Raw genomic sequence first — 144,179 nt, forward strand, 5'->3', positions numbered from 1 at the left:
CCATTTTCGAACTCCTTAAACACTAATACATGACTCACATCTCTCATAATCAATTTAAGGTGGATTATGTTTGTCGTAATAAGAAGAAGCATTTGTTCCTATTCAAAGTCGACTTCAATAAAGCTTTCAACCTTGTTTCTTTGTTCTCAGTCAAATGAACATCAGTGAAACGTGGATTAAGTGGGCTAAACCTTGTATGTGTTATAGCTCTCTCTCATTTATCGCTAACGAATGCCCAACGACAGACTTCAAAGAAAATAAAGGGCTTCGACAAGGGGATCCCTTCTCACCCTTTCTTTTTATCATTGGAGTCAAAGGCCTAGCAACTTTATTGAGTAAGGCAGTTACACGTGGAATGTACCAACCGTTCTCTATATCAAAAAAATCTTAAATTTGATGTTCAATAATTTTTAGACGACACCATTATTCTAGGCCACTCTTGTTAGGAAAATATCTGGACGTTGAAAGTTATTCTTTGGGGATTTGAAATGGCTTGCGGTTTAAGAATCAATTTTCACCAAATCAGGATCTTCTGGTTCAATACTAATGCATAATTTTTTAAATTAACCTCTAATTTTATTGCTTGCTCTGTTTCTTATTTGCCTTTCAAAATCTTGGGCATTCCTATCGGCATTAACCCCAGGAGGCGCAATTCGTGGATCCCGATTTTAGAAAAATGAAGGGGCGTCAATCAAGTTAAAAACTAAATTTCATTTCCTTGTGTGTTCGAGTTGTGCTTCTTAACGCGGTCCTCACCTATATTCCTCTTTGTCTTTTTCTCATTCTATAAAGCTCCTAAAACTGTGATTCAAGAAATCATTAGAATCCAGTCGATTTTCTTTTGGAAAAGTGAATAATCAAAGAGAATAATTAATTGGGTATCATAGGAGGAGATTTGAAAACTGATATCAGAGGGAGGTTTGGGCCTTCAAATTGCAAAATTTTAAAAAATGGTATTCTCAATAAGTGGATTTGGAATATTGTTACCAAAAAGGACCCCCCTTGGTCTCAACTTCTTTCGTTCAAGTATGGAGATATTAAAGGTCTATTGCTCGACAAGGAAATACCGTTTGGCTATAAAAAATGTCTATTTGGTGGCATGACTTGAGACTCATGGTGGCCTCTAATGGTTTGTTAAAAGGTTGGTTTCTCTAGTGCATATCTTGTAAGCTTGGTAAAGAGTCGAAAACTATTTTTTTGAAGTTCAATTGGATCGGTTCTCAAACACTTATAGAGACGTTTCCAATTATGTTTTATTAGTTTTATGATCAAAATATGCTGGTGAGTAATGTAGTTGTTTAGTCTTGCGATAATTGGAGCTGGAATTTTGTGGTTGACCCGACTCTGCTATCTGCAGAAGCAACTTATGAATTAAAGAGATGGAATCAATTCTTCACCATATCTCCCTTGATTAAGTGGTAGCAGATTCAGTGTCTTGTGGCAAGATCCAACAAGTTTTTTGGTTAAATCTGCATACTCTACTCTTTCATCTATTTCATTTCCTCATCCTCTCATCAATTAAATCCAAACTTCGACGTTACAATTCATTTGGAGAACATACATGCCTTCAAACATTTAGTTTTTTGTTTGGAGACTCCTTTAGGAAGGCTCCCTTCAAGAGATGAATTGGCTAGAAGAAATATCCCATTTCCAGTCCATGTTCTCGTTTGTTCCCTTTGCCTTAGACAACCAGGACCAATTGCTCACTTTTCCACGTTTTGTCTGGTTGCTAAGTATATTTGGGAGAACATTTTTTAGTGACTCGAATTGGAACAAGGGCCACCTCGTTTCGATTTATCGTCTTGTTTAGTAGTTTTTGAAAAGGTGGTGGCTCATCTTTTGTTGGGAGTAGCTTATGCCTTTTGGTTGGTTAGAAATAAAACTCTATACAAAGGAGCAAATGCCATTATTGTCTTAGCAAAGAAACTTGTTGGAGATTGGCTAAGAGTTAGACAAGTAAGGTATTTTTTTTTTTTGTGTTGTCAAGTGGAATAAAAACCCATATACTATTAAAAATTAAACTAAATATTATATGATATCATTGGTTGTAGTTTTTTTTAGGGCAAATAGTTTAGTGGCTGAAATTCAACAAAGTGGGAGGTAGTGGATTCAAACTCACGTCCTTACACCTAATGTCTCTGCACAACTATCATATGAGTTATGCTACTTGATTACAATTATTATAAATCAACTATCATATTAAACATTTTAAAAATCAATGAATGCTAATGTAGATATTCAATTATGTTGTTTTTAAATACATAGGAAAGGTAATGCTATTATTATAAATAAAAGATTTAAAAAAGAAAAATCTTTTTTAACAAAAATAATATTCATTCGTAAACAAAATTAATACAGTATTATTCATACAAAATTAATACAATAATATATTTAAAAACAAATTATATTATATAGCGACACTTTTTCTTCTCGAGGCTCAATGAAATTTGTGCGCCGGAAAAAAAAAAAAGACAATTCTACTAAACATTTTGTTAATTTTGTTTGATTAAGTATCATGACATATAAATGTTAAAAAAATAGCCATATTCTATATTATAAAAAAATTTACTAAATATAAATTTAAAGTTGTCATGATGACAAACAAAAACTACAACCTCATATTTATGTGACAATCTCATATAGTTTCTCAACTTAATTTTTTTTATATTTTATAAAATTCTATATTTATTTTAAATGTAAATTTTAAATTAAAAACTATCAAATAAATAAATATGTTATTAATTTTTTAGAATTAATATTTCAATAAATATTCTCCAAAGAATTTACAACTTTTATAACTCTTATTATTATTATTATATATTATTAACTCTTAAACTATTTTTTTTAATTTTATAAATTAATAGTCACTTTAATTAATTAAAATTAAATATTTGACTAAATAATTTTAATTATAAATTTAGTTATACATTAATATAAATATTTTTCATAAAAAAATTCTTATATTTTCTCATAAATGTTTTTTAAATTACATTTAATTAATTATGCTATATCTTATATTTTTTAGAAAAATATTTAACGACATAATAAATATAACATAAAATATTTAAAATAATATATTTTAAAATAGTATATTTTAAAATAATAATTTATAATTAAAATTAGACTCTACAAAAAAATCCATCGTTAAAAATATACACTTTTTTAAACTATTAAACTGTTGATTCTATCTTTCCCAAACCCTAATTCCCAAAATCCTTCAAACTCAATCACCATCACCTCCTTCACCGGCCGTCACACACAGTGGCCGCGAAACCGAATTCAGATTTGTCACCGCCGCTGCATCTCCAATATTCTGTAAGTTCTTTTTCCTTTTTCTCAAGGCCGTCATTTATAAAAACATGTTTAGTATACAAATGTTGTAGTTTAGGATTCATAATGAATTAGTATAAAAGTGTTGTAGTTTAGGATTCATAATGAATTATAAATAAGTGGTACTTGTTTTCTATGACTTAATATTATAAATAAGTGGTACTTGTTTTCTATGATAAATAAGTGGTACTTGTTTTCTATGATAAATAAGTGTTGTAGGTTAGAATAAAAGCATGCAGGAGTATATGTAAGTGGACATGAGTATAGATGATCAACTCCTGTCTTATTTTTCTGTTTTATGCAATTATGTGTGCTGTGCTAAAATTAAGAGATAACGGGTTATTTTCGTTTGGCTCTACAGCCGTTGTAATGAGCAAAATATATGTTTGTGAACAATGATTTCCATAATTTCTTTTTGTTTTTAACTCTGTTTAGTCTTCTTTTTTTTTTTTGTGGTGGGGAGTAATTGAGTTTGGTTTATGCATTTAATTTATGCTCATGTTGCTGTTGTTGAGTCAGCCGGTGAAGGAAATTTTTTAGTGTTGTGAACATATTAATTTATACACGAATGTTGCTCTTGTTATAGTTAATTGTCGTTTGAAACAGTTTATTTGATTAATAGTAGCAGTATTCTTTAAAATCCCCCCACCATCTATGTGCTTACTCTGTTCTTAGTTTTGAGATTTGAGTCACATTTTCCCATTTCATATGACATGTAGCTGTTTTCTTTTACATTGATAACCAGAGAAGGTTTATGTTTAAACTTTACTACTAGTTCTGTGCAATGTTATCATCAATGGCTTACCCTACTAATAGTAGGAGATTACATAAGTGCACTTTTTTGTACAGTTTGTTTAATTGATGTAGATATATATGAGATTTCTAAACTTGAATTGTGAATCTGTTGCAGCCCTGATGGCACCAAGGAGGCCTATGTAAGGTTGACTTCTGATTACGATACATTGGATTTAGCAAACAAGACCTTGTGTTTCAATTTTGACTGGAGTATTATTAATGATTGGAATGAGTACTTTGATGTATAGATGATGTGCGAGAGAAAACCTTTATAGAGTAAGAGAATATGGTGGAGAATATTGAGATTTAGGTGAAAGGCATTGTTCTCAAACCTGAAATTGTGATTTGTGAACTTAAAGTTGCTACAAGGTAATGATCCATATATATGTTTTAATTTGGTTTGGTTTATTATCCATGCACACCCCTACTGCAACCTCTGTTCCCTTTTTCTGTTAGTTTTCATCATGTAAAAACTTGTTCATCATCTCTAATCGAGTTTGCTTAGGTTATTCATGCTAATTGCATCTCTAATATTCTTATAAATGTTATATTATTGCACCATGTCTGACTCTAACCCCAACGTATACAGGCTCAGAACATGGATGATCTCCGTGTAGTGACTTGTGGATCCTGTAACTTTGTGGGAGAACCTTTCGAATCAGATGGCTTCTTCTTCTGCATTAGCTGCGGAGAACAAAATCACGATGCTTTTGACAATGGTGCCGAAGAGGAAGAAGCCGTTGGTGGTATCTACCAGGCCAGTCACCAACGCCGAGCACCTGCTCATTCCGAAGCAATTGATGTTCTACCAATCTCACATTATAACCCATTATCCCAATCCACCTTACTTTCCAGCCTTCGGTTAACTGATCCCCCGGTTAAAGTAAAACAAGAGAATGTTGACCTACCTCAGTCTTCGTTTAATCCCTCAACTCCTGCCGATTTTGGAGGCTCGAATGTTCCAAGCTCCGAAGATTACCACAATGAGATAAGGTATCGGTATGTGTTCGGGTTACAGATTATGGTTGAGCTTCAATGTGAAGCTCTGGTGAAGGAGTTTAAGGTTACACCTTTGATATGTGGCTTGGTTGGACCTATTTGGTTGAGATTTATCGCCAAGACTGGTGTTTTCGATGAAGACTGGGCTAATAAAGTACTTGATGACTCTGAGACGCAGAAAGAAGGTAATAATATGAAGTTTTGTATTGCCGAGTATATTTTGGGATTTACACTACAATACGTGTATCCCTTGTTTTTGTGTGAATAAATCAATTTCTCAATGTGTTTTTAATAATATTCTTGTTTTGGATTGATGGAACATGATTTTCCAATTGTTTATTTTGCTTATTTGCTTGCAACATATGTGGCGATATGGTCTTGTTCATTAGAGGTTTTTATTGCATTGTACATGTGAGGTTTTTATTTTATTGCATTGTTTTTGGATCTGATTAGGGGCAACTTACGCTGGTGTTTATTAAGTAAGCTTGGATTTGTGCCCTTATTTATGGTAAGAACAATATGATGAGAGGATGAACTTGAAATTTGCCCTGATTTTTCTTGTTAATCAAATGTCTAATGTAGTTTTTTTTTTAACGCACCTAGAAGATGTCTGACTTATTTTCAAGTGCAGATTGTAATTTGTAAATTTCTTGCTTTCTTGTTCTCAGGAGAACCAGAAGATTATAACACACGTGGTAAATACAGATCAGAACCTCACAATATGTATGGTCAGCGAGCTGTGTTTATATGGTTTAGGTCTTTAAAGAATAGGATTCCACTAGTTAGCACCATTGTTGTTTCATATTTGGCATGTCATATTGCCAGGGAAGCCATCATGCCATCAGACATAATTAAGTGGGCACGTGAAGGGAGGCTTCCATATTTATCTGCTTTTGTTGAAATTGAAAAGCGTATGAAACATCCATCAATTGCATGTCCTATCAGTTCAAGTTATATGTTCAGGCCAAAGCGAGCTCTTTCTGTTTATAAACTAGAGTCACATGCCTCGTCAATTGCCCAATTTATAGGCTTGGAGTTACCTCCTGTTAACTTTTATGCATTAGCTTATCGTTATCTTGAAAAGCTATCTCTTCCTGTTGAAAAGATTCTTCCATATGCATGTCGCATTTATGAATGGTCGATGCCTCCAGATTTGTGGCTATCGTTATCCAAGGATTATTTTAGACTACCTACTCATGTTTGTGTTGTCTCGGTTCTGGTTGTAGCAATTAGGATTTTGTATAACATTAATGGTTATGGAGACTGGGAGAAAAGTTTATCTCATAATGGTAGTGCCAAAGATTCAGCCAAAAATCCAGCAGAACATCGAAAACACGATTTGGATTGTGCTGGGCTTCTCCAACACCTTCACGCAACTTATAATGGGATTGCAGACAGCAGTGGTAAAGTTGTTTACTTGCAGTATTATCTTGTTGAACCTATATTATGTGAACTTATATTCTCTTTCTTCCTATTTTCGACAAGTGACAATATTCAACTAACTATATAACATAACATCCTTGTTTTTTTTTATAGAGTATTCTAAGGACTTACTTGCATATCTCAAATACTGTAAGGATGTTGTGTTTGCGGGAGTAGAACCATCCTGTGAAGAAAAAAATATGATCGAAAAACTATGGGAACACTATCAGAATGAAGAGGTAATTTAAGATTTGAATGAATTATTCCATAGGCATGCATAGACATTTATAATTATAATATCTTGGAATTACTTGCAATTCTTTCTAGTCTTTCTTGGGGTGTGTCAATGAAGCAGTTGGTTTGTTGTAGGGTGAGTTAGATTCAAACCGTGTAGGTTGAAAATTTTCTTTCCATCATCTTTGATAATTATGTTCAGCACTTTTAAATTTTTTACTTAGGTCTATCTCCTATATATATTATGTCTAGTTTATGGGTGTTCCTTTTTTTGCTGGCTAGCTACATTATGAAAGTTGCTTGGCAAAATAAATTTACATTGATGTTATATATATTTTTCTTTCAGAATACTGAATCATCACAATCTGGAAAGCAAGACAGTTCTTCTTTTAATGGCTCGGGGTTGAGAAATGAAGGATGTGTCAAAGAGACACCTAAAAATGAAAAGAGAAGAGAATGTTTCAACGAACCCTCTCATGACAATGGCGGTTGCGTTGCAGATGACTTTCCGGGAAGTTCAAGTGATGATAATTCCTCCAAGAGTTTGCCGGATGGAGAAGCCTTTATTAAACAGTTGAAAATAGACATGGAGGAAAACCGATTTTGTTACATGCCACCCAATGTCAAGCCGAAAAAACTTGATTATGTTCACTATGTTCGAAAGAAGGATAAAGGTGCCCTGTCCTATGTTGCTCATGCTGATTATTACATTTTGCTTCGGGCATTTGCTAGAGTTGCATATGATAATGACATTCGGATTTTGCATATTGGTGTCTTGAGTCTTGAAAGAAGACTTGCTTGGCTAGAGAAAAAGATTGGTCAATGCTTGCATTTGAAACCTCCTAATATTTCTTGTCAATATTGTACTCTTAGGCCAACTGAAAAATCAGATGATGAGTCTGAACACAAAACTTGAACATTTGAAAATAAATGTTGTGCTTTTTAACATTTCATTGTCTTTTAATAGGTACAAAATAGTATATACATGTTTTTTGTTTTGGTGCTTATTTTTTCTCTCTTTTTGGGAAACTATTAGTCTCACATGCATAGAATTAGGGGTGCTCGCGGTGCGGTTTGGGCGGTTTTGACGAAAAAAATCATCCGAACCGCAAGAGAAAAAATAGTGCGGTTTGGTTTGGTTCGGTTGGCTTTTAAAAAAAATTCGAACCAAACCAAACTAATGCGGTTTGGTTCGGCTCGGTTGGTTCGGTTTTTTACAAATATTTTATTGTGCCATACATACACATTTAGATGAAAATATAATTTTGTATTTAGACATTCATACACTATCAAATAACAACAAAATTCGTCATATTTTGACAGCAATTTAAATTAGACAAAAGTGGAATATTAAACATAAAATAATAGCATAAAATAATATAAAAATTATTATAATGAAACAAAAAATTGAAGAGACGAAAGATTAGTGAAGGTGAAAAAGAAAAAAAAATGTTGAGAGATTAGATAAGAAGATGTGCGATAAAAATGAAACTGAAATACAGAACATTTACATAAAAATGAGAAGTTGAAAAAGAAAGAATATAAGAGAGTACAAAGACTATAGAAGAAGAGAGAAGATGTATATGGCAAAGAAGTTGCGATAATGTTATTAGAGATTTGAGAAGATCAGGACTGAAATTATATGTGTAAGAATGAGAAAATTGTTCGTAAACATAAGGCTAATGTATAATAGGTTTAAGTTTGGGTTGGATGTGAGTTAAGTAAATTTTAGGTTGTAACATAATGCGGTTTGATTCGGTTTAGTTCGGTTTACAAAATACAAACAGCAAATCGAACCGAACCATGCGGTTTTGTTAAAAAATGACCCAAACTAATCCGAATCAAATGCGGTTTTTTGCGGTTTCGGTTTGGTTTGGTTTGGTTTGCGGTTTTCTATTGGGTTGGTTTGGTTTTGAGCACCCCTATATAGAATAGAATACAGGTTAATCTCTAGAATTACTAATTGTTTTTCATTTATATATTAATATATTAACTGCGCGGTTGCATGCAAATTTTTATTATATTATAATTTGATAAAATTAATTTTATAGAATTAATTTTGTTTTAATTTTAAAGAATAAAATGTTAATTAAATCTGATTTTTAAATTTTATGAGTACAATTATTTTCTCTTTTATGTAAAAAGCGGTTACTATTCAAAGAAATATTTAATAAAATGTGGTAAGTTGCCTCCCCAATTATCATATTCAACAAACCTCAATGCTAACCTTTGCAATTTCACTGATCAGCCATTTACTCTCTATATCCTAGTTGGAAAATCTTCTATTGTATCCAACCCGCTTCAGGAGATTATGTCATATGTCTTTGGTGCAACTGCAAGTTCAAAGCAGCTTTATCAAGGTTGCATTATTCCAATATCTGAGAGAGGTAATATTGAGACCCCCTATGCTTTTCGGTTCACAAGTTTTCTTTCAAGCTACACTACAAAAAACAGGGAAATTGTGGCGGTTAACTAAGTGCTATAACGGCCGTTTAAACCGCCTAAATTACGAAAATGGCATTTTATAAAAACGTCGTAATTTTGGGGATAAGTGCTACGAGAACTTTTCTACCTGTAGCCTTTCCAAAGCACAAAAAGTTCCTGCAAATAGCTTATATCTGCTTGATGATATTTTTAAGGATAGGAAATATTTGCATTCAATAACCTGAAATAGCAACCAGCACACTCTTCACTAACTGTTGTCTACCTGCATAACTAAGCAAATTTGTTGTCCAATGATTTATTTTAGCTACCATCTTGTCTAATAATGGTTGGCATTAGCTAATAATAAGCTTTATACTTGACAGAGACGCACCAAGATATTTGAAAGGTAGCTTACCTTCAACAAATCATGTGGTCTTTAAGATCATCTGTTGGTCCTAATAATTTGTCTCTCCAAAGTAAATTATAAGAAACAGTGCTTCCTGCAATCATGATCCATTGAATGAATTTAGTAGGAAAATTTTATCTCTTTCAAAATCTTCTCCAAATCTATCCACTCACAATATCATAAGCTTTTTTGACATCAAGTTGTAAACTATACCTAGGAGATACATGTTTTCTATTATATCCTTTACGCAACTCATGTGCCATTATAATATTGTCATGAATGGTTTTACCTGGGAGGAAGGTTGTTTGGCTATCATCCACCACTACATTGATACTTTGCTAAGTCTAGTAGTGAGGATTTTAGAGATGATCTTATAGAGGGTAGTGCAGCAAGTAAAAGACTTCTAATGATTTCCTCAGTTCAGTATTTGACATATTTGCAATACTCAGACTTGAGAATGTCCCCTACCAGTAGATTTTGGGCTTGCTCCAAGTTATTCCTACTCTCCTGAAGTTTCCTCACACCTTCAGTCATGCATCTGTTCATTTTATTCAATTCAGGTTTGAGCTTTTGAAGCTTCCTCTAAACCTTGTACATAGGCTTACCGGTTTCTTCTTGTCTCCAAATATTGGCAATGAGATCCATATAATTAGAGACAGATGAACACGCGAGTAATTTTCTTCTTGGTCATTTACTACAACCAGTAATTTTCCCTTGGTTCATCTGTTGTTTCATTATTACTTTTGCTTCCATACCACTCCCCGAGTTTGGTGCTGGTGTGAACACGCGAACCCTCGTCGGTGGGGTCATCGCCACCTTTTTCTTCGGCTGACCTCGATTACAGAGAGTGTTGAGAGTCTAAGTCTTAGATATTGTTGTCAAAGAGCCGCCGGAAAATGCCTCAAACGGAAATGGCTTCGATCGAAAATCGCACCGGAAATCGCTTTTGTTATTATTATATTCTAAAATAATACTTTGATATTTAAGTTTGATACAAGCATAAAATAGAGATAAAATATAATTCTTTAATAAGTGTATATCTAGTCTCAATATTATTCAAGATTCAACCATGGTATTACATAACTCTTTTTATTCCGTCACTGGCACCGTGTGCTTGCAAGCAAGCAGTCTATTGACTCATCCTTGACAACAATGTAAAACTTGAGTAATTTACATGGCACTGATGGCATGAGTAATTATGGATTCTCCATAGCCACTTTGATCTGATTGAAGGCATTTGGTTGCTTGGTTCCCTATAGTATTTCTTCTAATTCTTTCATCAATTTTCTTGTTGTGCAGCAGAAAATCTAAGAAATAACAATATGTTAGCTAAATGCACATTTGGTTTGATTTACCTACATTATTGAGTCCAAACAATCTATTCATATATCTCAAAGACACAAAGACAAGGTGAATGTTCAATTCACACATACACCATTTTTTTTAAACGTGATTTTGCATCAATAACAACTTCAACTATTGGCACTACAATTGAGAAACAGAGTAAAATACCAAATTGTTCAAGTTTAGTGAGTTTTAGTTGAATCTAATATCTTCACGATCCTCATAACCTAAATAGACTTGGAAAGATTTAACTCACATTTATTTATTACTATCTTTTTCATCTTCTAACCTTCCTTTACCTGAAAGACAAATTCTCCTAATCTTAAATTTAGCTTATTGTCAATTTTAGATAACAAATTATTCATTTTTAATGTTAATTGACTTACCATCTAAAATACTAATAAAAAAGAAGAAAAAATTGAATATCAAAGTTTCAAATGAATTGAGTTCAAAGGAGGACATTAAGATAACTTAAAGTTCTGTTTTAAATTATATTGGGCGTATGTATATTTCATTTAGTTCTATTATTTAAGGTAATAAAAAACAACTGGAATTTACCACTTCAACTAGTTAGACCAAAAACCAGAGCAGTGCCAATGCAAGTGATTTTGAACCTTATTCAATAATATGAACATGATTACATTAGGATAACAGATGCAAACATACAAACATAACATTTGCATCTAGCAAAGATGATTACTTGTAAATATGCATAATAACAAAATTATTGAAGCATTGCCATAAAACACTCACACACTCCCCATCAAAAACATAACACCAATAAATAAACACATAAATTCCAAAATAAAATCACTAGGTCCAGAAACTTGCTGCTCAAAAATTCCAATTGTTCACACAAGACACAAAATAAAAGCATAAACACAAAAGAAATAACCCTGCCACCGGCGATCTAGAACCCAGTTCTGAGAACAAGAGCTTCGAGATGATGGTGCAGACTTCACACTTAATCTAAAAAACAAATTAACTAGACAAAAACTAAAAGTACTACGAACAGACCATTTATAATCATGACAGTAAAACACCCCAGTTCATTTCTTCTTTATCTTATTAGCTGCTCCGGTGGGTTCCTTCTTCTCCACAGCCTTGATGACCCCAACAGCCACAGTTTGGCGCATGTCTCTGACAGCAAAACGGCCAAGTGGTGGATATTGCGAGAAAGTCTCGACCACCATGGGCTTGGTTGGAACCATCTTAATAATACCAGCATCACCATTCTTTAAGAACTTGGGCTCTTTCTCAATCTCTTTGCCAGAACGTCGGTCAATCTTGGTAACCAGCTCAGCAAACTTGACAGCAATGTGGGAGGTGTGGCAGTCAAGAACAGGGGCATATCCATTTCCAATCTGACCAGGGTGATTCATGATGATCACTTGAGATGTAAAATTGGCGGCCTCCTTAGCTGGGTCATCCTTGGAGTTTGAGGCAACGTACCCACGCTTGAGATCCTTTACAGCAACATTCTTAACATTAAATCCGACATTGTCACCAGGAAGGGCTTCTGCGAGAGCTTCATGGTGCATCTCCACAGACTTGACTTCAGTTTGCAGTCCAGTTGGCCCAAAAGTGACCACCATTCCAGGTTTTATAGTACCGGTTTCAACACGTCCCACGGGCACAGTTCCAATTCCTCCAATCTTGTAGACATCCTGAAGAGGTAATCGAAGGGGTTTGTCTGATGGCCTCTTAGGCTCGTTGACATTGTCAAGGGCCTCAAGAAGGGTTGGACCCTTGTACCAGTCAAGATTTGTAGAACGCTCAATCATGTTATCTCCCTCAAAACCAGAGATGGGAACAAAAGGGATTTTGTCTGGGTTGTAGCCAACCTTCTTCAAATAGGATGCAACTTCCTTGACAATTTCATCGTACCTACCCTTGGAGTACTTGGGCGTAGTGGCATCCATCTGTCCAAGATAGCAACATATGAGTACTACTCACATGAAATAATTATAAATTACAAAAAAAAAAAAAACAATACAAGATGCATCTTAAAAAGGATACAATACAAGAATCAAATCAAATACCTTATTGCAGCAACAAATCATTTGCTTGACACCAAGAGTGAAAGCGAGGAGAGCGTGCTCACGGGTCTGTCCATCCTTTGAAATACCAGCCTCAAAACCACCAGTAGTGGAATCAATGATGAGAACAGCACAATCAGCTTGAGATGTCCCGGTGATCATATTCTTAATGAAATCCCTATGGCCGGGAGCATCAATGACAGTGCAGTAGTACTTAGTAGTCTCAAACTTCCACAAAGCAATATCAATAGTGATACCTCTTTCCCTTTCAGCCTTGAGCTTGTCAAGCACCCAAGCATACTTGAATGAACGCTTGTTCATCTCAGCAGCTTCTTTCTCAAACCTCTCAATCACACGCTTGTCAATTCCACCAAGCTTGTAGATCAAGTGACCGGTAGTAGTTGATTTCCCAGAGTCGACATGGCCAATGACCACAATGTTAATATGAACCTTCTCTTTTCCCATTTGTCCTACTTAAAACAACAAAAAAGATCTGCCAATTCAACAAAGAAAACAATAAGTATGATCCCAGTAATAAATAAAGAAAAAAAGCACTACTATCAACAGCACAATGACCAATAGATCTAGCATAACAAAGAAAACAATACTAAGGTATGATTCCCAGTTCCAAAAAACGGAAAAGAAAAGTAAATTAAGAAAGAAAAAAAACAGTACTATCAACAACACACCGACCAAACGGTTCAGGATTTCAACAAAGAAAACAATACAAAACCCTATATTGTGTCATAGAATAACAAACCAAGATATTCACAAATTCAAGCTAGATTTCAATAGAATAACAAACCACAAGAAACAAAAAACAAACCAACATCTACATATCATATGCAACCACATATCTAACACAATATACTATGAATCCGACGAGATAGGTATGACAATACAAAACCCTATATGAAAAGTACTTGTTAACAAATAGAATAACAAATCAAGAAAACAATACATAAGTATGATCCCAATACAAAACCCTAGATGAAAACTACTTATTCACAAATTCCCAATTCAACAAAGAAAACAATACATAAGTATGATCCCAATACAAAACCCTAAATAAAAACTAGTTGTTAACAAATTACAGATAGATTTCAATAGAATAACAAATCAGCAGTAACAAAAACAAATCAACATCTAATTATCATATGGAATCAATGACATGTGTTATACGTAATGAATAAACAATGAAACGACGAGAGATAAGAAACGAAAGAGAAGAAGGTTACCGAATGAAGAGAATGCTACACAATGCAAGGAAGAAGAGAATGAGAGCAGAGGGGAGCGTTAGGGTTTTAGAAAGAAGGGTTTGAGGGTTTATAAACTACTCAAATTGTAACGTATATCAGGGTTCAAATCAAATCGAATCAAGTTTTTTAACAACGAAAAAACGGCTAAATATATTTAAATTCATAAATTTTATGATTTTTTTAATTAATAATAGTGATTTTTTAACCGACTATTTGATTTTTTTTTTTTTTTTAAGTTAGATTGATAATTGACAATTATCATTAATAATGTTAAACGTTAATTGATTTTTTTTCCAACTTAGTATGATATTTCGTATAATAACGGATTATCAATGTTAATCTATAATAAAAAAAATCATGATTTTATAAAATTAAAAACATACTAATTTTTTTATACAAAATTAAATATTTGATTTGATTGACTTTCGAGCATCTTAACATATTTAAAATAAAATAAACAATATTGTGTCAAAGAATTACTGTATTAGAAGTGTTTATTAGAATCATCATGTAAATCAATAAATTATATTTTGACTTCTCTGTTTTTTTTTTTTTGAGAGAGTATATTTTGAGTCGTCTATCTAACCTCATTCACATAATTAATTATTGTATTTTAAATTCAAATAATTATATTCTACATCATATGTTTAAGCACAAAATGATAACATGTCTATTTTGAAATAGAATATATGATTTTATTTTTATTTTTAAAAGTGTGTTTGGATGAAATAATTAAAAAGGTTTAAAATTTTAAAATTTTAAATAATTCAAATAATTTAACTGTAACTCATTTGTTTTCAAATTCTTTTGTTTGAAATGTTCTGATTAATATTTCTAGTTTTGATGATAACATTATATATGAATTTCAGGAAAAGTCTAAAAGAGTATGCACTAAATCATCATTCAGAAGCTCTGACCCAGAAGATCTGGATGGCTTCATCAGAACATGGTCTGGAAGACATCAGAAGATGATCTTGAGAAAATCAAAACATGATCTGGAAGGCATCAGAAGATGGCAATCAGAAGCAAGGCTCTGGAGATCTGATGGTATCACGCTACAAAGAACTTCCAAAGTCTGATGACTAGAGTTGCATCTGCACCAACGCTGAAGACTCTGATATACAAACGTCATTCTAATAGTCTGAGTCCAGAAGCAAGTACAAGATGAAAAGGATACAACGTTAAATCTGTCTGACTGACAAAAGGAACGTTAGAAGCTACAAAAGGCAAAGTCAGCAAGAGCAGTTGAAGGATGACTCGAGGTTGTTGACAAAAGAGTGAAACATTAAATTCAGCAGTGTATTATTCACGCAAAGCATTAAATGCTACTCAACAGTCACATTTCTCACTGCCTATAGAAGAGAAGTTCTGATGCTGAAGCAAAAACAACACTTGCTCTAAGTAACCTTACGCTGCCAAATTAACTCAAAACGTTATCACACAAAAACAACAAAGAAACTTCATCTTCAACCTCACAACTTGTAATATCTTAGTGAGTGTTAGAGCTTAATCTTGAGAGAAAAATCACTCGGTGATTATAGCTTATTAAGAAGCACATTATACTCTTGTATTATTGTTTACTTTTGTAAAAGGAAATTCCTAGAGTGATCAAGTTATGACCTGTATACTCTAGAAGACTTAGAAGTTGTCTAAGTGAAAAACCATTGTAATCAAGGTTGATTAGTGGATTAAATCCTCGGTTGAGGTAAATCACTCTTTAAGGGGTGAACTAAAATAGTTTGGTTAACAACGAACCAGGATAAAAATATCTGTGCGATTATTTTTTATCTGCCATTTTTAGAAACAACCCTTATTCAATCTTCCCCTTTCTAAGTGTTTTTCACTCCTTCATGAATAGACTACAATTTTTTTTTTTAATTTTTTGGACCATTTTTAATAAATTTAAAATTTGGAAAATAGATATTGTTTTTCATTTTTTTTTAAATTTAAAGAAGCAATTTGTAAATTTTGAAAATTAACAACGGTCAATTTGCAATTAAAAAAATGAGGATCAATTTTTTATCTTCTTAAAGAAAAATTAGATAACATTCAGTATTTTGTATCTTCTTACAAAAAAAAAATTAGATAACTTATTTTACTATTTCTTAGCATCATAAAATAATAGATGATAACATCAACTAGTAAATATTTTAGTAAATATTTTACAAAATACTAACAACAACAAGCTAAACTTACATGATATAAAATCGTATTAACATCAAAATAACCAAATAGTGAAATATCCAAAATTAGTTAAAATCATAATTCAATAAAATAGTAAATATTTCAGAGAATAAAATTGCAACAACTAAGTTATTATTCATCAAAATCATTTAAATTGTTGAAATAAATATTTGATTAGTGGGTTTTTGGGTTAGGTTTGGTTTTAGCTGAAATTGAAATCCAATATTTTTAAAGGGTTTTTAAACCCATATCCACGCAATTACCCGACCTAACCCACTTTTATGGATTTTTTAGGTGGGTTTGACCGGATTTTGTAGGTTGACCTAACTCATGTACACCCCTAATCTTGATGGCCTACTTTGCAAATATGAAAATTCCTTGTCATGTTGGTCAACAAAGGGGCCATATACATATAATCTTTACAATACAAGGGTGAAATCAATTTTTGTATAGGGGTAAATCAAATGTCGCTCACTTTGCAGGGGGTAACATATATGTAACCCAAAATTAAAAGACTAATGAGATTAAATATTTTTAGCAATGATTTATTCGAACTTATATAGTTGCATAAGTTTTGTAAGACTATTTATTTTATAGAATGTTAAAGGCCAAATTAGGTTTATATTCAATAGTTTTTTTGTGGCCCTTTTCACTTGGTTTTATTGAATTTTTATGGCAAAACCCTGGCTTAAGCTTGACTTTTAGCTTATTCTTGTAAATATCTTGTAGTTTGATCAATTTCAATTTATTTTGCAAGTTTTCTTGCATGATTGAAGCTTTGGGCACTCAAAGGCAAAATAACAAGCTTCAAGATGCATTTTAAATGGATTTGTGCAAGTGGAAGCTCGCTTAGCGCCCTTTTTATGGGCTGCGCGAGGATTGTGGCAGTTTAACTTAAATATATTTATACCCGCGCTAAGCGCGCCCTGACAGGGCTTAGCGCAGCCTACTTTTTCAAACCCCTATAAATAAAGTTATTCTGAATATTTTGGGGTTAAACACTTATTTTTTGATAAAAAACACTTGAGAAAACTAGAGGTACTTAAAATAAACAACTTGGAGCATCAATCTTCAATTTTCAACATTGATGTTTGTGAATCTTTCTCATTTTCTTGTCAAGCAAGCTAAACTTTTTGGCATTAAGATTAGATATAATCAATTTTAAGTTGTATGAATTTCTTTTAATTTGTTGTGTGTGAACATATTGATAATCAATATAGATGATAATATTTGCTTTTATTGAATATTTGTGATTTAAAAGATTGTGAGATACATCTTTTATGTCTTGATCATATTTTATTATCTATCAAAGAGCAAGTCTAAACATGGAAGTGGAGTTTGATATTTTCCTTGTATTAGTTCATAAATGTTATTCGTGTTGTTTAATAGGTTGAGATATCGTCGATTAAACAATACGGTAAAAATTGCAATACCGTCTCAGACACGAGCAATATAGATGAGTGATATGTGGTTATATTGATTATAAATGAAGTTCACATGCTTGATTAATCGAATACATGCAAAATAGGTTTATGAAATCTAGTTTTGATATGCCTTTAAAACATTAATCTTTCTACACTTTACTCATTGCTACAAAATTTTATGAATGTTACTTTCATTAAACCAAAATCAATCGATACCCTCACTTAAAATATTGTAAACTATAAAGCAACGATAATATCACTTAAATCCATGTGGATACGATAAAACAAATACATACCGAATAATATTTTCAATAAAATGGCGCCGTTGTCGGGGATACCGCAACAAATCATGGCTAATGAGATCAAAATGATTGCTTCAAGCGCTCATCATTTAGGTAACTATACTCCGACCACCCTAGCATTTCCAGGGCTAATCATGGGATTATGTAGGCAGGCTGGTGTGTCACTTCCCCACATAGTGCTTGAGACTATTGGGGGCGAGTTGAATAACCTATACATCGAGATATATTGCGTACTAAGGAAATAGAGGGTCAGAGGTCCTCAAGCTCCTCCTTCATGTTCATGCACGATTCTACGCAGCAGCTCCAACTTCAGATTCGTGACCCAACAGGTGCTTACAATATTGATACTCGTGCTGTTTTCCTGAATCATGCTAATTGGCCTGAGGGCAGGCTGATCATCCGGAGGGTGTATGTGGTGATGGTGACAATGGAGAGACTATTTTCGAAGTGACGGAATCTAGTGATGATGATTAGATGATGATTTGAGTTGATGAATTATTTTTATGTTTTTATATTAATATCTTTTTATGGTTGTATTTTTTGAACTTATGTGGATGTTTATTTTGTACTTTCGTCATTTAGTCCATTCTTTTAAGGATGAGAATTTGGTAATAAAATTTTAAAATTTTGGACATATTTTGGTACACCATAAATTGGTGGTTTATATATTTAATGCATATCAGCTTTATTTTATTTAAGTTGTTAATATTAATAATTTTAGTAGTATAATGTGATTTCAAATTTTGTTTAAAACATTTATTTGTTCTAAGTTGAGTAACTTAAAGGAACAATAGTTGGCTCCCATAAGTTGATAGGGAAGCATGCAATTTGTATGGTAATGATATAAGTTGAAAAGATGTACGAAAAGCAAGGTACATGTTTTAATCGCTTTCTATAACTTAACACGACTATGTAACCTGTAATATGTGCAAATAACTTGTCATGCATTCTGTTGCAATTTTTTAAACTCTTGAATCACTTTAGTTCATAGCTTAAATGTGGGGAAACTTTCCACTATTTACCACATGTAGGAGACCTCAAATGTTATTTTATCGCGGTCTTATTATGTTTAATGAGGCACTTTGTTGAATTGTGTGAAAGCATGAAAAGGATCAGGCCAAAATTGTGAAATTGAGAAAAACCACTTGGCCAAAAATAAACAACCTACCCTATAAGTTAGCGAGAATCCGTTAACCACTTTGAGTCGTTTTGTTAAAATTTATATCGGTTGATGAAATGCAAAACTTGTGTCCATCACCAATTTTTGAATGGATCTTGATGTGGTTCTTGAGTTTAGATCACACATACTTATTTATAAAATAGCTCTCTTGCGTTGAGAAAGTTTTTGAAGGATTACAACTTCCTGATAATGGTCAGCCGATGAACAATATAGTCGGTCCTCCTGAATACAAACTATTAATAATGATTAATTTGGTGCACATAAAAGTTAACTTTTACAATACAAAAAAAAACATTTCTAAATCTTCATAGAATTATGGAGAAACTAGTAAGGATGACAATGGGTACAGTTGGATGCGGATTTTACACTACTTAAACTCGTACTCGAAATAGCGAATGACACTCAAACTCAATCAACTTGAATTTTCACCCGTTGACTCTGGTTCAGATGGGTTCCGCTGATTTACGTTTGCTTGCCATCCACAAAAACTAGTGTTAAATATATTGTGTTAGAGAGGTGCAAGAAGGATACCATGGGTCTATCGAGTAACAATCTTTGATGTTTGCACTATTCCTTCTCTCTTTCTCTCTCATTTTTTTTCCTTTCATTCGTTTTAGTTAATAACTAGTAAGAGACCCGTGCTTCCGCACGGGTAATTTAATTATGATATTGTGTAAATAACTAAAAAATATAATAATTTAGAATCTTCAAATAATAATTTTGAAATAAATAAAAAAAACAAAAAAATATTTGTTAATGTGGTATTACATGAATGAATCTTAATGTCATAACACTTAGATAGTATCAAATACAAATGTAAAATATTAGATATAAATACAAAATTTGAAATGATTTACTTTTTTAAAAATGAACAGTAATCATATAGATTTGGTTATATTAAATAATCATACACAAAGAAGAAAATATATAATTGTGAGATGGAGAAAAAATTAATATTTAAAAATAAAGATTTTGTCTCTTAAATTAAAATAATGATTGATTAAACTAAAATAAATATTGTCTTGTTAGTGACTCGTGAGATAAATACATTTTTAATGTTATTAAAATTAAAAAAATACATTATACTATCATGCAATAGATATGGTATAAAATTTAAATACAAATAAATTTGAAATGAATTACTTAATTATTAAATAATTATATAAAGAAAAAAATGACTCATGAGACAGAAAGAGAATAAAAAAAAATTTAACATTTAAGAAAATAAATAAAATATGTATTCTGTTGATAGTGACCCGTAAATTACAACCTAATAACATGTAAATTTATTTGATATTGTATAAAATATATTTAGAAACATGTAAATTTAAAATGAATGATTTAATTATAAATGAATAATAATCATAAAAATTCAACTATATTTAATAACCATATAAAAAAAACACGAGTTGAAAAAAATGAAATTTAACAAATACAAATGTAAAATTTTATATATAATTGTAAAATTTCAAATGATTAACTTATTTGTAAAATTTTATATATTAATTTTTATTTATTGCAAATAATATGATTGATAAGGATGTTATGAAGGGAAAGATGAAAAAATTAAATTGGACCATTGAGAGACTAACAATTGATTTCTAGTTATTAAAAAGTAAAAAAAATGGTATGTTATATTGTTAGTTACATAATTGTCCTTTTTTGTTTGTAAATGATTTGGAGTGAATGTGCAATTTAGTCTGTTTGGTCAATCTAATAATAATAGTAAGCTAGTAAGATACCCGTGTCCCGCACATGTAAACTTATTTGATACCGTATAAAAGATACCTAGACGTACATGTAAATTTGAAATGAACTATTTAATTGTATAATGAACAATAATTAGTGGTATTAAATACGATACAAAAAAGAAGAAAAAACATGTGAGATGGAAAAAAAATTGACATTTGAAAAAAGATCCCGTAAAATAAACAATAATCATATAAACTCAAATAAAATAGATTTTGTCCTAGGGGTGGAAATAGGCTGGGCCGAGCTAGGCTTTGCCAAGCCTAGGCCTGGCCTGTCAAAAAAAATTGAAGCCTAAGCCTGGCCTGTGGCCTGTCGTAGGCTTATTTTTAGGCCTGAGCCTGACCTTTTCGAAGGCCTAGTTAGCCTATTAGCCAACATAAAAGCCTATTTGTTTTGACATACTAACTAAAATAATGTTTGAATAGACTAACTAACTAAAATACCAAGAGACTAAAAATTTATTTGCATTGACTTATTTTAACTTACCTATTAGCATAAGTTCTGAGAGATTATTTGTTTAAGATAACTTGTGAAAACAATGTTCATTAGGTATTTTCATCTTATTTTCACAAGTTATTTAAGATAATCAAGTTTTATTTATGTATTTTAATTCAAAGTACAAAACATAACTGTTCTGGACTGGGCCAAGGTTAGGCCCAATATAGTTTTCGGCCCAGTAAACCTCAGAGGCCCACGTTCCTCCATGACCCTCCTACGCACCTAGGATGCCCACCTTAGACGTGCTCGGCTGCCCCATATCCCCGGAGCATATGGCACCCGGCATGCTCGGCACTAACATTCCCGCGAACACCTTCGTTGCCGAGGACCCTGCTCCGCGCAGGGCTCCTTCATATCCAATCCTCCGAACAACACGGATTCCACGTGGCTCCTAAAAGACCGCGTCTCCCTTGAACTTCGGAGCGGTTAACCAGGACAGAGGGCATGCACGCACCTCCGATATTTCCGCTCAGGAAACCTGGCAGTCTCCTAGTTGGGCTTGGGAATCCAACCCAATAGCGAGATCATGGCCCAGCGCTGGGGGCTATAAATACCCTCTTTAACTAGAGGGTCAGGGATTCACTTCTTTCTAACCTTTAACTAGTACTTGCACTCCTTTGCGCGTCTTCTTACTTTGGCATCGGAGTACCTAGCAGGTACACCCCCCTCCTCCTTCCTAGAAGACCTAGTCCGAGCAGCCTACGACGATTCTTCTGGTCAGGTACGATCAGTGGCGCCGTCTGTGGGAATCTTGCTTCCCTGTCTTTAACAAAACAAAGATCAAAGCTAATCCTTTTCCAATCGTCATGGCTGACAACAACAACAACATCCCAAGTGTTGATCCCTTCCTCCTGCAACAACTGATCGAGGAGTCCACCCGCGAGGCAGCAAATCGTCGCCGGTAGGGAGGAAATCGGCATACCCCCGCCGGGCAAAGGAGGCCCGGGCATGAGACCTCACCACCTAGGAGGCAGCAGATCCATAGCATCCAGCAGCTGCAGGGCCTCCAACAGGTTCAGAATGTTGACCACGTTCCTCCCGAGGGACACGTTCAAAATGGGGGTGACGAGCAGATCCGAATACACAATGGGCCAGAACGTGCCCAGAATGTGAATGAGACCGACCCCAGAAACGGGCAGGCTGCTTCCTCATTCACCCACACCTCCGAAAGGCGGAGAGCCCGTCATGGAGAAGAAGAGGAGCCGCTCAACATTCCCGAGGACGCTGACCCCATCACCGTCCGCCTGCTCAAAGAAATACAATTGACAAACAGCCTCCTCCGAATTCAGGACGACCGAATTCACGAGCTGGAAAGACAGCGACGACGTCGCTCCCCTCCGAGGAAGCACTACAGGTCACGCTCCTATTCCTCCTCGCGCTCACCGCCAAGGAGGTACCGCCGGCGTTCCCCATCCTCTTCAAGGTCTCCACCAAGAAGATATCGCCGCCGGAGGACACGTTCCCGCTCTCCGCCAAGAAAGAGCAAGAAGAACCAGAGGCCAGAAGCCACTGAAGCGAGAAGCCCCTCCCCCGAACAGGATCATCGGGGCCCTTCCAAAGCTGCACCGAAACCTGGCGAACGTCCCCCTCGGGACAACCGTACTAGTCCGGACGATAACCAAGGAAAACCCCGGCGAAACAGGCACTACACTTCACCGGGACCAAGCGACGAAGAGGACTTCCGCAGCCCTTTGTCCGGCAGTATCCGGAGAGCCCACCTCCCTCGAGGGATGGAAAAACCGCCAGTATTGGACCAATACGACGGGACCACTGACCCCGACGACCATATTCGGAGCATCGAAGCGGTCATGGACTATCACGTCGTCAGAGGCTCGATCAAGTGCCGCATCTTCCCGACCACCCTCAGGAAGGGAGCGATGAATTGGTACAGGAACCTCCCTCCGAACTCCATCCATTCCTGGACCGAGCTCAAAGAACTCTTCTTGAGCCACTTCACAGCCTCCCGACGACAACCAAAATCGGAAGCCAATCTCGAGGCCGTGATACAAGGGCCCAACGAACCTCTTCGGGATTACCTCGAAAGGTTCAACAAGGAGGTCGTCCAAGTGCAGACGGCCGACTACATGAAGAGATACCTCTTGGAGCGAGGACTACTCCCCGGTAGTGACTTCAAGAAGGCCATTAAGATTGAGAAGGTGCACTCGATGAATGCCCTCCTCCGCAAAGCAAAGGCATTCATCGACTTTGAAGAAGGCGAGGCAGCCGCGATCAAAGCCTCGAGGGGCAGTGATGTTGCTCGCAGCTCAAACCTCGAGGATCCAGGATCACGCCGAGGATAGGACAAAAGGAGGGACGACAGGTCCCGAAATGCCAAAGAGCGCCGAGGACCGGCAGGACGGTTCAACGACTACACTCCTTTGAACGCCTCGCGGGAGAAAATCCTGGCCGACTGCCAGAACACCGAGTTCAAGAACTCCAGCATCAGGCCCCCGAAGTCGAATCCTATAAGACCGGGGACAGACAAGTCCAAATACTGCAAATACCACAAGAGTCACGGGCATCTGACCGACGAATGCATACATCTCAAAGATGCCATAGAGACCCTGATCAAAGAGGGACGCCTATCAAAGTACACGAAGAAGGGAGAACCCTCCCGAAGAGACGTCCCTCGGAACTCTGACGAGGGGAACTCACCAGACAGCAGACCGCTTCAAGTCGCGCTGCCCGTAACCCGACCGGAGGACTTCATCCCTTCAGTCGGCGTGACGACTGCCTTCAGTACCTGGGAGCATTTCCCAACAGCAATGGTCATCTCCAACGGCGGTGACCCCGGCTCCCTCACCATCAGCTCGGTAAAGAGAAAATTCGATGAGCTGATCAGCGCCAACTCGGATGTCGCCCCAACTCTGCGGAAGTTTAGAGGGAAATCGGACCAGATCACTTTCTACTTGGAAGAGCTGCCGGGCGGCGCCCCGAACGCCACAATTCCTTTACTGGTCCGAGCCAGAATGGCGAATTTCGACGTCCGACGAGTCCTGGTCGACGAAGGCAGCTCGGTCGACATCATGTATTCTCACCTGTTCCGGACACTCCAGCTGGACGACTCGCACCTCACTCCCTATGTGGGTTCCGATCTCCAAGGCTTCAACGGTGCTACCACCAAGCCGTGGGGATACGTCGAACTGATCGTCACTTTCGGAGAAGAGGAGGCATCCAGGCAGGTCAAGACAAGATTCTTGGTAATCGACTGCAAGACTCTCTACAACTGTATCATCGGACGTCCTACTCTGGCCGAGCTCACTGCCGTCCCCTCCACCGTGCACCTCAAAATGAAGTTTTACACAAAGCGAGGACGAGTGGTCACCATCAACGCAGACATCGAAGCAGCCAGAAGGATTTTCGACGCCTCCGTGAAGGGGTTGCAGCTGATTGCCCCTCCATCAGATCCAAACAAAAAGCCGAGGGTCGAAGACAGTCACCCTCAAGAAGATCAACATCCACCGAACGTCAGCTCCATCGACTTAGACGCTCGGTTTACTGACGAAGAGCTGAAGAATGCCGAAGAAAGAAGGCCGAATGCAACTCACCCCGTCAGGCCCATCCCAGACGGAGACTTCGACCTCATCCCGCTGGGCGACAACCCCGACAAAGCGGTAAAGATCGGCAAGGACATCCCAGATCTTCCGAGGAAGCAGCTCGTGGCATGTCTTCAAGCCAACGCCGACTTGTTCGCCTGGAGTGCAGCGGAAATGCCCGAACTCGACCCTGAGGTCGCCTGCCACCACCTCTCCATCGACCCAGCCGTAAAGGCAGTAGTTTAACGTAGGCGTCGGCAGTCTCCCGAGAAAGCGGAGGCTGCCGAGAAAGCTGTAAAAGACCTCCTAGAGGCAAATTTTATTTCCGAGGCCAAGTATTCAACTTGGCTCTCAAACGTTGTACTTGTCAAAAAATCTAATGGAAAATGGAGAATGTGCGTTGATTATACCGATGTTAACCGGGCATGCCCCAAAGATGCTTATCCTTTACCTAATATTGATAGACTGGTCGACAACTCGGCCGGCTATAAATTGTTATCATTTATGGATGCTTATTCAGGTTACAACCAAATTCCCATGGCGAGATGCGACAAGCAATGCACGGCCTTCATGACCGAGTCGGGCAACTATTACTATAACGTAATGCCGTTCGGACTCAAGAATGCCGGAGCTACGTACCAGCGGATGATGAACAAAGTTTTCCGGGGAGAGATCGGCGACACCCTCGAGGTTTATATGGACGACATGATCGTCAAATCTCGGGAAGACGCCGACCACACAACGCACCTTGAACGAGTGTTCAAGCAAGCCCGAGCCTGCAAGATGCGTTTCAACCCTGAGAAATGCACCTTCGGCGTACGGGCAGGCAAGTTCCTCGGTTTCTATCTGACCGAGCGAGGAATAGAAGCCAATCCCGATAAATGCCGAGCATTCTCAGAACTCCCTACCCCCGTCAATAAAAAATCTATCCAAGTACTAAACGGAATGCTCACGGCACTATCCCGCTTCGTCGCGAGATCCGCCCAGCATGCCCTCCCATTCTTTAAGTTACTTCGGAAAGAAGCAACCTTTGAATGGTCCGAGGAATGCGAGCAAGCGCTGTCCCACCTCAAACAAGTTCTCTCCAGGCCGCCCGTCCTCTCCCGACCAGATAGCGACGAGATCTTATATCTCTACCTGGCCGTCTCAAACGAGGCAGCCAGCGCGGCCTTGATCCGAGAAGCTGAAGACGAGCAGAAACCGGTATACTTCACGAGCAAAGCTCTACAAGGACCCGAGGTGCGGTATCAACAAATAGAGAAGGTCGCACTGGCTCTAATGACAGCTGCTAGGAGGCTGAGATATTACTTCCTCGCCCATACCATCGACGTCCGGACAGACCAACCCATCAAACAACTTCTCAGTCGACCAGACATGGCCAGGAGAATGCTAAGATGGTCCCTCGAGCTGTCCGAATTCGACATACAATACGAGGGCAGGAAGGCACTAAAAGCCCAAGCGCTCGCTGATTTCGTGGCCGAGATGACCTCTATTTCCAGCTGTCCGACCCCCACCGAAAACAAATGGACCATCTACGTGGACGGCGCTTCGAGCACCTCAGGAACTGGAGCCGGCATTATCCTAGAGAATGACGAGGGGCTCATCATCGAAGTATCCTTGGTCTTATCTTTTACCACGTCGAACAACCAGGCCGAGTACGAAGCTCTCCTAGCAGGCTTACGTCTTGCCGAGGATGTAGGAGCTCGAGAGGTCATGATTTACACCGACTCCCAGCTCGTTGCTTCCCAAGTCAGCGGCGATTACCAAGCAAAAAACGACACACTGGCCGAGTATCTCACCCTCGTCAGAGAAAAAATGAAAAAATTCTCAAAGGCAGACGTCGAGCACATTCCCCGGGAGCATAACTCACGCGCCGACATATTATCCAAACTTGCGAGTACGAGGAAGAAAGGCGGAAACAAGTCGGTAATTCAAGAAATCCTACCAAGACCGAGCATCAGCAAAAATGCGCAAGCTCTGCAAGTGTTCGTTATCGGGGACGACCATTGCTGGATGACCCCGGTATATACTTCCTCACCAAGGACGAACTACCCGCCGACGCGAAGGAAGCTTCAACTATCAAGAGACGAGCCTGCTCATACACGGTCATCGAGAACAAACTATACCGACGAGGCTTCTCCATCCCTCTCCTTAAATGTGTCGACACATCGCAAGCATCTGAGATACTCCAAGAGCTCCACGAGGGGATCAATGGCCAGCATCTCGGCGGCCGATCACTAGCGAGGAAAGCCCTCAGGGCCGGCTACTATTGGCCAACCATGCAACAAGACGCCAAAGAACATGTCCGTAAATGCGACAAATGCCAGCGTCACGCCGACATGCACTTGGCTCCCCCCAACGAACTAAAATCTCTATCATCACCTTGGCCTTTCTCCACCTGGGGAATGGACCTCCTCGGACCATTCCCGGTCGGCTCATACCAAAATAAATATCTCGTAGTCGCCGTCGACTACTTCACGAAATGGATAGAAGCCGAGGCGCTCGCCAAGATCACGTCTCAAAACGTGCTCCGTTTCTACAAGCGAAACATACTGGCCCGGTTCGGGGTACCTCAGGCCATAGTCACCGACAATGGCACCCAGTTTACCGACAAAAAGTTCCAAGAGTTTGTGGCCAAGCTCGGCACGAAGCAACACTTCACCTCAGTCGAGCATCCTCAGACGAACGGGCAAGCCGAGGCAGCCAACCGAGTCATCCTCCAAGGACTAAAGAGAAGACTCGGCGAAGCCAAAAAAGCTTGGGTCGAAGAACTACATAGTGTACTTTGGGCATATAGGACAACCTCCCACTCGAGCACGGGCGAAACTCCCTTTAGGCTAACCTACGACACCGAAGCCGTGATCCCCGTGGAAATCCGAGAACCTTCTCGGCGCACCGAATCACCCCTCGAAGAGGAGCTCAACGACGAAGCCATGAGGGAAGAGCTCGACATGGTCGAGGAGATCCGCACAGGATCTTCCCTCCGAGAAGCAAAATTAAAACAACAGATAGCTCTCCGCTACAACACCAAAGTTATCAAGCGCGAATTCGAAGTCGGCGCCCTAGTGCTCCGCAGAAATATGAAGGATTCGCGCGAGGGTAAACTAGCCCCAAACTGGGAAGGCCCGTACCGAGTTTACGATAAAACCGAGAACGGCGCCTACTACCTCGAGGATCTCCTCGGAGTAAAACTTGCTCGGCCTTGGAACGCTGAAAAACTCAGACGTTATTACAGTTAGACCTAACCTAACACCCCCGGACACCCGTATCCAACACGGGTGCTAGCCGGGCAGGGACCCGCGTCATCGGTACGAACGCGAGGACTCCACGACAGCAACGGTCGAATTTCCCTGCAAAACGGGAGGACCGACCACACGGAAGACTCTACACCTAGACCCTCCGTGGAAGTACCTGCACGGCAGAACCCCAGCTCGCGATGGGATCGTTCACGCCGCGAGAACTTGGCCCCAATCACGGTCTCGTACTCGCTACCAGCGCACACCCGCTCTGCGCACCCGGACCGTACTCAACACGCCCGGGCAATCAATCTAGGCCGAGCATAGTCCATAAAAACCAATAATATCACAAGTATAGAGGTAACTCTCCGGCGTATCCGAGCATAAGCCATCAGTTACCAAAAACAAAATAACGGAGTACGTCCCCGGCGTAGTCCATAAAATCGAAAAATATTCTAAGTATGGAGGAAACACCTCGTCTTACGAGCACAACAGAAAAGTTATCAAGATACGAGCATACAACGATAACACTTTGAAGGTGCAGATAAACAGATATAAGCAAGCAAGATTATAAAACATTAAAATTGCCGACCAAATTGGTCGACGATGTCCAAAGGTTACAATCAAAATGTCGGGCGCGCAGGCCCCCAAAGTAATCCGGGCATTACCCAACAAAATATAAAATGGCACGCAGGCCGAAGAAGACAGGCACGCAGGCCTAAGGACACACTATCTACTCTTCACTCCCAGGAGACTCGGGCACTAACACGCCGTCCACAATCTTCGAAGAAAGCCCAATATTATCCTCCTTCAGGTCAGGGTTCAGAAGTTTCAGCTGACGAACTGCACGGTCGAAGCCGACTTCGGCCATGTCAGCGAGGCTTATTTTCAGGCTATCTATCCTCTCCACGAACTCCGCCCTAGACTGCAGAGCAGCCACGTCCGGCGACTCGTCAGCCGAGGGAGCCCACTCAAGCTGAAGGTCGGCAAGCTTTTTCTTCTCCGCCGCAATCTCCCCGTCCTTCTGCTTCAGAACCGCATCGATCTTTTTCTTCAACTCCTTGCGATCAGTCTCCATGGTCTTCACCCTGTCCTCGGCAGCCTTCTTTGCCGCCTCCGCCTCCTTCAGGGCCTCGGTCGAGCCCGAGCCACCATTAGCTAACATTTGGGCCATCCCTAAAACCCTCATCACGGCGGCACTGTCGCACGCCAGCTGTTTCTGAAAGGACGGAGGGTCCATCTCACCGATCCGACGAGCTTCATCCGGAGAGGTAACCAGGGGGAACTTCTCAAAATAACCTCCATCCTTGTAGCAAGGAGGCAATACAAAGGCACGCTCGGGACCTAGGCTCGACGGCTCATGGCGTCCCCCCTCGGTAGGACGAGATCTCTTGGAAGCCCTCTCGTCCAAGTTCACCCGAGGAGAGCCTGCCGAGGCCGAGTTCTCTGCAGTACCGGTTCCCCGATTCTTCTTCTTCTGATTCCTCTTTGCGTCCAGAGCCATCTTCAGGACCGTGTCCTCCTTCTCCGGCATGGCATCTGCAAAGAAAAAAATAAAACAAGTTAGCAAAAACACTAGACAGAAGAGGAAAAGCAGGGCGAAGGGAAACGACCTAACAACGCCCGAGTCTCCTCGGGAGTCCGGCAAGACAACAAAGCCTTAGTGTTAATAGGCCGCTGCTCCACAACCGGCACACCATTCTCGTCCAACACGGGATTCCCATTCTTCGTCACCCACTGGGACATAGTAAAGCTGTCTACGTATTTGCAGAGGACCGAATATGACTCTGTGTCCTGCTCGTCCAGATCCCCATCTTCCCAAACGTAATGTTTCGGGGGAGACGAGAAGTGACCTTTCCACCAGAAAAACGGGAATCTCGTGCAGAATTCCCTTGCTACCTGTCCGTCCTCGCCCCTCACTATCTCCCCGTCGGCATCACGAAGGACCACGGAATCCGACACCTCATAGTAAGCCGTCGGGCTGAGCGGACGGACAACAAAGTACCGGTCCTTGAAGCCTTTTACAAAGTCAGTGTACATCCCGAAGAGTTTCCGCTCGGCATTTCTGAACGAGACCCAGCTATATCGCCCGTCTGCCGCTTGCCTTTGGACACGAAAACACCGGCCAAACAATGCGGTCGTGGCGCCAATACCCAAATAGTTACAGACAATCTCGAATGCTCGCATAAAAGCAAAAGCATTCGGATGCAATTGGGACGGCGCCAAACCTAGAAACGCCATCATCGATTTCTGAAAATCGGAGAAGGGCAATCGTAAGCCGAGCTCCTTGAACACATATTCGTACATCGCAAAGCCGTCCCCGTTGAACCGAGAGCATATGCGCTCGTCTTGAGACGGGCAAGTCACTTGGTAATTCGGAGCTTCACCCTCTCCCAAAACCTCAATTTCTTTGAAGGCCCCGTCTAGAGACTCGGTGTATCAGGAAGTGACCGTTAGGGCTTCGTCGGCTATCCAGTCGAGCGCAACCGTGCATTCGTAAATGAACAGGGGCATTGGGGAAACCCCTCCCTCGGCGTCAGAACCCGGAGAATCAGCATGGTCATTGTCGACTAGAGAAGGCGCGTTTTGATCCTCGATGATCTCAACATCGGAGCTAGTGGCCGTCGAGTCGTCCGACTCGCTACTCCATGAATCAGATTCCGAGCTGGACTCCGAGCTGGCGCTCGAATCAGATCCACCTGCACGCAGAAGGGAGAAAGTGAATTCGACAGTTCATCAAATCCACCCTTCCACCGCAATGCAAGCGAAAGGGTAGAGCAGGAGCGGCGGAGCCCCCGGCTAAACCCCCATCGAGGAAAGACGCTCGTCAGCCGAGGACTCACGAAATGACGTGACACGACTACGAAAAATCGTATCTAAACCGGCACGACGGTCTAACGCCAACATCATCTGGTCCACCGACCCACGCTAACCCCCGGGCATCGCCTGGATAACCCGAGGAGGAAGCAACGACTGCTCGTCGGACCCAACCTACGTTGATGACGAAGACCGCGAAAATAAAGCACACAAACCCTAAGGAAACGAATAAAGCAACGAAGAGGGAAGCGAACTTACGTGAAGACATGATGACGATGACCGTATGAGCTTCTCGGTAGACGAACAATATGTTGAACAATCTGGAAGAGTATCTTCCGAGGAACGCCTGTCTGATGCCGAGCAGGTAAACAGAGAGAGGAAAACTTCCAAATGAGAGAATTCGCCCCCTTTTATAGGGAAAGGGCTCGGAAGGCGAAGCGTCACCTCTCCTGACAGGCGCCGCCTCCTAGACCCTAGGCCATCATTACCTATGCCACGTCAGCGTGTGTCGCCCACGCGCGACGTTTCGCCCCCTCCACAGGCTGTTCCTCCAAGCACATCTGGTTGACGAGGAGCCATCTCACCGAGCATCTCCGAGGTCACGGGTCCGAGCATAAAGCAAAGTCACAGCTTCTTGACCAGAAAACTCCGACTTGGGGGGCTCCTGTTCTGGACTGGGCCAAGGTTAGGCCCAATATAGTTTTCGGCCCAGTAAACCTCAGAGACCCACGTTCCTCCATGACCCTCCTACGCACCTAGGATGCCCACCTTAGACGTGCTCGGCTGCCCCATATCCCCGGAGCATATGGCACCCGGCATGCTCGGCACTAACATTCCCGCGAACACCTTCGTTGCCGAGGACCCTGCTCCGCGCAGGGCTCCTTCATATCCAATCCTCCGAACAACACGGATTCCACGTGGCTCCTAAAAGACCGCGTCTCCCTTGAACTTCGGAGCGGTTAACCAGGACAGAGGGCATGCACGCACCTCCGATATTTCCGCTCAGGAAACCTGGCAGTCTCCTAGTTGGGCTTGGGAATCCAACCCAATAGCGAGATCATGGCCCAGCGCTGGGGGCTATAAATACCCTCTTTAACTAGAGGGTCAAGTATTCACTTCTTTCTAACCTTTAGCTAGTACTTGCACTCCTTTGCGCGTCTTCTTACTTTGGCATCGGAGTACCTTGCAGGTACACCCCCCTCCTCCTTCCTATAAGACCCAGTCCGAGCAGCCTACGACGATTCTTCTGGTCAGGTACGATCAATAACATAACGATGATAAAAAAATTATTCATATTTATTTAAATAGGCCGGCCTGATAGGCTTAAAAGGCTTTTTTTTGGGCCTGAGGCCTAGCCTTTTTAACTAAATTGGCTTATTAAAAAGCCTAGGCCTTTTCTATTTATAAAAAATGTGTGGCCTGGCCTGAGCCTTTATAGGCCAGCTTGTAGGCCCCTGTTATCGGCCTGACCTATTTCCACCCTAGTCCTGATAGTAACCAGTGACATCGAATATTTTATTTAACTCTTACAAATAACATTACTAATTTAAGTATGTAAATTTAAATTATACTTAACAAAAAATTGAAATATTTTTAAATTATACTTAACAAAAAATTGAAATATTTAAAAATAGAATATGTAAGTTAAGTGAAATTAGGTTGACATTCTGTAAAATTAAATAATGCAATTTATATACTTTTTCAGGATTAATTTCATTTTATAATTATAATGTTTTTACTATTATTGTTACGTTACAGTAATTCAGACCAAAATATTTTCAAGAGTCTAGTTAGTATAATAAAGTTGGTTAGTGTTAACATATTTTTTTTATTCTAACTATGGGTTAGAAAAGATACATTTGTGAAGAGATGGTGGAAGTGATTGTTGCAGGATGATATTGACAGGACACTCTAAATTTTGCAGGAACTGAGAAAAAAATAGTATTTGAACAATGGTTTGTATACTTTAGTGTTGTCTCTTTACATGTTCATTTTAACTTAGTCCGCCTATTTGGTAAACAATGATGTATGTGATTATTTTAATAAAAATTGATAGACATTAAGACACAACTTCCAAAAAATATATGGATTTTATTCCTGTAAACCAAATTTTGAAGTGTTGTGTGCCATAGTTTTTTTTTTTAAATAAAGCTAAAATGAATTGAGCACTGCAAGAAGTGCTAACAGTACAAATCAAACAGCAGATTAAACACTGCAATCCAAACACCATATACATCAAAACTGAACTAACATCAAAAGAAATAGAAGCAACAAACTAAAAAAAAATTGGTTGGATGCCAAACCACTACTGCCACCTACTCAAAACTTGGGATAGATAATCCACTAATCAGCAATAGACAACCTGAAGAACACAATAAAACAATGAAAACTTAAAGAATTCCAAAACACTAATATCAAGCAAACGCGCCTCAAGACAAGAACTCTGCACCGTATACCTGTCAAGTGATGGAAAATGAATAAGTATTTTGCGGTAAAAAATTGTTGAGAAATATTTGAGTGTATTTTCCTCTTTACTTTTATTCAATATTTTTCTACTTCAGTTAATAGAAAAACCTGTGTGATCTAAGGACTTTCATGGTTTCCCCTAATAAGTGTTATCCGATCTAGATACCTCACTTGTTGTATGTCACTGATTAGTTGCAAAATTAATGAACAAAATGAAAAAAAGCACAGATAATGGTTAAACGGAATGAGTGAGTGAAGATCAAAACTTCAAATTCAAATAGAATAAATGAACAAATAGGTTGTTGTTTATTTTGATAGCTAGTTGAAGAATAAAACTGAAAAATCGAAGAAAAAAAGCCGAATGGAGCAACATACCTTGATTTAGACCATAAACAAAGGTGAGTGAAGAGAGAGACGAAGCAGAAAATTTTGGAGATGTAGAAAAGTGAAAATGGAGGAGAGAGAGAGACTCATAAATGAAAAAGTGGAAAGGAAAGGGATATTGAAGTTGGTTTTGAAATTTGAAATTTGAAATGTGAAAATGAAAAATTGATATCATGTAATAGAAAAGGAGAGAGATAGAAAAAATGGAGTAATGTGTCTTTCCATTTAGACCAATAAAAATGCAACACTTGGTGAAAGAAATCAGAAAAGATGAAAAAGTGAAGGGCTATTTTGTTAATTACTAAAATTTATATCGGTTGATGAAATGCAAAACTTGTGTCCATCACCAATTTTTGAATGGATCTTGATGTGGTTCTTGAGTTTAGATCACACATACTTATTTATAAAATAGCTCTCTTGCGTTGAGAAAGTTTTGGAAGGATTACAACTTCCTGATAATGGTCAGCCGATGAACAATATAGTTGGTCCTCCTGAATACAAACTATTAATAATGATTAATTTGGTGCACATAAAAGTTAACTTTTACAATACAAAAAAAAAACATTTCTAAATCTTCATAGAATTATGGAGAAACTAGTAGGGATGACAATGGGTACAGTTGGATGCGGATTTTTCACTACTTAAACTCGTACCCGAAATAGCGAATGACACTCAAACTCAATCAACTTGAATTTTCACCCGTTGACTCTGGTTCAGATGGGTTCCGCTGATTTACGTTTGCTTGTCATCCACAAAAACTAGTGTTAAATATATTGTGTTAGAGAGGTGCAAGAAGGATACCACGGGTCTATCGAGTAACAATCTTTGATGTTTGCACTATTCCTTCTCTCTTTCTCTCTCCTTATTTTTTTCCTTTCAATTGTTTTAGTTAATAAAAACAAAATAATGAAAATAATAAGCCAACACCAACAAAGCTCACTTCTTCTCTCTTTCTCTATCTAACCCCAACAAACAAACCTCACTCTTCCTCTCTCTAGGGTTTCCCCACGAACTCCATCGTAGCGCTCATTCTCCACCTTCTCGATCACGAATTCTCCAATTCCTCCATTTCATACTCGATTCCCTCTCACAGGTTCGTGAAATCGCGACTTTTCCACGCTCTTACTTTTCCTCAATTTGAATTTTTCGTTTCGATTCTTCATACGCGACGCGAAGTTCGAGTAGGATTTGATTACGCGACTGAAAGAGTGATTTTCGTTCTTCATTATTCACGTGCATCAAAAAAATGATTAGCGTTTTGGTATTTAGGAATCAACTATTTTATTGTGTAGCTCGTTTGTTAGAATTGATTGAACTTGTTTGAATTATGCAGACACGAAAGGATTGTTGTTATGTGATAGGAGGTGAACTAGTGTTTTTTCGGATTTTTATTGTGGCGCTTGCGTGAGTGAATGTTTTTCAATGCTTGATGATAGTTGCTATGGATTTGAATGCGTCTCCGGTACCGGAGGAGGAAGATGAAGATGTTTATGAAGAGAAGATACATCACGTTCAAGAGTATAGTGCACCTGATGACCATGTAGAAAGTGGAGCTGCTATAGCACGCCGGGTACTATTTCTCGTTTCCTTTTTCCTGGTTCTTTTCTGGTGTCAGTCTGTTTGGATAAACAGCTTATTTGCAGCTTATGGCACAAGTGCTTATTAAAATAAGTGCTTATTAATAAGATTATATAAGCTATTTTTATGACAAAAGAAAAAATTAATTTAAATTGTTTTTATATATGATATAAGTTGTTATCATTAGCTATCTTGAAGAATTTATAAAAGTAAGTTCAAAAAATTTTATGAAAAATGATATAAAATATTTTGATTAAGTCTCCCAAACAGTGACTCAAAAACTTATGGCTGTAGAGAAGCTAAAATAAGCCCATCCAAACATGCCCCAAATGTTGGCCACAGTTATGGGTTTCTTGTTTCTCGTTATTTAGTTATGACTTGTGAGGTTGGGACTTCCACAGTTAAACGAGTGGATGTGACATTATGGAATTATAGTTTTTTAAGAGTTGTAGTGGGTAAAGGAATTGAATCCACATTTTATGCCTTAAAAACCATGTTAGCCCATGCAATTGAAGCTTTGCGGCTTTGTCTATAAACAATAATCCATTTTGAGACTTTCTTAGGAATTGATAGCACACGTTGGTGATGTATTGTAGTTCAACACCTATCTAATTCTCTAACTTGTTATTTTAATGAGTGGATGGCTTAAGTTGTTTTGAATATTTCATTTCTATGCAAGTAGCAACAAAAGAAAAATGCATGATGTATAATTAATGTTGAATTCTATCCAAGTTTTAGTGTTGACTGTTAAATTGAATGTGTCAAGCAATTTTGATTTTTGACTTTTGAAATGATGATTCTTTTTGGCTAACAAATATATATGGAGTTTCATTAGTAATTAGAGTTTCAATCTGTATATTGCCCTTGTCTTTTCATTAACACAAGTCCTACATTGTTGTTTCTTTTTTTAGGAGCGTGAGGAAAGAAAGAGACGCTTGAAAAGGGAACGTCCAGATGATAGACCTGTGAATCGATCACAATCACCTCGATATGATCAACAATTTCATACAAAAAACCCTAAATCATATGATACAAGTAGGCTTCCTCCGGGTAAGTGTTTCTTTCCATGGTATCCTTGTTGCCAATGATAGTCAACAATGTGATAGGAATATGATAGTCAACAATTTGAAGTGGATTTGTTATGTGTTGATGAAACTTCATATGATATTATGAAAATGTGAATAATATTGTTAACGGGTAACTAACTTATGCTATTTGAGTTCTTTCATTAGAATAGTATCTGAAATATTTGAACTTTACAAGGGAGCACCAGCTAACTGAAATTAGCCTTCAAACTACCATGTTATCCTCCTTTAAACCTAGGAAACATGGAGATAAGAGTAGAGTTAATGGTTATGTGATTAGAAACACTAGATCCAAAAATCCATGATTAGTCAGATTAGCCTTCAATATTCTCTGTCCCCCTCATAGCTGTAACCTCCATGATTAGTCAGAATAGAGACGAATGTGGAGGAATCTGGTTAGGACAAAGTTCATATCAGAAGAACAACCTCTTAAGAACTGTTAATGAGATTGTTTACATCAGGGACATCTGAGTTTATCACTATGGTTTTTATGAAGGCCATGAGGCACAAAAGCCATCTAAACGATATACTTGGTCTCTTTAATGGTGATTTTTGTTCAATTCAAGTATGTGGGCACATCATGATATGTCATTTGAAGAGTGACAAGATTGTAGAAAGAGTCATACTATCTCTGTGCACATCATTGGAATACACTTGTGGAACTTTCTTCGAATATCATAACGTGTTTTAAACCAACAGAAGTGGACAACAACTTGGGTTCAATAGATTGCCAAAGCAATGAGACCAGTTGGCACTCTACACTTGATCATTTCCCTTTACCCTCAGTAGGAATGTCCTCAGCTTTCTTGATTAAGTGATTAGAGTCCCTGACCTAGCAATCACATATCAATGGAATGTAGGATAGTGCACAAACTTCACACGCAGTAGAAGCTTTCCACGTGTGACTGAGAGTGAATTGGGTTTGGGCGACAAGATCTCTAGGCACAGGAGTGGCACTGCCTGAAGCGTTTCAAGGTTTCACGCCGGTGTGGGTCATGACTCGAGAGTAGATGGTGCATGAAAATTTTAAAATGGTGGTTGGTCAGACAAGTCATGACCAATCACCATTTTAAGGCTCTAAATAGCACGTTAACTGATTTGGTTAACTTGACAGAATCTGCCTCAAGACGCAGTCTTATAGCTATATTAGGGATTTATATAGCAGGTTGACTTATTTATGCTTGATCAACCAAGTAATAGCTAGTTGATTCTCTCGAAGACTTTTTTAGATCCAAGGTTTTATTAATTGTATGACAAAGTTAGGGTCTTGGTTTATTTTTCTATGTTTCAGCTACCTTGAGTTTGACGGGGAATATTAGAGTATTAACACTTTGCCTTCGTTTCTTTGAAGCCTCTGCCATGCGCTGATTCAATTGGTATTGGGTCAGCTAGCGATTGTTCAGTTGGTAGTCTCTGTTGGCTAATAGATTTATTTATGCATTTCAGATTCAAAGCTGTTATAATTTACTTGCTATGTTTGAGATTATTGGAATACATTTGTCATTTGGTCACATATTACTATTGCTGTACACGTGAATGAAAAAACTTACGTATTACTTTATTCTTTTCATACAGGTTGGTTAGATTGCCCTGCATCTGGCCAGGAAATTTGTTGTATGATACCTTCTAAAGTCCCTCTTGGTGAATCTTTCAATGACTGCATTTTTCCTGGTAAAAGATACTCATTTAAACAAGTGATACATCAACAGAGAGTTTTAGGGAGGAAAGTAAGTAGGCCTAATCCTAAAAATGTAAAATTTTATTTAGATGTTTGTTTATCTGTTTCTTATTTCCTATGCTTCTTTGTGGTTGATTTTTTCTTAGGTTTGATTTTTAGAGTAGGAGAAATGAAAATAAATTTTTAAACTTCTACCCATATTATATAAAAAAGAGCTATATATCTAGTTTACATAATTGCAATCTTTGCTACTTGTCTTTAGAAGTATAATGTAGAGAGACTGAATGTTCTATATCCTACAAAAAAACTTGTATACATAAAATTTATTGCTTTTTACATTTTATTCTCTTGATTTGCAGCTTGGTTTGGTGATTGATTTGACAAACACCTCTCGATACTATCCAGTGACAGATTTAAAAAAAGAGGGTATCAAGCATGTTAAGGTTTGTAGTAGTCATATTTAATTCACCATCTCAATATTTTACAACTTCCTTTAAAACATGACATCTCTTTCTTGTTAATATATTTGAAGATCATTGTTTTTGTTTAGATTCAATGCAGGGGGCGTGGTTCTGTACCTGATAATTTATCTGTGAATCAGTTTGTCTATGAGGTTTGTTTTTCTTTGATACTATTTAGCCATGCATAATTCTCCCTCCGTTCCACAATGAGTGACCCATTTGTGAAAAAAGGTTGTCCCAAAATAAATGACCCTTTTCTCTTTACAAGGCATTATTATTTTTTCCAACTGTACCCTGTAATTACTACTATTTTCAACACCACCAATACTTAATAAGGGATGCTTTATTAAAAGCATTCTTCTCACTCTTTCATTTGTACATTTTACTCTATTATGTGCGTAATTGTCTACTAGGTCACTCGTTGTGGGACGAAGGGAGTAATTTTGAAGAATTTGGTTTCTATTTCTGTTTCTTAGCATTCATAGGATAATTTAATTTTGAGGATAATAGATCCTTCTTTAAAATCCTAAAGAAAAAACCATTGTAAATAAGAAAACATCAAGGAAGCAATACTCTGCTCTATGCCAAATAGAAACCAAATCCAAATGTCTCTCAAATAATCTAGTCTGCCAAATTGCTCTCTTCAAAGGCGCAAGGGTTACCGTGATTATTAATTTTTAACAATATTATTACTTTTATTTTCAGGTTATACAATTTTTGTCACGCCAAAAGCAGTCAAAGAAGTATATACTTGTTCACTGTACACACGGGCATAACCGTACCGGATACATGATTATCCACTATCTAATGCGTGCTATGTCAATGTCTGTTACACAGGTCAGTTTTGGAGTCACCTTGTTATAGTAGCTCTCTTAATCACGCTTTTGGCCTGTTTAAGGCATTCTTCTAATTCAATTAATAGACCTTTTTTCTCAATTTGTAGGCAATTAAAATTTTTTCTGAAGCGCGCCCTCCAGGAATCTATAAACCTGATTATATTGATGCATTGTACACATTTTATCATGAAAAAAAACCCGAGATGGTAGTTTGTCCTCCTACTCCAGAATGGAAAAGGTCTTCTGAACTTGATCTCAATGGTGAAGCAGTTCCAGACGATGATGATGATGGAGTACCAGGCCCTGATTTGCAGGTGTGGATAATATTATTAGTGAATTTTGATATTTTTGCCACTTCTATTTTCTAAAGGAATTTAGTGTAAATCCTATTTTTTATTTACGTCTATCTTAGGAGAACATTGAGACTGGCACTCAGATGACGAATGATGATGTTTTAGGAGATGAGATACCCAGTGATCAGCAAGATGCATTTCGACAGTTCTGTTATCAAACACTTAGATTGGGTGTTGGGGTAAGTCTTCTTATTTTCATGCATAGGTTTACTCTTAAGATTTGAGAACTTGTTTTTAAAATTATGAATTATAAATTTTAATTATGCCATTGCATATTTCCGTTTTTTTCCACTAATATTATATTACAGCAAAGGAATTGATGGTGTATATTCTACTAGTTTTTACAACCATTTTATCCGATCCTTTTGTTTGTTACATTACACTATCATACCTTTCATTTGTGATGCTTGGACTTGTCGTTTTATGTTTTCAAAATCAAGAATTCTTTTAGTATCTTTCTTTTGAGAGGTTTTCCTCTTCCTACTATTTGGAGTAACATGGTACTCATAACCTGATTACTTGATTTTTTTCATGTGTTTATAGTTTTCTGTTTCCCATTTTTAGTAAATTTGGTTATGTGACTGTTGAATAATTTACTCATTATAAGCCTGGATACTAATTGTTTTTATGTTTATTGCATTCTATTTTATTTTATAAAATCAATCAATTTGTGGAGTGCCTTTATGTATTCTCCCCAAAAAGGAGCACTAAATCATTGGAATAAAATATAAACATACTCTGAAAATAGAGTACTTTCAACAGTGACATATATTGCGATGGACTTTTTTCATGTTGAATTTTAGATCTGCGTGAGACGTTTTACCATGTGTGATTTGTGGAAAATCTGTACGCATAACTCTTTCTAATTTCACGATGCTTCATTTGTACTGTAAATATATTGACTTAGATGCAGGGCTGGAGTTTTTATTGGCCATTATTTATTTAGATTGTTAATCAAATAAACCAGATTCAGTACAGTCTTTTGTAATTCTGTATTCTAAATTACTTTTATGGAAATACCATTGGCTTTTTTAAAAGCTGTTCACAGATCACACCTTTCTTTTCCCTATTTCTTTTTATGATTCACGTGCTTTATGGACCTCTAATGCTTGTCATTGCCAGTTCACTAACTTCTAGTATGCAGGCCAGAGGACATACACAGTTTCCAGGTTCACACCCAGTTTCTCTCAACAGGTTCTATTTATTTGAGCCATTAAAACTTTTAATCTATTATATTAATTTAATTAATCGTACGTTTAACACGGGGCTGCTATTTCTTTTGCCACCACACGCATTGCATTGTGTTGTATCTTTTAATGGTAAATGTTAGTACTATGTTGGGGATTACCCTCTCTCTCTCTCTCTCTCTCTCTCTCTCTCTCGCTCCACTCTTTAATTCCTCCACCCTAACCACTACGCCAACCTTATTGTTCCCTTGTGTTATTGTTATGCATTGACTCAAACAATTGTGCTTTGTAATGTGTTGGTTATGTGCATTTTCTTATTGTCAATCTTATTTAGCTTAATATTTTATCTACAACAAGGCTAGATTTTTATCATTAACTTACTTCTAATCCCTATCTTGTAGTTGCATGTAACAAATATGAGATAAGGGAACAATTTTTTAGACACCTCCCTGCGGTTACAGGGAATTCAGGCATCATCCCAATATGATCTTTTTTTCACATTCTGTACGATCTTTGTAGTTGCAACTACAAACCATTTCACCTAGGCCTTGTCCTTGGATGATCAGATTCTAATTGCATGCCTAGAATCAGTAGTCATTTTACAAAACATCCTTTGCAACACCTTTTGAAAGGGGTGTGGGGGCAGGGTTTGTCTAGGAGAGAGGGGGTGCAGTTACTGTCAAACAATCATATGACTCCCTTCAAATGAATCAGGTTCAGAGTCTGGATTTGAACTTGTAGCGCATTTTTATTTTTTTCATAATTGTAGTAAGATTTCCTCATATTTAAAAGTTAACTAATACAAAAGTTTTTGCCCATGTGTTCTTTTAACACATCACGTTTTTTTTACCTCCACTAGTTACATAAAATGGGAAGTATTAAGTTTAGAAATTAATTGTTATGCTGCGATAGTGTGAAGAATCTTATACTTTCAGTCCATTACAACTATTCATGGGCATGACTTTAAAGATAATTATGATAAAAGCCAGATATTAAATTATTGATTTTACTTATTATTGCACATTTGCTGTTTTGTAAGTATACTGTTATGGTGTTTTCAAAACATTGTCCCTAATTAATTCGACATTTTTGTCAGTGTATCTATGTTAAATTTTGTTATGTTGGTATGCAGGGATAATTTGCAGTTATTACGACAGCGTTATTATTATGCAACATGGAAAGCTGATGGTACACGGTATATGATGTTAATAACAATGGATGGGTGTTACTTGATTGATAGAAGTTTTAATTGTCGAAGGGTCCAAATGAGGTTTCCTTGCAGGAGTTTGAATGATGTATGTATGCTGCTTTATTAAACATAAGTAGATTTTGCAACATATGTAAATTTTAAATACCATTATCAGCCATAATTATGATAGTTACTTTACATTATCTAGTGATCTGGTGGTTAGTTAATGATTAGCTCGCAGTAAACTCTTTGCCTCTATATAGTCTACTACGTATTATGAGCAATGCAGTTCCAAAATACTATTTTCACATTGTTGATGACTTTTACTGCTGTAAAGTCTGACATTTTTCTTTCTCACCATGCCTCTATTCTTGCAAGTCCTTGCTACATTTTGCAGTTTTCAGCTCTGTTTATGTTAACCTTGAATTTTTGTACCTAGCCAAATCACCCCAGCCATCCCTGGGAAAACACGATTCTTTCTCCAGAAAGTTCTCTAGCCATTTTTGGACTGAATGTTTTTCCAATTTATTAAGTAAAGCATATGTAATAGTAATAGTTTGTTAAGAACAGCTGTAACCAACTCCAAGTTGGTAAGTTCTCTAGAAACTGCATATATCTTTTACAAACTGTTACACATGCTTTATTTAAATTTATATTCCCATATAGAATCCATCCTATTAGATAAAAGCTTTGTCTGGCGTGGTAGTGTTATATACAGCATGTGTAATTTTGATGATGTACTGTAGTTATGATGAGTAATGTAAATTAGCTAGGGATAAGGCTGTAAGTTAGTTACTTTGGCTCATAATAAGCTTCTTGATTGTAATCATACTATAATATGAAATCAGTGTGCAGCTTAGAGAGACAAATTGTATTATTATGTTATAAATTTGCCAAGACTGAGAATTTGTTATTTTTTGTTTCCAAGGGTTTGGGTGAGAAGACCCACCATTTCACATTACTTGACGGTGAAATGGTTATTGATACTTTGCCAGATTCAAATAAGCAGGAGAGAAGATACCTTATATATGATCTTATGGCAATCAACCATGTTTCAATAATAGAGGTTCGGTTTAGAAGTTATTCTGCAAAATAATGCTGTGTATACTTGGTAGCTGTGTATACTAATTAATTTTCGTATCAAACTTGGTGCAGCGACCCTTCTGTGAAAGATGGAAGATGCTTGAGAAAGAAGTGATTGAACCTAGGAATCATGAACGACAACATATATACCAGAGCAGAAATCCTTACTATAGATATGATCTGGAACCATTCAGGGCATGCATCTTGAACCTTAAATTGATCACAGAATACATGAAGCCTCGTTTTTTCTCTTTTTGCTAACTGTTGGTATTTTTGAAATGTTTAGGTGAGGAGGAAAGATTTTTGGTTGCTTTCTACTGTCACAAAGCTTTTAAAGGAATTCATCAAAAGACTCTCACATGAGGCAGACGGTCTCATATTTCAGGTGGGTTGTAAATGGTGATCGATGATCAGTGGTCACTTTCAAGTGTACTAGACACTAGAATGAGGCTTTCTTTTATGTGCCAAGCTAGCAAGTCACACAGTTATTGTTGTTTTAATCCTTGCTTGTTGTTCCCTTTTTGGGGATCATATCTTTTGAATTTGTTGATTGCCTCCTAAAATGGGATCTACGCAGCAATCATAGAGATTAAATCTTTGTGGCTCAATATTGATACGAGTCTGGTCAAGGATTTGGAAGGAAAAGAACCAATTTACATAGACTGCCTCTGCTTCCTGCTTTATTCCTTTTACTTCCAAATCCTTGTTAACTTGTAATGTTATTCTTTTCCTTTTGTTTTGGATTCATGAAGTTTGTTACTGATTATATTACTTACCAGGGTTGGGACGATCCTTATGTACCACGTACTCATGAAGGACTCTTAAAGTGGAAATACGCTAATTTAAATTCAGTTGACTTTCTGTTTGAGGTTATCATCACCTTCTTTTCAATTGTGTTGGGAATTCTGATATTACTTAGTCAGTTGTTTGATATTGACGCTGCTATTAATTTGTAGCTGTTTCTCTTGGCAGGTCGAAGGTGAGCGGGAACTACTTTTTGTGAATGAGCGGGGAAAGAAGAAACTCATGGATGGGAATAAGGTTGCTTTCCCAGGTCAGATGAAGTTCATTTTATTTTTTATCTGCCCAACTTTGTTTTTAAGTCCACAGTTAATACTGGTTTGTTTCGTTTTAGTTTAAATTGCTTTCTGATAACGATAAATATGCAGATGGTTCGGAGCCCTCACTTTATTCGGGAAAGATAATCGAGTGTACTTGGGATTTTGATAACCTGGAATGGATATTCTTGCGAATTAGGACAGATAAATCAACTCCAAATGAGTTTAATACTTACAGAAAGGTCCAATACTAACTCCCATCTTTTAATCACTCACATCTCTCTTAATTTGTACTTTGTTTCAACCATTTACTTAAATTTATTACAGGTGATGCGGAGCATAAAAGACAACATCACAGAAGAAGACTTGTTGAATGAAATAAACGAGATAATTCGCCTTCCCATGTATGCGGATAGGATCAAAACTGATAGTAAAGCAAATCAGCATCAGCATGGTAATGCTGCAAAGCGAAGGTGATTCGCTGCGACATATTTCAGTGGATGGAGAATGAGATGATATTTGTAGTGTAGGAGATGAGGTGAAAACATAATGATATGTACCTTTTGGTGTATGCTTCTGGTATTTATTTGTCCAGATCAATAGGGTTAGGTTTAGGATATTATTGTATATTATCAATTTTATTTTTATTTAGTGATTACAAATTTATTCAAATGGTAGCTGTTGTTTTTGTTAGAATCAACTTCCATTACATTGTTTAGAATTATCACAGCATGTGAATATTAATTTAACTAGTGGTAGCAAGTCTTCCATTCTCCTAGCTACTTTTTTCTTTTAATTTTTTTATTTTGGAAATTGTGATTTTTTATTAATCAAAGTGGTATTGCTGGGCATTTTACTACCAATTTTGGGGTGATTCGAACTCAGGATTATGAAATCACAAAGCTAAGTTTTCATGGATGATCTAAAGATGTTTGTGTAACTTAAAGTTATTTAATTCTTGTGTTTTTGAATTTGAGTGCTCCTTCATATTTTGAGAAAAAATGTAGTGCTATTTAAGTTTAATTTTTCTAACAGGTCTTTTTAAGTCTTAACATGTATGTTGTCCTTCATTGAAAAGAAGCGGGGTTTACCGCATGCTTGAAAAATCATAGTTACGCTTTTGGATTTATGAGAAGTCCACACCCCAACCCTTCAACACTTCCTAAGTGAGTTATCCTAATTTCACTCTAATTTTGTTATAAATTAGATCACAAGTGTATTTTTGTAAAAAAATATATGGAAGTAAACTTTTAGACATGAGACTATATTAAACTGTTCGAAAGACCACTACTACTCACTATTGATAATATACTAGCTTTTTGGAATCAATATTTTTTTTTTTTTTAAGGAGATAGTTTATATGATTGAATTAGACATGACATTGATGATGATCCTATCTTTTTGACTGCTTGCTGGTATACTCGTAAAAAAAGGGACAATTTTGAGTTCAATAAAGTCACACCAGATTAGTTAGTAGGAGAGTGAGGATGTTTCACGAAAAATCGATATCTGTATCATTATCAGCTTCATGTTTTGTTAGATAATCAACACAAGCATTTTCCTCCCAAAGATTGAAATAATTGAACTCGTCATTTCTTAAAGAGAAACTCTTTAATATTGTGAAGAATTGCGGCATAATGATGCTAAACATTAGCAGGCTGTGAGATAAGTTTAATAGCAGAGTTGTAAACCATGATATAGCGTCATCAGTTCAGCATTTAGGATATTTGAATAACCAATATTACATACAAAACCGTGGACCCAAGCACCATCGACATTTCAAATTAATCCATCAAAATCTGAGAAGCCGAGATTACCGAGGCTACTGCTATCAACTTTCAAAATCATATTAGTATCTTTGTGTGCATTCCACGTGCTAGTTCTCGTTAGATGACATAGATTATGTTTGAGAAAATATTTAACTAACAAATTAGCATAATTCATTGTAATGAGTTTTAAAGTATATGATTTATGAAGATATCACTCATTTCATTGTATACTCGTAAAAAAAGGACAATTTTGAGTTCAATTAGCATCGTCCCCTTTCTTTTGATACTGCTTTGAAACTATAAATCCACGCAACAACACCATCTTCATTGAACCCACTGTTAATTTTTCTCTATGTGCACATATCCAAATATTCATTTATTTCTTTCCAAGTCCATAAAATTTAAAACTAGAAAAAGGGGGTGAAGACCCTAAAATCTTAACACTAAAAAACAATAATATTTCTTTGATGCATGAACACAAACATTGACTTCTCTAAAACAGTTTCTCTAGCCTTTTATTGATGCATGAACACAACATTACATTGAAAGCCTCACATCTTAACACCAAAAGACCTCAACATTTCATTGATGCATGAACACAACGTAACACTGAAATTTTCTAAAATCATAACACCATTTGAAAGTTCATTTCTACAAAAACACCATATAACATTTAAAACCCTAAAATCGGGAACAAATCACAAATAACTAATACTAACAGTATGCAACAAAGGTTCTTTGATGTCGTATGCACCTTCAATTTCGCTTTCAATCGTTGTCTCTTTCACTCATTTCAACCTTCAATTACGATTTCACTTTCAAAACTTCTTCAAACATTGTCGCCTTCAAAGCTTCACAAAATGAATTTATCATATAGAATACAATTTTAACTTTAGTTAACGTGCAAATCAACTTATTTTTCTCCACCTTAACACCTAACTTCCAAATCAACGTCATATGACAATCTAATTTAACTTTGACTAACAAATCTAACAGAAAAGATAAACGTGACACATTATGAATTGAATAAAGATCAAATTAATTTTTTTAAAAGAGAAGAGAGTAAAATGGATCCGAGATGACGATATTTTTTTTTATTAAGACGAATAAAAAAATTCAATAATAAAATACTTTTCTTTCCTTGTATAATGTAAAAAAAAAAAGGACAATTTTGATTTTTGAGTCCAATTGGCGTCGTCCCCTTTCTTTTGATACTCATTTGAAACTGTAAATCCACACAACACCACCATCTTCACTGAACCCACTCTATCCACAGATCCAAGAGTCAATAACAAAACCTAGCTAGGGTTTTTCACTCCATCATAGAATGCCGAATTGATCTTCCAAACCAATCCTCAATTCCTCGATTCACTCTACCCAATCCCAATTTAATTCACATGAAGCTTCTTCTTTTTCTTCTTCTACTCTGCACCTTCTCGTTCGTGTTCTCCGAGGTTTCCAAGAAGAATACGTTCCGGGAACGTGAAGCCTCCGATGATGCCCTTGGTTACCCTGAAATGTATACTTTTATTTCATTCATTTAGGTTTTGATATATATTTTTTTTGATGCTGGTTTGATTGATTTTTGTTATGTGGTTTAGAGACGAGGATGCTTTGGTGAATTCGAAATGTCCTGTGAATTTAGAGCTTAGATGGCAAACCGAAGTTAGTTCCAGCATCTATGCAAACCCCTTGATTGCTGATATTAACAGGTAATGCACTAATGTATGTGTGTGTGTGAGAGAGATTTTTGTGCTGTTCATTCCTTTGCTTGGTGATGTAATTTAATGGTTTTGAATTGATTTGCATGAATGTGTATGTGCTGTGCTGGACCTATTTTGATAGTTAAGGTTTTATCTTTGTTTTGAAACATGTCATAGAGACTTAACAAAGTTTTACGTTGGCTATCGACGGGCTAACACAACTCTCTTCTTTTATCTGGGCTTGAGACGGGCTATGTATAGCAAAACTAACATAGGCTGGGTTAAACGATTTGAATTGAAGCATGGTTCTGGATAGAACATTATGGCGAAAGTTGATCCATGTAGCCGACTCCAATTAGTGGGGAAAGGTTTGGTTCTTGTTGTATCTTTGGTTCGAAATAATGAGTGTTTTAGAAATTAAGATATAATTGAGTTTTGTTTTCCAAGCCTTGGAATATTGATTCTATTGGTATTAAAAAAACGAGAATTTGTAAAACAATTGATAATAAAGTTAAGGGTGTATTGATATTTGATGATACAGATGTACGTTGATTAAATGGTTTTTTGATTTGTGTGCTTAACCTTGGGTAGTTCTTGCTTTCTGGTGTCATTAAACTAAATGTCTGCAATTTTGTTTTGGCAGTGATGGGAAGCTTGAAATAGTGGTTCCCTCGTTTGTACACTATCTTGAAGTTCTAGAAGGTACCGACGGGGACAAAATGCCAGGTAAAATGATTATCAAATTTTGTTGTTTCATTTTTTGGGATAAGATACGTGTATGAACTGTAAGATACATGTTTCTTCTCCAAATGATATTTATAGTGCTTTTATTGCCGTTAAATTTTGGATGATTATAGTATAGGGGTAGGCTTAAGAGTAGTTGAAGGGGTTTAGACTTGGAGAGTATTCAGCTGGCCATAAGAGAAGGAATTGGAATTTAGAAGATAGTTAAGATGAATGCTATGTTACAATCTGGTGTTTTATGTCCAGAGAGAAGCAAATGACTTAAAAATGATCCCTTGTCCCAAATGTAGCCTATTCTTATTTGCACCGCTTTTGTAAACTATTGTAATGGCTCTTGCTTATTAAGCTATACTTGAGCTACATAGTGTTTCACACATGGGTAATAACCTAGCATTGGTGCCCTTATATTGTTGATTCATGTATGTGATTTGACTAAGTTTTAGGTTGGTTTCTGATTGCTTAAATACAACTCTTCTCTCTTACTGGGTTAGATATTAGTCATGTAAAGTTTGGCATAAAAGTATGATATAACCACATAAGGAGAGTTGCTCCCTGTACTGTTAGGATGTGTGGTGTATATAAAGCGTTACATTTTGATGTATATAACGAAGAGTAAAGAATTAGAGACAGGGCATCATGTCAATAGAGAGAGTTAGGGCTTCTGGACTTTGGGAGGTGTAGACCCTGGACGTTCTGCAAACTGTACTGTTATAAGGGAACTTTTCCGCTACATCTTTTTAATTAAAATACCATTTTCTATTATTTGGTTTAAGAGCTCTGATATTGGAGATTCGGGTCATGGATATCGACAAATTCAGAAGCCGCCATTCGTATTCAACAAGAATGAAGGATCCCATTCTTAACATTCCTGGATAGTTGAATGAGTTTGGAAGTTTTAGAAGAGATTTCAATGAGCAATGTCTAAGAATCCCAATCTTTGAGAAGAATACACTCTTATCTATAATTCTGTATGGAAGCCTAAAGAATGACAGTATATTATATTGTTATGAATGGATGGTCTGAAAGGATTTATGTAAATGGGTTTTTAAGATTTACCTAATCATTGCAAATACTTATGAATTATGATCACTACCTGTCCTTATTGTGATATCACTCGTTTGATTTGACTTTATTCAAAATATTATTCTGCTTGGTTTTTCAGGCTGGCCTGCTTTCCATCAATCAACGGTGCATTCTAGTCCACTTCTATATGACATAGACAAAGATGGGGTGAGAGAAATTGCTTTGGCAACCTACAATGGTGAAGTGCTATTTTTCAGGTGTGTTTTATGTATAGTTTCCGAATTTTTCTTCCATTTACAAATTATCCGTTGCTATGATGTGCTTTTATTAAGGTTGTAATAATAATTTTTCATTTTTAGGGTTTCTGGTTATATCATGTCAGAAAAGCTTGAGGTCCCACGTAGGAAAGTGCTTAAAAATTGGTATGTGGGTTTGAATGCTGATCCAGCGGACCGCACCCATCCAGATGTTCACGATGAGCAACTTGTCCAAGAAGCCACTATTGCAAAACCAATGTCCGGTAAGTTTCTTATGCTCTTCTTAGATAATTGTTGGATATAGACATAGCTTAAAGATCCTTAAATATGTGAACTGTATTTTTATCTAATCTAATTTTATCTTTGGGGTGATAATTCTTCTTGTAGAAACAAATGGAAGCAAACACGAAGTCAATTCCTCAGCTGCCACATCAACAGAAAGTCACCCTGACACAAAAACTGTGTCTAATCCCGAGCCTGAAAAGAAACTAAATGGAGGCCAATCAGAGGAGAGTATTAAGATGCCAACAATTGCTGATAATTCAAATGTGAATGCTGGTTCTGTGGAGACTGTCAGTGCAGAAAATTCAACAGTAAATGCTGGTTCTGTGGAGACTGTCAGTGCAGATAATTCAACTGTAAATGCTGGTTCTGTGGAGACTGTCAGTGCAGATAATTCAACTGTAAATGCTGGTTCTGTGGAGACTGTCAGTGCAGATAATAAAACCAGCACTGGGAGGCGTCTGCTGGAAGATAACAATGTAAAAGGAGCTGAACAAAGTGATTCTGAATCCAAAGGTAAGGAAGGCGTTGCTGCAACTGTGGAAAATGAGGAAGGACTGGAAGCAGATGCTGATTCGTCTTTCGAATTATTCCGTAATAGTGATGAGTTGGCCGATGAGTACAGCTATGATTATGATGATTATGTTGATGAATCGCTGTGGGGTGATGAAGAATGGACTGAAGTGAAACATGAGAAATTAGAGGATTACGTGAATGTTGACTCGCACATCTTGTGCACTCCTGTTAGTTCCCCCTACACCTTTTTTATTTATTAATACACAGTTTACTAATTCTGCATTTGTTGAAGTACTGGAGAGAGTATATACAAAAGTTTGGCTTTTCATTGTAATTTTTTTCTTGGCTTTGTCAGGTCATTGCAGATATTGACAATGATGGTGTAATGGAAATGGTTGTTGGTGTTTCTTATTTCTTTGACCACGAGTGAGTCTATCCTTACACTTTGTTTTTAAATTTTCGTTTATGTTGTTTTTATTTGCTTTCTTAATCATAACAATTCTGTGATTGGAACTCATAGTTATGTGAATATAACGGAAGCTGACTAGCTGTGCCGCCTGTGCGTCTTTTCTGTTGTCATTTAATCAGTATGTGCTTCATGGTTTACCTTTTTTATTTTAGGAAAGTGAACCATCATCTGATGGGATGAAACTCAGAAGAGAGATTGTATTTGTGAGTGTAGATAATACAGTAAAAATAAGTTCAGAAGCTCAAACTTTTTAAATGATGTCACCTACGTTCATTATTTTTCTTTTGTCATTATCAAAAACTTAAAACTTCACGTTTGTATATAAAATTAAATTTAGTGGACACAATAGCTGTACATTTTAATGGACCTTCAACCTATATGCCTACATACATCTATGAATAATGAGTTAGACTTCGGTTGTTAGGTGGGTAAGATGGTGAACAATGAAAATACCAAGGTTGTCAAGATCGGGAGGGGATAGTAAGATCGTAAAACATAAGATTGTAAAACATAAGATCGTAACTAAGATCTTACCCAATTATTTTTGTAAGATCGGTAGGGGTAGTATTTTATTTAAAATAAATTCATTCAATCATCTTTGTACTTTGAATTTGGCTGAGTTTTTGTTAAGCCTGTTTTTGAAACGTTTTTATTGCATTGGTTTTTTTTCTTCGTTTCTGTCATCAAATTCCTGGCAATCAGTGCAATATGATTTTTGACATTGATTGATTTTCTTATATTGGTATAGTCGATACTTAACAAATGAATACTTGTTTATTTAGTGGTCTGGTGGTAATTAGCAATGTTTAAGCTGACAGGTATTATGACAACCAGGAGCATAAGAAAGAACTGGGTGACATTGACATTGGGAAATATGTTGCCGGTGGTATTGTTGTTTTTGATCTGGATACAAAACAAGTTAAGTGGACTGCAGAGCTTGATATGAGTACGGATACAGCAAACTTCCGAGCATTCATATATTCTTCTCCTACTGTTGTAGATTTGGATGGTGATGGGTATCTAGACATTCTTGTTGGAACTTCTTATGGCCTATTCTATGTGTTAGATCATCATGGTAATGCTTGGAGCCTGCTTCTCTACTACCCTCTTGTATTTAAAATGTTTTTTTTTATATGCTTCTACGCTGTCTTCATTGATTTTCTCTGGGACTTTGGTTTATTATTGATTTCCTAGTTGTCAATCCCAGATAACCACTCCCCAAAAATGGTATAGCAGGATGGTTGCTATATCAAAGAGTCAAACTATGTAAATACTCTTAAAAATTTAAAACGGAATTAAAGACATTTGAGACGTACGAAGCACATGCGCAAATGCTAGATATGGCACATACACACCAATTTACTTATGTTATATGACATCGACCCAGATATATAAGCATCATTTATAAAATAAATTAAACTGAGATCAAGATGACCACCAAAAAGGAAATGAAGGTAAAGATCATATCAGATAAAATAAAAGATCACAAAAGGGGGAAACTAGAAAGGGGGAATTGGAAAGAAAGATGAAGTATGGAGAAGAGAAAAACATGTCCATGCAGGAAGACGGGAATTTTTATAATGCCTAACTAAAATATTATTGTATCAAGTGTAGCATCTCTTCTTATTAGTTTAATATCTCTTCTTATTAGGATAGTATTTGATATGTGGGCCAATGGTTCTTATGATACTAAATTTATTTCTTGAGGGAGAGAATCCACCGCAGTAGCTTGCTATTGTGTCTCTAACGTGTTGCTTTTGCATTGTACTATAGCAATTGCCAGACGCACCCCACCCAGAAATACTATTGTATTACTTCTAATTATTTAAGAAAAAAATATATGTAGGAGTGCCTGTTCTCAATGTAGTTGTATCCCAAGTGTCGGAGGTGTGTCCAACGAAAGACCATTTTAGCGGTCTTGTTCGGGAATTGGTGTTCGATGCGTGCATGATATGCCTAAACTGAGGAGTGTCTATGCTTTATTGTTCGTAATTATAAGTCTGTTTAATATCAATCCCCATCAACCTATCAGCAAATGCAATTATAAACAGAAATGGAATAACGGAAGAAAGAAATGTAATGTAATTTAATAGAAAAAACTGAACACATTAGGTAAAAATTAGAAGAATTTGAGCTGTGAAGTGTAAGTTAAAAAGAGAGATCAAAACATAGGACAAGAAGAGAACATTGAAGTGAAGCAAATAGAAAGACTAGGACAAAGACCCTGTAAGCAATGGGTTGGCATTCAGAGAATGCCAGTGTTGGCTCGTAAGTGGTAACGGTTATGATGCCAGCCAGCATTGGGTTGCCAGGTAAGGCAACATAGTTTGAAACACTGACAACTTCTTTACGTGAATAACTGAAGAAGGGTTTCAATTTCAAACCTATTGTTTCTGAAGCAAAACATTGCAAGAGAATTCAGAGATTCTCCCCCCAAATGGAAATTGGTTCAAAAACTTAAATTGTTGGGAAATCTGGCTTTTCAGCCACTGTTTGCCATAGTTGCTACGGTTGCAGCATTTTTCCATTATAGCAGCTGCATCTTTTACTATGAGATAGAGAGAGGGAGGAGGAGGAGAGAGAAAGAGAGAGCATGATGAGTGTATTGTGGAAGTCACGGGGCTGAGTGTTGAGGTGGTTCCAATGTCAGAGGGGAGACTCTTATTGTGGAGTATCATTTACCTTTCTTCATCTTACAAGGAGATTCATCTTCATCCATTACAATTTACTGTTTTAATTTATTTTGTACAGAGGATTCTTTCACAAGTTTCCTTATTATCAATCCAAACTAGAAGTGTTTCTTTTCTGTGATCCTATTAGAATTTTATTTTTGCTTCTTTCTGCTTTGTTTTATTGCAGTTTCTTGACAGTAAAGTTTTGCACTATAAGGGTGGACATGTTTTGGCTCTGAAATCTTAATTTTGGGATTTTTTATTAGCATAATTAGTGGTTGCCAAATATGATTCAATTTCATGGGTGGCGCTTGCTATTATTTTAGCATTGTCCTCATTTATTAGTTGAACGGAAGCTTTGGATTCATAGTGTGCGTTTGTGTATATATTTTCCTTGGTTTATCAAATGCTAATAGTTTTTTTTTTTTAAATTTATTTCTCAAATAGGTAAAATTAGAGAAAAGTTCCCTCTTGAAATGGCCGAGATTCAAGGAGGTGTTGTTGCAGCTGATGTTAATGATGATGGGAAAATTGAACTAGTTACGGCTGATACACATGGAAATGTTGTTGTATGGACCCCCAAAGGAGATTTGATATGGGAAAAGCATCTGAAGAGTCTTATTCCACATGTAATGTACTATCTCAATCTTCCTTAGCGTGTCAATGAATAAAGCATGATTGCATGCCTTTTGTGCTGTCTTGCTGATTATTGATCGTGGGGTGGACAACGTATGTATTTAATATCATTTTAAATTTGGTTTGGTTTGATGGATGGGATATCTTAGAATTTGGGGTAGACTTAACTCAATAGTACAAATCGACTTGTAAGATGAGAGGTCCCTTTCATTTATGAACACCTTTTCAAGCCAAATTACATCAAAGTGATATTCTCCACACGCCTTCCCTTACGCCCAGGAGTTGACGTCTATAGTGTAACCCGAGTGACCCTGATTGCGAGTGGCCTCTGAATTTAGGAGACTCTAATATCATCTTGGAATTTGACTTGAACCTAATTCAGCCGTACAAAATCGGTTTGTAAGATGAAGGAAGCCTTTTACTTATAAACACACTTTCAAGCCTTGTCACATCCAATGTGTTGCTCTCAACTAAGATAATTGTAGGATGGGCAGAGAAGTATGAGACTATAATGTATACTAGTGAAAAGGAAGAATATGTGACTTTTAGATTAAAAAGTGAAGAGTAATGAAAGTAAGCTAGGACTTGCGTAATTTTAGCTTTATGTTTCTCATGTGCCATCAGATTTCTGAAAGAAAAAAAAATTACCCTTTTGCATGGTCAATCATTTCCGATCATGGTCTCGATACATTCCTTTCGGCTGTCGGTTTAAGTTTTACATTTTTAATTCTGTTCCCAAATTGTTAAGACTTGGACTCCTCTGTTTCTGATGATAGAATGCTTACGTGAAATATCGCTCTATATAACACATTAAACTGTTTACTTCATATAATTTAAGAGAAAATGAGGAAGTAATTGTAACAGTGGAGGAAGTAATATATTTAGTAAGTATGGATGTATTAGCCATTTTTACGATTCAAGAGAAAACGAGGGTATAAACTGTAATATAAGCTATTTTTATAATCTATCTTTAGACGTTTATAAACATGAATTGAGAATTGTTAGCAAACATTTATGTGTACGCAATTGCTCATGTTATGAGATAAACCCAAATAAGATCTCTCAAATGCTCTACTACACCTACTACAATAACTTTTGCTATGTGGGTTTAGGGATTCTACAAACTAAGGGCTTTTTAATATGGAACTCAGTAGCTTCAACTTTGAGTCTTTTGCAAATATTAGGAAAAGTTTAGTAAAGCAATACTGTTATAAATAAGAGACTATAATTTGAGAGGATTTGATTAGAGGACCGGGATTGAATTATTGCACTGTGGGACCACCGGATTTGTCAGTCAAGTTTCAGTATGTGATTAGTTTGCAAAAATGTTACAATTCTTAACAAATTGTTTGTGCAACTTGTACTAACTATTCCTTTGTACCGCTGCTCCGAATGCATAGCTTGTACAACATATCCTCTGATAAGCAGCCATTCAGCTGTTTTCCTCTTTAAAAATTGACTTGTCAACTTCATCTAAATAATTTTCCACAGGCTCCAACTATTGGTGATATCGACGGGGATGGCCATACTGAGCTTGTTGTGCCAACACTATCTGGGAAGATTCATGTTCTTGATGGAAGGGATGGATCATCTATTGGACGGTATCCGTTTATAACTCACGGAAGAGTGATGAATCAAGTTCTTCTAGTTGATTTAAGTAAACAAAAGGAAAAGAAGAAGGGGTTGACTATTGTTACTGCTTCGTTTGATGGTTATTTATACCTCATTGATGGACCTACAGGCTGTGCTGATGTTGTTGACATTGGTGAAACTTCGTAAGAAATTCTCTAATATCTAACAGTGTTGTTTCTCACTCTCATGCCTCTTTCCATCCAATCTTCTAGAAGTTATATGAACGTATCAGTTTTTATGCAGATATAGCATGGTTTTGGCAGACAATGTCGATGGTGGGGATGATCTTGATCTGATTGTCTCAACAATGAATGGCAATGTCTTCTGCTTCTCAACTCCCTCTCCTCACCATCCCCTCAAGGTAGGGTATTTTTCAGAGTCAGTTTAAATCATTTAAACTTCCGTCTTTTGCTTAATTGCTTTATACCATGTCTTAGGCATGGAGATTGCCTAACCAAGGAAGAAATAATGTTGCAACTCGATACGGTCGTCAAGGCATTTACATTACTCATCCTTCTAGGGCATTCCGTGATGAGGAAGGCAAGAGCTTTTGGGTGGAAATTGAAATTGTAGATAATTACAGATACCCATCTGGTCATCAAGGACCATACTATGTCACTGTAAGTTCTCAACCAAATTGCTTTAGATAACTTATTCTCCTATCTAGCACTCGGTTTATGATTTTTTTCCTTTCCTTTTTCATGCTGTGAACTCATCAGACAACCTTGCTTGTCCCTGGTAATTATCAAGGAGATAGAACAATAAAGCAGAACCAGACCTATTCTCAACCTGGTAAACATCGAATTAAGCTGCCAACTGTGGGAGTAAGGACCACAGGAACAGTTTTGGTTGAGATGGTTGACAAAAACGGACTATATTTCTCCGACGAATTCTCACTTACATTCCATATGCACTACTATAAATTGTTGAAGTGGCTTCTTGTTCTTCCAATGCTTGGGATGTTTGGCGTGCTTGTCATCCTTCGTCCACAAGGTGCAGTGCCATTGCCATCATTTTCAAGGAACAATGACTAATAGCGATCATTTTGTTTCGTGCTCTAGGCATCTCTGAGCTCTGAAAAATGTGAATTTTACATCAAATTGAGTTACACCTGGGTGCTGCAGTGAGTTTTGATCACGGAATCAAAGTGGATATTTTATAAGAAGAATTTGTTCAAGCTTAACAGATAGTTAAGGGTTTGCAACACAGTGAATGAGATCATGATGATGGGATTTTTCCCTTAATGTGTAGTGTAATCAGATACTGAAATGTAGAACTGGACTAGTGTTTTTGGCATTTTTATAACAGAATAGATATTTATAATAATATATAGCTTTCTCTGATTTATTTCCAGTTTTCCAAGTTTTGGTACAACTTTTCCATGTGAAAATGATCAAAACAGGAACATGAGACATTTTGGGTAGTCTTATGAAAGTTTTTTTAAAGGAATTATTAAAGTTTTTTTAAAAGGAATTATGAAAGTTTGTAAGATCATTAAAAGTTGCAACAAATAAGAAAACAAGACCTTAAACGAATGAAATTTCAAAAATCAACAAATTCATACTGAGATAATCTAGAGGTAATGTAGCATTGGGAAGAAGGTTTTAGATTGCGCAGATAAAAACATCACAAGATTGTAAATTTAGAAAACTTCACAAGATTGTAAATTTAGAAAACTTCTTCTAAAGTATAGAATTAGTAGGGGTGGCAAAATGGATGGATTGGATGGATTTGGATTGGATTGTTAATGGATGGATCAAAACGATCCATTAATCCATTAACAATCCACTAAACTTTCTTTTGAAAAATCCAATCCATCCACCAAGGGATATAATCCATCCAATCCATCCATTAAGTATTTCTAATGGATGGATATCCATCCATCCGTAAAATTAACATCGATATTTTTTTTAAAAAATTTCAATTAATTTTACGAAAACAATTTTTTTATGAAACTTTTTTTAAAATTTTTAAATTATAAATATTTATATCTGTATCTAATTCTAATCAACCAACGTCTTAATTAACTTTACTTTTTAATTAACTTTCTAATTTTAACCAACTAACTTCTCCATAAACTATTCTATTGAAAAGAAAATAAAAATTCAATGCATATACCAGTTTGTTACTTCTCCATAAACTATTCTATTAAAGAGAAAATTAAAATTCAATGCATATACCAGTTAAACAAATTTAACGTGAATGTTTAATTAAATAAATTCAATGTGTAACAATTAAGCAATTTTAATGCTAATACTAATATAGACAAAATCATTTAAGTATCAGCATCATTAATTTTGTTTAGGAGAAAACAAACCATCCTATGCATATTAAATTAAATCTACATGGTACCGTAGTATACTATAGTATGTAAATAAAAAAAAAAACAAATTGTTGAATATTTATGTCCTGATCCGTTCATTTTTTTAACATTAACATACAGGAAAGAAAAACAAATGGCTGTGAATATTGTGAGAAACAAAAATGTTAAGGAATTGTTTAATTTTAGATTTTTCATGTTTTTTTTAGTAAAAAGTTAATTTAATAAATAATAAACTAAAATCCAATGGATTTATAAAATGAGATGGATGGATTAAATCCATCCATGAAGTTTTATGGATGAATTGGACTAATCCATTAAATTTGCTTTTTGTTTAATGGATGGATTGGATGGATAAATTATTGGATGGATTGGATGGATATTCTCTTAATGGATTTTATTGCCATCCCTAAGAATTAGTGCGATTCATAAGCATGCCACATACTGTTGAATGTACTAAAAAAATATTATCAAATACATTATAGTACTTTGAATGTGTGTCTATACTTCATATCACTAGTATGATTTTTGTATACATCATTACATAGCTTATTCATCAAAGATTGGTATCTGAATACAAAGAATAATCTCCACAGGTAGCTCCCAATGAATGTATTTATTTGCACTTTCATGTACCAAACTGCACATATATTGCCCCTACAAGAACAAAATAGAACCAGTCTTAGAAAATCATGAACAAAAATTAGTACTGTATAAATAAATTAATAAAATCCCAACTAAAATCAAAGGTAAAAAGTTATAGAAAACTTACAAAAAAATAAAAATTCAGTAGAGTTGCAACACAGGTCTCTTTCCTAGTCTTTTCATCTCTCTATCCATTTTCCCAGTAATCATAAACCAAAACAGTTTAAAATCACAAGAAAGAGATCAAAAGGGGTACCCAACAGTCACAGGAAAACACCCTTCAATGAACAAATGACTATACATAGAAAATCCATAAGCAGACAAAGGAACAAGACACAAGAACCTCCAAGTGAAGATTATTGAACATATAAACAAGATTATGCTCAAAAGTGTGCCTATGAAGTGCCATTTCCTTGTTGATGGCTTTGAATGATGGTTCATGTAAAACATCCAGAAATCTTCTTTGCTCTTGATATTCATGGTGACCCAGATTTTGAAATGGTGAAAAGATTGTTTGATTGAGTTGAAACCGTTTCTGGGTGTTGTTGAAATTGCTAATCGGAATCAAAGTTTGAATCTTGAAGGGGTTGAAGAATGAAGATACTGTTGAAGTGTGTGTTTCTTGAAGGTGAAGTTGTTGAGAATTATTATGAGATAATAAAAACATGAATTTATATTCAATGAATTAACAAACAAGTTATCTATTTACATTAAAAAAAAAGAATTATTGGTTGAAATTTCAAATTATAATAAATTTATTTATTAGGGAAAAATATCTGGTGATTTTAAATATTAATAGATTTAACTAATATACATTTTATTGATGGAAAATAATTTTTATCTAATTTAAAACATGATATTATGATGTGATTTAATTAAATATTGTACTTAATAGTTTTTATTAGATAAATGCTGCAAAAAGAAAAAGGCTTAATTGCAATTTTGGTCTCTCTATTATTAATTTTTTTGGGTTTTGGTCCCCCTATTTTAAAATCTGGAATTTTAGTCTCTTTGTCTTCGTTTTTTGAGGATTTTGGCCCCCTATAAATCCGAAGATAATTTTTAATGAAATGAAACTCAAATTAATGACATTTTCAACATAAATCTTAAATAAAAATAGCTTTTTCGAACAAATTATTGCTGAACTGGCACTGACACATCATCAATAAGAGCGTCATTTCATTTAAAATTGCCTTCGAATTTGCAAGGGGACCAAAATCCTCAAAAAACAAAAATATAGGGACTAAAATTCCGAATTTTAAAATAGAGGGACCAAAATCGAAAAAATTGAATAATAGAGGGACCAAAATTGCAATTAAGCCAAAAAAATCTAAATAAACGTAAAATTTATTACTTTTTCTTAAAATAAAGTGAAAAATACTTTAAAAATTAGAATATGTTAAAATTTATAAAACTTAATTTAATTGACCAATGTTGTTAAGTTGGACAAGCTTATAATTTTGTATGTAAGTCTTACTAATGAATATCACTTGATTTAGATAAAATAATGTGTTAGAGGGTTTGTTCACATTTCACAACATTGTGCTATTAAAATTGTAAATGAGTTAAATTATCTAAGTTGATAGTTGTGCATAAACATTTAATTGTAATTTTAAATTTGTGACATTTTATTTGTTAAGGGATAAAATTTTAACCATTAAACTATTAAATACAAAAAATTCATTGTGATTAATTCATCAATTTGTTTTAACATAACTAATAACTTTCTTAATTACTTCCTTCTTTTCTTTTTCTAAGAATTCATTGCATATGTCAATGGTATTATAAAAAATGTTAGTATAATTAAAAGATTAAAAATGATCACAATTTCCGAATCTTAGACCACAGAATTTGAAAAATGGTTCAAAAGAATTGGCACATAAAATTTAGTCATGGTTGGGGGAAAGAAAATCATTGTATAAATTTCGATAATCAATTATAACTTTACTCTGAAGTCTGAACAATAATAAACACATATTTTTTTTAATTCACATCGAGTGAATTAAAACTCACGCTTATTTATGATAATTCTGATGTCTCATTCTCTAAACTTATTAAAGTGTCTTGTTAGTATATATTTTTAGTCTTTAGGCTCTCATTAGCACCATGTAGTAATTTAAATTTAACAAAGTTTTTATCTCAAAGGGTGTTTATAGTTGGAATCAAAGTTATAAGTCTTGAATTTGTGGATATACTTTTTGAATGAATATCATTGAGTGAAGTGTTGAGACTTTGAGATGATAAAGTAGTATATTATTTTTCTTTCAAAAAGAAGAAAAGAAATTACTTTTCTAATTATCAACAACAAATTATCCATTTGTCAAAAAAGAAAAAGAAAACAAATTATCTTTTAAAATTTTAATAAAAATATAAAATTATTATTTGGTTTTAAAGAAGAAATTAACCATATTTAGTGTTTGTTTGTTTCCATGGTGTATATTCATAGAAAACAACTTCTATCTTAATGCTCCAATTTATAACTTTACAAATGTTACATTAAACACTTTGTTTGAATATGTATAACTAAATTTATCTAGTTTTATTCTATTTATTGTTGTTGTTATTTCTAAAATACTTTTCTGTTAATCATTTTTTTTTCTTCTTAAAATCAATTTTTACCAATCACACTTTCACAAGTACACATATATGATATAACAACATTAACTGTACTTAAATTAAATTTCAAAATAAGTGTAAGGTTTATTAATTTTGTTATTATCAATATAACAACATTAACTATAATTATTTAGCAACAAATGAGTTGATAAATCATAGATGCTTTTGTGAATCATTTTTTCAATACTTCCAACCGAAAGAGAAATGTGAATTTGGTACTCTTATGAATCACCCTCATCCTAGACAAAATTAATGGTAAAATTAGGTTTTCTAGATTTACAATTTGGTAATGTTTTTCTTTTCACAAATTTGAAACCTTCCCAAAGTTACATAGTATAGATAGATACAATTGGAGTAATGATTAATCCACTTTAAAGACATCCCTAATTTGCCCAGTTTTGTTGATTCAAAAGTGTGACATACTTATGAATGTACTCATTAGACCTTACCATGTTTGAATAACCGACATAATCATAAATATTTCGACACTGATAATAATTTTTGAAAAATGAAAAAACTGAATGTAACTACTAACCATATGTGTTGGTATCGTCCCAAAGTCGAACACCGACACCTATCAAATACTGGACACACATTCAATGACAAGTGTCGGTGCTATATATAGGATAATACATTTACAAATAATTTCCTTCAGAAACTGAAACTTCTAATCTGATAAAAAAAAATATAAGACAGACTTGAGTTCTTTTCTTCCTCATTGTTGATCATCACTATCTTTCTGATTATTATCTTTATTTTGTTCATAAATGAATTGAGAAAACAAAGCCACAAGAATAGCACCAAGAACTGCAACTCTTTTCCAATCAGTACTACTTAAAGATGAGAAATTAATAGAACCAACTATTCCATAACTCAAAAGTCCAATGAAGAATAAAGAAACATTTTTCATTGTTTTTCTTCCATTTTTCTCTTTTGTTTCATCTTTCATTTTTTCCAATTCTTCTTTAGCTTTTGCTTTATCAACATTGGACCCTTTCTGTCCTAAGCTCTTAAAGAACATTCCCTCATTTCTGTCAACTTCCATTTGACCTTCAATTTCCATTACTTTGCTTTCACTCTCCTCAATCTCTTGTTTGTTTAGTTCATTAAATTCCTCAAATGCTAGCATCTGACTTTCTATGTTTGCCGTTATCTGTAGAATTATTAAGTTAACTATGAAACATCGACACAAACACGAATATCATCTGACACAATACTATCACACATGTGTTGACACTGATACGACACAAATATGTTATTAACTTAACTGTAAAACATTGACACAGACACATATACCAAATACGATACTAACAAAAATATGTTGACACATATACAAATGTAAAAAAGGATAGTAAAACAAATATATTATTAAGTTAACTATAAAACATTGACACAAACACGAATAAGAGACGCAATACTAAAACATTGACACAAACACGAATAAGAGACGCAATACTAACACAGATATGTTGACACTAATATGGATGTCACACACATTAGTAACACAAATATGGTATTAAGTTAACTATTAAACATTACAAACACGAATATCAGACACGATACAAACACAAATATGTTGCCATTGATACAAATATCATACTCGATACTAACACAAATATGTTACTGCTAACACAAACATGTTATTAAGTTAACTATAAAACATTGACTCAAACACGAATATCAGACATAATACTAACATAGTCATAGATATGTAGACACTGATACAAATATCAGATACGATACTAACACACATATGTTAAATCTTAAAATGGTAAACAAATTGAAAAGTAAAAAGTGGAAAGTGCATACATACTCTATCACTAGCTTCATCCAATCCTTGAAGAGCATCTTCACCAATCTTATCAATCTCTGCCTTAGCTTCTTCACCAAACTGTGTCAAATAATCAGATCTCTCATCCAAAAAATCAGTAAGACGAACTTTTTGTGTCTGAATCATTGCAATTTGAGCCAATAACTCTTGACTTTGAACATCACCTTCAGGCTTTGAATTACTATCAGATTCATCATTGGAGTTGTTGGTGGTGCTGCAGAGACACAGAAACACAGAACTTCTTCTTGTTGTGCTGTAAGGGTGGTGCAGAGTAGTAAAAGTGGAGGTGTTGGTAGAAAGATAGAAAGAAGGGAGAAATATGGTTTTGAGAGCAATCATCTTCTTGTGGAGAGAAATATGGGTCTTATGTTTCTTTGTATATATTATCCATTGTATAATTATATTTCTTTTTTAATTTAAATAATCAAATATTTAAGAAATATTAAAATAAATGTATTGTTCATTGTATAATTATATTTTTTGGACTTAAATATATTTTTGCTTAAGTCATTATAAAAATATGTCCATAATAAAATTGATCTTGGTAATAGTTAGGATTTTTATTTTTTTTCTTTTAAAAGAAACATTAAAATAAATAATACAAAAATAAATTTTAACATAAATATATTTTACAGTGGTTAAAACAAAAGAAAATTAAAAAAAATGAAAAAGTTGAAAATTTGCAAGAAATAAATAAAAAATGTCAAAAACAGAAAGAAAGACATGATATATAGAGATTAAAATATATTTAAATTTATACTTTTAGAGCTAAATGTTGTGATGAGTTAAATAAAACATGATAGATTTATAGAGATTAAAATTATATTTAAATTTATAGTTTTAGAGTTAAATGTTGGGGTGACAAAATAGGTTTGGTCGGCGGAAAAAATCTGTTTTGTCTATATTTTTTGTGGGGTAGAACAAGGTTTTAGGCCTGTTCTCTTTAATGTGTTTGTCCTGTTCCATTTTTTTCGGGCTTTTGTGGGCATAAACTTTTTTATATAATTTTGTGCTTTTAGTCTAAAAAGTTCAACCGCGGACCTTTCCCGCCCCGTCCTCATTTTTTGCAGGGTCAGACAAAATTTTAGATCCGCACTTTTAAATATGTCTGTCTATTCCATATTGTTTTTTTATGGACTTTTAAAGAACAAGTCTAAATGAGGCGGACATGTCCGTTTGTCACCCTCATCTTAAATATTGTGACGAGTTAAATGTGATTTAAAATTTTATGTTAGTGAAGAAGATGTACTGTAAAACTCTGTGCTAACTCAATTATGAGAAACTCTCTTCTAACACTAGATATGTTCTTCATTTTTAAATTTATAGAATATATTCTTTTTAAGCTTATTCACCATACAAATTTTGTCCCTTTTTAAACTACATATTTTATAGTATTATTTTATTTTTTAAAATCAATGTGCAGAGGCAACACAAGAGTGCATTGGCTGATATCTAATGTGACAAATATGCATTGGCTGATATTGAGATTTTGTTACAAAGTAGTGGATGAAGTTTAATGGATTTTCCTAGAATGCATCTACCAGATATGTCATTATTTCTTGAATCTCAAAACAGATTATTAGAAGACGAATTAAATTTCGACAGAGAAAATTTAAAAGATGAACATGTTCGATTGATGTTGAAAATAACTGAAGAACAAAGAAGAGTTTACGACAAGATAATGAACATGTAAATGAAAAAAAGTCGGGTTTATTTTTTCTTTATGGCTTTGGTGGAATAGGAAAATCATTTATTTGGAGGGTCATGTCTGCAGCACTAAGATCAAAAGATGATATTGTTCTACAGTCACTTCTGGTAAAATTGTTGCATTATTAATATCTGGTGGAAGAACTACACATTCTCCAGGTTTTGTATCCCTATAAATATTTGATGAGTGTTCAGCATGTGTCCATAAACTGAAATCTCCATTGGCCAATTTAATAGCAAAGACAAAGCTAATCATATGGGATGAAACTTCAATGATGCACAAATATTGCTTTGAAGTTGTTGATAGAACTTTTAGAGACATTATTCGGTCTTATGATTAAGCTGATATGAACTCCATTTGGTGGTAAAGTAGTGATGCTCGGTGGTGATTTTATATAAATTCTCCCTGTTATACTATAAGGAACCAAGCTGGAAGTTGTGCATGCTACAATAAAATCATCATAGTAATATTAGAGATAAGGTCTCTATACCTAGATTGTCCTTGACACCGTCCGAGATTAGATTTCGTTTCGAATTTCAATGAAGACATCAAACATGATAGTAACACAAATATGTTGACACTGGTTCAGATGTCCGACATCAAACATGATAGTAACACAAATATATTATTAAGTTAACTATAAAATACACTGACATGAATATGAGACATGATCCTAACACAGACATGTTGACACTAATATAGATGTTGCACACGATACTAACACAAATATCTTATTAAGTTTTAGATACGGATATCAGACACGATACTAACTATATGTTAACACTAACAAAAAAATTGAAAAGTAAAAAGTGAAAAGTGCATACATACTCTATCACTAGCTTCATCCAATCCTTGAAGAGCATCTTCACCAATCTTATCAATCTCAGCCTTAGCTTCTTCACCAAACTGTGTCAAATATTCAGATCTCTCATCCAAAAAATCCGAAAGACGAACTTTTTGTGTCTGAATCATTGCAATTTGAGCCAATAACTCTTGGCTTTGAACATCACCTTCAGGCTTTGAATTACTATCAGATTCATCATTGGAGTTGTTGGTGGTGCTGCAGAGACACAGAAACACAGAACTTCTTCTTGTTGTGCTGTGAGGGTGGTGCAGAGTAGTAAAAGTGGAGGTGTTGGTAGAAAGATAGAAAGAAGGAAGAAATATGGTTTTGAGAGCAATCATCTTCTTGTGGAGAGAAATATGGGTCTTATGTTTCTTTGTATATATTATCCATTGTATAATTATATTTCTTTTTTAATTTAAATATTCAAATATTTAAGAAATGTTTTTGTATTGTTCGTTATATAATTACTATATTTTTTTGGACTTCAATATATTTTTGCTTAAGTCATTATAAAAATATGTCCATAATAAAATTGATCTTGGTAATAGGTAGAATTTTTTTTTCTTTTAAAAGAAACATTAAAATAAATAATACAAAAATAAATTTTAACATAAATATATTTTACAGTGGTTAAAACAAAAGAAAATTAAAAAAATGAAAAAGTTGAAAATTTGCAAGAAATAAATAAAAAATGTCAAAAACAGAAAGAAAGACATGATATATAGAGATTAAAATATATTTAAATTTATACTTTTAGAGCTTAATGTTGTGATGAGTTAAATAAAGCATGATAGATTTACAGAGATTAAAATTATATTTAAATTTATAGTTTTAGAGTTAAATGTTGGGGTGACAAAATAGGTTTGGTCGGCGGAAAAAATCTGTTTTGTCTATATTTTTTGTGGGGTAGAACAAGGTTTTAGGCCTGTTCTCTTTAATGTGTTTGTCCTGTTCCATTTTTTTCGGGCTTTTGTGGGCATAAACTTTTTTATATAATTTTGTGCTTTTAGTCTAAAAAGTTCAACCGCGGACCTTTCCCGCCCCGTCCTCATTTTTTGCAGGGTCAGACAAAATTTTAGATCCGCACTTTTAAATATGTCTGTCTATTCCATATTGTTTTTTTATGGACTTTTAAAGAACAAGTCTAAATGAGGCGGACATGTCCGTTTGTCACCCTCATCTTAAATATTGTGACGAGTTAAATGTGATTTAAAATTTTATGTTAGTGAAGAAGATGTACTGTAAAACTCTGTGCTAACTCAATTATGAGAAACTCTCTTCTAACACTAGATATGTTCTTCATTTTTAAATTTATAGAATATATTCTTTTTAAGCTTATTCACCATACAAATTTTGTCCCTTTTTAAACTACATATTTTATAGTATTATTTTATTTTTTAAAATCAATGTGCAGAGGCAACACAAGAGTGCATTGGCTGATATCTAATGTGACAAATATGCATTGGCTGATATTGAGATTTTGTTACAAAGTAGTGGATGAAGTTTAATGGATTTTCCTAGAATGCATCTACCAGATATGTCATTATTTCTTGAATCTCAAAACAGATTATTAGAAGACGAATTAAATTTCGACAGAGAAAATTTAAAAGATGAACATGTTCGATTGATGTTGAAAATAACTGAAGAACAAAGAAGAGTTTACGACAAGATAATGAACATGTAAATGAAAAAAAGTCGGGTTTATTTTTTCTTTATGGCTTTGGTGGAATAGGAAAATCATTTATTTGGAGGGTCATGTCTGCAGCACTAAGATCAAAAGATGATATTGTTCTACAGTCACTTCTGGTAAAATTGTTGCATTATTAATATCTGGTGGAAGAACTACACATTCTCCAGGTTTTGTATCCCTATAAATATTTGATGAGTGTTCAGCATGTGTCCATAAACTGAAATCTCCATTGGCCAATTTAATAGCAAAGACAAAGCTAATCATATGGGATGAAACTTCAATGATGCACAAATATTGCTTTGAAGTTGTTGATAGAACTTTTAGAGACATTATTCGGTCTTATGATTAAGCTGATATGAACTCCATTTGGTGGTAAAGTAGTGATGCTCGGTGGTGATTTTATATAAATTCTCCCTGTTATACTATAAGGAACCAAGCTGGAAGTTGTGCATGCTACAATAAAATCATCATAGTAATATTAGAGATAAGGTCTCTATACCTAGATTGTCCTTGACACGGTCCGAGATTAGATTTCGTTTCGAATTTCAATGAAGACAATTTCCATTAACTGCTTCTTTTGCAATGACAATTAATAAGAGTAAATGTCAATCACTAATTGAACCAAACCATTGAAGTGACTCTTGAAATTATCACATATAATTGATCGTGTGAAAAAATAGAAAAGAGGGGTGTACTCGGTGATCTTAAATTCTCGTGATGCTGTATTGCTGATAAAGTAAACATTTCCAACACGTCATATGATGCTCATTCTGGTTTTTAGTGTTTTGGTATGAAAAATGTGAAAAATGATGTTATATATAATAGTTGGAGGATATTATGGACCACATAAATCATATCTGCTTGTATTGCATTGTGAATGATGTGTACCAAAAATATATTTCCGGTTTCCGTGTGGGCATTTTCGAAATTCCATAGAGTATTTTTTACCCTTTATGATAGAATAGGAAATTCCCAACTTTAAATCTAGACTGTCCATTTTTTGTCACGTGTCACACATCCGATGAATGAATAGAAAAACTTTTGGAATCAGTTACTGAACGGATCTGAACTGATAAGAAAGTCAACAACACAAGAGCAATAGGTTCTGTCAAAAACTTGCATTAAACAATAACTGAAAAGTAGTTACAAATCCATTGATCAATCTCTTCTTTCACTTCAATGTCTTCCCCAACAAGTTCCTTTTCTGATGAAGAGACTTCATCCAGAAGAAGAAGAAAGTACGACGTGTTCTTGAGTTTCAGAGGCAAAGATACTCGTGCATCCTTCACTTCACATCTCTATGCTTCTCTTCAAAACGCCGGATTCATCGTCTTCATGGACGATCAATCGCTTCAAAGAGGAAAATTCATCTCGACATCGTTACTGCAAGGAATTAAAGATTCTAGTATTGCCGTCGTTGTATTTTCCAAAAACTATGCAGGTTCCCAATGGTGTATGCGAGAGTTGGTGGAAATTATGGAGTATCGATGTGAGGCGGTACTGCCTGTATTCTACCATGTAGATCCCTCGGAAGTTCGGAATCAGACTGGTGATGTTGGAAAAGTGTTTCGAAATCTTTTGAACAATCACGATGAAAACGAGTATGAGGCTATCGACTGGAAAAATGCTCTTGTTAAGTTAGGTCGCATTGCAGGGTTTGTAGTCTCGAATTACAGGTCATTTAACAATTATTTGCTGTTTTCAAACTCTTCAATTATTATGTTTATAATATTCTTCTAGTCGTATACAAAAGTCTTTTAGTCAGAGACACCACACATTCGACACCGATAATAATTTAAAAAATTAAACGTATTCACATGTGTCAGAAGACCTGTAGATCCAGTGGTTAGTAGAGTAGATCAGATGGAGAGGAATTAAATAGCTAGAGGTAGTGGAAGATCCATGCATACATCTTTGAGTTTTGACCTTTTGATGTTGTGCACATGAAAGAATCATTCCCTGTTTGCTTAATATGTAGTAACATATAGTTGACATCATAAGTTTTTATTTGCTAGACAACTCTTACAGAACTCATTGCCTGTTTTTGTAACCAATTCAACTTCCACAGACACATAGCACATGTAAATATGCATAATAGATAAATATGCAACTTTTCGTTGGTTCATTTTTTCTAGGAACGAAGGTGAGGATATCAAGGACATTGTTGAAAAAGTTACACATTTACTTGACAAGACAGACTTGTTTGTTGCTGATCATCCAGTGGGAGTCGAATCTCGAGTGCTAGATATGATTCAACTACTAGACACCCCATTTTCAAATGATGTTCTGCTATTAGGGATGTGGGGTATGGGAGGCATTGGTAAAACAACTATTGCAAAACCCATTTACAATAAAGTTGGCCACAATTTTGAAGCTAGGTGCTTCCTTGCAAATATTAGGGAAGTTTGGGAGCAAGATTTTGGACCAATGTATTTACAAGAACGTATTTTGTATGATATCTTCAAAGAAACTACAACCAAGATACAAAACATTGAATCAGGAAAATCTGCATTAAGGGAAAGACTATGTAATAAAAGAATACTTCTTGTACTTGACGACGTGAATAAATTGGACCAACTCAAAGCTTTGTGTGGAAGTCGTAAATGGTTTGGTCCAGGGAGTAGAATAATCGTCACAACTAGAGATAAGCAAATAATTAGAGGGAATCGAGTTAACCAAGTATACATAATGAAAGAAATGGATGAAAGTGAGTCAATTGAGCTTTTTAGTTGGCATGCATTCAAAAAAGTGAGTCCTAGAGAAAATTTTGCTGAAATTTCTAGAAATGTTGTCAAATATTGTGGGGGATTGCCACTAGCCCTGGAAGTCCTTGGGTCCTATTTGTTTGATAGAGGGGTAACAGAGTGGGAGTGTGTATTGGAGAAACTCAAGAGAATTCCCAATGATCAAGTACATAAGAAGTTGAAAATAAGCTACGACGGTTTAAATGATGATACCGAGAGGGATATATTCCTTGACATAGCTTTTTTCTTTATTGGGATGGACAAAAATGATGTTATGCATATATTAAATGGTTGCGGACTTTTTGCAGAAATTGGAATAAGTGTTCTCGTTGAGCGAAGTCTTGTAAGAGTGGATGGTAAAAACAAACTTGAAATGCATGATTTGATACGAGATATGGGAAGAGAAATCATCCGTGAGATATCACCGAAGAAACTTGAGAAGCGTAGCAGGTTATGGTTTCACGAGGATGTTGTGGATGTATGGTCAGAACAGACTGTAAGAACTTCATATACTTTTTCTTTTATTCTGGATTTAAAATATCTAAAGCGTAAAAGATGTGAAAGAAACATATATTAATGAGCTAGCTGCCAGTATTCATCTATTATGTTGATTATCATAAAAACTTTGAATATGAGTTTTGTTGGCTTCCCAATTCCTAGTAAAAATTATTGGTTTCATGGTTTTCATCCCAATTTTTTATTTCTCCAATATTTTTTTGGTTTGTTATATTTCACAGGGAACTCAAGCTGTTGAGGGGCTAGTTTTGAAGTTGACACCTAATGCAAAATGTTTTAGTACCAAATCATTTGAGAACATGAAGAAACTTAGATTGCTTCAACTCGCTGGTGTACAACTTGATGGAGATTTTCAATATCTTTCAAGAAACTTGAGATGGTTGTGTTGGAACGGATTTCCTTTTACATGCATACCTAGAAATTTTTATCAGAGAAACTTAGTTTCCATTGAGTTAGAAAATAGCAATATCAAATTTTTGAAGAAAGAGATGCAGGTATTAACTTTTCAGTTTAACTTTTTTGTATTTTATAAACTTATTTTTTATACCTTATCCAAAGTTTAGTGCTATAAGATCCTCAAATTAACTATGAAGTGGTTGTGATCATAAAACTGCTTTTATAATTTGGCATTTCAAATTTGGACGATGGTGCGAAGATTTACAACAAGTGTAAATCAACCCGAATTTTTTAGGAGACTACCCTGTCAAATGAGTTCTATTCATATATTTAGTGTATTTTTTCATGCAGGGGTTGGAGAATCTAAAAATTCTCAATCTTAGTCATTCTCACTATCTGACAGAGACTCCGGACTTTTCCAACATGCCTAATCTTGAAAAGCTAATACTCAAAGATTGTCCAAGGTTGCCTGAGGTTTCCGATACCATTGGACATCTTCACAAAGTACTTCTGATAAATTTGAAAGACTATATTAGCCTTTCTAACCTTCCAAGAACCATCTATACGTTGAAATCGCTAAAAACTCTTATTCTTTCTGGGTGTTTAATGATTGACAAATTGGAAGAGGATTTGGAACAAATGGAATCTTTATCCACTCTGATTGCACATAACACCGCAATAACAAAAGTGCCGTTTTCAATAGCCAGGTCAAAAAACATTGGATATATTTCTTTGTGTGGCTATAAAGGATACTCGCGTGAAGTGATTCCTTCTATCATTCGGTCTTGGATGTCACCAACAAATAACCTCTCATCCTTACTTCAAACACCTGCTAGCATGTCATCTCTTGTTTCTTTAGATGCGTCAAGAAGTAGTTCCCATAGTCTATCATCTATTTCTGAGGTCCTTACAAAGGTTCTAAGTCTTTTGGTAGAGTGCGGCTCAGAACTTCAACTTTCACGAGATGCAATTTTAGATGCTTTAAGTGCAACTAATTCTAAGGAATCGGAATCATCTGCAACTACATCACAAGTATCAGCGGTGAAGACTTCTACATTAATCGAATGTTGTGGTCAAGTGCACATTTCTACAACAAAAAAATCCACGAAGTCTCTTCTAATTCGAATGGGAACAAATTGCCAAACAACCAATATTCTGAAAGAAAGCATCTTACAGGTCTCTCTCTTTCTCTCTCTCTCTCTCTCTCTCTCTCTCCCTCCCTTGCATGTATCTATTGTTATAATTTTATATCGACAATATTAAAAGAGAGAGTTTCCTATAAAATTCTGAGGCTATTTTCCCTTTTTACAGAATATGGCGGTCAACGCGTGTGGTGGTTGCTTTCTCCCTGGTGATAGTTATCCGGATTGGTTAACTTTCAATTCCGAAGGTTCTTCTGTAATTTTTATAGTACCGCAAGTGAAAGGGCGCAACTTGAAGACAATGATGTGCTTTGTCTATTCTTCAAGCTCAGATAACATAACATCGGATGGCCTTAAGAATGTGTTGGTGATAAATCACACGAAGACCACCATTCAGCTCTATAAGAGAGAGGCGTTTGCCACCTTTGAAAATGAGGAGTGGCAGAGAGTGGTATCAAATATGGAACCTGGTGACAAAATGGAGATTGTTGTTGTTTTTGACAACGGTTTCATTGTGACGAAGACAACAATTTATCTCATATATGACAAATCAATAGGCAAACAAATGGAGCGATGTTGTGCACTAGATAAGGATGTTCTTGTTGGTAGTGGTGATGAAAATGAATGCGCTGCCAAGACGGTTTCTCTTCTAGTAGAGCCTACAGATGATTTTAAACAAAAACATAAAAGAAGAAAACTTAATTGAAATTGTTAGTTGCTAGTTGCTAGCTGAATCCATTATTATGTTAAACAGAAATCAGATGTGCGTGGATAACCTAATTAAACACTAATCTTGAATAACATTTTCTGTTTAAGTCAAACATCGATATTTCACTGTTATTCTTTCCACGAAAAATTGCTAGCAAAACTCTTTCTATCACTCTCTTTTGAACACTCTTATAAGCATGTTTCATCATTCCATTTCTATGAATGTGTTCTAGCACCTATGTTCACAGTATAATGATTTGGAGACCTGAAAGAAAAATTGAGATTGAATGGCTAAGTGTATGAGGAAAACCATAAACGTATCGTAATAAAATCTTCAGAATCAATCTTCTGAGAATCTAGAAGCAATTATACGGATCATAAGAAAATAAATTCAGTAGTTTTCAGCGTCACGATGAAAATGAAGTGGACGATAATAATGTGCATGCTAAGACTCTTTGGGAGCTTGATGGATCTGTGTCCAACTATCAGTAAAGTTTAATAAAAAAACACGAGCACACACCGTGTGTATGGATCAATTTAAGACCATAACGCTAGGTTTTAACTATGGCTGCAGTCATAACTCGCAATTATGTCTGATCTTTGATATTGAGGAATGTTATGGATAAATGATATTGATGCGACACAACTCTGAGTGTTATCCACTATCGGAAACTATAATTCATCAATCTCCACAACCAGCAATACCACGCTTCAGTCAAGTTTTCTTCTTTTTTGTTCTTGTTTAAAATCATCTGCGCACTCTACTTGAGGAGAGATCCTTTTGGCAGTGCATTCATTTTCATCACCACTACTAACAAGAACATTCTTATCTAATGCATGACATCGCTCCAATTTTTCGCCTATTAGTTCATTATATATGAGATAAACTGCAGTCTTCATCACAAAGAAATTCTTCTCAAAAACAACAGCAATCTCCACTTTGTCACCAGCTTCCATAGTTGATACTAGTCTCTGCCACTCCTCGTTTTCAAAGGACGATAACGCCTCTGTCTTATAGAGTTGAATGGCGGTCTTTGTGTAATTTATCACCAACACATTTTTAAGGCCATATGATGTAACATTGTCTGGGCTTGAAGAATGGACAATGCACATCACTGACTTCAAATTATGATCTTCCACTTGAGGGACTTCAAAAGTTACCGAAGAACCTTCGGAATTGAAAGTTAACCAATCTGGGTAGTTATCACCGGGGAGCAAAAAACTACCACACCCTTCGACAGACAAATTCTATAAATAGTGAAGACAGACTCAAAATTTGATTGAACAATATATTAATATCATCTTATCAATTATTTAATAAATAAGTGCATACAAGAGAGTGAAACCTGTAAGATCCTCTTCTTTAGAAGATTGGTGATTATGCAACTCATTCCCATTTGAATTAAAAGAGATTTCATGGAAGTTTTTGTTGTTGAAACTTGCACTTGACTGCGACATTCAATTAATGAAAAAGTCTTTACATCTAGTACTTGTGATGTAGTTGCAGTTGATTCCAATTCCTTAGAACTTGTTGCACTTAAAGCATTCAAAATTATTGCTGCATCTTGTGATAGTTGAAGATCCGATTCACACTCCAGCCAAAGACTTTGAAGCTTAGGAAGGACTCTGGAAATAGATGATAGATTGTTGGAAATACTATTTGATGCATTTATTGAAACAAGGGATGACATGGCATTGGGTGAGAGATTATTTGTCGGTGACATCCAAGACCAAATGATAGAAGGAAACACGTCGCGGGAGAATCCTTTGTATCCACACAAAGAAATATATCCAATGTTTTTTGACCTTACAACGGAAAAGGGCACTTTTGTTATAGTAGTGTTATCTGCAATCAGAGCGGTTAGAGATTCCATTTGTTCCAAGTCCTCTTCCAACTTGTTAATCTTTAAACATCCAGATAGAATGAGAGTTTTCAGAGATTTCAACGTATAGATGTTTCTTGGAAGGTTACAAAGACGAATACAGTCTTTCAAATTTATCAGAAGAACTTTCTTGAGATGTCCAATGCTATGAGAAACCTCAGACACCCTTGGACAATCTTTGAGTATTAGTTTTTCAAGATTAGGTAAGTTTGAAAAGTCGGGGGTCTGAGTCAGATAATGTGAATGACTAAGATTGAGAATTTTCAGCTTCTCCATCCTCTGCAAGAACATAAATGTTATAGAGAATTTACGGATAAAGCATTAAAAGATAAACATGAGCAATAACAATGTGAGTTAGTTCTTTATCTTTTTTCTAACTTATAGTGAAAACCATATACAAAAAATTGAACTCAATGAATACCTGCATCTCTTTCCACACAAGTTTGATATTGCTGTTTTCTAACTCAATGGAAACTAAATTTCCTTGGTAGAAATTCGAAGGTATGCATGATAAAGGAAATACATTCCAGCGCAACCATCTCAAATTTCTTGAAAGATATTTAAAATCTCCATCAAGTTGTGCACCAGAAAGTTGAAGCAATCTGAGTTCTTCCATGTCTTTAAATGCTTTGGTACTAAAACGTTTTGTACTATGACCTGGCAGCTTCAAAGCCAGTCCCTCAACAGCTTTTCTTCCCTATGAGATATGATGAACCAATAAGTAAAAATGCTATGGAGCAAAAAAGTAAAACAAAAAGATACAAGGCAGATAAAAACTTGTGATTAAACCAATCATTTGTTACTAAGCATAAGAAGTTCTTACATTATGTTTTGACAAAACATAAAGCACATCCTCATGAAACCACAACCTACTACGCTTCTCAGGCCTCTTTGGTGATTTCTTACGAATGATTTCTCTTGCCATATCCCGCAGTAAATCATGCATGCCAAGTTTGTTCTTATCATCAACAGTTACAAGGCTTCGCTCGACAAGAATGCGTACACCAATTTTTGCGAAAAATTCACAACCATTTAATATATGTATAACATCATTTCGATCCATCCCAATAAAGAAGCAGGCGATGCCAAGGAATATTTCTTTCTCTGTATGATCATTTAAACCATCATAGCTTATTTTTAACTTTTTATGTACTTGATCATTGGGAATTCTTTTGAGTTTCTCCAATACCCAAATCCACTCAGATACTTCTCTATCAAACAAATAAGACCCAAGGACTTCCAGAGCTAGCGGCAACCCCCCAGAATACTTAACTACATATTTGGAAATTTCATAAAAATCTTCTTTGGGACTCGTTTGCTTGAATGCATGCCAACTAAAAAGCTCAAGAGATTCACTTTCATCCATTTCTTTCATTGTGTATATTTTGTTAACTCTATCCCCTCTAAGTATATGTTTATCTCTGGTTGTGATGATTATTCTACTCCCTGGAGCAAACCATTTACAACTTCCACACAAAGCATATACTTGGTCTAGTTCATTCACATCATCAAGTACCAGTAATACTCTTTTTCCACATAATCTTCTCTTTAGTATAGATTGTCCTGATCCAATGTTTTGTATCTTCGTTGTTTCTTTGAAAATATCGTACATAAGTTGTTCCTGTAAAGATATTTGTCCACGAACTTGCTCCCAAACCTCCCTAATATTTGCAAGAAAGCTCCTACCTTCAAAATCACGGCCAATTTTATTGTAAATGGCTTTTGCAATGGTGGTTTTACCGATTCCACCCATCCCCCATATCCCTAGTAGTTTAACATCATTTGATTGTTGAGTTTCTAAAAGTTGGATCATATCTTGCACTCGAGATTCAACTCCAACCGGATTATCAACAACGAACAAGTCTGGTATGTCAAGTATGTGTGTAACATTTTTAACAATCTCCTTGATAACCTCATTTTCATTCCTATAGAAAAAACAGAAATGATTCATTTACATATATTGCAAACTCAATTGTTTTTTTGTTAAAGAATGATTTATCTAATGCTTAATATTCACTTTTTATATACTAACTTAAACGTATTGTATCCTAGATTTTTCAATAACCGATGTCTCTCTGTATCGGATATGTGTCGTATCTCATGCCGTATCGTGTCCGTGCTATGCAGTCAAATAGTCAACAAAGCTTTAAAATCCAAAGAAGGATTTACCTATAATTTTGGACAACAAATCCTGCAATGCCACCGGCCTCACGAAGCGCATTTCTCCAACTTTGCTTCATGTATTCGTCCAATTCAAAAGTACTCTTTCCAAACTCACCGGTTTGACGGCGAACTTCCGACGGATCTACACCGTAGAACACAGGCACTACCACCTGATCAACATTTCTCTTGCACTCCATTATTCTAACCAACTCTTGAAGACACCATCGCGAACCAGCGTAGTTTTCCGAGAACACAATAACAGAAACTCTAGAACCGTAAATCCCTCGAAGTAGTGCGGATGAGATGCGATCTCCTCTTTGAATCAATTGATCGTCCTTGAAAACGTTAATTCCGGCATTTTGAAGAGACGCAGAGAGATGCGAAGTGAATGATGCACGAGTGTCTTCGCCTCTGAAACTCAAGAACACGTCGTGATTTCTGAATATGTTAGAATTATATTCACGATCATCATCCCAATGACGAGTGGTATAGTTGGAGAATTTCATACCATCAAGATCAGCATCCCAATCAACGTTCCAGAAATTTTCAGAGGAAGACATGGATGATTTGTGATTTCATAAACTGAAGGAAGAAATTGTTGTTAGTTTTCAGTAGTAGTAGATAGCGAGGCTTTTGGAATGTATCGATCTTTGGATTTGGAATACTCTTCGGTTGCTTTGTATAGACTTCAGCAAATATTCTTATCTTAAGTTACACTCACCTTTTCAAAATCAAAATGACAGTAACACTCCCTCCCTCTGGTTTTAAAATAGAGAAAAGGTAACATGTGGCTCAAGGCACTAGTTAATGAGATATTTATGGAAATATTTTATTGGAACGCGTGCATTCAATGTATTGAAATTTTAAATTTGACTTTATTATATTTAATTATATTTTACTTTTTCTAATTATAGTATCCTTAACATGTGTCCTAAGGGCACATGTTAGCATGACCCTTTAAAATATAGGAGTATTACACTAATTTTCTCTTTAAATTTATATATTATTAAAGACATTTTTATTAATAAATTAAAAAATTGTATAATTAAATATCATCTATACCTAAATGGTTAAATATATTTGTGTTCTTCCTAAATATTTTATATTTCACTTTAAGTCCCTTAATTTTTTTTTTATAGAATTGTTTTCTTAAAAATTTGGCTTAATACATTTTTTTATCCCTTAACTTAATTTAAGGTTTCACTTTGCTCCTTTATTTAATAAACGTTACGTTTTAGTATTCCGTTAGCCAATTTAGTCCATTCCTTTAACTTTAAATATATTAGGTGAGACAATATTGTTGAGTATCCACCATAGATTTTTTTTTGGGAGCAAATAAGAATAATTTTATTCCAAAAAAATCGTTTAGTACATAAGCCGATCAAATGATTCAGGCATCCAAAAGACTACAAAAATACTATAAACTCAAACAAGTCAACTAATTTTCAAGGATGTTGCAATAGGCTGTCAATTTCGCGTTTCCACTAATCCCCCACCTGATGTTTTGGATAATAACTTGGCTAGTTAAATCCATAGTGGTGCCAACATTGAAAATCTTCTAGTTTCTAACAGTCCAAGTTGAGTACACCATTTCTGCAATGGCAATCTACAACACTCTACTATGGTTGTTCTTTCCGCTCACATTTTGACTTATCCATAACAACTCCAAGTGCCAACCATGCGGTATATGCTCTATAGTGGTCATGCATTCAAAAAATAGGCGTTGACAACTTTCATAACCTCCACAATAAGTGCATTTTCCATCTGTATTAATTCCAATCTTTGTCAAACGATCCTTTGTCATCAAACGGTTCCAACAAGCCAGCCAAAGAATAAAAATTGCCCTAGGTCGAGCTCCATTTCCAAAGAATATTTTTCTCCAGTGGACAATAGGTTTGACCCCTGCAGACTTTTATACATTCTCCTGGTGTGATACTTCTGGTGCAGGGTAGCTTCTCTCCGAGCCTCTATCATCCTCAGCTCCACTCCAAACTTGAACATAGATTTCAAAGTCCAAGAGCATTGTTGGGGAGGAATATAGCTAGTATAGTCCTTGCCTTTGAAGTAGTATATGGATCCATCTTATCCATAACTTGTCTGATTTAGCACATAGATTCCACAACATTTTGTCTATAGTCGCCCTGTTCCACAAAGTTAGGTTGATCATGTTTCTACCTCCAGCAAAAACAAGATCACACATGCTGTCCCAAGAAACTAGAGCTTTCCTTGACAAAAATCACACAATTAGAAATTGATGGTCTACTAAATAAAATAATGAACTATCAACAAAGTATAATCTTGATATAATTTCATCTTCTCCCCCTACTCCTTCATCATCACATTTATCCACATTCATCTTAAATCTGGAAAAATTAAAATTAAACCCCAAAAAATTTAATTCATTTTCCATCTAATAATTAAATCCATAATATTTGTAGAGACATATCCAATTTAACTCAAACCGATCCACTATTGTGTTTGCTATTACGATTTCAAGATAAGTCATGTTGAGATCTACGTTTGGTTCAATTATGTTTTGGTAAGTTTTGCTCATTATTTTTCTTCATTTTGTTATATTATTGCTCACAAACAATCCTAATATTCTTTTCCTACTTTTAGTTCAATTATTTTTTGTTCAGATCTGCGTTTTGTTCTATAATACTTTTAGGTCACAGTTCAAGATATGTTGGAATGTGATTTGGGTTCGTATTTGAATTAGAGTTTCTATGTTTATAGGGAGATGTAGAGGGGGATGAATCTTGTAATGGTATGATTGATGAGGGTGTCAAATGGTCCGATTGTGGCAATGAAAAATGTGTGGATAATTTGAGGGTGAACGTGACTGATGAGTGTGAACGTCAAACTTATCCAATTTAACTCAACGATGATTTTAGCGATGATTTTTATTTAACGATAGTTTTAACCGGAGGAACCAAAAGTGTGGATTTTTTTTTTTAAGAAAATCATTTTTCAATTTTTTTTATAAGAACCTAAAATTAAATTGAATTAATTTATTATATGAATGAAAAACATATTTAATCCTATTAAAAATCAGATAATATTATAAAGTACATGATTTTTGCAATAAATTAGATAATATTATAAATTAGATAATGTATATTTTAAAAGAGGTTAATGCAATTTTCCTTAAAATAAATCATCCAAAATACTAAAGTAATATTATAAAGTACATGATTTTTACCATACATGCCCTTATTCTCAAAATTAATTATGAAAAAAGACTCTTGATTTAATTGTGTGATGGGTTACTACATGCAAGAAGAGCTCAATCAATTTAAAATAAATGATGTAAAGCTAATGACCATAAATAAAGTAAAGCTAATGGCAAAGAGATACAACGAGGCTGAAGGGATTAACTATGAGGAGACACATGCTCCTATAGACCGTCTCGAAACGATTAGACTCCTTTTGGCATTCACATGCTCTGTTGACTTTAAACTGTATTAGATGGACTTTAAGTCCATATTCCTTAGCGACTTTATAAACGAAGAAGTATATGTATTTCAACCATCTAATTTTAAAGACCGTGAGAATCTCAGCTTTATTTTCAAACTAAAACGAGCACTATATGATCTCAAACAAGCCCCTAAAGCTTGGTATAAGTGCCTTAGTGAATTCTTAATTAAGAAAAAGATGTTCCACATGACATTTACTCCCACTCAACACCAACCTAAAATGAATCCTCATCAACATGTGTTCTCAACAAATAATTCCTCTTAATTGCTCAGATTCTTGAGTCCGCCTCAATGATTTTTACATCAACAATCATCGCTTCAAAGTTGATAACAAAGATTTGAGGAGAAATAATTTCGCGTTAGCCAATGGTCTATGAATAATGACCTAATCAATAAAGGAATTCCAATCACTAATGACCAGATGTATGTTAGCCTACTACATGCTTCATACACATGCATACCATTCTTTCATCTAAAACGTTGATATGCATCCAACCATTCTTTGTGCTCCGTGCTGGGAAAAATGGAGACAAATATATATGTCCCCTCTATATATGTGGGACTAAGGGTGTGTTTGATTTGCAAAAGAGTATGTACTGGACATAATAGTACAATACAAACTTTTAAAGTATTGGACAACTTTTTTGTCTTGTACGATGTTTGATGAACAATAGACAAAACAAATAAAATAAAGTAAAATTTACTACGATACTCTTTATAAATGTAAATATTAATAAAGGATGAGAGAGAGAGAGAGAGAGAGAGAGAAGGGGAGAATATTTTTAGTAGAAAATATAAGTGCATATTTGTATTTTAAATAACTTGTGCTATGAACAAAATTGTATTTTTGCATTGTAAATATTAATAAAGGAAGATAAGAGAAAAAGATATTTTTAATAAAAAATAAAATATATTTTTCGTATTTTAAATAACATGTATTAGAGACAAAATGACATTTTTATATTCTTATATAGTAAAAAGTAATAGAGGAGAGAGATTATATTTTTAGCAATAAAAGAAGAAGAATATTTTCTTAATTTAAATAACTTTAGAGGACAAATATATATATGTGTCCTCTATATATATGTGACTAAGGGTGTGTTTCATCTATAACGAGTGAGAGACAAAAATTTCAATAATTTTGGCTAGTCCTTAATCTTGATTTTTGTCTTGTCTGTGATCATTTTTAAAATTTAACACAGAATAACTAGAGTTGTTATGTGCTATTCTTAATTTTTTAGCCAATCAAACGCAACCCACTTTGATATCTTTTCACTCATACTTGAAAATTCCACCTTATTACTTACTACAATTGAGACCACCTCCAGGGACTTGTTCCTTTTCCAGTTCGCCAGCTATAACAAATTGCATTGAAAAACTGTGCCGTTGGAGTTTGTCAAGCTGGTGAACGTTGCAATACAATGCAACAATACTATTGAATAAAAAATAATAAAAACACATAGCCGTTGCTCAACGACACTTTCTCTTCTTTTTTTTTTCCTTTAATAATTTATTTGCCTATAAATATAATGAAATTAAAAATTGTAGATTCAAATTTGCTAGTCTCTCTCTCTCTCTCTCTCTCACACACACACACACACACAATTTTATCTTATTAGCCTTCAAATTATCATATATTTTATCCAAATTTTCATCTTCTTACTTCAAATTATTATTGTTAAGGTCAAATGGATCCAAACCAATATAATTTTCAACAATATATGTTCCATCTCATGCAAAATTACCAAAATCTTATTCCTCAAAATTCTCAATTTTTCTCACCGCCAACAAACTCTAACATATTTTACCGTCACCAAACAACCCAAATATGTATTTTAGACCTCAAATAAATACTCATGGGATGATTTTTTTTCTCGTCGTGAACCAGAAACACCGAATGAGTTTATGTCTGAACGTCAAGTTTCACAATTTTCAACTCAAGTTGGTATTGAAAATATTACAAGTGAAAAAGAAAAAATGTGTTCCGTTGAAAAAAACCTCAAGAGATATTCAAAAGGGAAGAAGATACACTTCTTATGCAATTATGGCTCAATGTTTCAAAGGATGCTATTGTTGGAGTTGATCAAAAAGCTAACAGTTTTTGGTTAAGAATCACTGATAATTATAACCAATATCTTGGGCAGTCGCGAGAAAAGCTACAAGGCCAATTAAAATGCAGATGGCATCGAATAAATGACCTTGTTCAAAATTTTGTTGGATGTTACACATAAGTTGTTCATGAAAAAAAAGAAGCACATCAGAAAAAGATATCTTGGCTAATGCCCATATTTTTTTCTTCAAGATGAAGGTGTAGCATTCAATCTTGAGTGTGCTGGGCGGTTGTTAAAAGATGAACCTAAATGGATGGGAGCATCGACTGGAAATTCTTTAAAATGAACAAAGAATTCTGCTAGTGGGGCACACTCGTCAAGTTATGAGTATAACTCATCATCATCAATGGAGTGTCCAATGGGGCAAAAAGCGGCAAAAAGGAAGGGTAAGGCAAAAGGAAAATGCAAATGCATCTGAATCTCCTTCTAATGTTGTGCAAGATACATGAAATAAAAGAGTAGCAACAATGGAAAGACTAGCTCAATGTAAGGAGGAATGGATGGAGTTTAAAGCAATGCAACACATCATGAAAGACACTTATATGATGAATGATAGTCAACGTGATATTCATGAAAAATATTGTAAAAAGTTGAAAGAAAAATATGGATATTAGTTAATATGAAAAGTTACTATTATGTAGTAATTGTTATGTATCAGTACCTATGTGAAATGGTCATTAGTACTGCTTTAATTTATAATAAATGTTATGTTGTTATTCAAATTAGCCGTTAGTCAAATTAGTCGTTATTCAAACTAGTCGTTAGTCAAACTAGTTGTTAGTAAAACTAGCCATTATATATAATCTTACTCTTCTCATTCTTCTCTCACTCTTTCACTTTGATGGATTCAGACAACTCAAATGATCTCAACAATATCTTTTGAGATTTGATTGAAGAAGAGTTCATGGACAACGCAGATGAGGAACTACTAATGTCAATGCTCGAGAAGGAAATACGTGGTCCGGCGCGAGCATGGCACATGGAAACTCTCAAGCATACCATATATGCTTGCATCATATTGCACAACATGATTGTTGAAAATACGAGCGACACACATATGAAGGTGATTTTGATCACTCTTATTTATTTTATTGTTTTTAATTATACTAGCGGGATACCCGTGCTATCGCACGGGGCCGTTTGGGTTTCTTATTACGTGGATAAGATACATCTTATGAAGTTAACCCGTTTATATTTAGACAATAGCCATATTAATTGGATGAACATCTGTAAAAAATTTAAACATGCAGTATGTTAAATAAAATACAGCAATAAAACATATATACGTATATATTGTTTATCATTATAAGTTGAACGTGTATAAATTTCGTCATTAAAAACAATGCATTTAAGAATAACTTGAATTGAAAAATAAATAAAAAAGACCTTTTAATACTTGTAAAAAAGGTTATGGGATATTAGCAATATATTGGATTGATTATTTTATAACACCTATATATTTTATATAGATTACAAAGTTATCATATATGGATTTGGTAATTCAAAACAATGCATATGATAATAATAATAATATATGTATTTATATATATATATATATATATATATATATATATATATATATATATATATATATATATATATATATATATATATATATATTGGTCTATAATTCAATATATGGCATTGTTAGGAAATATAATCATAACTGTTCTAAAAGGCCCATCTTTTGAAGGCCCAATGTAAAATAATGCAAACATTTAGTATACCAAAGAAAAGAAAAAATAATGGACTTAATAGAAGAAACCCTGTAGTAGAAGGAACATAATAGGTCTGCAGAGAAGTAATTGCAGCTTTGGAAGTTACAAAAAATAAATAATAGTTGCATTTGTTATTGGAAACGTTTTGAGGTACTCTCATCTGTCCATTCTAATTTTTTTCTTTTCGTTTCATAATCCTTCTCTGTAGCTTCTCACTACCTATCTCTTGTTTCTTTGTTACTATGTTAGACCCGATGAAGACGACATCGAGTAGTCAGCGAGTTGTATCAGCATTGACCAAAGGGGAAGAGAGACCCACGATGAATCGACGAAGAAATGGTTGTCATGGTTGGATCTCAGACGACTCCGTTTCATGCAACAGGTAATTAGAACTTAAACTTGGTTGTTTTATGAATACGATGTATCCATTCTTAAAGAAAAAAAATTGGTAATTTATCTATTTGTATGTATTAGGGTATTTTTATTTTGTTATATGTGATTTGGGTTGATTAGGGTTGTAATTAAAATGGCACAAATATTACAGATTTCATAACTGGAGGTTAAAGTTTGGAATCGTTGTTAGAGTAATCGAACGAAAAACAATGTGGATGCTATTGGGTTGTATTTCTGTTGATATAATTTCAGTCCCACTTTAATTACAAATGTTGCATTTTTATTTTTTAGTATCTGTTTAATGGATATGTTGATACCTGTAATCGATGGGTCTTTTGTTGATCTCATATCATGTGTTTTATAGTATCTTAGTACACGTCTGTCTTTTTTTAGTGAGGAAGCTGCCATGGATGTAATTAAAGAACTTGCTAATGAGGTTGGAGAATCTTGTGGAAAAAGGAAATCTGCAAAAAAACTGTTAGGTTTGTAGAAGCTCAGGAAACACCAAATTTAGTTCGACCAGTGAACAACAAAAATATTGTTATGAATGTAGTGAAGGTCGAAGAAGTTGATTGTGACTTTGGTGGCAGACAGGAAGCTCGCACAATTGAAGGTATCATGAAGCATTCATCGACTGTCGCTGCGAAAAGAGCTGGGAACAAAGAAACTGGTAGAAAGATGAGTACTAACAGGAATGGATCGGGAAGTTCAGATCCTGAAAAAGTTGTAGGGAATGGAGGTAAGAAAGGGCCGGTGAAAAATGGGAGGAAGCCATACAATCCATTTAAAGTTAAGGTGGCAACGAATAGGGGGAAGAAAACATATTGTTGGGAAATTGCAATTACAAATGGAAAAACTAAGAGAGGAAATGTTCAAGTAATCTAAACATGCTATCGCATTTTGTCTTGTAATTGGTTTGGTGTTCTCAATTAGTTTTAATACAATCAATGTATGAGTCAAAACTGAACAGAATTATTTATGTATTGTTGCAGCATTTCCCTAAAGAGGTATCACAGTATTGCTTGCGTAGGAATCTAAAGGAGATTACAATTAGAGATATCGATTTACATCAAGAATTCAAATGTACAATCAATACTGCTAATCGTAAGGGAGTGCCAAGTCCAAATGAAAAGTACATGACAAAGGGATGGTACGATTTCGCGAAGACCAAAGGATTTAAAAGGGGAGACACTCTGATATGTGAGATGCCTCGCTTTACTCCGTTTTTGTACGTTGCTTTGAAAGATAAATGATGGGAAAGGAGCAGTGTTGAAGTTGAAACGTCTTGATGCAATCATCAATTAGGATGCAAGTCTGTTTCTGTTTTTTGGAAAGCTGTTTTATATTTTAATTTGTCAAGTAATTTTATTAATGCTGTTTGCTGAGACATTTTTGGATGTTAGTTTGTCATGTAAGAAATTAAGAACAATTTGTGTCTTGATGTGGAATGTTTATTGGTTTCTGGATTTAAGAACAAATGGTCTATGATGACAATGTTTTATTAATATTACTGGTTTTTGTTTATTTGATGTTATATATAACTGTTGTTGACTGTATTTTTCAAGTATTTATTGATATATCACAATAGAATAATCATTTTGATAGGTTTATATATATTTCAAGAATACTTATATTTGTACAAAAACATTAAACGTATTTAAAATTACATATGAAATACTTATGATGTTTTATATTCAACTAATATTAATTATTTAAATAAACAAAAATTAGTAAATTTGATTATTATATACTGAATATCATATAAATATATGAGAAAATGAGTAAGTTCTATAGCTACAACTTAACAAACCATGTTTCTTTATGTTTGTTTAATATGAAATACAGGCCCATAACTATTTACAGGCCCAATTGTTATATTGTATCTAAGTGTATATATAGGCAGATTTCTAATAGGACAGCCAAAACACCAAATACTTTATTATCATTCTAACTTTGAAGATGGTGAAATGGGGGGTCCCCTTTGTTCCTTCTCCTACCCGCAGGTAAGTGGTTTTTTCATGCTAAAATAAGCTGGCTTTGGAAAAGGTAGCTTAAAAGTTCCATTTTTATTTATGCATGCATGGATTCAGACAACTCAAATGATCTCGACAATATCTTTTGAGATTTGAGATCTGAGTATTTATAATTTATTAATAATTTGTGTAAATTTTAAAAAAAAAATTAACTCATTAAATAAAAAATAACACAAAAACATATAAAATCATTTAGTTTATTAATAAATTAATCATATACAAATTATCCAAGGTAAATCATATTATAATTTTAAAAAGAATTATAAATATATTGATATAAATAATTTTGATATAGGTTGCATTTGTAATTTAGAATATAAGTTATGGCGTATCACAAACCGTTAGTAATTACAAACAGACTAACTTCGACCGTTTAATCTTATTAGTCCGCTAATATTAAAATAATAAAAAATTAAGATTGCATAACTTAAAACCCGTTTGCACATTTAAAAAAATACAATTATGTGTAGTTTCAATTTGCATAATCTTAATATTAATTTATAATATTAAATCCTCTTTTAGTTATAAACTAAAATTCATTATAAACTAAAACCAGTATAAATATGGATTTATTCAATAAGATTGAGTGAGGTATAAAACTAAATTAAATTATTTTTTAATAAAAAATAGTTATAAAGAATAAAAATCCCTAACATACGTATAGTAGTATTACGATTTTTAAATAATGTATAATTATTTCTAGTGATTCTAAAATCAATAATAATTCCTTATACTTTCTAAAAATATAATGTTAAATATAACTACATTTATAAAGATAACAAAAATAATGATGATTGTAATGGTAATCTTCAATAAAATAGTACAAAATAATTAATTTATCATCATAAATTTAAAATTTAATGTATTTTTATGTAAGGATTTGTATCTTTTACTCTAGTCTATGTTTTGGATTTGTATCAATTACACAATAATTATAAGCATTATCCGAATCATTTTTTAATGGGACTAAATGATAATAAATTTTCTTCGGATGCGCTCATAAAATGAACAGAAAAAATAATTGTCTCATTAAGTCAAAATAAATTTTATAAAACAAAATAAAAATAAATTATATTAATTAATTAACATTCAAATTTTATATCATCATTCTATGTTTAAAAATCTAATTTAATAAAATAAATTCCATTATATATAAAAATAAAACAAAATTCCAATCCAAAAACCCCTTTTTCAAATAAGAAAACAACTTAAAATACGTTTTCCATTTTTGTAGAGGGAATTGATTAATTTATCATTTTTTTTAAAATATTTAAGTCATAATAAAATATATTAATGAAGTATAATAAACAGAAATTGAAAATTTTATAGTAAATGGTAAAAGAAATAAATAATACATATTTATAATTTGAAGACTGAGCTAATGTTAAAATGTATAACCAAAAATCAATTTGCACATTTTGATAATGAATTAATTAATTTATTAAGACCACCACCCTAAACATTCCAATTCTTGATATTTCTATGAATATCTAAATCTTCCATAAACATTCACAATAAATATGCATGTACTCTAATTACACATACACTTTCTTTCTTAACCAATCAAACAATTAAATTCAATCAACTAAATAAACACTCTGACTTATAAAAACACAATTAACATGTGTCCATTTATAAAAATATTTGTAATTTATTATCCTTTATAAAAGTATTTGTATCAATAGTTGAATTTTTCCTATTTTCAATCTGACTGTTCAAGGTACATAAATTTTTCTAATCATCATTTTTTTCTTCATGATTACCATTTAATTACATTTTATTTTTTATTTAATTATAATGATAGAAATAAAATTTAATTTTTCATTAGTTATTTTTACATTATAGTATTTAATTTTTCAATTATTTATTTTTAATTTATTATAAAATGGTTTTTTAAATCTAAATTATAAAATCAAAATAGAATATTTAATATTAAAGGTTATTTCAATTTATTATTAAAAATAATACAAAAAATTTACAATTTATAATAAAACTAAAATTACAGAAAAATAAAATACATTAATAGTACATTTATTATAATTAATTATAATTAATTATAATTAATTAAATATAAAGATTAAAACAAAAGTGGAAAAGAAGATGAAAATTGATTAAGGAAGATCAATGTACAATTTCAAAAACATTATTAATTAAATTAAAAATATTAAAATATTGTAATGAATTGGTATAGGTGGTTTATAAAGTAAAATATTGTAACTGCGTTTTCTTCTCGTTCATGTCCACCCCTGACAGTATGATTTGCTTCTTTTTTATAGCCATATGAAGAGATTAACATCATTTTATTGGGAACATAGAGTATAGCCGTAACATCATTTTATTGGAAACATAGAGTATAACTGTCAATATTATAACTATGATACATGAAATGATTAAAATATTAAAAACATTCAAATGAATTTGAATTCAACATGTAAATTAAACTAATTGGAAACATACCCCATTATTGCATTTAGTTTAGAAGAATGTGATAAACAACCACAATATTAATGACACGCCTAAATAAAATATTAAGATAATTTAAATTCAAATAATTAAGTTATAAAGATAATCAAGAGATAATCAAGTATGGAGATTAAATTTAATTAGTGATGTAAATTTGGTGGTAATCTATTTTATTATATTAATTAAAAATAGATTTTATTAAAAGTCGACTTTTTTGGTCTTCTCCATATCCTTCCATATAAAAAAGTAATTATTTTTTTACGTGTATCAAGAATTCCTCCATATCATTCAATTAATAAATAAAATAAAAAATTAATCTAAATAATTAATAAAAAGAAAATTATTTTTTAAATAAAATATTTCCTTTTTTAGAAAGTGTAAAACATCAGAATTGATGGGAGCATGACACTTGTCAAAATTGCCCAAAAACTCATTTTGCTTTATTATTATAAATGATTACACCATTAAAATAAAAATGAAAATCAATCCCTATTTCAAAATGAGAAAAAAAATTTTAAATAACTAGGTTTGATAAAAAAAATACGAAAAAAACCATGTTTTCGGGGTATTTACCAAACAGTCTAGGTTTGGGATATCAGAATACTGAATGCGCCAAATGAAATGGCGTATAGGTGTAAATTTTGGGTGCATGCGCCAAATGAAATGGCATGCCCTAAAATCCCAAAGGTTTGCGCCAAATGGAATGGCGCATAAGTCTAGGGTTTTGCCCTAGAAGCCAAACCATTTGGCGCCTTAGTTCAAGGCCTTTTTTTTTATTTTTTTTTTCATTTTTTTTAATTCATTTTACTGGAATATATTAAATTTAAAATATTTTTTTTTATTTTATTTGTTATGATATTTACAGAAATAAATTTGAAAAATATTTTTTTCGCCTTAAAAATGTAATGCAGAAAACGAATATCAAAATTGTAACATCGATTACAATATAATTTAAAAACTAAACATCGATTACAATATAATTTAAAAACTAAACATCGGTTACAATTAATTTCAGAAACGATACCAAAGATTAATGAAAAATACAACAAAATGATCAATGACGTCCATCACCAAGATAGCCATCCGTTCCGCAACCTGGTCTTGTAATGACACGTTTACCGCGATCGTTGATTCCGCCGCGAATATTGACACCGCCTCTTGCCCTAGCTCTACCCCCACCCCTTCCCCTTTGTGCTTCTTGTTGGGTTTGTGTCACGGGGGCTGGTACTGGGATGTCGCGTGGATCGCTGTCTATGAATTCGTCGACGCCCCCATAATTATCCGGAAAACCGCTGTTGTAAAGTCGGCTACCCATTCCCTCAAATGTGTTTATTCGTGGTGGTGGAGTGGGGTGGGAAAAGACTTCCGGTTCATAGCATCCCGCAACACTAGAACTACCTTGGTTAAAGCCGAATTGGTTTGTAGGTGTTGCGTAGCCGGAGGGGGCGCCACGGTAAGAGGATTCACCATGAGGACCATCGTCGGGACTAAGATGAAGGCTAGATGAACCGGGAGTTAGGTTTTGGCCGAATCCCCTTGAGGACCCAGCAAATGTTGTAAATCCGAATGGTTGTGAGTGGGTCTGATATTGGTCCGAGGAAGGATGGCGGTCTTCATACCCTTGTAATGGTTGAGATTGGGATTGAAACATATTTGATTGGCGGATGTTGCGTGCGGAACGGGAAGGAGTACTGAAAATATTTTGTTGTTGTTGCTGGAGTTGTTGTTGTTCCTGGAGTTGTTGTTGTTGTTGCTGTTGTAGGTGCTGTTGTTGGCATTGTTGTAGGCGTTGTTGTTGTCGTTGCTGTTGTCGTTGTTGTTGCCGGAGTTGTTGTTGTTGTTCGTGTTGTTGTTGTTGTTGTTGTTCCTCTTCCGGTTGTTGTTGTTGTGGCAAGATGTAGTTCTGTGCACGGGGATCAATTAAATAGAACGGAGCTGCAAGAAACAAGTTAGGGGATGTGGCTGTACGATACCAACTCATGTATTCAGGAGAAGGTTTCATTTCATGGTCACTAACGGGGAAGTTTAGGACATACTGGCGACGGTTCTTCCACATCTGGCGCTGATCGGGTGCAAAATCCTTCCAGTGTTGGTGTGTCCATTGATGGTTAACTCTTTTTAGGTGCCACACTCCCAAGTCAACAGGAGGGTCGGGTATCCGTTGACGCATCCCAAACTGAAGCATCACCCGGTCACTTTGATGCATTTCTATTATGTTGTACCGGATTAAGCAACACTTTGTCGTCCAAATTTCTGCATCCTGAGCTCTAGGCTCATACTCGCACTCGAGATATGGTCGCCATATGAACTGCATGCATGAGAGTTATACGTTACTGCCGGAAAAATTATTTATGGAAAATACTTTAAAAAAAAAAAGAAGAAAAGAATTAGAGATAATACCTGATGTTGTCCAAGGTGATCAATTAGCATGCGGTACATTGTGATATTTGACCGCGGATTAAGTGTGAAGTCCATTTTTTTCACACAATATCTACAACGAAAATATAATGATTTAGTTAGAATGGAGTAGAATGTGTAAGGAGAAAATGGTATACTAAAAACTTACCTCAAGGCATACGGAAAGTCCCAACTTCCGTTGTTAACCGGGGCCAGTATGGGCATCCTCCACCACCCCCACACCTGCACCAACAGGGCGCATCCATAGAATGTGCAGGACTCAGCAACCGCGTTTTTGCATAGTGACTGGTACACGGTAGCCAGAACCGCAGACCCCCAGCTGTACAGACCAACTCTACTAAAATCCATTAGCAAACGAAGATACATAAAGTTAACCGTGTTACCAGTGCTATCTGGGAACAAAACGTTTCCAATAAGCAACAGTACGTAACACCTAGTTTTCTGCAGTATGGTCTCTTGGGGAGACGCATCATTCAAGTGAAAATTTTTATAATAATCCTTTAACCTCTTGAGGTTAACACCTTGCCCCCTAGCACCAACGGCTCCTTCTATCAAGTCTATCCCAATTGCCTCATGGCATAAGCAATTCGCCTGCATAACACAACCATTAATTGCCTTACCATCAACAGGAAGGCCAAGTAGCATATGAACGTCTTCAAGGGTGATGGTGCACTCCCCTGTTGGAAGATGGAAGGTGTGTGTCTCTGGCCTCCAGCGTTCTAGCAAAGCAAGAACAAACTTGTGGTCAATAGAAGACTCGGCGATCCTGCTAATCGGACCGAAACCAGCAACGTTCAGGTATGGTATAATGCGGTCGTCCGGAGCGATGGTAGCGTGACTACGAGTGCGAAAACGTTGAACGTTCTGAAAAGAGTAAGCATGCCCAAAAAAATCAGTTAGTTTATCAGGGACAGTTGCATGATTTTAAAGTAATACTAATACACTTACGTAGGTAGCGATGTTCTGGGGGGGTTCCTCTGTGTGTTTCGCCCATGGTTAGGAGAGACATGGTTGAAGGCTGAAAATTCGTAAGTTGATTGCAAAAGGATTGTTCTAAGAGTAGATGAGTGATTATGGTGATGTATCTCCAGAATTCCAAGTGCTTTATATATTGATGAGGAAAAAAACGGTAACATCATGCATGCTTGACATGTCAACACAGCCATAAGTGTTTGGTGTTGCTTCTGCAGAATGTGTTGGCATGCATGCAGTCAAACTTTCGGTGACAAGGCATGGTGGGATGCATGCAGCTCAGGTCTAGGTGACAGCTCGGGTAGCATGCATGCAGGAGTAGGAGGAATCCTGGCAGGAATCTGATCAGGAATCTTATCAGAAATTTTTGCAGTCGCATGCTTGTTAACAGTAACTCCATGCTGGTTTACAGTAACTCCTGGAATCGTTTCAGCACTTGCAGGTGGGGACCATGTGGGGCCAGGTGGTGGTCCACACCAACAAGGGATGCGCCAAATCAAATGGCATTTTTTTTTTTAAAATCCTTCTAATGCGCCATTTCATTTGGCGACTTACTGAGGAGAAAAAGCACTAATGCGCCAAATCAAATGGCGCATTAGAAGGAAACTTTTTTTTTTTCAAAATTAGGGTTTTCGTATCACAATTAGGGTTTTGGTTATCTTACCTACGTGGTCTTCCTAGAAGAAACCCTAATGAGGAAATGAGGCTACGGCAAGACGTCTATGCCTCTATAAATTAGGGTTTCTTGCGCACTGGTACCCACACTGAAAAATGAGAACTCGAATTAGGCCAGATGGGTCGCACCGGACTTCTGAGCCTCCACCTCCTGTTAGGCGTCTGAATTACCAACCGGACGTTCGTAGAAGGAACGGATACGTTATCTTCTCGGCAGTCAAACCTCCCATGCAAGTGATGTTTTGGAATATCCAAACCATGGATCAGCTTAAGAGAAACATCCTCAGGTTTTTGGACGGAGAGTTCAGTCCAGGCGAACAAATCCGATCTATCAAGAGACTTCGAACAAGGGGAGGTGTTTTTCTCGAAAGGCAGCGTTGGTGGGAGACTATGGAAGACGACATCCAATGCACTCTAATGATGGAGGACAGAGAAGACATTGTTTTAACCGTTGTTATATCTTAGGCGCTACAGTTTCTATATCATTTCAGTAACTTCGGTACCGTTCAATTAAATGCTCTTAGCATATCTGTACCTTTCAATTAAATGTTGTTAACATATTTCAATGAAATGATATTTTATTGTTACAAAGTTTCCAATTATTATTTAAGTTATTAATAATTAACAATAAAATTTCCCTCTGCCTTGCACCCGCTATAAATAGAAGTGTGCGTGTGGAGTTGAAGCACTAACTCTTCTTTCAATCATAGTGTAAACACTTAAAAATGAACTCTGTTTGGGCTGTGGTCTTCTTTGAGGAAGGTAGTCACATGCGGGTTTGCCTTAACCCTCACTGGAATTTCCAGAGAATTGTTAGAGCCATCAACACTGGGTTTCGTCAACTAGATGGTCCAACCAGAAAAGTTAAACAGCTAGATTACCGATGTCCATACATTACGTTGACGGATAATAACCCTGAAGGCACGTACATGTATTATTGGGATCGTGTGAAAGACGATGTGGACGTGGATCTAATGTTTTGGACACACAGTGGAGAAGTTAACCGAGGCGTTGAAGATCCCCTTGTTATTGCAGTGACACTTGAGTAGTTTAGATTAACTGTTGTTTTATTTGTTGCAAAGAGTGAGCGTGTACTACCAGTTGTTCTGTGTTCTTTTCTCTTCTTTTCTATTCTGCAACTTAACATCGTGATTTACCGATGGTTTTGTGTTGTCAACGCAGGGTCATTGAATTAAAATAAATGTGGTTGTTGTGTTAGTTGTTTTCGTCTGGAAAATATTTACCCTAGCGGACGTGTACAATAATTAACATACATATATATGGTAATTATTAACTATATTTATAATTAGTAATATATATTATTAAAATACATATAATTATTAATTACAATATTTATATTTATTAAATAAAATATATATACGTAATTATTAGTTATATATAAACAGACCTAGATCAGTGTGTCTGTCTTTTGTGATCAATTCGGAATCTGGTGGCAGACATAGATCAGTGTGTCTGTCTTGTATAATCAATTCGGAATCTGGTGGCAGACATAGATCAGTGTGTCTGTCTTGTATAATCAATTCGGAATCTGGTGGCAGACCTAGATCAGTGTGTCTGTCTTTTACAATCAATACGGAATCCTGTTGCAGACCTAGATCAGTGTGCCTGTCTTTTATAATCAATTCGGAAGATAGTGGCAGACCTATACTAGTGGGTCTGTAAGAACCACCATATATTAACATAAATATATATATATATATATATATATATATATATATATATATATATATATATATATATATATATATTTATATATGCATAAATAAAGATATATATATATATATATATATATATATATAATAAAGATATATATATATATATAAATAAATATTTATATATGCATAAATAAAGATATATATATATATATAAATAAATATATATGCATAAATAAAGATATATATATATATATATATATATATATATATATATATATATATATATATATATAAATAAATATATATAAATAAATATTTATATATGCATAAATAAAGATATATATATATATATATATATATATATATATATATATATATATATATATATATATATATATATTTATATATGCATAAATAAAGATATATATATATATATATTTATATATATATATATATATATATATATATATTTATTTATATATATATATATATATATATATATAAATAATTATTGCAGAACTAGCTGCCAGCTAGGGTTGCATGCATGCTCTGCCTAGGGGAATCGTTACAGGAATCTTATCAGGAATCCTTTCAGACGCGTGATGGGGTACATGACATAGATCAGCGTGTCTATGTGTTGAGATAATGCAAGGACATAAGAAGCACAATTTATAAGACATTCAATATATACTAAACATTACAACTCACAACAACAATTTTACCTAATCTGACTTGAGCTTACAACACCCACACACTTCCCCCTCCAAAAATGACTTCATCAACCCAGTATCTTGTCCATGCCCATCTAAACGGTGAGACCTACTCTCATGAGATAGCCGGTTTTGTGATGAGAAACACTCAGGTTGTACCATTGTTGTTGAGCAAAAGAGCAACATTTTCGTACTTCATTCAGCGACTATACTCTAAGATTGCAATGGGTCCTATTGCAAGCGTTTTTTACCAATGTCCCAATTTCAATGAAGACAACACCGTCAAGTTTTACGAGATGGAAATTGCCAATGACGAAGACTTGCAAGATATGTTTACCACCCACGAATACTCTGGGTTGGATTCCATCGAGCTGTACGTTACTCTTCAGGTTGAGACACAAGAAACTAATGTTGTCCAGTCACAAGTTATTGACCCACCAGTCAACGAGCAAGACGAGGTTGACGTCATTGACGAGGAAGAAGACGATCTGGAAACTGAATTTGACGACATGGTCAACGAGGAATCCGACGACGAGCAGCAAACGTTGGTGCCTCCAGCTCATGCGTACGCACCTCCAGCACATATGAGTAACTTGAACCTCCAAGGTGACGAACCATCATCTGACATCTTCTTCACACCCTACATCCAAAATGACGAAGAATTAAAGGAAGGAGACAAGTTTCCTTCTAAGGAGGCATGTCTGAAAAGAATAAAAAAATGGCACATGGCGAACAACGTTGATTTTGAAGTACACCGTTCAAACCTGGAACGGTATGTAATCACTTGTAAAAATCCAGAGTGCGGGTTCAGACTGTTGGCCTCTTATAGGAAGAGAAGTAATGCATGGAAAATAGGGTCGATTACGCAGAAACACACGTGTGTCAACCCTAACAATTCCCAGGATCATACAAAACTCAGTGCCGATCTTATATGTCAGGAGATCTTGCCTCTCATAAGCTCTGATCCGTCTCTGAAGGTTAAAAATATAATATCACACATCGTTACAACCTTCAACTACACTCCATCTTACAGAAAGGCGTGGGTTGCAAAAACAAAGGCAATTGAGACAGTCTACGGCAACTGGGAGGAGTCATACAAAATTCTTCCCCGATACCTCAATGCGCTACATAGTTACGCACCTGGCACTGTTACTATTCTAGAGACACTGCCCGCGCATGCCCCGGATGGAAACCCTGTCCAAGGAAACAGAATATTCCATCGGCTTTTTTGGGCGTTCAAACCTTGCGTCCGAGGTTTTGCACACTGTAAACCCATACTTCAAATTGATGGGACATGGTTATACGGCAAATACAAAGGAACCATGCTGATGGCGGTTGCACAAGACGGGAACAGCAACATATTTCCAGTGGCATTTGCTATCGTCGAAGGTGAAACAGCGGCGGCTTGGAGTTTCTTTCTAAGGAACCTCCGAGAACATGTTGCTCCCCAGCCTGACATATGTTTAATCTCTGATAGGCACGCTTCCATAGAGAGTGCTTACAATAATCCAGCGAACGGATGGCATAACCCCCCTTCAAAACACGTCTACTGTATTCGCCACATCGCCCAAAACTTCATGCGGGAGATCAAGGACAGACATCTAAGAAAGGCCCTAGTCAATGCTGGTTATGCATTGACCCAACCCACATTCCAGCATTATCGGAGTGAGATTGTAATGACAAATCCAGAGGCAGGTACTTGGGTAGATAATCTTTCCAGGGACAAATGGACAAGGGCTTACGACAATGGCGTGCGATGGGGCCATATGACAACCAATCTCGTGGAATCCATGAATGGCGTTTTCAAAGGCATTCGTAACCTTCCAATCACAGCACTGGTGGAGGCCACATACTTTAGGATGGCTTCACTCTTCTCAACAAGAGGCAGGAGATGGGGTGATGTTAGGCAAGCTGGTCAACTATTAAGCGATAGTTGCATGAAATTTATGCAACAGCAATCGGCAAAAGCGAACACTCATCAAGTGACTTCTTTCGACCGATTCAATCGCACGTTCAGTGTGCGCGAGACAATTGACCACAATGAGGGACTGCCAAGGCAACAATATAGGGTTCTTCTTGACGAAGATTGGTGCGACTGTGGAAGGTTTCAAGCTTTTCGTATGCCTTGCTCACACGTCATAGCTGCATGTGCGTATGCCCACCGCGACGCTATATCACTACTGTCTCCGATTTACAAGACTCAGACATTGCTCAGAGTTTACAGTGTTGCGTTTCCTGTGGTGGCCAAGGAGGATTACTGGCCTGAGTATGATGGAGAGGTAGTTTGGCACAACGACGCAATGCGGCGAAAGAAAAAAGGGCGTCCCAATAGTACACGGATTAGAACCGAAATGGACGTCCGCGACAAAATGGAACGAAAATGCAGCATTTGCCGTCAGGTGGGGCACAATATAAAAAGATGCCCTAATCGTGGCTCGACAGCGTCGCAAGTTTAGTATAATCTGTATTTTTTTTAATGCAATGTATCAGTTTCGCTTACTAACTCTTGTAACCGTTCATCGGTCTTTCATCAATAAATTGAGCTTTAGTAAAAAACCGATATCGATAACGCATACATTATATAGGGTTACTAAAAATTTTACGAACTCAATTTCTCAGACGTTTTTACGAAAATAAAAGACCGGAATAAAAAACGGTGCGCGAAAATACCCAAAGGGGTTTTTTTTTAAAAAAAAAAATAACCCAACACATAGGAGCCATATGAAATGGCGCCTATGTGTGGGAACCTATACCCATGCGCCATTTGAAATGGCTTGCCCTAATTTTCCCTTCTCATGCGCCAAATGATTTGGCATGCAACACATGTATGCGCCATTTCATTTGGCGCATCCATTTCCCCGGGGACCCAAACCTAGACAGTTTGGTAATTACCCTGAAAACATGGTTTTTTTCGTATTTTTTTTATTAAACCTAGTTATTTAAATTTTTTTTTCTCAAAATGATGCGGCTCAATAAATCTACGGGAGAATCCAAAAATGAATAGCATAGATGCTCGAGTACTAACCTTTTACATATACCCTCTAATAACGCAACTTGTGAGAGTGATACGATAACATGTGACAAATATGTAGAGAAGGTAAACTCTTAAAACCCTATCTCAGCTAGATCTGAAAATCAAACAACCATATCTTCCTTCCACCAAATCTCAAATCATCCATGTCTTCGGAGGCAAACGGAGGAGTTTGGTAAAGCTTTTCAAAGTCTTTTGAACAGATTTTCGGCGTCGGAGGAGTTGTGTATGGAACAAGGATGGAGATCGGCGCTTCATGAGGCTGCTGGCCTTTCAGGGCTTGTTGTCCTAAATTCCAGGTTATTGTTGCTTTTTATTTTAATGCTTTGCTGATTTGTTTTTATTATTTTTGGGTTAATCTTTTTGTTTCATGATTAGTTAGCTTATGTTGAGTGAATTAATTATGTTAAATTGATTATACATGTAAAAGTAGGTTGAATTTAAGTGATTTATGTTTGGATAACTTTATGCGGAATTGAGTTGAACAGAGTGGATTAAGATATTAAAATAAAATATGTAAATTTATAAGGACTCTTATTGTGGTTAGAAATCTCTTATGTGGTTACTAGGATTGGTGTTAATATTCGGTTATAGCAAATGAAATATAAATAGATATGGGCTGATTGTATGGTTTAAACCCACCGTGAGCAACTCTACTCTCCACTCTCCCAATAGCTAATATGGTTAAACCAAGAATGAGCAATCCTTCACTCCATTTCCCCTATAGCTAATGTATGTCGGAGTTCTTCCATCATAAAAACTTCCCGGCGCAGAAGTTTCTTAAGTCTCCCTTCTCATTGTTACCTAGTAACTGGTCTTACATGGTAGTTCGTCGATCTTGTAAATCTTTTCGGTGTGTAAACCTTCCAAATTGTTGGTTTTCCAGAATCTAGCAAATGATTCTCCTCCAACCTATGTAGCACCAACATTTTGTCTTAAAGCGTGTCCGATGTTTGACACAAACATTACACTTACACATGTGATTACATTCAATTACTTTGATTTTCTTCAATCTTTATCGGTATCTACGTGTCAATATTGTTTCTTGTTCCATGTTTGTACCCGTGATTCATAGCCATTAACTCAACAAGTTAATTAGTTTATTTTATGCTTTGACTTGACATTTGTGACAGGTGAATCTTTTCTTGTTTGCTTAAGATGTGACATAATAATAGTGAAACCTGAAATTTTTATTGAAATCTTATTTTTCTTGCCATGCTGCCTATTCTGAATGATAATTGCATACACAATTAACTTCTTTGGTCAATACTTTCAATCTAATTGCACCTTTTTGATGCGATCCAGTATACACATAAAGACATCCAACAATACATTTCTTACTCAATTTCCCCCTGTAAATTTAACGTACATACATATGTAATTATTTATGATACATAAATCCTAATGTGGGTAAATGTACCAATGTTTTTTTGTAGATATGAATGTGAGATTGTCAAGAGTATTGTTGCAAATGTTACACGTTTGCTTGACAAGACAGACTTGTTCATTGCTGATAATCCGGTTGGATTAGAATCTCGAGTGCAAGATATGATCCAACTTCTAGAATCTCAACAATCAAATGATGTTCTACTTATGGGGATGTGGGGATGGGGGGAATTGGTAAAACCACCATTGCAAAAGTCATTTACAATAAAATTGGCCGCAATTTTGAAGGTAGAAGTTTTCTTGCAAATGTTAGAGGTCTGGGAGCAAGTTACTGGACCAACATATTTACAAGAACGACTCATGCATGATATTTTCCAAGAATCAACCAAGAACAAAGCATTGAGTTTGGAAAATCTAAGGAAAGACTCCGTCATAAAAGAATACTTGATGATGTAAATAAACTAGACCAACTAAATGCTTTGTGTGGAAGTCGTGAATGGTTTGCTTTTGGGAGTATAATAATCATCACAACAAGAGATAAGCATATACCCTAAAGAAGATTTTTCTGAAATTTCAAGAAATGTAGTTAAGTATTCCGGGGGATTGCCGCTAGCTCTTGAAATTTTTGGGTTCTATTTATTTGATCGAGAGGTATTAGAGTGGAATTGTGTATTGGAGAAACTCAAAAGAATTCCCAATGATCAAGTATACAAGAAGTTAAAAATAAGCTATGATGGTTTAAATGATGATACAGAGAAAGAAATATTTCTTGACATAGCTTATTTCTTTATTGGGATGGACCAACATGATGTTATTCATATATTAAATGGTTGTGGACTTTTCGCAGAAATTGGAATACGTATCCTTATTGAGCGAAGCCTTGTAACGGTTGATGATAAGAATAAGCTTGGCATGCATGATTTGCTGAGAGATATGGAAAGAGAAATCATTCGGGTAGTAGGTTGTGGTTTCACGAGGATGTGCTTGATGTATTATCCGAACATACCGTAAGAATTTTATATACTTTTTTTATAGTTCTAGATTAAATTGTTTTTTTAGGTAAATAAGAAAATAAAAAGTTAAAATATCATAAGCTTAGAGAAGAAAAAAAACATTTTTGAGTTTGTACTCAACATTCATTTGTGGCCGTCTAGCACAAAAACTTTGAATATTAGTTTGATTATGGATTGTTTTGTGCTTCCTAGTTCCTAGAAACAATTATTTTAATCATCTCAAGTTTTATTTGTCTGCGTTGTATTGCATCTTTTAGTTTTACACAAATGATTGTGCTTCTCCGTAACATGTTTTACTTTTTGGTCCATTATATTTCACAGGGAACAGTTGATGTTGAGGGACTGATTTTGAAGCTGCCAAGTCTTAGTGCAATGTTTTAGTACCAAGGCATTTGAGAATATGAAGAAACTCAGATTGCTTCAACTTTCTGGTGTACAACTTGATGGAGATTTTAAATATCTTTCAAGAAATTTGAGATGGCTGTATTGGAAAGGATTTCTTTTAAAATGCATACCTTCAAACTTTTATCAAAGAAATTTAATTTCCCTTGAGTTAGAAAATAGCGATGTCAAATTTGTGTGGAAAGAGATGCAGGTACTATTTTTAAGTTGTTTTCACTTTTCATTATTATGAATGGAATTTAAGCTAAGTATTGCATCTAAAGTGCACTTAAGAGAAAGTGCGCCCTATTCGGAATTGTGAAATTCTATGTAAAATGCTCATACATGGAATATATTGAAAGAACAAGTAATACTAAACCAACGTATATTGGTATTGAAAAGTTGTCTCTGCACCCATATAAATATTTTACTTGCCTCTCTCAAGATTGGTGATACATTGTAATTGCTTCCATTTATCTTTTTATGCTTTTTATCCATTTAAGTTCTCTAAAAGATTTCTGTACTTGTAGATGATGGAGAAGCTGAAAATCCTCAATCTTAGTCATTCTCATTATCTCACACAGACCCCTGACTTTTCATACTTGCCTAATCTTGAAAAGCTAGTACTCAAAGATTGTCCTAGGTTGTGTGAGGTATCTGATAGCGTTGAACATCTCAATAAAGTTCTTTTGATAAATTTGAAAGACTGTATTAGCCTTCGGAATCTTCCAAGGAACATCTATACGCTGAAATCCCTGAAAACTCTCATTCTATCTGGAATCTTTAATGCTTGACAAGTTGGAAGAAGATTTTGAACAGATGGAATCTTTAACCACTCTGATGGCAGATAACACAGCTATAACAAAAGTGCCTTTTTCAGTAGTAAGGTCAAAAAGCATTGGATATATTTCTTTGTGCGGATACAAAGGATTCTCACGTGATGTGTTTCCGTCTTGGATGTCACCAATAAATAATCTCTCACCGCCTAATCAAACAACTACTGGCATGTCATCACTTATTTCTTAAGGTTCATTAAGCAGTTCCCACGATCTATCGTCTATTACCATTTCCATTCCAAAGCTTCAAACCCTTTGGCTAGAGTGTGGATCCGAGTTTCAACTTTCACAAGACAAAACAAGAATTTTAAATGCTTTAAGTGCAACAAATTCTATGAAATTGGAACACTCAATTGAAACTACATCACAAGTATCAGATTTAAAGACTTCATTGTTAATTGAATGTCCAGGTCAAGTGCATGTTTCAACATCAAGAAATTCCATGAAATCTCTTATAATTCAAATAGGGATGAATTGCCTAATTACCAACATTCTGAAAGAGAGGATCTTACAGGTTTTACTCTCTCTCTCTCTCTCTCTCACTCTCAAAATAATTGAGAAATGATTCCCCCCTGTAAAATATCACTACTGTGGAACTTTTTCTGGTAGTCAAAAGATCATAATTTTTTTGACACTTACAATTATTCATCTAATGACGGATATTTTACATTTGATTATTTAGATAAATAATATGGTGGTATGAATATGTTGTTAAATAAACTTTTGAGCCTATTTTCAATTTTCACTTTTTGCAGAATTCGACAGTCAATGGATGTGATAGATTTTTGCTCCCTGATGATAACTACCCAGACTGGTTAACTTTCAATTCAAAAGGTTCTTCTGTAATTTTTGAAGTCCCTCAAGTGGAAGGTCGTAGTTTGAAGACAATTATGTGCATTGTCTATTCTTCAAGCCCATATGACATAACAGCAGATGGCCTTAAATATGTGTTGGTGATTAATCACAAAAACCATTCAGTTCTATAAGAGAGAGGGGTTATCCTCTTTTGAAAATGAGGAGAGGCAGAGAGTGGTATCAAGTTTGAAACCTGGCGACAAAGTGGAGATTGTTGTCATTTTCGGGAACGGTTTCATTGTGATGAAGACAGCGATTTATCTCATATATGATGAAAATTGAAACGGACCAATTTCGTGTACCAGATAGGAATGCTGTTGTTGGCAGTCATGAAAATGAATGCGCTGTCAAGGTCTCTCCTCAAGTAGAGCCCACGGATGATTTTATACAAAGAGAGAAAAGAAGAAAACACTAGTAGATATGAATTATGTGAAAGAATTTCTGAGTAAAAATTGTCGTGTTAACTTAATCAAATTAAGTTAATCTCTAAGTTGAGCTTTTTTTTCAAGTCCTGACCCTAATGCTTTAAGGGGAATAAGATTAAGAAAGCAGGATACTTGATCAACAAAATGAAAAGTACACTTTTAACAGAATTTGCTGATGGGAGACCAGCCATGTTTTCAGAGAATTCGTTCAAAATGCAATCAATCCAGGCAATCTCAGAACTGCTTTAGAGAAACCTGCACCCTTGATGTTGAGTATAGGAGCATCTTGCTTAATGCATACATTGTTTCGTTCAACTTCATCCCTACTGCAGCTGGACTGGATTCATCGGCTGCAAGTTTTACAAGTCAAGGTAATGCGCCTATTTATTAATTTTTTATTTATTTGAAATTTTGTTAGTAGCTGCAGTTAATTTGTGTTCTTAAAACTGGCTAAACATTGAAGAGAAAGAACCATTGTCCATTACAGAAGTCAAGGGTTTTGAGACCTCTGCTACTGCATTACAACAATCGCAATTGCATCACATCAATGTCATTTATCCACAGTTTTCTACAATGTCGAAGATTTTTAATTACCAATTGTGACAGCAGTCACAATTTAAAGCCTTACATACTAGTTTCCCAGTTTCTATAATGTTTGCGCAGTTTCTCTTGTTTTTGCTTAAACTTTTCTTAAACTGATTTATATAATTGCTTTTAGATTGTCTAAAGATTGACCGATGATTTTATTATTTGCTAAGCTTCTCGTTTTCCTCATAGTGGTTTTCTATTACTAAGCCATTCGATCTTTAATTTTCTTTCAGGTCTACAAACCAATAAACTGCGAGAGAGGCTCCTATTGGACATGTGCTAGAACACGTTCATAGAACTGGAGCGATTGGACATGTGCTAGAACACGTTCATAGAATTGGAGCGATTGGACATGTGCTAGAACACATTCATAGAATTGGAGCGAAGAGTTAGCCACTCTCTCTAGAACTCTTTTTATCACACACTTTTATTTGAATTTTATCAAATAAGAAAAGAAGTGTTAAGAGTGGGTGTTCTACTAATGGAAAGAATAATAGAGCCATATGGAGATGTTTGGTTAAGTTGACATTGATATTCAAGTGTGTTTAGTTAGGTTGTCCATGCACTTTCATTGATTTTTTGTAGTTTCTGTTTGTTTATACTGGTCCTGTTTGTATAGAGTGGTCCAGTCAATTATGATGACCCGTTAATTTCTGTTTTTGTAACCTTTTAATTGTTTATTATTCTTAGAAAGGTTAGTTAAGTCTAGTTAATAGCGTGTTTAAACACGGTGGAAAGGCAGCAAGTCGCACGTTTGGCCAAAAGCTACACTTTGTAGCTTCTTGAAATCACGATGGGAGAGCAGCTAAGCTAAACTTGCGTTTGTAGCTTCAAATGCCAAACCAAACAGGCCATTAGTGATGAATAGCATATATTTTGTATAGATTCTTTAATGTCGATTTCATATTGGATTAGCTTTGTAACCTTGTAAATAAAACTATACATAGCATTCAAGATTGTAATGTGGTAATTAAATATTCATCAATAAAAAGAAAATGGCTATAATTTCTCGTCTCTCTTATGTTCTTTAAGTCTTTATTGTTAAAGTTCTAATTGTTTTGATATTAAAGTGTTTGAACAATTGTGCTTTGATCAAAGATACCTAACAAATTTGGTATCCATGACACTCTTCTTCAGGTGGCCTACTAGTTTGAACTGTATCAATAGGCTCCACCTCAAACATTGCTATTCATTGAACATCACATCTCTACTTAAAAATGAATATCCGATGTTCATCTTCCAAACACTACATCTTATAGCCTTTGACACCTTCTGGATACTTTATTAAGGTGTGTCGTGCACTTCAAGGCCTTGAGTTCCAACTTGTCTTGCCTTATTTGTGCGTAGGCAACACAACTAAACACTTTAAGTCTGTCATAGGTGGGAGGATGTCAAGACCAGACTTCTGGCATTTTCATGATTAATGCTGGAGTGTACTGATTTATGCCGAGTAATTTCTACCTTCATGCAATTATCACTGAAAAAATCAAAACAGAATTCAAGACTATTGTTTGAACTAAATCTCTTAATTTTCCTTTCAGTTTGATTCTCAATTATTGTTGTCCAATTCTTGAAGGTCTCAATTATTCTTCACTTTGTCACCACATAACAGATCTTGTTTACAGAGCTCTTCACTTTGTCACCACATAACAGATCTTGTTTACAGAGCTCTACCGGACCCGTTTCGTGCCGTAGCTCAGCTCAAGACATCACTTACAGAAACTAAAGTAACTGACCCAACTACTACCCGTAGTTCCAACATGCAAGGCTTAATATTTTCATGTAGCACTGACCCTCCCCGTAGATCACTGAACTTCTCAAACCAAATTCCAACTGCAGTCTTCTCCTTTGGGACCAATTCATGTTAAATACTTGTTAGTTAGCAAAAGAGAAATATTTTTAGACAGGTTGTGATTTTTTAATACATCTCGCAATAATTGTCTGTTGTTTTTATATGTAGTTTTTGAAATTTTATTAAATTTTACATTATGCTTCCTCAAAATGAATCTCAGTAGCAAGCAAAGCAACAAGAGTATCTTAAAAACTGCAATTTTTCTCCAAACAGGCACTAGAAATTTCATGCTAAACTTTGGCGTTCATTTTTTCAAAATAATTTATAGAAAATTTCATAAAACTATCAATAAAAATCTCTAAAGGCATCAACTAGACAAATATATTCCAAACAGTTATACAATTTAAGATTGACTGAAAAGGATTGTACAAATGAACCAAAAGATCAACACAACAGATTTCAACTGTTCAATTGTTGTGATCTTAATCATAGACTATAAAATCCATCATATCATAAACATCTGAGATTTAATCATATGTATACAAACAACTTTATTTTTCAATCAAAGCTTCAACTCCTCAATCAGTATTTCTTGACACTTTTTTGTATGTATACCTCTTAGCAATCCATAGATATACAATGAAGTTGACCATACTAAGAATGGTTAAAAGCCAGTAGAAATAATCGAGATGACCCCTATTCATATTATCTGGTATCCAACCAACATTTCCATTTCTCGTAGTAACTTTAGTCACAATAATAACAAGCAATGTACTCACATAATTTCCCAATGCATTAGTTGTTAGTGAAAGCGCAGATAACAAACTTCTCATTGCATCAGGTGACTCGCCGTAAAAGAACTCCATTTGACCGATATTTGTGAAGACTTCGGCTGCGCCAATGAGGAAATACTGCGGTACTTGCCAGAAGATCGACATAGGGATGGTTTTGAGTTCGTAGTAGTTGTTTTTTCGAACTATGTCGAGACGGACGACTTCTAGAATACCGGCCACAATCATGGAGAAGATGGAGATGACTAGGCCGATTCCTATACGTTGAAGTTGTGTGAATCCGTGTTCATGGCCGGTGTACTTTCTTGCGAAGGGGACAATGATGCGGTCGTAGACTGGAGCCCAGAAGATGACACTTAGAGTGTCGAAAAGGGAAAGGGATGCCGATGGAATTTCGAACTTAGGGCCAATGTGTTGATCCATTGTGTTGCCTTGTAACACAAACATTGTTCCCATTTGACTGTAGACTGTTGCGAAGGCTATCAGTGATGCCCAAACGGGAAGTATTCGGATAACCGATTTGAGCTCCTCAACCTGCGTTACGGTGCAAAGCCTCCATGGACTCGGAACGTCTTTAGACTGGTCGGATTCTGTCACTACCGCTGCCTTATCCAAACACCTATAATGTGTAATATGTTAAGATTGTAAAGCAAACTTTAGAGTTGATGAATGAATCAGAATAGAATTTGAAGACATCTTTTATACTGCACTAATAATCCTCATCACAAAAAATAGATGTAAACATAGTTTCGATATCTTACTTCAATTCATCTGTATGTTCAAGTTTGCGGCTGCCTTTGATATTAGACTCTGCATCCGCAGTCTCGTAAAGAGACTTTTCATCTGGAACTTTTAGCCCGTGTTTCCTAAATGACGCAACTAAAACTTGACAAATCCTTGTAATGGGACTTCCACCAGGTATTTGAAGTCTATACCATTGACTTCCGATGAAGAAAAATATAATCGCGATAACCATTGCAACTGCAGGTACTCCGAAACCCCATCCCCATCCCACATTCATCTGAATCCAAACCAACACCGACGAGGCAATGAGCGCGCCAATATTGATTGCGAAGTAAAACCAATTGAAAAAAGAACTTTTCTTTTTCTTCTCAGCCTCGTCGTTATCGTCAAATTGGTCTGCACCAAAAGATGAAACACATGGTTTGATGCCGCCGGTTCCAAGAGCAATCAAGTAGAGTGCTATAAAGAGGGCTGCAGTTTGTCCTCCTGTAGGATGGCAACCATCAGCATCACATGGTGGCTTCAATCCAGGCGCAATTGCAGAAAACGTTAAAAGCGCCATTCCCTGCAAAGTACACAAATGATCAAAATGAAAATTTCAAACGCAGTTCAAACCGAATGAACTTTTAAGAAAAATGAAATTCAAAATGAACTTACAATGACATAGATACACGAAAAACTAGCAATTGTCCAGTATCTTCCCAAGTACGAATCAGCCAAAAAGGCTCCAAGCAATGGTGTGATATAACATGTCCCGGACCATGTGTTGACGTTTTTTGCAGCAGTTGCGTTATTTTGTCCGAATTGGTCATGAAGATAGTTCACCAAGTTTGTACTCATGCCATAGTAAGCCAATCTTTCAGAACATTCATTTCCTGCAACAACAATTTTTCATTTCAACCTTTTAGCAATCATCAAATTCTAGGTAGTAGCAGAAAACTTCAGATTGAAGACGTGTTCAGTGTTCATAGTCGGTTGGTGTCACAGACACGTGGTTACATTACATTTACATTCAACCATTCTAACTCTTTTTCAAATTATTATCAGTGTCAACACGTCAGTGTTTCAGATATATCAATCAATACCGAGAATAAAGCTGCATGCTTTCCAATTTCCCGTCTTTTTCTTGTTGGCAGGTCTTTTGCGAATGTCCAACGTTCCATCTTCCGTATATAAGTCATCTCCTTCATTCTCATCATGTTTTTTAATGACATCTACCATAGTAGCAGAAACAATTTCCTATTTGCTACCAACAAATTTAAAGCTTCTTCAAAAATTTCTGCAAATTAGCAAACAGGTAATCAAAATGTTAATATACAAAAGTTCGATCCGATTCCAGAAGTCGAAAAATAAGTAATGAATCAAAAATATTTTCAAAATGTAAGTTCCAAATGCCAACATTACAATTTACATAAATCACCTAAAGAACCCTAAATTTACAACAAAGACAATATACAAAAAAATAAAATAAAAAGGGGAACAATTAATCCAAAGAACCCTAATTTTTTTTACATTGCCACCAAAACTGCAGTTGCAACAACAATTTGTAGATATAATATCAATATTAAGAAGAAAAATTGGACAAAATTTGAAGAAAAAACAAATATATCAAGGTGATAATATCACAAAAATTTGTGGACCTTACATGCTGAGAAATAATATATAATATTGGTAAGAATAAACCATCTGCATGCAAATTAGAACATAAAAAAAACTCAGATTTCATTATAATTGTAGATTCAAAAACAAGAAAAAGGCACATGCAAATGCAGATATTGAACAAGAAAAGTTGAGGCTTACCAAAGATTTAGAGAGAGAAACAAAGGGTTTTGAAAATATGTGGAATTGAGAACATGGACAAAACTAGGAGAAAGTACATAGAAAAGATATAGATTTTTGTTTTTGTTATTTTATAATAAATTGAAAGATATTTATTTTATTTATAATAAGAAATTGAAAGATATTTTTAATTTTATTTTCAAACAAATTTTTCCGTTTATTAATATAAATGATTTCATGATAATAAATATAAAATAAAGTATAATATTATGAATATATTTAGAAAAATAAAACTAATTTTAAAAACAATATTTGCTAACAAATCCATTATAATTAATACTTAACTGAATTTTTCTGTCAAAAAAACATGCATTCACATATTTAAGATAATAGTCACCGTTCCATCAAGATTAAATAATTTAAATTTAAATTTAATATTTTAAGTTAAAATATAAAAATTAAAATGTGTAACATATTAAATCATGCGATCTTGTTCCAACTATTATTAGAAATTTGAATATGTGGATATGTAAATTTGATGAAATTTAATAGATTCAATTTGAAATACTTCACACCTATATTCAACCATCTGATTAATTTTCTTTATAACAATTATTAAATAAAATATATTTGTGGCTTGAAATTTCCATAAAAATAAAAGAAGATCAATTTGAGAATTAATAAGAATTGTTTAGAATTAAAAGATATATATATATATATATATATATATATATATATATATATATATATATATATATATATATATATATATATATGTAATTTTCACTTTTTTTATGTCGATGGAAAAATTAAAATTGTATATAACATTGTATATGGACAAAAAACTTTTGGCACAATTGTATAGAGACCTATAATGGGACAAAATGCACAAGGAAAATTCAAAAAAGAAAAACTTCCAATTCAGTCGAAAATTACCCAATTTTACTAATTTAAAGGGGGGAGTATTTATAGAATACTTTTTCTGGAAATAAATAATTTTACTTAAAAGAAAAAGAAAAAAAAGAAAGTAATAAATACTGCTAATTAAAAGCAAGTATTTGGATAGTATTGAAAATATTTTATATGATTCATGGAATCGGCAATTTATTTTTCATTGAATTAAAGATATGATTCATGAAAAATATCCTAAAGAAGAGATATATATGCATGATGCTTGAGTTTTGAGATAGTGGCCATTTCTTCTTCTATGTGACAGTTGTAATTATGAAGTCAAACTTTTTCAAATTTGATTTTAATGTATGATATGACTTATGAAGCCAAACTTTTTTCACTTGTGTGTCCTAGTTTTGTCCATGACTCAATATCAAAATAGTTTTAAATTTCAACATATTATGTCGATTTTGAAAAGGATGCTTAGATTTTTTTTTTTTTTAAATGAGATTATATTGATAGAAACGAAAATTGATACAAAACGATAGGGGGACATCAACCAAAACCCTATCAAGAGGCAATAAATCTGTAGAATGGCAAACCGAGCCGATTCTTAACAAAATCGGCTTGAATACTAGCCGGAATGGAAGAATAGTAAGTAATACCAGTTAAACTAAGGCCTAAGTTAGCAAACGCATCAGCACGGCTGTTGCCTTCCCTATATATATGAGAGACTAAAAAGTTCCAATTAGAAACTAAATTTATACAATTAATCCATCTATTCCGTATAAGCCAAGGAACCAAAAGGGGAGATTTGAAAGCTTTCACAATCGTCGAAGAATCAGTTTCCAGCCAAAAATAGTTCCAAAGATTCTCATGAGCGGGATGCTTAGATTTTAACATGAGAGAAGAGTTAGTGAAGTCTTAGATAAATTTTGACTATTAAAAAATATATTTAAAGTATCTTTATTTTGTTACAAATGATTTTATTCTATGCTTTTAAAAGTAATTTATATGAAAATTTCTTTAAAATTTTTAATATAAAAAGGATATTTGAAGGATCTTTGTTTTGTTTTATATAATTTTATTTATTTTTATGTTTTTAATAAGCAATTTTTACCTAACAAGATTTGAACATGAGACCTTAAAAGGATCACACTCTCAGAACCAAAACATTTCATTACTAGACCACACACCTACACTAGAAGTAATTTATGTGAAAATTTCTTTAAAATAGTATAACTTATTTTAAACTTTATTTGTTAGAAGTTATATGAATAATTTTGATATTAAATAATAAAAATTTTATTTTTATATATTTTAATATAATAAAAGTCATAAAATCTTAAAAGACAATATTTTATATAATAAATTATTTAAATTGTGGCGTCTAAAGCCTCTTAGCCATGTTTTATATCAGAAAAATACTACAAAGTCGAGTACGAAGGTTTACACCAACTATGCCTCTCCTGTGGCAAGTTTGATCATGTCGTGGTTAGTTGTGGGGATACTCTCAAGTGAGCATGGAGCATACAACCAGGGAACCAGGTGGAGAGAAAGATCATGGCATCGTCAATTCCCCTGATCAAGTGGATTCCAATTGCCAATAGAAATTGGATTGTTGTCCAAAAACTTAAAAGAACAAGGAAGAATAAAGTGGGGCTTGAGCATCAGGTGGTGAAAACCCTGTGGAATATCAAGGAACAACGGGGGAAAAGGAAAAACCAAAGAGAGTATAAGTGATAGAAAGTTAAGTCAGGGACACCGGGAATGGTTATCAGCGGTCAAGAATTCACCATTAGTGATCCACGTGAAACCTAAGGGACGTCTATTATATAAGTTCTCTTACGAATTTAGAAATCTAAATGAAATATATGAATCCTAAGAAAACTTAGAAAAGTTCTCTTCGATGGATTGCAATAGTAGAAAATCATTTGGGTTCAAGGTTTATTCTATTAAATTTTTATTTGTACCAAAAATATTTTTAGATTTTAATTATCTTACCCTTTTTTTCACTAGAAACAAATACATGCACAATCCTTACATGAAAGAGTTTCCCAAAATATCAAGGAATTGAAGATCCAACATATTATCTTTATGGACAATTAATTTAACATTATTTTTAAACACTGTAACGAGTTCTATTAAAAAATGTAATATTATAGTAAACTCTGTAACTAGATTTATTAAACAAAAACTAATGACCCATCAAATTTTTATGATAAACCGAGATAAAAAGACGCTAGTTTTTGTAAATAATAAAAGTGCATAAATTGGGGTTCAAACTCATGCCACAATGAACCTTTATCTCAGTGTTTTGAAAATTGAGGTGTTAAATCATTACTTTTCATGACACCCTTCGTTATCTTGATTCTTTTGCCGAGGTAAAATGCATTTTGCGTCCGACGTTAGAAGCGCTTTTTGTAGTAGTGCTTTGAACTAATACTATGATAGTGAATTTCCTTCATGCCTTGGTCGCCCCCTAAAGTAGGTGAGTTGCACTGAACTACGTTAACAATTGATTGTATCTTTTATCTTCTGCAATTTACTTTTGCATAATTTATTGTTTTGGTCAAAGTATTCTGTCAGCAGATGATGTCTTAACTTCTGTCTTGACATTGTGTTTTGGTGTTGGAACATCAGTTTTGACATCCATTTGAAAGTGTCAGAATTTCAATTGGCATCAGAGCAGAAACCTTGTTCTATTTTTGGGTGAGCTTTATGGAAGATACTTTCTGGTACTATGGACAAGGAAGGAGGATATAATGACACACCACTTCTGTTAGATGGTGAAAACTATGACTATTGTAAGGTTAGAATGATATCCTTTTTGAAATCCATGGACAACAAATCTTCGAAGGCTACTTTGAAAGGATGGAATCATCCTGTTGTGAAGGACAAAGATGTGAATGAGTCTTTGAAGCTAGATGAATGGTCCAAAGAGGAATATGAATTAGCTCTTGGAAATTCCAAAGCCTTGAATGCTCTATTCAATAGAGTGGACAAGAATGTTTTCAGGTTTATTAATACTTGTACTATTTCTAAAGATGTTTGGGAAATCCTCAAGGCACGTCTAAAGTAAAGATGTCAAGACTTCAACTTCTCACTGCCAGATTTGAGAATCTAAAGATGAAAGATGATGAGAGCATTTAGGATTTCACATGAATGTTCTTGAAATAGAAAATTCTCCCGGTTCCTTGGGGGAGAAAATGTCAAAAGAAAAGATTGTTAGGAACATCTATTGAAGAAGCTCAAGACATCAACAACATGAGAGTTGATTAACTTGTTGGGTCACTTCAAACATTTGAATTGGCTATTAGTGAAAAATCTAAAAAGAAGAACAAAAGCATAGATTTTATCTCCAATACTAAAGATGAGGAGGGTCAGGGTGATTTGGATATTTTAGGAAGGATTGTCAAATACCATTGTGATACTCAGTAAGCAATTCAATATAATTTTGAAGAGATTGGACAGGAGGGGAAGATCAAATGTCAAGAACATCTAATTTGACATCAATAATAGCTATGATTCTCAGAAAGATACCAGAACTATAGAGAAGTCCAGTCAAAGCTAAGACATTCAATGTTTTGAGTGTGAAGGTTTTGGTCACATTAGGACGAAATATCCCACCTTCATCAATAAATAGAAAATGGCTTTTCTATATCTTGGTATGATAATGATGAGTCAAAAGATGAACCTAACACCGAGACAGTCAAACATGTGACTAATCTATCTGGAAGATAGGCAGATGAAGTACAGTCTTGTGATGAAAATGTCCTCTATAAAGATCTGGATGTGTTCTACAAGGATACTTGTGAGAGGTGTGAAGAAGGTCTTAAGACAAAAGAAAACCAGAGTAAGATCATAGCTGAATTGGAGAATGAAAAGAAGAAATTTCTATGTACTATCTCTCATCTTCAAAGTGAGTAAGCATGACAACAAAACTCGTACCAGCGAGTACCAACTCGAACCCGATCCGAAGTTGATGGGGGAAAACCCGCTTTGACTGGGTTTGGATTTGGGTTTGAGTTTTCCCCGATTACAACGGGTAATGGGGATACTAGTACCCACCCAAAACCCACCCCGTTTATTTCATCGTGTATATTATTATATATTTTTTATAATTTAGAATATTAAATACCTGGCCAAAGTTTTGATAATTTGATTTGTATTTATTATTTAAAATATTTGAAATGTTTGTATGAATTTTTTTGAAAATGTTTCATTTTATTATTTATAAAGTAATTTAATTTTGTAAAAAATAAGTATTTCTATTAAAAAATTGATTTCACTAAATGGATGGTGGCGGGGAAGGATACCCAAACCCAACCCCAACCCATTTGAGTCGAGTTTGGGTTTTAATTCTCCATCCCCGTTTAGATTTAGGGTGGAGAACAGAGATTGTTTGGGGATTCAGGTTTGAGTTTGGGAAGGTAATAACCGTCCCCGACCCGCCCCATTGATATCCCTAAAAGTGAGGTAACTCTCTTAAATTTCAAGCTTGGCAACATGACAAATTCCTTGAGAAGGATGAAAATTAGAACTGATATGATGAAAGAGGCTGAAGATACAATAGTTACCTATCCATTTGATAATCAACAAAAGAAAAGGTCTGTAGAAAATTTTTTTCCTTCTAAAAAGAAGATGATGATCACCATGTCCAACCACACGTTACAACATCCTGGCAGACATGATGTAACTTCAACCAAAGATGAATCATAAACTTAGAGATGTCATTAATATGGTGAGTATGGCCATATAAAGCCTTTTTGTTACAAATTGTATGGAGCTCAAAAACCTCCAAACCATTCCAAGGCTAATCAAGTGAGTAAAAAGAGAAGTGTCAAAGATATGGATGTTAACCTTATAGCTCACATTTCTTTGAGCACCTCAACTAAAGAAGACGGGTGATTTAAAAGTGGATGCTATAGACGTATGACATGGTTTCATAAATTGTTGGTGGATATAAGATCTCAGCCCATAGGTTCTGTCAGATTTGGTGATGGAATTAAAGGTGAAATTAAAGGAGTTGCAAAGTTGATGTGTGTTGGCTCTCCTAGTCTAGAAGATGTTCTTCTTATGAAGGGACTAACTGCTAATATTATCAACATTAGTCAACTATGTGACCAAGGATTGTTATTCAGTTTCTCAAAGTCAGGATGTTTAGTCAAAGATGATAAAGATGCTATTCTGATGACGGGTATAAGGTCTAAAGAACTGTTATCCGCGGGAACCTCGAATAACTGCCTATTCTTCCACATATTTAATAACCAAAGAGGATGAAGTAAAACCATGATACAAGAAGCTTGGATACCTTAATCTCAGAAGAATGAAGGAAGTCATATCTGAAGGCGCTATTAGAGGAATTACAGAACTCAAGATTGAGGATAAGAAATTCTGTGGTGAGTGTAAGATTAGGAAGCAAACCGATATGTCACATCCAATGTTGCAACATCAGACTACTTCCAAAGTGTTGGAACTTCTTCATATGGATTTAATGGGACCAATGCAGATAGAAAGCTTGGGTGGAAAGAGGTCTGTCTATGTGGTTATAAATGATTTTTCTGGGTTTACATGGGTGAACTTTCTCGGAGAAAATTCAGACACATTTGAAGTCTTCAAAGATATGTGCAAAGTATTCAAAAGGAGAAAAATAATGTGATTGTCAAGGTTAGAAGTGACCATGACAAATAGTTTGAGAATACAAAATTCTTTTAATTTTGTGCTTATGAAGATATCGATCATGAATTTTCTTTTTCCATCAATTCTCAGCAAGATGGAATTGTTGAGCAAAAGACTAGGGTTATACAGGAATCAGCTAGAGCCATGCTTCATTTTGAGCAATTGCCTTTACATTTTTGGGCTGATGCTATGAATACTGCATGCTATATTCATAATAGGGTTACTTTAAAGGTAGGTACTTAGGTAACTCTTTATGAGTTATGGAAAGGAAGGAAACCCATAGTCAAAGACTTTCATATCTTTGGAAGTAAATGCTATATCTTGACTGAAAAAGATAAAAAGGATAAAATGGATCCCATAAGTGATAAAGGTATATTTCTTGGTTACTCTTTAAACAACAAAGCTTATAGTGTTTAACTCTAGAACTAGAGTTACAATGGAACCCATAAGTGTGGTGATTGATGATTTAAACATTGAAAAAGAGATAGAGGTCAAAGACAATGTTGGAACATCTTCTGTGCAGACTAATGAGGTAGGGAGATATGTAATTTGTGAATTCATAAGTATTGAATCAGATAACTCTCAAGTAACTTCAGGTATCTCTGTTAGAGTTCAGACATAACAATTCAAGGAAATCATTACAAGTCACTTTAATGAAGGGGACATCACTGAATTAAATGAGGAAATATAAAATTCATATAAGAAAAGAAAATCTTGAATGCTATCATTGGAACAAGTTTTTGTGGTGTGCTTTACTCTCCAAGCACAAAATTCATGTTGAAATTTTTTTGCAATGCAAAGTGGGATAGTAGTGCTGATGGATGTTTCTCTTTGAGAAACAATCTGATTTCGTGGTTCAATAAGATGAAAATATGTGTCTCTTGGTGTACTGTTGAAGCTGAATATGGTGAAACAAGAAGAAGTTGCTCTTAACTAGTGTGGATGAAACATATGTTGAAGGAACATAAATTCAAGCAGGATGTCATAACATCACACTGTGAAAATTTGAATGAGATCAAATATTTCATTAAACATAGCTGAAACAATAACTCTGACAGTCATAATCACCTTCACCAAGAATCCTCTTGAAGGAAAGGCTGCTACTCTAGAGGATGTAGACACTAAGGAACGACTGACTGTTATGTTTACTAAAACCTTATAGGAAACTCAATTTGAGAACATAAGTAGTGAGGTAAGAACTTACACTATTGAGGAATTATAGCAATTATAGGTGTGGAGGAATACAACAAATACTGTATCTTTCATATATTTTATGATGCATGATGAGCATAAGTTAGTTGTTTTTATTACAAGATGGAACAAAGGATCTCTGCAAGATAAAAGGGTTGATTTAAAGAAGACATATTCTAAGGTGGTGGCATGGGAGTTCAATGTAAACACTTCTAAAACATGTGACAGCATCAATCATGGCATAAGGATTTTTAATAGGGGTAAAAGGTGGAAGACCACCTGAAGATGATCAAGAGATTTGTTCTTCCATAAATGATTATGTGTTTCCATAAATTTATGTGTGCTTCCAACGTTATCTGTACATTTACTATATTTTTGTTAATTTTTAGCTAAAAAGGAGAGTAAAGTGTTAGTCTCTTAGGAGTAAAAAGTGTTGTCATCATGTTGACGGGACTTTGGTTGTTATCTTTATAGTTGTTTTCTATATATGCAACTATTTAGGGGGAGCATGATAGTCTGCCATGCTTGATCTGAACTGCTTCTGTTGCTACTGCTGATATGTGTGAACTTGGAAAATTCGTGATTATTTGGATGTTCCCTTGAGAGGGAGTTTTTATTCCATGAGACAGAGAGATTACTGTGATAGGGGGATCATAGTGTGTGTATTTTGTGTTACTGGTTTTGTGATGTTAGACAGGATGTCCTACCTAACATTTGGTCTCTATAAATTTTTGGAGTTTGAAGGAGTTATAATCTCTGGTGACGTGTGTGTGATGTAACACCCTTCTAAACCCCGCGGCAAATTAAATAAATATATCAGAGTAAAAACATAAACACAAGGGTGCCACAATTATTTAAAATAAATAAACCAACCATGGTCAAGTCATGCTTCATTAGGAAACGGTTCACCAAAACATAATCATGTTTATCACAGCGGAATACGAAACATCTTCAAATACAACCAAAAGGAAATATAATCCAACACCAAATAAAATGGAGTAATCTCATAAAAACTCTAAAACTATCGTTCCCCAGTGTTACAGATCAGAGCATGACCGACACGACCCAACATAAACGGATAAACTCTACGAGTCATCCGCACCGAGCACTAATGCCGCTACTCCTCAATCTGAAAATGACAACATGTAAGGGTGAGTCTCATTCGCAGTTAGTAAATATTATTTAATTCATCAGCAACAAGCATCATAATATACCGTTCACCCAATTATACATATTCAGATTCACATCTTTTATTCATTAGTTCACACAATGATAGATTACAACACATAACACAGAAATTCACACAATCATGTTACGACGAAATGCATATGACACATATGACACTATGCATGTGGTACCAATAAACCGTGGAATCAATCCACCTAACCGATCTACGCCTCATCGAGATACGGCCCCCCGACACAATTTCCGCACAATGGGAAATATGTCCACCAACGATCCAAACATCACCGGGATCCAACATCAAATGCATATGAATGAATGAAACACACATAACATACTTAAAAACATCACCGAATCACGATGAACAATTCATCTCAACACCACATCACCGAATAAGTATGTACATGTTTTCAACATCATTCAAATAATCATGCATTCATCAAAATCATAATAATAATCTCAACCAATTCATCATCACATCAAATACATTGTCACACCTATCTCATATGCACACAATGTTCAATTCTCATCAAGTAATTAAATCGAGTTTTAAAGAAATAAAGTCGGCTACTGCCCATATTCATCATTCATCATATAAAACATTTAATTACTTGCACAACGCCCGAAACGGCACTAAGAAAGGATTCACGGATCAAAAGATACGCTATTTTAAGTTTTAGAAAAATTCTCGTTCAACAAGGTTCGCTCAGCGACGCAAGGCAGAAGCGAATTTCTTCGGACCTCCGCTCAGCGGACCTCTAGCGACGTCAAACAGAAGCGAACTACATTGGGACCTCCGCTCAGCGGACCCCCTCCGCTCAGCAGACCTGCGATTTCAGCAATTCTCAGGTCTGCGACAGACCCTGCGATTCCACCTAGTTTCAGACCAAAATCGACCCCAAGAATCACATACAGGCATATAATCATCATACATTCAATAATACACCACAAAACATCATTTAAACTCATTATTAACCAAATAGTTCACACAATTATCATCAATTCAATCCAAATTAGAACACCCTAACCTAACAATCCCAATGTCTAATTGAATCAAACCATACATCAATCTACCTATTACCTAAGACCACATAATAGATACTAAAAGGAAGAGTCCCCCCTTACCTCTATGAATTTCTTGAATGCTCTCCTTCCGGTTTCACGTTCTTGCCTCTTTCTCTTCTCTTGCCCTTTTCACGTGTTCTTCCTTTCTCTCCCCAAATGGTTCCTTTTCTTATTTTATGAAAAATAAAATAAAATGAATACAACTTAGTAAAAAGGCCTAACCAATAACACCCCTCTTTTACTAACATCACACCATAAGCCCAATAGCTCTTACTCCATCATTTTCCAATTAAATCCAAATAAAATACTAAAATTCCAATTATTTAATTTAAATCCAAATTAAATTAATAAACTGAAATTATGGGGTGTTACATGTTAGGCTGGGTCTCTCTGCGTGGGCTAACTATGTATAACTTTGATTATTTGCGTATAACTCTGATTGCTTTTTATTGTGAATTATCATTATGAAGATAAATATTTGAAATAATGTTGATTGTGTATCTCTCCTAGTTTGCTTTTTGGATGTTTTGTGCAGAGATTGTTTTGGCCAAAATATTACCAAAGGGGGAGATTGTTAGGTTTTGGTTTCTTGATTGCATTTTGGTAAAACATAAAGCTCAACAAGATGTCGTAACATGTTGCTACGACATTGCAACCTGTGATTGTTTCTATTTCTAAATGATCAGTTACTACTGTTCTAGACGATTTGTTTTGTTATTTGTGAATCAAGCAACACATTGAAGATTGGATTCTCTGAAGATTTGTTTCAAAGCTGAAGAGATAACAAAAGATTTTATTTGCTTGATTGGATGTCAAAAACTTTTTCCTTGTATTTGAATATTTGATTAAATTTGATAAGATCTGATTTGATTCTGCAAAAGGTTATAGCCAGATTTAATATTCAAGCCCAATGGTTTTACTAACTTATAAAAGGAGGAAACTAAACCTAAGAAGACATTGAAGAAAAGTAAGAAGAATTATTGTTGCAAGAGACTTAGGGTTTTGGGAGTCTTTATAGAGTATTATTTTTGTATGTCACTCATGTATGTTTTGATGCATAGAGTTTGACTGGTTGTTCATTGTTCATTGTGATTTACCTTTGAGCTTTTAAGTAAGAGTGTAATATGTGTAATTGGAAGTATGTCTTTTATCAATTGTTACTGTTGTTGACAATCACAGGGGTATGATTGAGGGAAGTGAGAGGAAAATCTCATTTCTAGGGGTGCCCTAGATAGAAGTTGTATAAGATACTGATTAGGTGATAAGTTGTAAACTAGGGTTGTTTAGCTTTGAAATAATAGTATCATAATGAATTTCCTTCTTGGCTTGGTAACCCCCAGAATAGATGAGTTGAACTGAACTGGGTTAACAATTGACTATGTCTTTAACCTTCTGCAATTTACTTATGCATAATTTATTGTTTTGGTAAAAGTATTCTGTCAGCATATAATGTCTTAACATCTGTCTTGACATTGTGTTTCTTTTGTGTTGGGACATCCCTTTTCACATCTATTTGAAAGTTCTAGAATTTCAAACTATGTAGAAAATATCAGTATGGACTTATGCCCAGAATGAGAAGATGAGAAGTTCTGACGTATGGATTAGTTCTGAAAAGATTTTGTTTTATCTTCTTATAAGAAGTTCTGATTCTGTTATTACTGACGTTTCATTATCTAAGTTGATTCAGAATTTCTTTTAAAGCAAAACAGCTGTCACCAGCTTTCCAGATACTCTATTTGGACAAGTATGCGTGCAGTTGAGGAGACGCTGCCCTAGGTAACTGTGCAAATCATTTCAAATATTATGTTATCTCTCCTAACGTCATTTCTCATTAAATGCAATTGATTCTATGTTTTTTTTGTAATCATATTTGTTTAAACACATACTGCATTTCATTTCAAATCCGTTTCTATATAAACTCATCTTCATAACAATTCATCTCTTTACATTCTCTCTCTTCATTTATTGTCTCTTTCGTTCATCTCTCTTTCTCATTGTTGCATAAACCCTAGTTTCTAAACTGAATCTCAGAGTATATTCATGCTTTCATCCTCAAATACTCAACAAAAAGTGTCTTCTGCACATCTTGTTCAACACAAATATGGATATCATCCCCCGAAGACTTTTTCTATTCCACATGAGGAACTGGAAGTTCTATGCAAAACTATGGTGGACTTTGATAATCTGTTGGAACATGGAAATAAATATCCCAAGCACCGCCTTTTTCCAATACACAAGCTCGTAACAAATCCTTTAACGATTGAATCGTTCTCTCCGTCTGACCATCTGTCTGCGGATGATAAGCAGAACTTAACCTCAACTTAGTACCTAAGGCTTCTTGCAATCCTGTCCAAAAATTAGAAGTAAACCCTGGGTCTCTATCTGACACAATACTAGCCGGAACACCATGCAAACTCACTATCTTCTCAACATACAACTGAGGCAACTTCTCCATCGGGTAATCCATTCTTATTGGAATAAAGTGAGCAGATTTCGTCAACCGGTCTACAATAACCCAAATAGAATCATAATTCTTGACCGTTCTAGGTAAACCAGATACAAAGTCCATAGAAATTCCATCCCACTTCCAATTAGGAACAAACAACGGTTCCATCAATCCAGACGGCTTCTGATGCTCAATTTTCGACTTCTGACAAATTAAACAAGCATAAACAAACTCAGCAATTTCCTTCTTCATTCCAGGCCACCAAAATAACTTCTTCAAATCATGATACATCTTGGTAGCACCAGGATGAATGCTTAATCCACTTCGGTGTCCTTCTTCCAGAATACTCTTTCTGATCCTAGCAACATCAGGTACACACACACTCGGTCTCCAAACCTCACAACGCCATTCTCATAGACTCGGAATTCACCTCCTCGACCTTGGTTAATCAATGTCAACTTATCTACCAAGCCAACGTCAGATTTCTGTCCGTTTCTAATTTCCTCAAGGATACTATTAGTTAACTTCAACATCCCCAACTTAACACTATTAGAAGTACTTTCGCATACTAAACTCAAGTCTCGGAATCGCTCAATTAAATCCAATTCTCGCACCATTAGCATAGACATATGCAATGACTTCCTACTTAATGCATCAGCAACAACATTTGCTTTACCAGGATGGTAATTCAAACCGATATCATAGTCCTTCAAAAATTCTAACCATCTTCTCTGTCTCATATTAAGTTCCTTCTGATTGAAGAGATACTTCAGACTCTTATGATCGCTGAATACCTCAAATCGAGAACCATAAAGATAATGTCTCCACAGCTTCAACACAAACACCACAGCCGCCAATTCCAAATCATGAGTCGGATAATTCCTTTCATGAATTTTCAACTGTCTTGAAGCATAGGCCACTACCTGCTTATCTTGCATCAAAACACCACCTAAACCTATCAGTGAAGCATCACAGTACACATTGAAAGACTTCGCTGGATTAGGCAAATTTAAGATTGGAGCATTTGTCAATCTCTTCTTCAATTCTTGAAAACCTTTTTCACATTCGGAATCCCATACAAATACTTGTCCTTTCCTTGTTAACTTAGTCATTGGTAATGCCAACTTCGAAAATCCTTCAATGAACTTTCTATAGTAACCTGCCAAACCAAGAAAACTACGAATCTCTGAAGCATTCTTCAGCGTCTCCCACTGAGATGCCGCCTCCACCTTCGTTGGATCTACCGTGATACCATTCTTCAAAATTACATGGCCAAGAAAACTTACTTCCTCTAACAAGAATTCACACTTGGACAATTTTGCATACAACTTCTTCTCCTTCAATAACTTCAATACCATTCTTAAATGATCTGCATGTTCTTCATCACTCTTCGAGTAAATCAGAATGTCATCAATGAACACTACCACGAACTTGTCAAGATACGGGTGAAATATCCTGTTCATATAATCCATGAAAACACCAAGCGCATTAGCAACACCAAATGGCATAACAGAATATTCATAATGTCCATACCTCGTTCGGAATGCCGTCTTCTGATATCTTCCGTCTTCACACGAATTTGGTGATATCCAGACCTCAGATCAATCTTGCTAAACACACAAGCTCCAACCAACTGATCCATCAAATCGTCAATCCTCGGCAAAGGGTATCGATTCTTGATTGTCACCTTGTTCAGTTGTCTATAATCAACACATAGTCTCATTGAACCTTCTTTCTTCTTAACCAACAGTACCGACGCACCCCACGGTGACACACTAGGACGAATAAACTTCTTTTCCAACAATTCCTCTAATTGTTTCTTCAGTTCAGCCAATTCCGATGCCGACATGCGATACGGTGCCATCGACACAGGACTAGTTCCAGGAATCAATTCTATAGCAAACTCCACTTCTCTCTCAGGTGGCAACTCACTAAAATCTTCTGGAAATATTTTCAGATACTCATTCACTACTCGTAGTTCACCATTATTATTGCCCCTTTTACTTCCATTGAAGAGCACAACATAAATACTACCTCTCCATCATTGACAGCCAAATTCATCTGTTTGACCGACATAGTCAAATCCTCAACACTAACCTCTTCAGGAAAGATAATCGTCTTCGTAAAATAATTGATATGAACTCGATTAAATTGTAATCAGTTCATCCCCAAAATGACGTCAAGTTGTTCAAGAGGAAGGCACACTAAGTCCATTCCAAACTTTCTACCAAATATGTCAATAGGACAATTCAAACAAGCAGAAGAAGTAGTTACTGAACCCGACGCAGGAGTGTCAATAATCATACTTCCATGAATAACAAATATTTCTAATCCCAATCGTTTAGCACAATCCAATGAAATGAACGAATGAGTCGCTCCAGTATCAATAATGGCAACTAAAGGTGTGTCATGGATAAAACACGTACCTTTAATCAGACGATCTTCCGGAGTAGTCTCTGACCCAGACAAAGCAAAGACCTTCCCACCAGTCTGTTCCTTCTTCGGTTTAGTGCAGTGTGGACTGATGTGACCCTCTTCGCCGCAATTGTAGCAAGTCATGATCTTCATCCTACAATCAGAAGCAATATGACCCTCCTTACCACACTTGAAGCACTTCTTCTCTCCACTCTTGCACTCATTCCTTCTATGCCCGGTCTCACCACAATTATAGCACCTAACGGGAGCACCAGAATCTCCCCCACTAGGCCTCTTCCAATCCCCAGCTCTAGGATTTCCTCTACCATATGGCTTACCTCTATCCATAGGCTTCTTACCTTTCTTGTCAACTAACTCGCGAGAGTGAGATGACTTCAGCTTAAGGTTATCCTCTTCGAAGATCCTACTACAGTCCACCAAATCAATAAATCGCTGAATCCTCTGATACCTGATTCGTTGCTTGATCTCATCACGAAGACCATTCTCAAACTTGATACACTTTGAGAATTCATTAGCCTCGTCATTGTTGAAGTGAACGTAGTACTTCGCCAACTAAACAAATTTCGAAGCATACTCTGATACTGTCATGTTACCCTGTGTCAGCTCCAAAAATTCAATTTCTTTCCTGCCCCAAACGTCTTCAGGAAAATACCTCCTCAGAAACTCTCTTAAACACAGCCCAGGAAATAGCTACACCATCAGCATCCAATTCAGCCCTGGTAGCCATCCACCAGTCATCAGCCTCTTCAGACAACATATGAGTACCATACCTCACTTTCAGGTTCTCAGCATAATCGATGACTTTGAAAATCCTCTCGATCTCCTTAAGCCACTTCTGAGCACCTTCAGGATCATGCGTGCCCTTGAACAACGGAGGATTGTTCCTCTGAAAACTGTTCAGCTGCCTGTCAGCACCAATACCAGCTCCATTGGCATTCCCTCCCAGTACACCAGCAATCATGCTCAGAGCCTCAACAATTGCATCGTCGTTTCTTCCTCCTCTTCCGGCCATTGTTCTGCTAAATATAAAACAATATTTATTAGAGCAAGAAGTATCGATAGTGTCAACCTTACACTATTCGCATACGAGGGATTAACTGACACTAAGACTCTGACTCAAACGACCGACTATGCTCTGATACCACTATTGTAACACCATTCTAAACCCCGCGACAAATTAAATAAATATATCAGAGTAAAAACATAAACATAAGGGTGCCACAATTATTTAAAATAAATAAACCAACCATGGTCAAGTCATGCTTCATTAGGAAACGGTTCACCAAAACATAATCATGTTTATCACAGCGGAATACGAAACATCATCAAATACAACCAAAAGGAAATATAATCCAACACCAAATAAAATGGAGTAATCTCATAAAAACTCTAAAACTATCGTTCCCCAGTGTTACAGATCAGAGCATGACCGACACGACCCAGCATAAACGGATAAACTCTACGAGTCATCCGCACCGAGCACTAATGCCGCTACTCCTCAATCTGAAAATGACAACATGTAAGGGTGAGTCTCATTCGCAGTTAGTAAATATTATGCAATTCATAAGCAACAAGCATCATAATATACCGTTCACCCAATTATACATATTCAGATTCACATCTTTTATTCATTAGTTCACACAATGATAGATTACAACACATAACACAAAAATTCACACAATCATGTTATAACGAAATGCATATGACACAACTGACACTATGCATGTGGTACCAATAAACCGTGGAATCAATCCACCTAACCGATCTACGCCTCATCGAGATACGGCCCACCGACACAATTTCCGCACAATGGGAAATATGTCCACCAACGATCCAAACATCACCGGGATCCAACATCAAATGCATATGAATGAATGAAACACACATAACATACTTAAAAACATCACCGAATCACGATGAACAATTCATCTCAACACCACATCACCGAATAAGTATGTACATGTTTTCAACATCATTCAAATAATCATGCATTCATCAAAATCATAATAATAATCTCAACCAATTCATCATCACATCAAATACATTGTCACACCTATCTCATATGCACACAATGTTCAATTCTCATCAAGTAATTAAATCGAGTTTTAAAGAAATAAAGTCGGCTACTGCCCATATTCATCATTCATCATATAAAACATTTAATTACTTGCACAACGCCCGAAACGGCACTAAGAAAGGATTCACGGATCAAAAGATACGCTATTTTAAGTTTTAGAAAAATTCTCGTTCAACAAGGTTCGCTCAGCGACGCAAGGCAGAAGCGAATTCCTTCGGAACTCCGCTCAGCGGACCTCTAGCGACGTCAAACAGAAGCGAACTACATTGGGACCTCCGCTTAGCGGACCCCCTCCGCTCAGCAGACCTGCGATTTCAGCAATTCTCAGGTCTGCGACAGACCCTGCGATTCCACCTAGTTTCAGACCAAAATCGACCCCAAGAATCACATACAGGCATATAATCATCATACATTCAATCATACACCACAAAACATCTTTTAAACTCATTATTAACCAAATAGTTCACACAATTATCATCAATTCAATCCAAATTAGAACACCCTAACCTAACAATCCCAATGTCTAATTGAATCAAACCATACATCAATCTACCTATTACCTAAGACCACATAATAGATACTAAAAGGAAGAGTCCCCCCTTAGCTCTATGAATTTCTTGAATGCTCTCCTTCCGGTTTCACGTTCTTGCCTCTTTCTCTTCTCTTGCCCTTTTCACGTGTTCTTCCTTTCTCTCCCCAAATGGTTCCTTTTCTTATTTTATGAAAAATAAAATAAAATGAATACAACTTAGTAAAAAGGCCTAACCAATAACACCCCTCTTTTACTAACATCACACCATAAGCCCAATAGCTCTTACTCCATCATTTTCCAATTAAATCCAAATAAAATACTAAAATTCCAATTATTTAATTTAAATCCAAATTAAATTAATAAACTGAAATTATGGGGTGTTACATGTTAGGCTGGGTCTCTCTGCATGGGCTAACTATGTATAACTTTGATTATTTGCGTATAACTCTGATTGCTTTTTATTGTGAATTATCATTATGAAGATGAATATTTGAAATAATGTTGATTGTGTATCTCTCCTAGTTTGCTTTTTGGATGTTTTGTGCAGAGATTGTTTTGGCCAAAATATTACCAAAGGGGGAGATTGTTAGGTTTTGGTTTCTTGATCGCATTTTGGTAAAACATAAAGCTCAACAAGATGTCGTAACATGTTGCTACGACATTGCAACCTGTGATTGTTTCTATTTCTAAATGATCAGTTACTACTGTTCTAGAAGATTTGTTTTGTTATTTGTGAATCAAGCAACACATTGAAGATTGGATTCTCTAAAGATTTGTTTCAAAGCTGAAGAGATAACAAAAGATTTTATTTGCTTGATTGGATGTCAAAAACTTTTTCCTTGTATTTGAATATTTGATTAAATTTGATAAGATCTGATTTGATTCTGCAAAAGGTTATAGCCAGATTTAATATTCAAGCCCAATGGTTTTACTAACTTATAAAAGGAGGAAACTAAACCTAAGAAGACAATGAAGAAAAGTAAGAAGAATTATTGTTGCAAGAGACTTAGGGTTTTGGGAGTCTTTATAGAGTATTATTTTTGTATGTCACTCATGTATATTTTGATGCATAGAGTTTGACTGATTGTTCATTATTCATTGTGATTTACTTATGAGCTTTTAAGTAAGAGTGTAATATGTGTAATTGGAAGTATGTCTTTTATCAATTGTTACTGTTGTTGACAATCACAGGGGTATGATTGAGGGAAGTGAGAGGAGAATCTCATTTCTAGGGGTGCCCTAGATAGAAGTTGTATAAGATACTTATTAGGTGATAAGTTGTAAACTAGGGTTGTTTAGCTTTGAAATAATAGTATCATAATGAATTTCCTTCTTGGCTTGGTAACCCCCAGAATAGATGAGTTGAACTGAATTGGGTTAACAATTGATTATGTCTTTAACCTTCTGCAATTTACTTCTGCATAATTTATTGTTTTGGTAAAAGTATTTTGTTTGCATATAATGTCTTAACATCTGTCTTGACATTGTGTTTCTTTTTTGTTGGGACATCCCTTTTCACATCTATTTGAAAGTTCTAGAATTTCAAACTATGTAGAAAATATCAGTATGGACTTATGCCCAGAATGAGAAGATGAGAAGTTCTGACGTATGGATTAGTTCTGAAAAGATTTTGTTTTATCTTCTTATAAGAAGTTTTGATGTTGATCAATTAGAATTTCTGATTCTGTTATTACTGACGTTTCATTATCTAAGTTGATTCAAAATTTCTTTTAAAGCAAAACAGCTGTCACCAGCTTTCCAGATGTTGAACACGTGTTCACTCTATTTGGACAAGTACGCGTGCAGTTGAGGAGACGACGCCCTAGGTAACTGTGCAATTGATTCTATGTTTTTTTTGTAATCATATTCGTTCAAACACATATTGCATTTCATTTCAAATCCGTTTCTATATAAACTCATCTTCATAACAATTCATCTCTTTACATTCTCTCTCTTCATTCATTGTTTCTTTCGTTCATCTCTCTTTCTCATTGTTGCATAAACCCTAGTTTCTAAACCGAATCTCAGAGTATATTCATGCTTTCATCCTCAAATACTCAACAAAAAATGTCTTCTGCACATCTTGTTCAACACAAATATGGATATCATCCCCCGAAGACTTGTTCTATTCCACATGAGGAACTGGAAGTTCTATGCGAAACTATGGTGGACTTTGATAATCTGTTGGAACATGGTTTCAAAACCAAGGCTGCAATGCTGGTACAAGGTTGGTCAAATTACTTTGAAAGATTGGTTGGACCAGTTTATCCTCTCTTGGTGATGGATTTCTGGACTCATGCAACGGTTACTCCAACTGCTATCATCTCCTTCGTATTAGGGCATGAAGTTGTTGTGACTGAGAAGATGATAAGGAAGCTGTATGGTCTTGATGACTCAGATGGAATCACAGGTGCTTTTCCTGGTAGAGTTGATTGGGAAAAAGTTGATAAAGAATTGTCTTCTTCTAGATCTGCACCTCATCAGACTACTTCTTTGAAGCCTTCCTATAGAGTTTGGGCTGAGATTATTCTGGGATCTCTTTATCATAGAAAGCGATCTCTTGCCTCTACGTATGTAAACCAGGATCAGAAGTATGTACTTTTCTGCATTGGAAAAGGTACTAAGGTTAATCTCTCAAACATTCTATTTCAACATTTGAAGACAAATATTGAAGAATCAAGAGATGAAGAACGCAAGAAGTATCCAGATTTCAAGAAGAACACTATTCCTCTTGCCAGAATGATTTCAGATATTCTGATAGAAAGTGACTTGATGGATCTTCTGAGAGCTGTTGGTACACCCAAGTTCTTGACTGTCATTCAAGGACACATTCTGAATGCCTTTGATTTACAAAGGATGCTTCTGATTGAGAAGGTAACTTCTATTCCAAGAATATTTCCAGATATTCTGACTAGAAGAACCCGTGTTGAGAGCTTCTCTCAATTGTTTAAAGAAGAGCTTGACAAATCTGTTAAGCTTTATTTGAAGTCTTGTGTCAAAGCTCAATCTTATGTTGATCTTGCATGGATTCGAGGGAGAACTCTTCCATCTCTGGATGAGTTGAGAAAGAAAGAACAGAAGAAGAAAGAAAAGAGATTAAAGAGAAAGGCCTCAGAAGAAGGACCTAAGCCAGCTAAGAAGCAGAAGCTACCCTATGATCCTCTCAAGGTACAATATGATGAATACCGTGATAAGCGCATCAAGAAAGCTTTTCTTGCAGATGCTGCTGCATGTTCCTCTCATAAAAAGCCTCCTTCTTCTGAACCCCAAAATTCCTTCACCATTCCAAACAGTTTCCAACCACCTCCTTCTACCCAAATTCTGAACCCTGAACCACTAAATACCATTCCCCCAACACCTTCTGAAAATTCATCTTCATCCACCTTCACCACAAATTCTACACCTTCTCTAACTCATTCTTTACCTTCCAGAAAATCCAAACCCTATTACCTTCTGTACCCTGATTAATGATTCACCTTTTATCCTCCTGAACCCTCTTTTGATGTCTGTTTTGACCTTTTCATGCTTAAGTTCAGAACAAGGATGGAAACTTTGAGAGCTGCTGATAACTCCAAGTTGGATCATGCTGCTATTTGGAGCTTATGGAGAATCTTTAAGAAGGATTTTCAGTTTGATGCTATGAACATCCAGAAGAGATGCGTGGCTGAAGCATCTGGTTCTTCTGGTTGTCTCTTGGAAGTTGATGATGGTAGGTACTATCATCCAATCAGAAATTGGAGATCTCTTGAGGAGAAGGAGTTTGTAGATGAGCTGGAAGATGAACCTTGTCTCACAATGGTTGTATGGAAGCCTCAGTTTCTTATCCTGACTGGAGACTTTTAGTCCTTACTCTACTGGTTAAGGGAGAATCCCTCAAAGAAAGCACCAGATATGGTATATCCAGCTGTTGAATATCCTTCAGAAGTTGCTGCTCCTACACCTCCAAGGAATCTGGCTGAGATTCTTCAGGCTCTTGAGAATGAAGATTCTGATATCCCTGCTCCAGATTATACTGAAGATGCTTCTATGTCAGAAGCTGATGCTGAGAAGCAAAGTGCTGAGAATCATCCTGCTGAGAAACTTCCTGTACAGGAAAATCAAGATGATGTTCTCATGATAGATGCTACAGTTGAGCATGCTACTCCTCTGAATGATAGCTGTGAAGCTTCTTCTGATGAACCTTCTCTTCTGGTGAAAACAACGGAGGCTCTTCAAAAGAATCAAGCTGATCTAGCTTCTCATTTGGATAAGCATGAAGATACTCACAATGAGTTTCGCTCATTCATGAAGATGCAGACTGAAAGCACTTCTGAGATTCAAAACCTTCTGGCCAAGATATTCTTTAGGCTAGGCTAGTCGTAGTATTTTGGTCTTAGTTGTTTTCTTATTTCTTGCATCTGTTTCTTGCATCTGCTTCTCTCCTTCTGTATCTTCTGATATTTTTGTTGAATCAATGAAACATTATCTTCTCTCATATTGTTTACTTTTCATCTGAATCTTTTATATGCTTTTTGATGTTATGACAAAAAGGGGGGGAAAACGTGATAATTGATTTGATTTATTATATCAGTTGCTGGGAGTAAGTCTCAACATTCCTAACAATATTTGCAAGTTCCATGTCTTTGATATTTTTTGCAGGATTGAAGATATTCTAAAAAAGCTCAACATGAGAAGCAAAGACATGAGGAAAAACAATTCTATAAAGAAACATGCTCTTGGAAATTGAAGCAAGCTTAGTGCTGTGAAGCTTCAAGATTAGATGCAAGAAGGAAGAATATTCTGATATTCTCGTGGCAGAATATGCTCTAACACATTCTTATCCCTTATATATTCTGATACATATTTCTTTTAAGAACTTATCAAAGTGTGCTCTGATATTGTTTAGCATTGCTCTGATATATGTTCTTTCTTAAAAAATGTTCTGATTCATTCATGCTCTGACTTTTGTCGTCTAGTTTGTTCTGAAACATTTCAAGATGTAAAGATGCTCTGATGATGCTCTGGTACATTCAAGAATGTTCTAATACAATCAAGCATGCAATGATTCAAGAAGAAATTCAAAGCTCTGAAGCTGTCCTATGGAAGCAAGAAGCAGAAGCTCTGAATGTTCTGAAGTTCTAGGCTAATGTGAACGTCTCTACTAAAATGGAAAATACTCAGGGAAGTCTTTTATTTGTAAATTCTTCCAGTAGTTATTTCAGGGGGAGATTGTTAATCTCAGGGGAGATTGTTAATCTCAGGGGGAGACATATTCACACACTATGTTTATATGCTTATGCTATAACTGTGTAATTGTCTTTAGTCATTTGATATTCTGATTGCAAATTCATATCAATTATATATGTTTTTGTCATCATCAAAAAGGGGGAGATTGTTAGAACAAGAATTGTTCTGATCAATATTCTTAGTTTTGATGATAACAATATATATGAATTTTGTATAAGACAATGTGGTACTCTAATCCTATGCCTTTTCCATTTCAGGAAATATATAAAGAGTATGTACAATTCAGCGCAAGAAGCACTGACTCAGAAGGTTCAAGTATGCAACATCAGAACATGCTCTCGCAAGACATCAGAAGATGGTCAAGCAGAATCAAAACATGGTCTATTGAAGCATCAGAAGAACTTGAGATCAGAAGCAGAAGCACTGAAGTTGTTATGGTATCACGCTAGAAGCACTTCAAAGTCAGAAGACAAGAAGATGCTCTGCACCAAGCTGTTTGACTCTGATTAATTCAAACGTTGAATCTACAAACATCAGATCAGAAGCAAGTACAAGATGGCAGGCTACGCTGACTGACAAAAGGAACGTTAGAAGCTATTAAAGGCAAAGTCAGTTAAAGCAGGAAAAGCAAGGCTCGAGATAGTTGACAAAAGAGTGAAACATTAAATGCAATATTGTACGGATCACGCAACACATTAAATGCTCCCAACGGTCATCTTCTCAAAATGCCTATAAATAGTGAAGTTCTGATCAGAAGCAAGGTTACCAATTTACGAACAACTCTTTCATACTTGCTGAAGCGCTGTCAAATTAAAGAGCTATCAAACTTCATCTTCAACCTCACTTCATTGTAATATCTTAGTGAGATTTAAGCTTAGAATTTAAGAGAAATATCACAGTTGTGATTATAGCTTATTAAGAAGCATTGTAATACTCTTGTAAGAATTTGTTTACATTAATTTGTAAAAGGTTCCTAGAGTGATCAAGGTGTGATCAGAATACTCTAGAAGACTTAGAAGGTATCTAAGTGGAAAACCATTGTAATCAAGGTTGATTAGTGGATTAAATCCTCAGATGAGGTAAATCACTCTAAGGGGGTGGACTAGAGTAGTTTCGTTAACAACGAACCAGGATAAAAATCATTGTGCAATTGTTTTTATCTTAAGAGTTTTTAAAGTCACACTTATTCAAACCCCCCCTTTTCTAAGTGTTTTTCTATCCTTCAAAAACCATTGCAGTTGTAGGTACGCTAAAACCCCAACCCCATTCTGCATTCATCTAAATCCAAACCAAAATCGACGAGCCAATGACTGCGCCAATATTGATTGAGAATTAAAGCCATTTAAAAAATAAAATTTCTTTTTCTTCTCCGTCTCATCATTGTCATCAAACTGGTCAGCACCAAAAGATGAGATGCACGGTTTGATATCGTCGGTTCCAAGAGCAATCAGGTTGAGTGATATAAAATAAGCTAAATTTGGCTTAATGTTGATAGAAACCATTAGCATCTCACAAAGGCTTCAATTATGGTGCAACAACATAAAGAGTTAATAGTTTCATTCCCTGCAAAGTACACAAATAAGTACGATTAAAAGGTTTAGCCCACATATTAGTTTATCCTTTTATTCTTGACTATTGCTTAATTATGAATTTAATAAAAATATTTTATAAGATGAAAAATATTATATTTATTCATATATCTAGTAATTTTTGTTTATAATATGTAGTTTAATTATGGTATTGAACAAACATTACCATATGCCATAGATGTCTACAAAGATAATCAAAGTGTAAGCTTTACAAAAATAATCAATTTTAAATATGCAATGCATTAACATTAAAAAATAAATGTTTTGTATCTAAAGCGATACATATTGGTTTTGAAATTATTTTACAACTTGTTTTTTTCCACGCACACACGGGAAGTTATAAACTTTTTTTTGTATGTATACCTCTTAGCAATCCATAGATATACAATGAATTTGATCATACTATGAATAAGCCAATTAAATAATAAAGATGACCCTTATTCATATTATCTGGTAGCCAACTAAGATTTCCATTTTTGTAGTAACTTTTGTGACAACAATAAAAAGAAATGTAGTCACATAGTTTCCCAATGCATTAATGGTCAGTGAAAGGGAAGATATAATACTTATCATTGCATCAGGTGCCTCGCCATAAAAGAAATACATCTGACCAATTCTTGTGAAAACTTCAGCTGCACCAAAGAGGAAATATTGTACTACTTTCCAAAATAATGGAATAGGAATGGTATCGTGATCATAATAGATATGTTTTTGTATGTACGGAGCTTTAAACTTAGGATAATTTGTTGAACCATTATATTGCCTTGTAACACAAATGTTATTGCCATTTGACTTAATACCACTGCAAAGGCTATTTGTGATGGCCAAACAAGAAGTATCCGGATAACCAATTTGAACTCCTTAACATGTGTTACGGTGCAAAGCCTCTATGGATTGGTACATCGCTAGTCTAGTATGATTACTTCTCTATTACTTCATTTTCCAAACACCTTGATTTATAACAGAATTTGAAGCCATCATTTTCATTGCAATACTACTTCTCATCACAAAAAGTAAATATAAACATGGTTTTGATATCTAACGTCAATTCATTTGTATGATCAAGTTTGCAGATCCCTTTGATATTAAACTGCAAATTTGTAGTCTTATAAAGATACTTTTCATCTAGATCTTTTAGCGCATGTTTCTCAAATGTCACAAATATAACTTGACATTTGCTTGTAATGGGACTTTCACCATGTATTTGAAGTCTATACCATTGACTTTTGATGGAGAAAAATATATAAGTGAAAACCATTGCAGTTGTAGGTACACTAAAACCTCAACCCCATCATGCATTCATCTAAATCCAAACCAAGATCGGCGAGCCAATGACTGCGCCAATATTGATTGAGAATTAAAGCCATTTGAAAAATAAATTTTCTTTTTCTTCTCCGTCTCATCATTGTCACCAAACTGGTCAGCACCAACAGATAAGATGCACGGTTTGATATCGTCGGTTCCAAGAGCAATCAAGTTGAGTGATATAAAACAAGCTAAATTTGGCTTAATGTTGATGGAAACTATTAGCATCTCACAAAGGCTTCAATTATTGTGCAACAACATAAAGAGGTAATTGTTTCATTCCCTGTAAATACACAAATAACTACGATTAAAAGGTCTAACCCACATATTAATTTATCCTTTTATTCTTGACAATTGCTTAATTATGAATTTAATAAAAATATTTTATAAGATGAAAGATATTATATTTATTCATATATGTAGTAATTTTTGTTTATAATATGTAGTTTAATTATGGTATTGAACTAAAATTACCATATGCCATAGATGTCTACCAAGATAATCAAAGTGTAAGCTTTATAAATATAATCAATTTTAAATATGCAATGCATTAACATTAAAAAATAAATGTTTTGTATCTAAAGCGATACATATTGGTTTTGAAATTATTCTATAACTTGTTTTTTTCCACGCACACACGAGAAGTTATAAACTTTTTTTGTATGTATACCTCTTAGCAATCCATAGATATACAATGAATTTGCTCACACTATGAATAAGCCAATTAAATAATAAAGATGACCCTTATTCATATTATCTGGTAGCCAACTAAGATTTCCATTTTTGTAGTAACATTTGTGACAATAATAAAAAGAAATGTAGTCACATAGTTTCCCAATGCATTAATGGTCAGTGAAAGGGAAGATAAGAAACTTATCATTGCATCAGGTGCCTCGCCATGAAAGAAATACATCTGACCAATTCTTGTGAAAACTTCAGCTGCACCAAAGAGGAAATACTCTAATACTTTCCAAAAGAATGGAATAGGAATGGTATCGTGATCATAGTAGATATGTTTTTGAACTAAGTCGAGACAGACGACTTTTAGATTGCTGACCACGATGATGGAAAAGATAGAGATGACTAGGCTTATTCCAATTATTTGAAGTTGTGTTAATCCGTTTTCATGGAAAGTATACTTTCTTGCAAAGGGGATAATGATCACAAAATATGACACTTAGATGGTCATAAAATGAGAGGTGTATGTACGAAGCTTTAAACATAGGATAATTTGTTGAACCATTGTATTTCTCTGTAACACAAATGTTATTACCATTTGACTTAATACAACTGCAAAGACTATTTGTGATGGCCAAACAGGAAGTATACGGATAACCGATTTGAGCTCCTTAAATTGTGTTACGGTGCAAAGCCTCCATGGATTGGTACATCGCTAGTCTAGTATGATTCTTTCTCTATTACTTCCTTATCCATACACCTGGATCCATAACTGAATTTGAAGCCATCATTTTCATTGCAATACTACTCCTCATCACAAAAAATAAATATAAACATGGTTTTGATATCTAACTTCAATTCATTTGTATGATCAAGTTTGCAGATCCCTTTGATATTAGACTGCAAATTTGTAGGCTTATAAAGATACTTTTCATCTGGATCTTTTAGCATATGTTTCTCACATGTCACAAATATAACTTAACATTTGATTGTAATGGGACTTTCACCATGTATTTTAATTCTTTACCATTGAATTTCGATGGAGAAAAATATATAAGTGAAAACCATTGCAATTGTAGGTACATCGAAACCCCAATCCCATCCTGCATTCATCTAAATCCAAACCATGATCGACGAGCCAATGACTGCGCCAATATTGATTGAGAACTAAAGCCATTAAAAATAATTTTTCTTTTCTTCTCCGTCTCATCATTGTCATCAAACTAGTCAGCACCAAAAGATGAGATGCGCGGTTTGATATTTTCGGTTCCAAGAGTAGTCAAGTTAAGTGATATAAAACAAGCTAAATTTGTCTTAATGTTGGATGGAAACCATTAGCATCTCACAAATGCTTCAATTATGGTGCAACAACATAGAGAGTTAGTAGTTTCATTCCCTGCAAAGTACACAAATAACTACGATTAAAAGGGCTAACCCACATATTAGTTTATCCTTTTATTTTTGACTATTGCTTAGTTATGAATTTAGTAAAAATTATTATAAGCAGGAAGATGTTATATTTATCCAGATGTGTAGTAATTTTTGTTTATAATATGTAGTTTAATTATGGTATTGAACTAACATTACCATATGCCATAGATGTCTACAAAGATAATCAAAGTGTAAGCTTTACAAAAATAATCAATTTTAAATATGCAATGCATTAACATTAAAAAAATAAATGTTTTGGATCTATAGCGATACATATTGGTTTTGAAATTATTTTATAACTTGTTTTTTGCACACACACACGGAAAGTTATAAACTTTTTTTGTATGTATACCTCTTAGCAATCCATAGATATACAATGAATTTGATCACACTAAGAATAAGCCAATTAAATAATAAAGATGACCCTTATTTATATTATCTGGTCACCAACTAAGATTTCCATTTTTGTAGTAACTTTTGTGACAACAATAAAAAGAAATGTAGTCACATAGTTTCCCAATGCATTAATGGTCAGTGAAAGGGAAGATAACATACTTATCATTGCATCAGGTGCCTCGCCATATAAGAAATACATCTGGCCAATTCTTGTGAAAATTCAGCTGCACCAAAGAGGAAATATTGTATTACTTTCCAAAATAATGGAATAGGAATAGTATCGTGATCATAGTAGATATGTTTTTGAACTAAGTCGAGACAAACGACTTTTAGATTGCTGACCACGATGATGGCAAAGATAGATTTGATTAGGCTTATTTCAATTCTTTGAAGTTGTGTTAATCCATTTTCATGGCAGGTATACTTTCTTGCAAAGGGGACAATGATGCAATCATAGATTGGATCACAGAAGATGACACTTTGATGGTAAAAAAGGGAGAGGTGTATGTACGGAGCTTTAAACTTAGGATAATTTGTTGAACCATTGTATTGCCTTGTAACACAAATGTTATTCCCATTTGACTTAATACTACTGCAAAGGCAATTTGTGATGGCCAAACAGGAAGTATCCGGATAACCGATTTAAGCTCCTTAACATGTGTTACGGTGCAAAGCCTCTATGGATTGGTACATCGCTAGTATAGTATGATTATTTCTCTATTACTTCCTTCTCCAAACACCTGGAATCATAACAGAATTTGAAGCCATCATTTTTATTGCAATACTACTTTTCATCACAAAAAGTAAATATAAACATGGTTTTGATATCTAACTTCAATTCATTGGTATGATCAAGTTTGTAGATATTAGACTGCAAATTTGTAGTCTTATAAAGATATCTTTCATCTGTAACTTTCAACGTATGTTTCTCAAATATCACAAATATAACTTGACATTTGCTTGTAATGGGACTTTCACCATGTATTTGAAGTCTATACCATTGACTTTCGATGGAGAAAATTATATAAGTGAAAACCAGTGCAGTTGTACCCATCATGCATTCATCTAAATCCAAACCAAGATCGATGAGCCAATGACCGCGCCAATATTGATTGAGAACTAAAGCCATTTGAAAAATAAATTTTCTTTTTCTTCTCCGTCTCATCATTGTCATCAAACTGGTTAGCACCAAAAGATGAGATGTGCAATTTGATATCGTCGGTTCCAAGAGCAATGAAGTTGAGTGATATAAAACAAGCTAAATTTGACTTAATGTTGATGGAAACCATTAGCATCTCACAAAGCCTTCAATTTTGGTGCAACAACATCAAGAGTTAATAGTTTCATTCCCTGCAAAGTACACAAATAACTACAATTAAAAGGTCTAGCCCACATATTAGTGTATCCTTTTATTCTTGACTATTGCTTAATTATGAATTTAATAAAAATATTTTATAAGATGAAAGATATTATATTTATTCATATATGTAGTAATTTTTGTTTATAATATGTAGTTTAATTATGGTATTGAACTAACATTACCATATGCCATAGATGTCTACAAAGATAATCAAAGTGTAAGCTTTACAAAAATAATCAATTTTAAATATGCAATGCATTAACATTAAAAAGATAAATATTTTGTATCTAAACCGATACATATTGGTTTTGAAATTATTTTATAACTTGTTTTTTGCACGCACACACGGGAAGTTATAAACTTTTATTGTATGTATACCTCCTAGCAATCCATAGATATACAATGAATTTGATCACACTAAGAATAAGCCAATTAAATAATAAAGATGACCCTTTTTCATATTATCTGGTAACCAACTAAGATTTCCATTTTTGTAGTAACTTTTGTGACAACAATAAAAAGAAATGTAGTCACATAGTTTCCCAATGCATTAATGGTCAGTGAAAGGGAAGATAACATACTTATCATTGCATCAGGTGCCTTGCCATAAAAGAAATACATCTGACCAAATCTTGTGAAAATTCAGCTGCACCAAAGAGGAAATACTGTACTACTTTCCAAAATAATGGAATAGGAATGGTATCGTGATTATAGTAGATATGTTTTTGAACTAAGTCGAGACATACGACTTTTAGATTGCTGACCACGATGATGGAAAAGATAGAGATGACTAGGCTTATTCCAATTCTTTGAATTTGTGTTAATCCGTTTTCATGGCAGGTATACTTTCTTGCAAAGGGGACAATGATCCAATCATAGATTGGATCACAGAAGATGACACTTAGATGGTCAAAAAGGGAGAGGTGTATGTATGGAGCTTTAAACTTAGGATAATTTGTTGAACCATTGTATTGCCTTGTAACACAAATGTTATTCCCATTTGACTTAATACCACTGCAAAGGCTATTTGTGATGGCCAAACAGGAAGTATCCGGATAACCGATTTGAGCTCCTTAACATGTGTTACGGTGCAAAGCCTTTATGGATTGATACATCGCTAGTCTAGTATGATTATTTCTCTATTACTTCCTTATCCAAACACCTGGAATCATAACAGAATTTGAAGCCATCATTTTCATTGCAATACTACTTCTCATCACAAAAAGTAAATATCAACATGGTTTTGATATCTAACTTCAATTCATTTGTATGATCAAGTTTGCAGATCCCTTTGGTATTAAACTGCAAATTTGTAGTCTTATAAAGATACTTTTCATCTGGATCTTTCAGCATATGTTTCTCAAATGTCACAAATATAACTTGACATTTGCTTGTAATGGGACTTTCACCATGTATCTGAAGTCTATACCATTGACTATCGATGGAGAAAATCATATAAGTGAAAACCATTGCAGTTGTAGGTACACTAGAACCCCAACCCCATCATGCTTTCATCTAAATCCAAACCAAGATCGACGAGCCAATGACTGCGCCAATATTGATTGAGAACTAAAGCCATTTGAAAAATAAATTTTCTTTTTCTTCTCCGTCTCATCATTGTCATCAAACTGGTCAGCACCAAAAGATGAGATGTGCGGTTTGATATCGTCGGTTACAAGAGCAATGAAGTTGAGTGATATTAAACAAGCTAAATTTGACTTAATGTTGATGGAAACCATTAGCATCTCACAAAGCCTTCAATTTTGGTGCAACAACATAAAGAGTTAATAGTTTCATTCCCTGCAAAGTACACAAATAACTACGATTAAAAGGTCTAACCCACATATTAGTGTATCCTTTTATTCTTGAATATTGCTTAATTATGAATTTAATAAAAATATTTTATAAGATGAAAGATATTATATTTATTCATATATGTAGTAATTTTTGTTTATAATATGTAGTTTAATTATGGTATTGAACTAACATTACCATATGCCATAGATGTCTACAAAGATAGTCAAAGTGTAAGCTTTACAAAAATAATCAATTTTAAATATGCAATGCATTAACATTAAAAAAATAAATGTTTTGTATCTAAAGCGATACATATATTGGTTTTGAAATTATTTTATAACTTGTTTTTTGCACGCACACACGGGAAGTTATAAACTTTTATTGTATGTATACCTCTTAGCAATCCATAGATATACAATGAATTTGATCACACTAAGAATAAGCCAATTAAATAATAAAGATGACCCTTATTCATATTATCTGGTAACCAACTAAGATTTCCATTTTTGTAGTAACTTTTGTGACAACAATAAAAAGAAATGTAGTCACATAGTTTCCCAATGAATTAATGGTCAGTGAAAGGGAAGATAACATACTTATCATTGCATCAGGTGCCTCGCCATAAAAGAAATACATCTGACCAAATCTTGTGAAAATTCAGCTGCACCAAAGAGGAAATATTGTACTACTTTCCAAAATAATGGAATAGGAATGGTATCGTGATCATAGTAGATATGTTTTTGAACTAAGTCGAGACAGACGACTTTTAGATTGCTGACAACGATGAGGGAAAATACAGAGATGACTAGGCTTATTCCAATTCTTTGAAGTTGTGTTAATCCGTTTTCATGGCAGGTATACTTTCTTGCAAAGGGGACAATGATGCAATCATAGATTGGATCACAGAAGATGACACTTAGATGGTCAAAAAGGGAGAGGTGTATGTACGGAGCTTTAAACTTAGGATAATTTGTTGAACCATTGTATTGCCTTGTAACACAAATGTTATTCCCATTTGACTTAATACCACTGCAAAGGCTATTTGAAATGGCCAAACAGGAAGTATCCGGATAACCGATTTGAGCTCCTTAACATGTGTTACGGTGCAAAGCCTTTATGGATTGATACATCGCTAGTCTAGTATGATTATTTCTCTATTACTTCCTTATCCAAACACCTGGAATCATAACAGAATTCGAAGCCATCATTTTCATTGCAATACTACTTCTCATCACAAAAAGTAAATATCAACATGGTTTTGATATCTAACTTCAATTCATTTGTATGATCAAGTTTGCAGATCCCTTTGGTATTAAACTGCAAATTTGTAGTCTTATAAAGATACTTTTCATCTGGATCTTTCAGCGTATGTTTCTCAAATGTCACAAATATAACTTGACATTTGCTTGTAATGGGACTTTCACCATGTATTTGAAGTCTATACCATTGACTATCGATGGAGAAAATTATATAAGTGAAAACCATTGCAGTTGTAGGTACACTAGAACCCCAACCCCCATCATGCTTTCATCTAAATCCAAACCAAGATCGACGAGCCAATGACTGCGCCAATATTGATTGATAACTAAAGCCATTTGAAAAATAAATTTTCTTTTTCTTCTCCGTCTCATCATTGTCATCAAACTGGTCAGCACCAAAAGATGAGATATGCGGTTTGATATCGTCGGTTACAAGAGCAATGAAGTTGAGTGATATTAAACAAGCTAAATTTGACTCAATGTTGATGGAAACCATTAGCATCTCACAAAGCCTTCAATTTTGGTGCAACAACATAAAGAGTTAATAGTTTCATTCCCTGCAAAGTGCACAAATAACTACGATTAAAAGGTCTAACCCACATATTAGTGTATCCTTTTATTCTTGACTATTGCTTAATTATGAATTTAATAAAAATATTTTATAAGATGAAAGATATTATATTTATTCATATATGTAGTAATTTTTGTTTATAATATGTAGTTTAATTATGGTATTGAACTAACATTACCATATGCCATAGATGTCTACAAAGATAATCAAAGTGTAAGCTTTACAAAAATAATCAATTTTAAATATGCAATGCATTAACATTAAAAAAATAAAAGTTTTGTATCTAAAGCGATACATATATTGGTTTTGAAATTATTTTATAACTTGTTTTTTGCACGCACACACGGGAAGTTATAAACTTTTATTGTATGTATACCTCTTAGCAATCCATAGATATACAATGAATTTGATCACACTAAGAATAGCCAATTAAATAATAAAGATGACCCTTATTCATATTATCTGGTAACCAACTAAGATTTCCATTTTTGTAGTAACTTTTGTGACAACAATAAAAAGAAATGTAGTCACATAGTTTCCCAATGAATTAATGGTCAGTGAAAGGGAAGATAACATACTTATCATTGCATCAGGTGCCTCGCCATAAAAGAAATACATCTGACCAAATCTTGTGAAAATTCAGCTGCACCAAAGAGGAAATATTGTACTACTTTCCAAAATAATGGAATAGGAATGGTATCGTGATCATAGTAGATATGTTTTTGAACTAAGTCGAGACAGACGACTTTTAGATTGCTGACAACGATGATGGAAAAGACAGAGATGACTAGGCTTATTCCAATTCTTTGAAGTTGTGTTAATCCGTTTTCATGGCAGGTATACTTTCTTGCAAAGGGGACAATGATGCAATCATAGATTGGATCACAGAAGATGACACTTAGATGGTCAAAAAGGGAGAGATGTATGTACGGAGCTTTAAACTTAGGATAATTTGTTGAACCATTGTATTGCCTTGTAACACAAATGTTATTCCCATTTGACTTAATACCACTGCAAAGGCTATTTGAGATGGCCAAACAGGAAGTATCCGGATAACCGATTTGAGCTCCTTAACATGTGTTACGGTGCAAAGCCTTTATGGATTGGTACATCGCTAGTCTAGTATGATTATTTCTCTATTACTTCCTTATCCAGACACCTGGAATCATAACAGAATTTGAAGCCACCATTTTCATTGCAATACTACTTCTCATCACAAAAAGTAAATATAAACATGGTTTTGATATCTAACTTCAATTCATTTGTATGATCAAGTTTGCAGATCCCTTTGGTATTAAACTGCAAATTTGTAGTCATATAAAGATACTTTTCATCTGGATCTTTCAGC

The 144,179-nt window shown here is 35.0% G+C and overlaps 9 protein-coding genes and 6 pseudogenes across 13 annotated transcripts; 6 read left to right on the forward strand and 9 right to left on the reverse strand.

Annotated features, from left to right (window-relative positions):
- Positions 1-3,169: 3,169 nt before the first annotated feature.
- On the forward strand, positions 3,170-7,764 carry LOC131601280 (TATA box-binding protein-associated factor RNA polymerase I subunit B-like). Of its 2 annotated transcripts, XM_058873062.1 has the most exons (7): positions 3,170-3,315; positions 4,241-4,494; positions 4,715-5,309; positions 5,793-5,847; positions 5,950-6,527; positions 6,661-6,785; positions 7,127-7,764. In XM_058873062.1, the coding sequence occupies exons 3-7, from the start codon at positions 4,724-4,726 to the stop codon at positions 7,694-7,696; spliced, it is 1,914 nt and encodes a 637-aa protein (XP_058729045.1). In that variant the 5' UTR covers positions 3,170-3,315; positions 4,241-4,494; positions 4,715-4,723; the 3' UTR covers positions 7,697-7,764. The 2 variants fall into 2 exon arrangements, with proteins under 2 accessions (XP_058729045.1, XP_058729044.1); XM_058873061.1 differs by having other exon boundaries at positions 5,793-6,527; positions 7,127-7,728.
- Positions 7,765-11,726: 3,962 nt separating this feature from the next.
- LOC131601282 (elongation factor 1-alpha-like) lies at positions 11,727-14,369 on the reverse strand. Its single transcript, XM_058873064.1, has 3 exons — positions 14,232-14,369; positions 12,997-13,486; positions 11,727-12,876 (listed from the first exon to the last, which is right to left on the reverse strand). Exons 2-3 carry the CDS (start codon positions 13,456-13,458, stop codon positions 12,004-12,006), a joined length of 1,335 nt encoding a protein of 444 aa, XP_058729047.1. The 5' UTR covers positions 13,459-13,486; positions 14,232-14,369; the 3' UTR covers positions 11,727-12,003.
- A 20,567-nt stretch (positions 14,370-34,936) lies between these two features.
- On the forward strand, positions 34,937-45,293 carry LOC131601283 (uncharacterized). 2 transcript variants are annotated; one of them, XM_058873065.1, is made up of 18 exons: positions 34,937-35,124; positions 35,365-35,601; positions 36,521-36,659; positions 38,270-38,421; positions 38,732-38,815; positions 38,923-38,985; positions 39,539-39,670; positions 39,777-39,983; positions 40,082-40,201; positions 41,167-41,216; positions 42,342-42,504; positions 43,327-43,464; positions 43,554-43,676; positions 43,768-43,866; positions 44,261-44,350; positions 44,454-44,535; positions 44,651-44,781; positions 44,867-45,293. In XM_058873065.1, the coding sequence occupies exons 2-18, from the start codon at positions 35,461-35,463 to the stop codon at positions 45,014-45,016; spliced, it is 2,064 nt and encodes a 687-aa protein (XP_058729048.1). In that variant the 5' UTR covers positions 34,937-35,124; positions 35,365-35,460; the 3' UTR covers positions 45,017-45,293. The 2 variants fall into 2 exon arrangements, with proteins under 2 accessions (XP_058729048.1, XP_058729049.1); XM_058873066.1 differs by having other exon boundaries at positions 35,468-35,601.
- A 2,185-nt stretch (positions 45,294-47,478) lies between these two features.
- Positions 47,479-57,589, forward strand: LOC131601284 (protein DEFECTIVE IN EXINE FORMATION 1-like). Its single transcript, XM_058873067.1, has 13 exons — positions 47,479-47,827; positions 47,910-48,020; positions 48,655-48,737; positions 49,918-50,035; positions 50,138-50,298; positions 50,423-51,060; positions 51,189-51,259; positions 52,121-52,377; positions 54,422-54,603; positions 56,102-56,385; positions 56,486-56,603; positions 56,680-56,862; positions 56,962-57,589. The coding sequence occupies exons 1-13, from the start codon at positions 47,706-47,708 to the stop codon at positions 57,274-57,276; spliced, it is 2,643 nt and encodes an 880-aa protein (XP_058729050.1). The 5' UTR covers positions 47,479-47,705; the 3' UTR covers positions 57,277-57,589.
- Positions 52,882-53,096, forward strand: LOC131608298 (U2 spliceosomal RNA; annotated as a pseudogene).
- A 1,640-nt stretch (positions 57,590-59,229) lies between the features above and the next one.
- On the reverse strand, positions 59,230-59,834 carry LOC131606228 (uncharacterized; annotated as a pseudogene).
- A 2,498-nt stretch (positions 59,835-62,332) lies between these two features.
- Positions 62,333-64,262, reverse strand: LOC131601285 (uncharacterized). The gene is made up of 2 exons (XM_058873068.1): positions 63,637-64,262; positions 62,333-62,976 (listed from the first exon to the last, which is right to left on the reverse strand). The coding sequence occupies exons 1-2, from the start codon at positions 63,991-63,993 to the stop codon at positions 62,539-62,541; spliced, it is 795 nt and encodes a 264-aa protein (XP_058729051.1). The 5' UTR covers positions 63,994-64,262; the 3' UTR covers positions 62,333-62,538.
- Positions 64,263-65,843: 1,581 nt separating this feature from the next.
- LOC131601286 (uncharacterized) lies at positions 65,844-66,587 on the reverse strand. The gene has a single exon (XM_058873069.1). It carries the CDS (start codon positions 66,545-66,547, stop codon positions 66,146-66,148), a length of 402 nt encoding a protein of 133 aa, XP_058729052.1. The 5' UTR covers positions 66,548-66,587; the 3' UTR covers positions 65,844-66,145.
- A 2,384-nt stretch (positions 66,588-68,971) lies between these two features.
- LOC131601288 (disease resistance protein RPV1-like) lies at positions 68,972-73,910 on the forward strand. Its single transcript, XM_058873070.1, has 5 exons — positions 68,972-69,575; positions 70,035-71,139; positions 71,381-71,653; positions 71,907-72,731; positions 72,867-73,910. The coding sequence occupies exons 1-5, from the start codon at positions 69,079-69,081 to the stop codon at positions 73,401-73,403; spliced, it is 3,237 nt and encodes a 1,078-aa protein (XP_058729053.1). The 5' UTR covers positions 68,972-69,078; the 3' UTR covers positions 73,404-73,910.
- A 637-nt stretch (positions 73,911-74,547) lies between these two features.
- Positions 74,548-78,067, reverse strand: LOC131601289 (disease resistance protein RUN1-like). The gene is made up of 4 exons (XM_058873071.1): positions 77,458-78,067; positions 76,112-77,213; positions 75,710-75,985; positions 74,548-75,567 (listed from the first exon to the last, which is right to left on the reverse strand). Exons 1-4 carry the CDS (start codon positions 78,009-78,011, stop codon positions 74,716-74,718), a joined length of 2,784 nt encoding a protein of 927 aa, XP_058729054.1. The 5' UTR covers positions 78,012-78,067; the 3' UTR covers positions 74,548-74,715.
- Positions 78,068-85,076: 7,009 nt separating this feature from the next.
- LOC131604133 (disease resistance protein RUN1-like) lies at positions 85,077-105,504 on the forward strand (annotated as a pseudogene).
- A 1,393-nt stretch (positions 105,505-106,897) lies between these two features.
- Positions 106,898-109,864, reverse strand: LOC131601290 (protein NRT1/ PTR FAMILY 8.1-like). 3 transcript variants are annotated; one of them, XM_058873073.1, is made up of 6 exons: positions 109,739-109,810; positions 109,584-109,624; positions 109,024-109,217; positions 108,596-108,813; positions 107,956-108,503; positions 106,898-107,813 (listed from the first exon to the last, which is right to left on the reverse strand). In XM_058873073.1, the coding sequence occupies exons 3-6, from the start codon at positions 109,157-109,159 to the stop codon at positions 106,982-106,984; spliced, it is 1,734 nt and encodes a 577-aa protein (XP_058729056.1). In that variant the 5' UTR covers positions 109,160-109,217; positions 109,584-109,624; positions 109,739-109,810; the 3' UTR covers positions 106,898-106,981. The 3 variants fall into 3 exon arrangements, with proteins under 3 accessions (XP_058729056.1, XP_058729055.1, XP_058729057.1); XM_058873072.1 differs by lacking the exon at positions 109,584-109,624 and having other exon boundaries at positions 109,739-109,864; XM_058873074.1 differs by lacking the exons at positions 109,584-109,624; positions 109,739-109,810 and adding an exon at positions 109,451-109,473.
- Positions 109,865-133,719: 23,855 nt separating this feature from the next.
- On the reverse strand, positions 133,720-140,943 carry LOC131604134 (protein NRT1/ PTR FAMILY 8.2-like; annotated as a pseudogene).
- Positions 140,944-141,369: 426 nt separating this feature from the next.
- LOC131604135 (protein NRT1/ PTR FAMILY 8.2-like) lies at positions 141,370-142,756 on the reverse strand (annotated as a pseudogene).
- A 426-nt stretch (positions 142,757-143,182) lies between these two features.
- The window catches only part of LOC131604136 (protein NRT1/ PTR FAMILY 8.2-like), a 1,648-nt pseudogene continuing 651 nt past the window's right edge, over positions 143,183-144,179 (reverse strand).

This window comes from Vicia villosa, linkage group LG5 (genome assembly GCF_029867415.1).
Source record: "Vicia villosa cultivar HV-30 ecotype Madison, WI linkage group LG5, Vvil1.0, whole genome shotgun sequence".
Taxonomy (NCBI): Eukaryota; Viridiplantae; Streptophyta; class Magnoliopsida; order Fabales; family Fabaceae; genus Vicia; species Vicia villosa.

Bases quoted from the DNA above. Each gene is read 5' to 3' on its own strand.
- LOC131601288 (XM_058873070.1), top strand. From the start codon at position 69,079: ATGTCTTCCCCAACAAGTTCCTTTTCTGATGAAGAGACTTCATCCAGA. The intron at 69,576-70,034 runs GTCATTTAACAA...CATTTTTTCTAG, and splicing joins TTTGTAGTCTCGAATTACAG to GAACGAAGGTGAGGATATCA. The intron at 71,140-71,380 runs GTAAGAACTTCA...TATATTTCACAG, and splicing joins ATGTATGGTCAGAACAGACT to GGAACTCAAGCTGTTGAGGG.
- LOC131601285 (XM_058873068.1), bottom strand. From the start codon at position 63,993: ATGATTGCTCTCAAAACCATATTTCTCCCTTCTTTCTATCTTTCTACC. The intron at 62,977-63,636 runs GTATGTATGCAC...ATAATTCTACAG, and splicing joins TGGATGAAGCTAGTGATAGA to ATAACGGCAAACATAGAAAG.
- LOC131601280 (XM_058873061.1), top strand. From the start codon at position 4,724: ATGGATGATCTCCGTGTAGTGACTTGTGGATCCTGTAACTTTGTGGGA. The intron at 5,310-5,792 runs GTAATAATATGA...TCTTGTTCTCAG, and splicing joins CTCTGAGACGCAGAAAGAAG to GAGAACCAGAAGATTATAAC. The intron at 6,786-7,126 runs GTAATTTAAGAT...TTTTTCTTTCAG, and splicing joins AACACTATCAGAATGAAGAG to AATACTGAATCATCACAATC.
- LOC131601289 (XM_058873071.1), bottom strand. From the start codon at position 78,011: ATGTCTTCCTCTGAAAATTTCTGGAACGTTGATTGGGATGCTGATCTT. The intron at 77,214-77,457 runs GTAAATCCTTCT...TTTTTTCTATAG, and splicing joins TTTGTTGTCCAAAATTATAG to GAATGAAAATGAGGTTATCA. The intron at 75,568-75,709 runs GTATTCATTGAG...ATGTTCTTGCAG, and splicing joins TTGTGTGGAAAGAGATGCAG to AGGATGGAGAAGCTGAAAAT.
- LOC131601282 (XM_058873064.1), bottom strand. From the start codon at position 13,458: ATGGGAAAAGAGAAGGTTCATATTAACATTGTGGTCATTGGCCATGTC. The intron at 12,877-12,996 runs GTATTTGATTTG...TATCTTGGACAG, and splicing joins TGATTTGTTGCTGCAATAAG to ATGGATGCCACTACGCCCAA.
- LOC131601286 (XM_058873069.1), bottom strand. From the start codon at position 66,547: ATGATTGCTCTCAAAACCATATTTCTTCCTTCTTTCTATCTTTCTACC.
- LOC131601283 (XM_058873065.1), top strand. From the start codon at position 35,461: ATGATAGTTGCTATGGATTTGAATGCGTCTCCGGTACCGGAGGAGGAA. The intron at 42,505-43,326 runs GTATGTATGCTG...TTTGTTTCCAAG, and splicing joins CTTGCAGGAGTTTGAATGAT to GGTTTGGGTGAGAAGACCCA. The intron at 44,351-44,453 runs GTTATCATCACC...TTCTCTTGGCAG, and splicing joins CAGTTGACTTTCTGTTTGAG to GTCGAAGGTGAGCGGGAACT.
- LOC131601290 (XM_058873072.1), bottom strand. From the start codon at position 109,159: ATGGTAGATGTCATTAAAAAACATGATGAGAATGAAGGAGATGACTTA. The intron at 108,814-109,023 runs GTATTGATTGAT...TTGTTGTTGCAG, and splicing joins AGCATGCAGCTTTATTCTCG to GAAATGAATGTTCTGAAAGA. The intron at 107,814-107,955 runs GTAAGATATCGA...TACACATTATAG, and splicing joins GAACATACAGATGAATTGAA to GTGTTTGGATAAGGCAGCGG.
- LOC131601284 (XM_058873067.1), top strand. From the start codon at position 47,706: ATGAAGCTTCTTCTTTTTCTTCTTCTACTCTGCACCTTCTCGTTCGTG. The intron at 48,738-49,917 runs GTAAAATGATTA...TTGGTTTTTCAG, and splicing joins CGACGGGGACAAAATGCCAG to GCTGGCCTGCTTTCCATCAA. The intron at 56,604-56,679 runs GTAGGGTATTTT...ACCATGTCTTAG, and splicing joins CTCCTCACCATCCCCTCAAG to GCATGGAGATTGCCTAACCA.